The sequence below is a fragment of the Pseudorca crassidens genome, chromosome 9 (genome assembly GCF_039906515.1).
Source record: "Pseudorca crassidens isolate mPseCra1 chromosome 9, mPseCra1.hap1, whole genome shotgun sequence".
NCBI lineage: Eukaryota > Metazoa > Chordata > Mammalia > Artiodactyla > Delphinidae > Pseudorca > Pseudorca crassidens.
Window position 1 is genome coordinate 60,380,105 of NC_090304.1, and position 144,179 is coordinate 60,524,283.

Below are 144,179 nucleotides of genomic sequence, written 5' to 3' on the forward strand. Positions count from 1 at the left end.
AGGGGTCCCAGGAGAAGAAGAGAAAAAGAAACGGACTGAGAAAATATTTGAAGAGATTATAGTTGAAATCTTTCCTAATATGGGAAAGGAAATAATCAAGTCCAGAAAGCACAGAGAGTCCCATACAGAATAAACCCAAGGAGAAACATGCCAAGACACATATTAATCAAACTATCAAAAATTAAAACCAAAGAAAAAATATTAAAAGCAGCAAGGGAAAAACAACAAAAAACATACAAGGGAAACCCCATAGGGTTAACAGCTGATCTTTCAGGAGAAACTCTGCAAGCCAGAAGGGAGTCACAGGACATATTTAAAGTGATGTAAGGGAAGAACCTACAACCAGGATTACTCTACCTAGCAAGAATCTCATTCAGATTCAATAGAGAAATTAAAACCTTTACAAACAGGCAAAAGCTAAGAGAAATCAGCATCACCAAATCAGCTTTACGACAAATGCTAAAGGAACTTTTCTAGGCAAGAAACACAAGAGAAGAAAAAGACCTATGATAACAAGCCCAAAACAATTAAGAGAATGGTAACAGAATCATACATATTAATAATTACCTTAAATGTAAACAGTTTAAATGCTCCAACCAAAAGACATACACTGGCTGAATGGATACAAAAACAAGATCCGTATATGTGCTGTCTACAAGAGACCCACTTCAAACCTAGGGACACATACAGACTGAAAGTGAGGGGATGGAAAAAGATATACCATGCAAATGGAAATCAAAAGAAAGCTGGAGTAGCAATTCTCATATCAGACAAAATAGACTTTAAAACAAAGACTATTACAAGAGACAAAGAAGGACACTACATAATAATAAAGGGATCAATCCAAGAAGAAGATATAACAATTGTAAATATTTATGCACCCAACACAGGAGCACCTCAATACATAAGGCAAATGCTAACAGCCAAAAAAGGGGAAATCAACAGTAACAAAATCATAGTAGGGGACTTTAACACCCAACTTTCACCAATGGACAGATCAACCAAAATGAAAATAAGGAAATACAAGCTTTAAATGACATATTAAACAAGATGGACTTATTTGATATTTATAAGACATTCCATCCAAAAACAACAGAATACACTTTCTTCTCAAGTGCTCATGGAACATTTTTCAAGATAAATCATATCTTGGTTCACAAATCAAGCCTTGTTAAATTTCAGAAAACTGAAATCGGATCCAGTATCATTTCCGACCACAATGCTATGAGACTAGATACCAATTACAGGAAAAAGTCTGTAAAAAATAAAAACACATGGAGGCTAAACAATATACTACTTAGTAACAAAGAGATCGCTGAAAAATCAAAGAGGTAATTGAAAAATACCTGGAAACAAATGACAATGAAAACACGACGACCCAAAACCTATGGGATGCAGCAAAAGCAGTTCTAAGAGGAAAGTTTATAGCAATACAATGCTACCTCAAGAAACAAGAAACATCTCACATAAACAACCTAACCTTACACCTACAGCAATTAGAGAAAGAAGAACAAAAAAAAAAAAACCCCAAATTAGAAGAAGGAAAGAAATCATAAAGATCAGATCAGAAATAAATGAAAGAAATGAAGGAACAAATAGCAAAGATCAATAAAACTGAAAGCTGGTTCTTTGAGAAAAACAAAATTGATAAACCATTAGCCAGACTCATCAAGAAAAAAAGGGAGAAGACTCAAATCAATAGAATTAGAAATGAAAAAGGAGTAGCAACAACTGACACTACAGAGATACAGAGGATCATGAGAGATTACTACAAGCAACTATATGCCAATAAAATGGACAACCTGGAAGAAATGGACAAATTCTTAGAAAAGCACAATCTTCCGAGACTGAACCAGGAAGAAATAGAAATATAAACAGACCAATCACAAGTTCTTAAATTGAGATTGTGATTAAAAATCTTCCAACAAACAAAAGCCCAGGACCAGATGGCTTCACAGGCAAATTCTATCAAACATTTAGAGAAGAGCTAACACCTATCCTTCTCAAACTCTTCCAAAATATAGTAGAGGGAGAAACACTCCCAAACTCATTCTACGAGTCCACCATCACCCTGATACCAAAACCAGACAGAGATGTCACAAAGAAAGGCCAATATCACTGATGAACCTAGATGCAAAAATCCTCAACAAAATACTAACCAACAGAATCCAATAGCACATTAAAGGGAACATATACCATGATCAAGCGGGGTTTACTGCAGGAATGCAAGGATTCTACAATATATGCAAATCAATCAATGTGATAAACCATATTAACAAATTAAAGGAGAAAAATCATATTATCATCTCAACAGATGCAGAAAACCTTTTGACAATTTTCAACACCCATTTATGATAAAAAAGAACCTCCAAAAAGTAGGCATAGAAGGAACTTATCTGGACATATTAAAGGCCATATATGACAAACCCACAGCCAACATCGTACTCAATGGTGAAAAACTGAAACCACTTCCACTAAGATCAGGAACAAGACAAGGTTGCCCACTCTCACCACTATTATTCTACACAGTTTTGGAAAGTCTTAGCCACAGCAATCAGAGAAGAAAAAGAAATAAAAGAAATCCAAATCGGAAAAGAAGAAGTAACACTGTCACTGTGTGCAGATGACATGACACTATATATAAAGAATCCTAAAGATGCTACCAGAAAACTATTAGAGTTAATCAATGAATTTGGTAGAGTAGCAGGATACAGAATTAAAGCACAGAAATCTGTTGCATTCCTATACACTAATGATGAAAATATGAAAGGGAAATTAAGGAAACACTCCTACTTCCCATGCAACAAAAAGAATAAAATACCTAGGAATAAACCTACCTAAGGAGACAAAAGACCTGTATGCAGAAAACTGATGAAAGAAATTAAACATGATACAAACAGATGGTGAAATATATCATGTGCTTGGATTGGAAGAATCAACATTGTGAAAATGACTATGCTACCCAAAGCAATGTACAGATTCAGTGCAATCCCTATCAAACTACAAAAGGCATTTTTCATAGAACTAGAACAAAAAATTTCACAATTTGTATGGAAACACAAAAGACCCCGAAAAGCCAAAGCAATCTTGAGAAAGAAAAACGAAGCTGGAGGAATCAGGCTCCCTGACTTCAGACTATACTATAAAGCTACGGTAATCAAGACAGTATACTACTGGCACAAAAACAGAAATGTAGATCAGTGCAATAGGATAGAAAGCCCAGAGATAACCAATGCACATACAGTCACCTTATCTTTAATAAAGGAGACAAGAGTATACAATGGAGAAAAGACAGCCTCTTCAATAAGTGGTGCTGGGAAAACTGGACAGCTACATGTAAAAGAATGAAATTAGAACAATCCCTAACACCATACACAAAAATAAACTCAAAATGGATTAAAGACCTAAATGTAAGGCCAGACACTAAAACTCTTAGAGGAAAACATTAGCAGAACACTCTATGACATAAATCACAGCAAGATCCTTTTTGACCCACCTCCTAGAGAAATGGAAATAAAAACAGAAATAAACAAATAGGACCTAATGAAACTTCAAAGCTTTTGCACAGCAGAGGAAACCATAAACAAGACAAAGAGACAACCCTCAGAATGGGAGAAAATATTTGCAAATGAAGCAACTGACAAAGGATTAACCTCCAAATATACAAGCAGCTCACACAGCTCAATGTCACAAAAACCAACAACCCAGACCAAAAATGGGCAGAAGACCTAGACATTTCTCCAAAGAAGATACACAGATTGCCAACAAACACATGAAAGAATGCTCAATATCACTAAACACTGAAGAAATGCAAATCAAAACTTCCATGAGGTATCAGCTCACACCAGTCATAAAGGCCATCATCAAAAATTTACAAACAATAAATGCTGGAGAGGGTGTGGAGGAAAGGGAATCCTCTTGCTGTGTTGGTGTGAATGTAAATTGATACAGCCACTATGGAGAACAGTATGGAGGTTCCTTAAAAAACTAAAAATAGAACTATCATACAACCCAGCAATCCCACTACTGGGCATATACTCTGAAAAAACCATAATTCAAAAAGAGTCATGTACCACAATGTTCACTGCAGCTCTATGTACAATAGCCAGGACATGGAAGCAACCGAAGTGTCCATCAACAGATGAATGGATAAAGAAGATGTGGCACATATATACAATGGAATATTACTCAGCCATAAAAAGAAATGAAATTGAGTTATTTGTAGTGAGGTGGATGGACCTAGAGTTTGTCATAAAGAGTGAAATAAGTCAGAAAGAGAAAAACAAATACCATATGCTAACACATATATAGAATCTAAAAAAAAAAGGTTCTGAAGAACCTAGGGGCAGGACAGGAATAAAGACGCAGATGTAGAGAATGGACTTGAGGACACGGGAATGGGGAAGATTAAGCTGGGACGAAGTGAAGGAGTTGCATGGACTTACATATACTACTAAATGTAAAATAGATAACTAGTGGGAAGCAGCTGCATAGCACAGGGAGATCAGCTCAGCTTGGTGCTTTGTGACCAAATAGAGGGGTGGGATAGGGAGGGTGGGAGGGAGACGCAACAGGGAGGAGATATGGGGATACATGTATATGTATAGCTGATTCACTTTGTTATAAAGCAGAAACTAACACAACATTGTAAAGCAATTATATTACAATAAAGTTGTTTTAAATCAAAAAAACAAAAAGCCCTGTTGTTTTACTTATTAGCACTTATTACAGTTTGAAACTTTATACCTATTAGGTGATTTTGCCATCACTATTAATTTCACCCGATATATTCTAAGTCCTATCTCAGCATAAACCATTGTTATGTTGTTTACTATTGCATCCTTAGGGCTTAGGAGGGGCTTTGGACAGAACAGGAACTTTACAAATACTTTGTTCAAGGAAAAAATTACATAATGCATGAATGAATGAATGTCTTAGTATAAAGAAACAGATCTAAAAACTAGAAAGCAGAGAGAGCTACATGATATTTCAACAAAAGATAAACTTTAGTGTAATGAGAGTTATTCAGCAGTGAATCTACTTACTATGTGAGATTAGTTCCCTGCCAGGGAAAGTATCCAAGAGCAGAGACCAAAACTTGTTTTTAAAGCTTATGTATATATAAATTAAACTTGGACCCCAATAACTGATACCTAATGTAATATTCTAGAGTTTTAAGATTCTATTAATGTTATCCTCCTTCCTTTTGCTTCACTATAAGATCATCCATTTGTATTAGATTTTGATTGACAAGTTCTAACAAATCCCACAGCTCTCATAGTTGTGGCAATACAAACTTGCCAGGTCCCATTAGGAATCAGCAGAGAAGGTGGTTTGCTCGTTGGAAGTCTAATCTCTGGGGATTCATTTATGAAAGAGTAATTCCCTATGTCCTATCCATCAATCCTGTCTCTCCTGGGTATAGCAAATGGCTTTGTATACTGAATATTTAAAACGTAGGTTTTGGTGATTTTTTTCCACTCCCCTGAGAATGGTTCACATAGTTATTAAAGTGAAAAATACAAATAGCAAACTCAACAGGCAATCAAGAGTGATTTCTGGGGGGAACTCTATTTCCAAGCTAGGTTTCATAATGCACATATAATGAACAAAAAGAAGTAAAAAACTAGATGGAAATGAGTTTTTAAAATAAACTAATAAAAACAATATAAATAAAAATAAGAAAAACTTTACAATCAGGGAGGCAGATTTTGACTCAATATGAAAAAATACTTTCCAAATTGCAAGCAATGAGTTTCGTGATGATGGGAGTGTTTCCATGAAGGCTGACAGACATTTGGTAGAGATGCTGAAGCTAGGAGTCATATATTGAAGTGCTTTTGAATTGCAATATTGTTTAAAGGTCTTTCCAATTCTGAGATCTAGGATTGTTACTTTAGTTTGAAAAAGAGATACGTAAACAATTGGGAAATAAGACTGGACCTATATGGTAAACAACCCATAAACTCAATTATTTTATCCAGTGAAGGATATGGTCATTCAGGGAAAATGATCTGCCAGCTGGTCTAGTCTAGAAATATTATTTTTCCACTTAACAGCTGAGGAAGTTGCTACTCAGATAAGACAAAAAATTCTTCCAAGGATATATAAAATAAAATTCTAGAATTTTAACTCAGGTATTTCTGACTACAAAGAATAATGCTCTTTATATTACATCTAATTAACTGATTATACAAAGAAAATCAGAACTGATGACAGAGCAAATGGGTAACAGTGTCTTGTTTATAGGGTATCAGACATTCATAACACAGACTGGGGATTGAAGGGAAATGATTTGAGAGCAGAGTCCAAGGTCCTGAAGGAGGGAGATCTCATGAGGAAGACAGGCATCCTTGACTCTGGGGCTTGGTAGAGAGGGACCCTGTATGGCTGCTCTTCATTTTTGTGAATCAGAGAGTGAGGCTCCATAGACCTGGCCGGGTGGTAATTAGGTCAGGGCACTGCCCTCAGCAGCAAAGCAGAGTCAAGAGACGATCATTACTTCTAAGGGTAACAAATTGCGTCATCATCCCAAATAGGGCAAGCAAACACTGTCAGGACCTAAAGCCACATGAGAGGAGCTTCAAAGTAGATGGTGGGGAGAAAACCAGGGTTGATTCTGAAGCACAGGCAGTTCCAGCTCTGGGGCTCAGCTCTAATTGCCATAACCATAGCCATGCCTCTGTGGGGAAGGCAGGGGACACTCCCAAGGAGTGCTAGGCAGAGCAGCCAAGGCAGAAGGTAACGTGCAGGGGGTGGCAGGATGAGGACTCAACCAACTTTCTTGTCACTCTGATCTTGTCCCTTGAAACTTGTTACCAAAACTCTGGGTAATACCATAACTGCATATTCTATCATAAGAAAGGCCTGAGGCTGCTGAGCAACTAAAAAGCTACCTCCACACTGATCAGGACCAGTTCAAGAACAAGATAAGCTGGCTTTGCAGGGGGGATTATCAATGATTCCAGATGGGGACCACTGGGAAATTCAGCAGCCATTTCCTAACATGGCACAAAGGTAGATTTTTATATATTTAAATTATAATTGCTATTATCAGTCTCAACAATTAAGACATATTTATTACACTATTATAATACTAGGAAATATTGTAAAGTTGTGGGTTTTCATTTTCGGTTTTTTGGTGCTATTGTTTTTTTAACAGAGCAATACAAGGGAGGACAATGCCAGTTCACTCCAGCCCAGGAGAGAAACATTTTCTTCAAATCCTGGTACATGTATAGCAGTGTTTTTATTTGTTTGTCTATCTGTTTGGATTTATTTTGTGAATCTGAATGTAAATTTTCTACTTGATTAACTGTGCTTTGATTCTCCTGCAGCTGGAATGGGGGTTGTAATGCCATGTAACATGCCAAATTCAGAGAAGAAGCAAACAATGAACAAGCAAACAAACTCTGCTCAGAATTTGAAAGGAGGCATTATTAGTCACTAAAGATTGCCTGCTACATTTGTGCTCATTTGTATGAGCAAAGACTGTGTGTCCAGATAGAGATCCCGAACTACTGACTCCAAATCAGTACTGGTTTGGCTTCACTACCAGAATGCAAATTATGTTATTTGCTGCCATTGTATGTCAGTTAAAGATAAAATGTCAATTTCTATTGCAATATGCTCCTACTGGGATAACATCTGGGTTTACCTAAAATTCATGGACCAGTTTCCAAAGATGTTGCATGCTTGGATGCAGGAGGTAGGAAGTGTTGGCCTCTCAGCAAAGCTGTGGAACATCTCTGGCAGCAGTAGAATCATGGCTCCTGATGTGTGTCTCAAACATGCTTTCTAAAAGAGAACTTATCTTAACTTTCTCCCTGTTCTTTCTGTTGAATCTATGCTAATACCACTACTATCTTTCTAATCACCAAGATTCATAGGTTAACACAGAGTATGCTATTTATCCCACTCCCTCTCATGTCAATCTACAGTCTGATATCAAATCACAAAGATTCCATTTTGCTATATCTGTTACCTAAGCTTACTTCATCATTCCCACAGATCCTGCCTGGATTCATATCCCCCATTCCCATTGCCCTAAAGTATCTCAATAAGCTCCAACTGGTTCCCCTTGCTCTGGCTTCTCCGGTGATCGTTTTTCCATAATATATCTGTATTGCCTCTGTAAACAACCTTCCCCCATGAAGGGGAATGAGGGGGCCTTCATGGCACTCTCCTTCCCCCAAACTTCCTATGGCTTCCCAAATTAAAGATGCGATGCCATGAGCAGCCTGTCTAGGATTCAATGTCTCTCCTTGCTGTCTACTCTCTTTGGGATGTTTTGTTCCTCTCCAACCTTATTCTTTCTAGTAGTTGCTACTCATTTTTCAAGACACAGCTCAAGTATTTCATCCTCTCTGAAGCACCCCTTAAACATTCAAACAACCGTGTCTTCTATTTATTTATTTATTCATTTATTTCATTTATACTACCTACTTCCGTTATTTCATTTATCTCCTACTTTTCCACTATTTCTTTACATATTTGGTTACTAATCATTACCACAGTATGTTTTTGAAAATAATTAGTGTTATTCAATTTTAATCTCTATCCTCATGATTTAGTACATAAACAGGTGTCCAGTAAATGTTTTTGTAATGAATGAATGAATGGTGAATCAGTCATTAGGTGTATATTTAAGGAAATATTTGGGGGCTAAAGAAAAACAGTATTGTCTCTAAAATATTTAGTTGACTATAATAATTCTTACAACTCCTATTTGATATTTGATATAAGAAATTCTACTGAGCTGCCTTATCTTATTCATATAGCTGTATCTCTCTGATAAAGAAAATAATGTGAATCTGGAATAATTCTTAAGCTTTCATAGGCTTATGCAAGCAAATAAGCGGTATTATTGTCAATATGTCCCTTAATAGAAAAAGTAAAGTATAAGAGACTTATAAAGTCCCATTCTGCTTTAATGAGGTAGTTTTGTAGTGTTTTGACTCACTCTCTGACCAAGTGATTTTACTTGGATAAACAGAGTAACTGCTATACAAATAAGCTCTTGACCATTTAAAATACTATAGTGGAAGCCTGACCTAATAGCATTCATTCATCAGCATTTATTAGACACCTACTATGGAAACACTGCCTAATCTCTGAAGAAGCAAAAAAGCAAAGTTTTAGTTTTAATGCTTGAGATTACAGTCTACTGAGGTAGACTGACCTCTAATTCAATTCCTACAATACCAGAGAATGAAAGCTCTAACAGAGAGATGAACAGCTTATTCAAGGAACACAAGGATGGTGAGATCAAGTCAAACTGATGGTTCTGGAGTGAAGGCTTAGGACATAGGTTTTAGGGAATAAATAGAAGTTTGACAAACAGAACAGGGGGAATTCACATTTCAGGAACAAATTACCATCTTTGAAGTAAAAGGCATATGCATAAGCCCAACTTGAGCTCCCAGGTAAGAGTCAACATTAATCACCAGACGAGGGTTTAAGCCATCTTGGACATGGAGTCCAGTGCAGCTCACAGTTACACAACTGGCAAATAGCAAAACTAGAATTTGAATACAGGTCTTATGACTCTATAGCCAGAGCTCTATCTTCTACTCCACTGCTGCCTACCAAATGGAACTAGATAATATCTAGCATAGAATTTAAGACCAGTATAACAGAGTGGTTAAGAGCTCATGTTACCAAGTCACCTAAACTTGGATTAAAGTCTCAGCTCTGCCACCCACTAGTTGTGTGAACTTAGATAAGCTATTACTACTCTAGACCTCAGTTTCTTCATTTAAAAACAGAGTTAACAATAGTCTCTACTTACCTCATAGTATTATTATGAAGGATAAATGAGTTAATGAATATAATACTCCTGGCACATAATAAATACTCAATAAATTATAGCTATTATAAAAAGACTACTGTCTTATGATTTTTCAGCCTTTGTGACTCGGTAAACCCGTCTCTAGCTCATTTTTCACCACCATGGTCTCAAAGAACAAAAAGGCCTTCACATATAAACAGACCTAAATGTTTCCTTTGTTCCTTGAACAGACCATCAGCAAGTATCTCACAGCCAAATGCATGAACTTGACTACAGTGAAATCTCCCAATGTTACACAAATTTCAAGAGACTGAAAATTCATCTAGATAACACAAAACCAATGTTCATTATAGCTTTAATTAAATTCCATTGTGGTGTTTTATCTACCCACTTATCTGTCTTTGAAGTCTCCTATAAGGTCAGAAACTTTATCTGGCCATAAAAACTAAATAGATTTGGATGATTCTATCAGAAAACACTAAGGCCATTTCCTTATCTCTGTGAAATAGTTTTTTCTCTATACATACCTCTGATCTACAGGAAGCAACTTTGGTTGTATTGTCCTCAATTTGCTCTAATTTCTTTTTTTTTTCCCCTGCAGTTTTTCTGCTAGAAACTTAATTTTGTCCTTTTTGTAGGTATATGATTTTTTAAAGCATCAGTGCAAATCTTTGTATTTCTTCATCCTTTTGGATATTACATGAAATGTTATTTGTTGTACTGAAAATGCCTCCTCTACTTGTAATATTTATTATTACCATCTGAAAACTTCTTCTGAGAACTAGGTAAAGGTTAACACTATATGTTCAACCATACAACATATTTCATATGCCTGAGGAAAACACCACAAAACAATTATCTTTCCATCCATGACTTGTTTAAATCAAGACTAGCTGCAAAGCATCACATTTTCCATAACTGGAACCTTGATAACGTAAGATCCACTTCATATTTGACTAAACTGACACTCCCACCCAGAGGCTGTACCTCCCCTTTTCATATATCCAAATCCTGTCCTTTCTCCAAGGCCCAGCTAGAGACTTACCATTGCCGAAATCCTTCCCTTCCTCTTTGAGCTACAATGGCACTGCTTAAAGGCAGCACTCCCTGCCATTTGCTGCATTGGACAGTACTTAGCCAGATTTTTGCCAAAAATCAAACTCCTTTAAGAAGATTCCACAATGCTATATGTGTACAAGGAGATTGCTCCTTAGAATTGTTAGAATGGATTTATTTGAAGAGCAGGAGGTACCATGTCATGGTGAAAAGAATATGAACTCTGGCATTGCCTACAACTTCAACTCAAACCTAGCATTAAAAATGTGTGAATCTAAGAAACAATTAACAGATAAGAAAGTGAGTGTGATTTGCTTATGTTCATCCTAGTAATGAGTGATAGGTCTGGGGTCTAGGATCAAGTCTATCTAATTGCAAAGGCTTCTCACCTTCTACATATTACTATGGAATCAGAAGACAATAATATAATAATAACTGAGATTTTCATATCCATATTCCTAGATTTAATACCTTTCCTAAAATCCAGCTACCTCCTCCATACTTTACCTGCATGTCTTGTTGGTCAATCTAAGCATCTCCAATATTAATTTTCATTGATCCTTCAAACTCTTCTTTCTCTTGGGTGTATCATACATCCCAAGACTAATATCTGCCCAGCCACTCCAATTCTAAACATATTTGATATCTCCATTTCCCTTACCACCTTCCACCCAAACCAATCAGTCATCAATTTAACTCTCACACTTACTGCTAAAACGATGCAAAACTATCACAATCTTGTGACTGTTCAGTTCAGCCCTCATCACATGGGAGTCCTGACTATGGTGACAGCCTTCTAACCACCTTTTGGCCTCCATCCAATTCATCCTCCACATGGTGGTCAGCGTTACATTTCTAAAATAATAATTTGGTCACATCTCTTTTCATGTTGCAATTACTCTCTCTATACTGCCTTCAATATAAAATCCAATTTATGCAGAATTCAAGCTTATTCACAAACCTCTTCTCTAATGTCTTTTTCCCTCACACATATATTCACACACTCACATTGAACAACCAGCCGTTTCCTGAAGGTGCCTTATAGTTTCACATATTTGTGCCTTTGCATATGCTATTCCTTCTACCTAGAAGCCCCTGATACTGCATGAAAACCACATAATTATCCTTCAGAATTCATCTCCTATGCCACTTCTACTCAGAAGCTTTGCAGAACTCTTCTCTTCTGGACAGAAAAAAAAATCACTTATTCTATTTACCCAATGCATATTTTTCAAACCATATACAAAAATAAACTCAAGATGGATTCAAGACCTAAATTTAAGACTGGAAACTATAAAGTTCCTAGAAGAAAACATAGGCAGAATACTTTTTGACATAAGTCATAGCAATAATTTTTTGGATCTGTCTCCTGACGCAAAGGAGACAAAAGCAAAAATTGTAAAAAATGGGACCTAATTGAATTTAAAAGTTTGCAAAGCAAAGGAAACCACTGACAAAATGCAAAGACAGCCTACCGAATGGGAGAAAATATCTGCAAATGATGTTACCAATAAGAGTTTAATATCCAAAATACATAAATACTTCATACAACTCAATATCAAAAGAAACAAGCTAATTAAAAAATGAGAAGAGTTTATTTCTGTATATCATGTGAAAAAATGTTCTAATTTCATTTTTACATGTAGCTGTCCAGTTTTCCCAGCACCACTTATTGAAGAGACTCTCTTTTTTCCAGTGTATATTCTTGCCTCCTTTGTCATAGATTAATTGAACATAGGTGCATGGGTTTATGTCTGGGCTCTTTATCCTGTTCAATTGATCTATATTTCCATTTTTGTGCCAGTAGCATACTCTTTTGATGACTGTAGCTTTGTAGTATAGTCTGAAGTCAGGGAGTGTGATTCCTCCAGCTCTGTTCTTCTTTCTCAATATTACTTTGGCTATTTGGGGTCTTTTGTGTTTCCATACAACTTTTAGAATTATTTATTCTGCATTAAGTCCCCTACATACGAACCTTCAAGTTGCGAACTTTCAAAGATGTGAACATGCATCACTGGATCATTTTTTCAAAGGGTAGATAGAATTGAATCCAGTAAGGCACCAGAACATGTGCCATCAATGTCAGGCATGAGTGAAATTGCAGCTTGTCCTCTATCTCCTATTGCTGATTATCCTTCAGCTCTACCATCTCCCACCTCAACTCCCTCCTCCAGTCAGTAACTCTTCTTGCCTGTTCATTTGATGGCAGTCCCTGTATGCCAGCAGTTGTACTGTACTACTGTACTTTTCAATGTACCATACTGTAAGATTAAAAATGTTTTCTTTATTTTTTGTGTTTGTTTTTTTATGTATTATTTGTGTGAAAAGTATTATAAACCTATTACAGTACAGAACTATATAGTCAATTGTGTTAGTTGGGTACCTAGGCTAACTTTGTTGGACTTACAAACAAATTGGACTTATGAATGTGCTCTCAGAACAGAACTCGTCTGTATGTAAGGGACTTACTGTACTTCTGTAAAAAAAAGGTCATTGGTATTTTCCTAGGGATTGCATTGAATCTGTAGATTGCCTTGGGTAGTAAGTCATTTTAACAATATTAATTCTTCCAATACAAGAACATGGTATATCTTTCCATCTGTTTGTATCATCTTCAGTTTCTTTCATCAGTGTCATAGTTTTCCAAGTGAAAGACAAGTCTTTCACTTCCCTAGGTAAGTTTATTCCTAGATATTTTATTCTTTTCAGTGCAATGGTAAATGGGATTGTTTCCTTAATTTCTCTTTCTGGAACATTCTCTAACACCATATACAAAAACAAACTCAAAATGGATTAAAGACCTAAATGTAGGACCAAAAGCCATAAAACTCCTAGAGGAAAACATAGGCAGAGCACTCTGACATAAATCATAGCAATATTTTTTTAGATCTGTCTTCTAAAACAGGAAATAAGAGCAAAAATAAACAAATGAGACCTAATTAAACTTAAAAGCTTTTGCATAGCAAAGGAAACCATGAACAAAATGAAAAGACAATATACTGAATGGGAGAAAATATTTGCAAATGATATGACTGATAAGGGGTTAATATCCAAAATATATAAGCAGTTCATACAACTCAACATCAAAAAAACAACCCAATTAAAAAATGTACAGAATAACTGAATAGACATTTTCCCAAAGAGGAAATGCAGATGGCCGAAAGGCTCATGAAAAGATGATCAACATTGCTAATCATCAGGGAAATGCAAATCGAAACCACGATGAGATATCACCTCACACCTGTCAGAATGGCTACCATGAAAAAAACACAAATAACGAATTTTAGTGAGAATGTGGAGAAAAGGGAACCTTCCTATACTGTTGGTGGAAATGTAAATTGCTGCAGCCACTGTGGAAAACAGTGGAGGTTTCTCAGAAAGCTGAAGATAGAACTATCATATGAGGCAGGACTTCTACTCCTGAGCATATAACCGAAAAAATACAAAAACACTAATTAAAAAAGATACGTGTAACCCAATGTTCATAGCCACATCATTTAGAAATTGCCAAGATATGGAAGCACCCTAAGTGTCCATCAACAGATGAATGGATAAAGATGTGGTATACACACACACACCCATACATAATAGAGTATTACTCAGCCATAAAAAAGAATAAAATTTTGCCATTTTCAACAACATAGATGGACCTGGAGCATACTGTGCTTAGTGAAATAAGTCAGACAAAGACAAATACTGTATGTTATCACTTACATGTGGAATCTAAAAAATAAAACAAATAAATAAAACAAAATGGAAACAGACTCACAGATATAGAGCACAAACTTGTGGTTACCAGAAGGGAAAAGGAAACGGGAAGGGGTGAGATAAAGGTAGGGGATTAAGAGATACCAACTACTATGTAAAAAATAAGTAAGCTACAAGGATATATTTACAGCAAAGGGAATAGAGCCAATATTTTATAACTTTAAATGGAGTATAATTTATAAAAATTTTGAATCACTATGTTTTACACCTGAAACTAATATGATGTTGTAAATCAACTTAGCTCAACTAAATAAAAAATAAATAAAATCTATGTTGAATTTAATTAAAATGAGAGGAGGATGTTTGTGTATCCATGCACACAATCAGGATATTTTTGAGCATCTACTAAGTGCTATGCACTCTATCAGGTGCTGGAGATCCATCACTAAGCAAAAGAAACCAAGGGTAGATAGAGACAGGGATAGATAAAGTGCTCTGGGAGTTAATGGAAATAAAAAATATATCAATTTTATTTACTTAATAGTTTTACTTGGAGTTACTTTCCTATTGCTGTCATAACAAATTAACATAAACTTAGTTACATAAAACAACACACATTCATTATCTTATGGCTCTGGAAGCATGAAGTCCAAAATGGATCCCACTGGGCTAAAATCAATATGTTGACAAGGTTGAATTCCTTCTTGAGGCCCAAGGGGAGAATCCATTTCATTGTCTTTTTCAGCTTTTAAGGGTGGCCCCTTTGCACATCCAGCAGTATAGCATCTTCCACTTTAAAGGATGCCTGTGATGACACTGGGCACAACTAACTTATCCAGGTTAATCACTTTAGTTTAAGGTCAGCTGATTAGCAACCCTAATCCCCACTTGCCATGTAATGTAATATATTCTAAGTTTCAAGGATTACGGTATAGGTATCTTTAGGGAAGGGGCATTATTTTGCCTACTACTGACACCCAACGAATAGGAATTACACTTTGTCCCTTCTTTTCAGGTGTTGGGAAATGTAGAAATGCAGACAGTTAGCCATTGATCAGCTCTCCTTTGATGGTGCATATTAAGATTATCTAGGATATTGCCAGAACAAGCAAGAAAAAATTCCCCCCAAAATGTCTATTATCTTGTTTTCAAATATACAGAGCCAGATACTAGGTGAATGAGGAACACAGATTTCTGCAATATGGAGAGATAGATAAAAATGCAAAATAAACTGTAACCTCTATACAGCCTACACTCTTCACCCCACTCCAGCTTTCCTTCTTGTGATCTGCTGCACCCAATCATGAAAATAATTTAAATTTACATTAACTGTGCAACTGACAAATCTCTTTCAACAGGTATATATTTGATGCTCAAAAAAGCCTGAAAAGAAATTTTATATGAATCTTACATTAACCATAGAACCTTAAGTTGTATAATCAAAAAGCCAGGGCCTGTGTTTTCTGCATGATGGTGTGCTCCCTAGGTAAGCACTGTCATCTTCCTTCCATCTTCTCCTGTGTTCTTTAAAGTGTGAAATTGAATTTCTACTTGTACGAGGATGAAATAGGCTTTTGTATAAATCTCCAGCTTTATCTAAAAATTAACTCAAAATGTAGCATAATCATAAATGGAAAACATAAAAATAAAACTTATAGAAAAAAATACAGGGCTTCCCTGGTGGCGCAGTGGTTGAGAGTCCGCCTGCCGATGCAGGGGACACGGGTTCGTGCCCCTGTCCGGGAAGATCCCACATGCCGCGGAGCGGCTGGGCCCGTGAGCCATGGCCGCTGAGCCTGCGCGCCCGGAGCCTGTGCTCCGCAACGGGAGAGGCCACAACAGTGAGAGGCCCGCGTACAGAGAAAACAAAAACAACAAGAAAATCTTCAAGATTTAGTGCTAGGTACGAAGTGCTAGGCAAAGAATTCTTATACTTGACACCAAAAGTACGATCTATAAAAGGAAATGAAAAACTGAACATCATTAAAATTAAACTCTTTTGCTCTGTGAGAGAGTCTGTTAAGAGGCTTAAAATACAAGTTACTGACTTGGAGAAAATATTTGCAAAGCACCTATTTAAAAAGGATAAAATCTAGAATATATAAAGAACACTCAAAACTTAACAGTAAAAAAAAAGATTAGAAAATGAGCAAATGACATGTACAGACATTTCAAAAAAGAGAACATGTGGATAGCAAATAAGCACATGAAAGATGTTCAATGTGATTAGCCATTAAAAAAATGCAAAGTAAAACCAAAATGAAATGGCACTATGTAAATATCAGAAGAGCTAAAACAAAAAATAGTGACAACAAACACTCGTGGGGATGCAGAGAAACTGGATTATTGAGACACTGCTGATGAGAATATGAAATAGTTTAGCCATCCTAGAATACAGTTTGACAGTTTCTTAAAAACCTAAATATGCAAGTACCATATAAACCAGAAATTACACCCCTGGGAATCTATCCCATAGGAATTAAGAATTATCTTCACACAAAAACCTGTCCATAAATGTTTAAAGTAGCTTTATTTATAATAGCCCCCAAATGGAAATAACTCAGGTGTCCTTCAATAGGTGACTGATTAAACAGTGGTATATCCATACCGTGGAACACTGCTCAGCAGTGAAAAGAAATTAACTATTGATATATACAACCTGGAAGAATTTCCAGTGAATTATGCTGAGCGAAAAAGCCAATCCCAAAAGGTTACATACTGTATTAATCCATTTATATAATTCTTGAAATGACAAAGTTATAGAAATGATGAAAGTGGTTATCAGTGTTTAAAGGGATGGAGGGCTCAAGAGAAGTAAATCTGGCTATAAAACAGCAACATGAGGAATGCTTGTAGTGATGAAAGTATTCTATCTCTTGACCATACCAATGTCAATATACTGGTTGTGATATGATAGTACAGTTTTGCAAGTTGTTACCATTGGGGGAAACTGAGTAAAGGGTACATAGGAACTCTATATTATTGCATACAACTGTGAATTTATAATTATCTTAAAATAAAATGTTAAATTTTTTAAAAGCCTGAAAAATATTGTAGTTCTATTTTTAATGTTTTGAGGAACCTCCTTACTGTTTTCCACCACAACTGGACCATTTCGCTTTTCTACCAGCAATGTACAAGGGTTCCGATTTCTCCAAAACCTCACCAATACTTGTATTTTTTTTGGTTGATAGTAGCCATCCTAACAGGTATGAGGTTATATCTCATTGTGGTCTTGATTTGCATTTCCCTGGTGATTAGTGATGTTGAGCATCTTTCCATAAACCTGCTGACAATACATCTTCTTTGGGTAAATGTATATTCAAGCATTTGGCCCATTTTTAAATCAGGTTATTTTTTTTTTGGATTGAGTTGTAATAGTTCCCTATATTTTTTGGAAATTAATCTCTTATCTTATATATGGTTTGCTAATATTTTCTCCCATTCCATAGGCTGCCCTTTCACTCTATTAATTGTTTTCTTTGCTGTGAAGAAGCTTTTCAGTTTGAAGTAGTCCCACTTGTCTATTTTGGATTTTGTTGCCTATGCTTTTGGTGTTATATCAAATGAAATCATTGCTAAGGCCAGTTGTCATGGGGGGAAGGGAGAAATGAGGAGTTGCTAATCAAAAGCATTAAGTCTCAATTATGGAAGATGAGTAAGTTCTAGAAATCTGCTGTACTACATTGTACCTATAATTAACAGTATTGTATTATACACTTAAAGATTTGTTAAGATGATAGATCTCATGTTAAGCGTTCTGACCAATAATTTTTTTAAGGCTGAAAGCACATGTCACTTTGCTTTCTCTCAACATCCCAAACTTATACAACATAACACATGTCCTATTACAATTGAAATCTTTCCCTGATGAAACTGAAAACCTATTATTTTGTGGTGAGAAGCTTTCTGGAAAATGAAAAAGTCATAATGAAAATTGTTACAAATGACTGTTCCATGGATACATCATCTTAAAAAGTGGGAAGATTTTACTGTCTGAAACTTAATAAGACTGTATTTTCCCATTACAAAGTAATATATTTGAATCAAATTATATTTCATAATAATTATATAATTAGCAACTTGGACATCTGGCTTCATGTAATTTTGATTACCTATGGAGAGTCTATTTCCCAGAATATCTTTCTACTTAACATTTCTTGGTAATAATAGAAATGTCACATCTCCTGTTAAATTATATCAACCCCTGTTAAGGCAAGAACATTAGGAGAGAACAGAAGTTCAAAGATTGAAACCCATAATCAGTTAAAGCCACACACACACACACACACACACACACACACACACACACACACACGCACACGCACACACACTGGTTCCCAGGCCCATGACTTTTGTTCCTTTAACCCCAGAAAGACATATCCAAGAGAATTTGATGGAAATAACCCTCATTACTATTATCTTGCCATTCATTAATTAAGTAGTCACTGATTTCTATGTGCCTAAGAAAGCACTAGAAGTTGAAGAAATTATAAATTTCAAAAGAGAGTCCCTGTGCTGCTTGAGTGTGTACCAGACTGTAGTTTGTCACTGAAATGGCTGTTCTCTGGATATATGTATCTATTTGTACTCAGCACCATTTCTGCCCTTCTAAGCTCTCTCGTCCACAGATTCTGGGAGCCTAGAAAGCTTCTCTTCCCAGATTCTAGAGCCAGCAGGATTGCATGGTTAAATTTTAACCAGGCAGAAGATTCAACTTTATTTTATCTATTGTGGGTTTTTAATCTCAACTATTTTTATTTTACTTCTTTTTTTGATTTATGTTTTATATTGGACTATAGTTGATTTACAATGTTGTGTTAGTTTCAGGTGTACAGCAACGTGATTCAGTTATACATATACATTATGTGCTTTATATTTCATTATTTCTGTTCTTACCTTTATTATTTCCTTCTCCCTACCTATTTGGAGTTTACTTTGCCCTTTTTTTCCTAGCTTAAGGTGGAACTTTAGGTCTTTTATTATAGATCATTTTAAGGCACATAAGCATTTAAAACTATAGATTTCTCTCCAAACTGCTAACATAAGCATTAAAAATTTAAATTCCCTCTAAAGCCTGATTAGTTACATACCACAGAACTTGATATATTGTATTTTTACTATCATTCAGTTCAAACTATTTTCTAATTTCCCTTGTGATTTCTTCTTTAATCCATGAGTTATTTATAAGTACACTGGTTAATATGCCAATACTTAGGGATTTTTGGAATATCTTTTTGTTACTGATGTAATTTATTTTGTGGTATTTATATATTTTTAAACGTATTGAGACTTTTTATGGACTGTCATAAGGTCCATTTTGGTGTATGGACCACTGACTATTTTGGTATAATTATTCCATCAACTGCTGAGGACAGTGTGTTACAATATCTAATAATGATTGTGAAAATTGTCTGTTTTTCTTTTTAATTCTGAAAATGTTTGCTTCATGCATTTCAAAGTTCTGTTGTAAGGCGCATATACTTTTACAACTGTTACATCTTCCTGACAAGAATTCTCTTTTATTATTATGATATACCTCCCTTGATCTCTGGTAATATACTTTATTTCGAGCCTACTGGATGTGATAGTAATATAGCCACTTTAGCCTTCTTAAGCTTACTGTTTTCAAGATATATATCATTTTCCTTCCATTTACTTTAACCTATTGTATGTATCTCTGTGTTTAAAGTGTATTTCTTGTGGATAGCATATAGTTAGGTCTTGCTTTTTTATCTACTCTGATAATCTCTGCCATTTTATTGGCATGTTTAGCCCATTGTTGCACTCAATGTATTTTGGTATGGTTTGATTTAATCATGATTTTCTATTTATTTTCTCTGTTTTCTTTGTTGCTGTTATTTTCCCACTTTTATTGCTTTGCTGCCTTAAATTTTTTTTTAGGATTTTAACTTATCTGTTGACTTTAGTTATACTTATTTGCATTATTCTGTAATGGTTGCTGTAGAGATTATTCATCCTTAACTTTTCACATTGTATTTAGAGTTAATTTTGTGTCATTTTACACCAAATTTAGAAAACTTCTAACATATAGTTTTATTTACAACCTCCTCATCCTTTATGTTATAGCTCTTGTATATATTACATTTATATATTTTATAGGCCGACAGTTCAGCAGAATTCTCCTTTCATAATTCTGAAGACGTTCCTTTAACATTTCTTTTAGTGCTGGACTAATGACAACAAATTCTCTTAGTCTTTTTTTTATCTGAAAATGTATTTATTTGCTTTTATTCATGAAGAATATTATCAGTGATATAGTCTAGGTTGACCTTTATTATTTTGCTTTCTCCCAGTCAGTTAAAGGTAGTCTCCTACTGTCTTATGGCACCCACTCTTTCTGATGGAGAAGTCAGTCATCATTTGATTCATTGTTCCCCTGCATGTAATGTGTAATTTTTCTTCTCCAGTTGTTTTCGAAATGTTTTATTTACATTTTATTTTCATCAGTGTTTTATTTATCATGACAGATTCATTGAGCCTCTCCTATGCCTTTCATCAAATATAAGAAATTATCAACTGTTGTTTCTTCAGATATTGTTTCTGTCCCATCCTCTCTCTCCTCTCTTTCTGGAACTCCTATTTTGAAATCTTTGCTAATCACAACACCTGTGTCATCTCAGAGTACTGACTAGTTTCTTTTCTCTTCAGAATAGATGTCTTACTACCTTTTAAAATGTCAGGTGATTTCAGATTGTATTCTGGAATTATGAATAATATGTTGTAAGACTTTTCTGTTATAGTCTCTGAAGAGTGTTGTTGCGTGTGTGTGTGTGTGCATGCACGTGTGTGTGTTTGTGTCTTAGCAGCCAACTAACTTGGCTGGACTCAAACTGCAAAACTTTGTCTTCTTTTTTTTTGCAGGCCATTGTGCTTTTAGAGTTAATTAGGTTTTTTGGAGTCTGCTTTACACGTATCTGCTTCAGGGGTCAGAGAGAGATTTGTACAGTGTCTATACACCAAACTGTGGTCTCCGCTCTCTGGTTCTCTCCTTTCCAGGATTCTCCCTCACTTCCTAGTAACTGTGATGACCCTGAACTCTGCCTTCTGGTTCCTGAAGCAAGTAAGACTAGGTTTTTGTTGTTCCCACATGACACACAATGAGGCATGTTCTCAGGAAAATAGCCATAAAAAATGTGAAACTCATCCAAGGCTGTCCCTTTCTTCCAAGGGCAGACACTGCTCTGGTATGTGTCTGCTTTGGGTTGTTCTCAAGTTCCTTCATATGTGTCTGCTTTGGGTTGTTCTCAAGTTCCTTCATATCTTTTTCTTTTTCGTGTTTAAAATTTTTTCCAGAGTTAGTACTTGTTATTTGCAGAAGGGTTGATCTAACAGTACTGGCTTTAGCAGAACTTATGTAATATGTGAATAGCAGAATCAGAGCAAGAGTTAATAATTGTACTAAAAATGTATTTCAATTTATTACTGCTTTGTAACAATATCCTCAAAAATTCAATGAATACTATCAGAAGGTACCTGTACCCACTTCTTTGGCTAAATATCCAAATAGCTGGCAAAACTCAGAAAAGAAATCGTCAGGCACTGTAGTATATTTTAGGCCAATACTGCCTGGACACACTCAAGAGTAAAATCCATCAACTTCATTAAAGTTTTTCTACTGTGATCTCATGGGTGACTTGTTTTTAGAAGATAAAAAAGAGTGGCTGTTTATTTGCCTTTCTTACAGTAGACCCTGGACACTGTCTTGGGAGTCATCATACTTATACCGTGGAACCTTTGTGAACTCCTAAACTTATAAATGGATTATTTTTCAGGTTCTCTTCTTTACCTCAAATTATATTTCTGTTGAGAGTAACGAGTTCCCTGGCATAGCTTCAAATTTTAACTACAGTTTTCTACATTTACTAAAGTTCTATCTCTCCCTTTGTCAGCAATATTTCATAAGTAAAACATTTTTACAACCTTAGGAGAATTTATAAGTAGGTAAGGAGAAGGAGAGAACAACCCAGCTGCATTGGGATGTGATAGACTAACATCATTCACTATCTCAGTAATTCACAGCTCAGCATTCAGGTTTGTGCCTCAGCAAGGGAACAAATTGTCATGGTAGCACTTATCAAGCACTGTAATTACATGATTTCTTTTCTGTATCTTCTACTAGATCATAAACTAAATTGTCATTGCATCTCTAGTACCTACCATAGTAGGTTCTCATTAACATTTGTTGAATAATTATTGAAAAGATAAAACTAAGAATACTAAAGCTCCACTGAATTTACATGTTAAAATAAAACCTCTGTTTTTCAACAGTAGTGACTGTTATGAGAATGTGTGTGTGTGTGTTTGTGTGTGTGTGTGTATAAATGGAGGTGTGTGGGTGTGAGTGTGTGGGTATGGATATGATAATTATAAATATACAGGCATATCTTGGAGATATTGGGTGTTCAGTTCCAGACCACTGCAATAAAGTGAGTATCGCAATAAGTAGAGTCACATGAATTCTGTGATTTCCCAGGGCATATAAAATCATGTTTACACTATACTGAAATCTATTAAGTGTGCAATTGCATTATGTCTAAAAAAAGAATGTCTATGCCTTAATCAAAAAATAAGAATTGCTAAAAAATGCTAACCCTCTTCTGAGCCTTCACTGTATTATAATTTTTTGCAATAGTAACATCAAAGATCGCTGATCACACATCACCATAAAAAACTATAGTAATAATTTAAAAGTTAGAAATATGTGAGAATTACCAAAATGCGGTACAAAGACACACAGCGAGCCAATGCTCTTGGAAAAATGGCTCCAATAAGCTTCTTCGACACAAGATTGTAGCAAAATTTCAATATGTAATAAACGCACTATCTGTGAAATGCAATAAAGCAAAGCACAATAAAATGAAGTATGCCTGAATAACATTTTACATGAATAATTTTACAAACATCAATGTCTTGGATGACTACATTTTCTGAGACATGAGTTGTTTGTACCTTAAAAAACACTCCTGCCTATGTGATAATCTACAACATTTTCTTTCTATGCCCACCCTCTAGCTTTTCTTTTGATAAAACCTAGGCAAAGGGAGATACTCCAAGGCTAGGTTTTACAGAGAATTTACTGAACTCTAAAATACTCTGAGGTTTAACCTCAGACATCTGATGAAAGCTATTCCACTGACCAAAGATACATCATCCATCAATCAGGGATACTTTTCTTCAAGTGTAGCTCCCATCATACCACTTTCTTGCTTAGAACATTCATTTCTGCCCCACTGTCTAATGTACACAATCCAAACTTCTTAGATATCCATTCTCCTTTGTCTTGGTCTTCTGCTTTAAACTATTCACTAGCTAAGTGATCTTGGAAAAGGTACTTCTCCAAACTTCAGTCTCCACTTTTATAAGAGTAATACCTATGAGTATCAAATATAAGCAATATGAAAGACAGTAGGTATTTAATCAATGATAGCTATTAATTTAATTATTATAATTTGTCTTATTTTCTTTCTCACTAAGCTAACTGAATTATGAGCCATTCCTCCAAAATGCACCCTCTTCCCCTAGCACAATTATTAAAATTTAATGCTGACAGAATTTTCTGTGATGTTAGAAATGCTCTATATGTACATTGTTCAATATGATAGTCATGTAGATATGGAGTATTTAGAAAGTGGCTTGTGTAACCGAGAAAGTAATTTTTAAATTTAATTTAATATTAATTCATTTAAATTTAAATAACCACATGTGCTTATTGGCCACCATATTGGATAGCAGAGATCTATACTTTCCTTGAAAACCTCTGTGATGCCCTCTAGAGAAACGTGATGCCTTCCTGAGATGTCCTATTTCTTTAACCCTAGTGAACTACTATTTGATCACTTCCACTAAGAAGCCTTGGTTTTGTTTGTTTGTATGTGGGTTTTTTGGTGAGGGATGTTGTTGATCTCTCTTCTTCTCAGATGGATTGAATTATTTTCTCATCCTCAGATATTCTGTACATATCTTTGTCAAAATTTTTGAGCTACGTTGAAATTGTTCATTTACTTAAGCGAAAGGCCTACATATAATAGAAACTCAACAAAGATAGGTGAAAAGGAGGAAAAAAGTGCAGGAGGGAGGAAGGAAGGAAGAGAAGGGGAGAGCTTAACGTAGGCAGGCATAGAAGATGTGTAATGGAAAGTACATTCACTCACAACTACACTGAGTCAACAATGCTACTTAGTTCCCAATTTTGAACAAACACTACCTAATATATTCCCTGAAGGTCTCATTTAAACAATGATAATCAATCAGCAACTGAACATAATGGCACCTTGGTGTGAGTTGTTTGGTGGAATGCTTGATTATAAGGAAACAGAAAATAAGAAACACTTATAATTGCTCTTTCAAAGCTTCTGCTCATAACACAGATAACATTTCATAATTCTCAGGAGGCCCTTAGTCACCTCTGGCTGTCACCAGAAGAATTGCTGAAACAGTAGACCCAGCCTGCGTGGCCCTTTACAATTTCACTTTTTTACATGTGCTTTCTGGAACTAAATTTTTGAGCCATCTCATTCCACCACAGAAGGACCAATCTACAAAGCAGCTCTTCCACCAAAGGAAATGCTAGGGTTAATGGACTTTCTCTTGAAATCTGATCAATAATAGTCATATAACATGTAACTGTCATGTTACTCACTGTTGTTACTCACTGAACCCTAATCCCAAATAATAGCTATAAAGCTTTTCCAGAAATCTCCACATCAATGAGCTCACTTAATGAAGTTTAGGTATAGGTATGAGAAGAGCACCAGTATGCAAAATGAATGAAGGATTTACTGCTTGGCCAATAACTGATTAGATACTTGCACGGAAGACTGGCAGAGTGGTACACTTATCTTTAAAATATCTGTGCTCATCACCTACTATGTTCACGCTTAGAATGGACATGGGACACAAAAAGGAGAACAAGACACAGTTCTTGACCTTAAAGAGCTCACAGGTTAGTATGGAAAATAAAGTGAACCATTGAAAAACAATACGATAAATACAACCATGTGGAGTGAGAGATGGGGGCAGCCATAGGACATTTTTGAAAGTAGGTAAAAGCTGAAATTTAAAGAATATTTAGGGGTTACCCAGAGAAGTATGTGTGTTTGTATTGCTACTGGAATAGGGTAGGAGGTGGCAATGGTAGAGGGTTTTGAATAGAGTGTTCTATTCAGAGGGAAAAATGTGTGCAAAGTTTTAGAAAATGATACTCAACCAGGCATAAGGAAAAAAAATGAGTAAGAAACAAAGATATTGTCCTGAGGAAGCTCCCAGTCTGTGTCTTCCCTATAAGTGGATACCTTAAACTGTGACAAGTTGAGTTCTATAAGAGGGAATGAATCAAGTTCTAGGGGTCTAACATTCCTTGGAAAGTCAAGAAAATTTCTTAAAAGAAGATAATATTTGATCTTCAACCTTCAGATATCCTGTTCCCAAGTTAATTATTTTAGAAGCTTGACAACCCCTTAATGTTTCCAGCACAAGTATCCTAAAAAGGTTTCAGAGTAATATGAAAATGAGCATGTGTTTTAAATGTATGCTGAAAACAGGAAAAAAAAAGTTTACTGTTGAACCAACAGAGTGAGGGTGAAGTATTTCTGTTGATGTCTGGATCAAAAAGGAGAATTTGTGGAATCATGGAAATATTAAATATCATAGGATCAGAAGTCAAATAAGGACTCTGTCCATTTGCTGAGTCATCCAACTGATATTTAATGATATTTAATTCCTCCATCATAGGAATTTTGGACATAGGGATATAGACATAGGTTAAAAAGGCAACACCTTCTCTCAAGGCTAGCAGAGGAAGAGTCATGGAAACATATGAAGTACAATGGATGCATAAGTGCCTTGATAAGGTATGCCAAGAGACGTAAAGGCACTAACCAAGTTTTCTGGAGGGGAGAGGAGCAGAGATGGGTAATTAGGTCAGAGAAGGATACCTGTAGGGGATATTACTATAAAGGAACCTGCAGTCCTGAAGATAATAGGTTGCCAAATCTGAAGCTGTAAAATAAAGAAATTCATTCCTCACCACAGGCAACATTCTGAGCTGGTGTGAATATGGAATTAGGAAGTCAGTGATTAAGGCCCAGGTATGTATTAATATAATCAAGGTGCTGCCTGAAACACATGTTTTTTGATGTTCCCTCTCTTGAAGACGATGATGGACAAGTTTATTCTGATAGTCAGTGATAGACAGTGAAAGCAAAGCCTGAGGCAATGGAAATCAGGTCATATTTATATGCCTGAACAACCCCCTCCATATACTGTTTCTAGGGAATCTTGGAGAAATGACAATTCAAAGACATTTCAATTTCCAGTGTTCAGTGTTTTCAGTAGACAAACTGTGAAAGAAGAGACTGCTTAACTGGAGGTGCCTAAGGTATTCATGTAAGTGTAATTGGAAATACAAAATTTTATCTGTGGTATTCCCCTAGAGACCATGCACAAAATGAGAAGATGACTGTAAGTTGGTATTTGCCCAAGATGAGTGTTTCACTACAGGACTGCCCTGGGCTAATAGAAGAATATGAAAAGACTTTGATTTCGTCTAGAACCACAGGCTGAACCTTACTTTTTAACCTACAGAAAATTAATCTGTTCAAAAGACATCTCATCTGAACTGAACGTAATTAAATAAATTTACACTACAACAAAGTAATATTTTCAATTGTAAACTTATGTTCACATATATCTTCAAAAGCATTCTATGACATAGATATTAGATGCCTTTTATAGATGTACAAATGAGAAAAATAAGCCTCTGATAGATTAAATGCAATGTCCAAGAACATGCAAATGTGAAATGACAGAACTGAGATTTAAACTGAGACTTTTCTCTATCCAAAATCCAAATTTCTTCCCTAGTTCAAAAGTCATCCTCCTAGAAAACAAAATCACCACCAATAATGGTTTTTGGAGTAGGGATGGGGAATAGAATCACAATATAAACAGCACCAGCTTATCTTCTTAAGAAGTGATTGGTAGTGATATTAAGGAAAATTAAAGTAGCAAAAATACATTACAATTAAGAATATAAGGTAATGTTATCAGAGCAAATCCACACCAAAAATATTGTTGTCTGGGTCTTGGAAAAATAGGTTGTTTCAATAAAAATAAAAAGAAAATCAAAGCAAAGTCATGGGTCTCATAAAAAAGATAACCCAAAATAATACCCTCAAAATGGATATGACAATATTCAATATAAAGGACCTTTAAAAAATGAAATTACCCAATCCTTTTACAGCATTTGATTCTGTTGAATACTTTCTCTTACTTGAGACTCTCTCGTCCCTATTTGTCTGTGATAACACATTCTTATTCTCCTCTTATGTCCTGAACCATTCTTTTCTAATCTCCTTACTTTGATGCCCTCTCCCTCTTTCTGATCCTAAAGTGCCGGTATTCCCCTTAATTCTTCCTTGGCCTATTGCTCATTTTACTACCTAAGATTTTGTTAGCTAACCTTTTCTACTGTCAACGTTTTAACATAAAATGACATGCTACTGTAATCCAAATTCCTATCTCCAACTCAAGGCTAGAATTTCAGTTCCTCTAACTCATCAGTCTGTACTCTTTCCAGTACAACATTATGGTCTTAGGTAAAATACAGCAGGTTGAGAATTCCAAGTGGGGTTCCTAAAACCACAGTGGATTATTGATAGGTGACTGAAAAGTCAAGAAACCAGATAAGACCAAGTATAAGTGCCTGAGATGAGGGCCACCATTATTAATTCAATGAGTCTAGACAGACTTGGTAGAGTTTGAATGTGTTTCTTTCAACTGCCCTCTTAGGCATTTATCCGTCCTCAGGTGTGGCTTGTCTACTTTAAAAGAAGAGCAATGGTTTCTATTCTAAGTGATCCCATATCTCCCCTTAGATCTGTAAAGACCAAAGCAAAATACAGCTGTTGAACAAATTTCCCTTTCCTTGGCCTATGTCTCTAATTCCCCATTCTCATTTTTCAGCAAACCAATTTTCTCTTTACCGTCTGTCTCCTACAAATACATTCGAGAAATCTTTTCTTGCTGATTGAATTAGGCCCTGCAAATTAATACTGTTTTTTACTTTCTTTCATTTCCACTTGTCTCTTAAAAATTTGTTCAGCTCACTTGCCTTTGAATCTTCCCAATTCTTCCCATTACTGAAGAGCTGCGTTTTTCTTTTAAGGCATCCTATTTTCTAAGGTTTCTTTGTGAGGAGTGGTGGAGAGAAAATCGCCTCTTTAACTGTTTTATCAGAAAATATTAATATATTTTTAACTAAAGCTGATTAATTTTGCACTTTAGTTTCAGTGTCTTCAGCCTTACCATAGTTTAATGCATATCTTACTAATACTTGGTCATTTACTCATTTAAAAACCATTTATTGAACCTATAATGTTCTAGAGACTATATTAGATCTTAGAGATGTTAAAAAGAACTACACATGAAAGCTTCCTCAAGAGGCTTAGAATCTTGAGAAAAAATATGTACATAGGTACCGTATAATAAATATATTTACAATAATAAAATTTTGTAGGTGATCACATGAGTATAACTATGAGAAATAGTCGGACAGAGATGATATCCTAGAAGTAATGACTGATGGGAGCCTTCTGTGCAAATCAAAGGTAAAAGTGAATTTAAGGTAGAGGAAGCAGCATTCTAAGGCCACATACATTTACAGTGGACCCTTTATTGGTGCCTGGAAAGCTCAAAACAATACACCCTTACTTAGGAAAGGCCTCCCTAATCTATGACACTGACACAGGTGTGGACCTCCAGAGACAAGTTTGAACTTCATGACCCACACCACACTCCCGGCCATAGCTTCTTGGGCCAAAAGTGCACATTTAAACTAAGTTAGGCAATACAATTTCTTTTCCAAATAATTTGATGTGGGGCCTTAAGAAAGGCATATCACTCTCCTTATGTAACTGTAACTTAAACACATGAAGGCAGTAGCTCTGTAGTAGCAGCTACTGAGCAGTCTGAGGTTGCAAAGGGAGGAAAAAATGAATTAGACACGGTGAATAAAGTAGAAGAGAGAAGTAGGGGTCCTGACTGCCTTCTAAATATCCATTTCTGTCTTTCAGAGACCTAAGTGTATTCTAGCTCAAAGGTTCTGGGGATGCTCCTATGTCTAACAAATTTCTTTTTTGGCTTAGGCAGGCCTGAGCTGGTTTCATTACTGGTAAAACACCAGTCTTTACTAATCCAGCTATTCGAAAGTCTGAACCAACGATTTCAAGCTCCCAGTGGCCAAAGCTGGAACACACTGAGCAACAAAATAAATAATGTAGTATTGGATTATAATCCAAAGTAGAAGCTGAATATTCATAAGATCATGCTGATATACTTTATTGACTAAGCCAGTAAATAAATAAATAAACAAGCCAATAAATAAATAAATAAGGGAAAGGAGATAAATTGCCTTTACAGAGGAATTCCAAATAATAAATGGTATACTTTTCCCTCCAGGGGGTGGAGCTTAATCTTTCCCTCACCCTTGAGTGTAGGCTGACTTAGTGACTCACTTGCAAAGAACAGAGTATGGAAAGAGGACATTAGTAAATTTACAGTGAAGAAACCTGACAAACACTACGTTAAGCAAGAGGTCCAGGTTAACATCACAGTGATAAGTTATGTTGATAGTATGTTCCCCTTGATATGATGGGATGCGCAGAGCTTGTCACCTCTGTGGTATTCTTTACAAAACCCTATAACTCCAGTCTAACCATGAGGAAAAACATCAAACAAACCCAAATTGACAGACATTCTACAGAATATCAGTACTCCTCAAAATTCTCAAGGTCATAAAAAATGAGAAAAATCTGAGAAATGGTTACATACCAGAGGAGACTAAGGAGATGTTATGATTAAATGCAATGCGGTATCCTTGATGGGACCCTAGAAGAGAAAAAGGACATTAATGGAGAAGCTGCTGCCAATCTATACATGAAGCATAAAGTTTATCAGTAATGTAACAATATTTGTTTCTTGGTTTTGACAGATATACCACAGTAGTGTAAGATGCTAAGTATAGGAAAAGCTGGTGGGGGTATATTTAAATTGTACTCCATCTTCACAAAGTTTCTGTAAATGTAATTTTATTCCAAAGTAAAAACAAAAATATATTCTAAAATAAAAAAGATTTATTCATGGCTAGAATGCAGGATTCATGTAAGGGAACAGCAACAAACATTGAGATCAAAGAAGTGAGTGAAGACCAAATTGTAAAGAATTGTCTTCGGTATACAAGATGATGAAAGTTCAGCAAAGGAGTGAAACTACCAAACCTGTTTTAGAAACAGCATTCTGCATCTGTGAAGAAGCTATACTTTTAGGGAGGCAAGGCTTGGAGAAGAAGCATAGTTGCAGGGCCATTACAAAGTCTAGCAAAAAATTTCAAAGACATACATTAGGATATCTTTGTTGATATGGTACTACCTACTGAGACCAAGACCGTAATAGAAGCCCATTCACTCAACCAGATGTGTAAAGTCATAAAAAGCAACTTTTCAGAGTACTGAACAGAGTTCCCTGTGCTATACAGTAGGTTCTTTTTTTTTTTTTAACATGTTCATTCGAGTATGATTGCCTTAAAATATTGTGTTAGTTTCTGCTGTATAACAAAATGAATCACCTATATGTATAAATATATCCCCATATCCCCTCCCTCTTGCATTTCCCTCCCACCTCCCTATTGCACACCTCTAGTTGGTCACAAAGCACCGAGCTGATCTCCCTGTGCTATGTAGCTGCATCTACTAGCTTTCTGTTTTACATTTGGTAGTGTGTATATATATCAATGCTACTCTCTCACTTCGTTCCAGCTTACACTTTCCCCACCCAGCGTCCTCAAGTCCATTCTACACATCTGCATCTTTATTCCTGTCCTGCCACTAGGTTCATCAGAACCTCTTTTTTAGATTCAATATATATGTGTTAGCATACAGTATTTGTTTTTCTCTTTCTGAATTACTTCACTCTATATGACAGACAATAGGTCTATCCACCTCACTACAAATAACTCAATTTCGTTTCTTTTTATGGCTGAGTAATATTCCATTGTATACATGTGCCACATCTTCTTTATCCATTCATCTTTCAGTGGACACCTAGGTTGCTCCCATGTCCTGGCTATTGTAAATAGAGCTGCAATGAACATACTGGTACAAGACTGTTTTGAACTATGGTTTTCTCAGGGTATATGCCCAATGGTAGGATTGCTGGGTTGTATGGTAGTTCTATTTTTAGTTTTTTAAGGAACCTCCATACTGTTCTCCATAGTGGCTGTATCAATTTACATTCCCACCAACAGTGCAAGAGGGTTCCCTTATAGCCACACCTGCTCCAGCATTAATTGTTTGTAGATTTTTTGATAATGGCCATTCTGACTGGTGTGAGGTGATACCTCATTGTAGTTTTGATTTGCAATTCTCTAATGATCAGCGGTGTTGAGGATCCTTTCATGTGTTTGCTGGCAATCTGTATATCTTCTTTGGAGAAATGTCTAATTAGATCTTCTGCCCATTTTTGGATTGGGTTGTTTGTTTTTTTGATATTGAGCTGCATGAACTGCTTGTATACTTTGCAGATTAATCTTTTGTCAGGTGTTTCATTTTGCAAATATTTTCTCCCATTCTGAGCGTTGTTTTTTAGTCTTATTTATGGTTTCCATGACTGTGCAAAAGCTTTTAAGTTTCATTAGGTCCCATTTGTTTATTTTTGTTTTTATTTCCATTTCTCTAGCAGGTGGGTCAAAAAGGATCTTGCTGTGATTTACGTCATAGACTGTTCTGCCTGTTTTCCTCTAAGAGTTTTATAGCTTAAGGCCTTACATTTCGGTCTTTAATCCATTTTCAGTTTATTTTTGTGTATGGTGTTAGGAAGTATTCTAATTTCATTATTCTACAGGTAGCTGTCCAGTTTTCCCATCAGCACTTATTGAGGAGGCTGTCTTTCCTCCACTGTATATTCTTGCCTCCTTTACCAAAGATAAGGTGACCATATGTGTGTGGTTTTATCTCTGGGCTTTCTATCCTGTACCATTGATCTATATTTTGGTTTTTTTGCCAGTACCATACTGTCTTGATTACTGTAGCTTTGTAGTATAGTCTGAAGTCAGGGATCCTGAGTCCTCCAGCCCCGTTTTTCTTTCTCAAGATTGCTTTGGCTATTCGAGGTCTTTTGTGTTTCCATACGTATTGTGAAATTTTTTGTTCTAGTTCTGTGAAAAATACCAGTGGTAGTTTGATAGGGATTTCATTGAATCTGTATATTGCTTTGGGTAGTATAGTCATTTTTACAATGTTGATTCTTCCAATCCAAGTACATGGTATATCTCTCCATCTGTTTGTATCATCTTTAATTTTTTCATCAGTGTCTTATAATTTTCTGCATACAGGTCTTTTGTCTCCATAGGTAGGTTTATTCCTAGGTATTTTATTCTTTTTGTTGCAATGGTAAATGGGCGTATTTCCTTAATTTCTCTTTCAGATTTTTCATCATTAGTGTATAGGAATGCAAGAGATTTCTAAGCATTAATTTTGTATCCTGGTACTTTACCAAATTGATTGATTAGCTCTAGTAGTTTTCTGGTGCATCTTTAGGATTCTCTATGTATAGTATTACATCATCTGCAAACAGTGACAGTTTTACTTATTCTTTTCCAATTTGGATTCCTTTTACTGCTTTTTCTTCTGATTGCTGAGGGTAAAACTTCCAAAACTATGTTCAATAATAGTGGTGAGAGTGGGCATCCTTGTCTTGTTCCTGATTTTAGAGGAAATGTGTTCAGTTTTTCACCATTGAGAATGATGTTGGCTGTGGGTTTGTCATATATGGCCTTTATTATGTTGAGGTAAGTCCCCTCTGTGCCTACTTTCTGGAGAAATTTTATCATAAATGGGTGTTGAATTTTTTGAAGGCTTTTTCTGCATCTATAGAGATTATCATATGGTTTTAATCCTTCTGCTTGTTAATATGGTGTATCACATTGATTGATTTCCGTATATTGAAGAATCCTTGCATTCCTGGGATAAACCACATATGATCATGGTGTATGATCCTTTTAATGTGCTGTTGGATTCTGTTTGCTAGTATTTGCTGAGGATATTTGCATCAATGTTCATCACTGATATTGGCCTTTCTCTGTGACATCTCTGTCTGGTTTTGGTATCACGGTGATGGTGGGCTTGTAGAATGAGTTTGGGAGTGTTCCTCCCTCTGCTATATTTTGGAAGAGTTTGAGAAGGATAGGTGTTAGCTCTTCTCTAAATGTTTGATAGAATTTGCCTGTGAAGCCGTCTGGTCCTGGGATTTTATTTGCTGAAAGATTTTTAATCACAGTTTCAATTTCAGTGCTTGTGACTGGTCTGTTTATATTTTCTACTTCTTTCTGGTTCAGTCTCAGAAGCTGGTGCTTTTTTAAGAATTTGTCCATTTCTTCCAGGTTGTCCACTTAATTGGCATATAGTTGTAGTAAACCCTCATGGTTCTTTGTATTTCTGCAAGGTCACTTGTTCTTCTTTTTCATTTCTAATTCTATTGATTTGAGTCTTCTCCCTTTTTCCTTGATGAGTCTGGCTAGTGGTTTATCAATTTTGCTTATCTTCTCAAAGAACCAGCTTTTAGTTTTATTGAGCTTTGCTACTGTTTCCTTCATTTCCTTTTCATTTATTTCTGATCTGATCTTTATGATTTCTTTCCTTCTGCTAACTTTGGGGTTTTTTTGATCTTCTTTCTCTAATTGCTTTAGGTGTAAGGTTAGGTTGTTTGAGATGTTTCTTGTTTCTTGAGGTAGGATAGTATTGCTCTAAACTTCCCTCTTAGAAGTGCTTTTGCTGCATCCCATAGGTTTTAGGTCATCGCGTTTTCATTTTCATATGTTTCCAGGTATTTTTTGATTTCCACTTTGATTTCTTCAGCGATCTCTTGGTTATTTAGTAGTGTATTGTTTAGCCTCCACGTATTTGTATTTTTACAGTTTGTTTTCCTGTAATTGATATCTAGTCTCATAGCATTGTGAGGGGAAAAGATACTTGACATGACTTCAATTTTCTTAAGTTTACCAAGGCTTGATTTGTGACCCAAGATATGATCTATCCTGGAGAATGTTCCATGAGCACTTGAGAAGAAAGTGTATTCTGTTGTTTTTGGATGGAATGTCCTATAAAAATCAATTAAGACCATCTTGTTTAATGTGTCATTTAAAGCTTGTGTTTCCTTATTTATTTTCATTTTGGATGACCTGTCCATTGGTGAAAGTGGGGTGTTAAAATCCCCTACTATGATTGTTTTACTGTTGATTTCCCATTTTATGGCTGTTAGCATTTGCCTTACATATTAAGGTGCTGCTATGCTGGGTGCATAAATATTTACAGTTGTTATATCTTCTTCTTGGATTGATCCCTTGATCATTATATAGTGTCCTTCTTTGTCTCTTGTAATAGTCTTTCTTTTAAAGTCTATTTTGTCTGATATGAGAAATGCTACTCCAGCCTTCCTTTTATTTCTATTTGCATGGAATACCTTTTCCCATCCCCTCATTTTCAGTCTGTATGTGTCCCTAGGTCTGAAGTGGGTCTCTTGTAGACAGCATATATATGGGTATCGTTTTTGTATCCATTCAGCCAGTTTGTGACTTTTGGTTGGATTATTTAATACGTTTACATTTAAGGTAATTATCGATATGTATGTTCCTATTACGATTTTCTTCATTGTTTTGGGTTTGGTTTTGTAGGGCTTTTCCCTCTCTTGTGTTGCTTGCCTAGAGTAGTTCCTTTAGCATTTGTTGCAAAGCTGGTTTGGTGCTGCTGAATTCTCAGCTTTTGCTTGTCTGTAAATGTTTTCATTTCTCCATCAAATCTGAATGAGATCCTTGCTGGTAGAGTAATCTTGGTGTAGGTCTTTCCCTTTCATTATTTTAAATATGTCCTGCCACTCTCTTCTGGCTTGCAGAGTTTCTGCTGAAAGATCTGCTATTAACCTTATGGGGATTCCTTGTTCTTTATTTTTTGCTTTTCTCTTGCTACTTTTAATATTTTTTCTTTAAGTTTTGATAGTTTGATTAATATGTGTCTTGGCATTTTCTCCTTGGATTTATCCTGTATGGGTTTCCTGCATTTCCTGGACTTGACTATTTCCTTTCCCACATTTGGGAAGTTTTCAACTATAATCCCTTCAAGTATTTTCTCAGTCCCTTCGTTTTTCTCTTCTTCTTCTGGGACCCCTATAATTTTAATGTTGTCCCAGAGGGCTCTGAGACTGTCCTCAATTCTTTTCATTCTTTTTTCTTTATTCTGTTCTGCAGTAGTTATTTCCACTATTTTATCGTTCAGGTCACTTATCCGTTCTGCCTCAGTTATTCTGCTATTGATTCCTTCTAAAGAATGTTTAATTTCATTCACTGTGTTGTTCATCATTGTTTCTTTGCTCTTTAGTTCTTGTAGGTCGTTGTTAAACATATCCTGTATTTTCTCCAGTCTATTTGGAAGATTTGGGATCATGTTTACTATCATTACTCTGAATTCTTTTTCAGGTAGACTGCCTATTTCCTCTTCATTTGTTTGGTCTGGTGGGTTTTTACCTTGCTCCTTCATCTGCTGCATATTTTCTGTCTCCCCACTTTGCTTAACTTACTGTGTTTGGGGTCTCCTTTTCGCAGGCTGAACGTTCGTAGTTCCCATTGTTTTGATGTCTGCCCCCAGGTGGGTAATGTTGGTTCAGTGGGTTGTGTAGGTTTCCTGGTGGAGGGGACTGGTGCCTGTGTTCTGGTGGGTGGGGCTGGACCTTGTCTTTCTAGTGGGCAGGGCTGTGTCCAGTTGTGTTTTTTGGTGTGTCAGTGAACTTATTATGACTTTAGGCAGCCTCTCTGTTAATGGGTGGGGTTGTGTTCCTGTCTTGCTAGTTGTTTGTCATCGGGCATCCAGCACTGGAGCTTGCTGGCCATTGGGTGGTGCTGGGTTTTAGTGTTGAGACAGAGATCTCTGGGAGAGCTCTCGCTGATTGATATTACTTGGGGCCGGGAGGCCTCTGGTGGTCCAATGTCCTGAACTCGGCTCTCCCACCTCAGAGTCTCAGGCCTGACACCAGGCCAGAGCACCAAGACCCAGTCAGTACACAGGTTGAAGAAAAGGGACAGAAAATGTAAGAAAAATATTAAAATTAAAATTAAAAAGTAAGAAATAATAAAAACAACAAGGAGAGAAACCAAATCAATAAACAAATCCACCAATGATAACAAGCACTAAAAACTATACTAAGATAAACATAAAAATCAGAAACATATCAGCTGCAGACAGCAAACCCCAAGTCTACAGTTGCTCCCAAAGTCTACCACCTCAAACTTTGGTTGATTCATTGTCTATTCACATATTCCACAGATGCAGGGCACCTCAAGTTGACTGTGGGGATTTAATCCGCTTCTTCTGAGGCTGCTGGGAGAAATTTCCCTTTCTCTTCTTTGTTGGCACAACTCCTGGGGTTCAGCCATGGTTTTGGCCCCACCTCTGCATGTAGGTTGCCCTCAGGCTTCTGTTCCCACCCAAACAGGATGGAGTTAAAGCAGCAGCTGATTAGGGGGTTCTGGCTCACTCATACTGGGGGGAGGGAGGGGCACCGTAGTTATAACTGCAATGTGGGGTGAACCTGCAGAGGCCGGCATAATGTTGCAACAGCCTGATGTGTGCCGTGTTTTTTCCCAAGGAAGCTGTCCCTGGAACACGGGACCCTGGCAGTGGCGGGCTACAGGCTCCCAGGAAGGGAGGTGTGGATAGTGACCTGTGCTTGCACACAGGCTTTTTGGTGGCTGCAGGAGCAGCCTTAGCATCTCATGCCCATCTCTGGTCTCCGCACTGATAGCCACGGCTCACACCCATCTCTGGAGCTCGTTTAGGTGGTGCTCTGAATCCCCTCTCCTTGCACACCCTGAAACAATGGTTTCTTGCCTCTTAGACAGGTCCAGACATTTTTCCAGACTCCTTACCGGCTAGCTGTGGCACACTAGCCCCCTTCAGGCTGTTCACGCAGCCAACCCCAGTCCTCTCCCTGGGATCTCACCTCCGAAGCCAGAGCCTCAGCTCCCAGCCACCACCTAACCGGGCAGGTGAGCAGACAAGCTTCTCAGGCTGGTGAGTGCTGGTCGGCACCAATCCTCTGTGTGGGAATCTCTCCGCTTTGCCCTCTGCACCCCTGTTGCTGCGCTCTCCTTCATGGCTCTGAAGATTCCCCCCACACACACACCCCTTCTGCACCAGTGAAGGGTCTTCCTAGTGTGTGGAAACTTTAAAGTATCTTAAAAAAGAATGGATATATGTATAACTGATTCACTTTGCTATACAGCAGAAACTAAGACAACACTATAAAGCAACGATACTCCAATAAAATTTTTTTAAAAAGAAAACAAACAAACAAAAAAAAGCAATTTCTCAAAGGCCAGAGAGACACCTGATATATTTGGCCAGGTCCTGGCTCTGAGACTGTTTTACAGGTCTAAGATCATTAAAGAGTTTTAATTTTCTTTATTGATTTTAAAGAAGCACTTCAATTCACCTTTAAATATTCTTCCCCTCTTCCCCTTTACATTATAAAATTTCCATCAAAAATCCTTAGAGCTTTGCACACATTCCTACAAAAGCAACTTCCTTTAATGCTTCTTTCACTTAACATTTAAAATCTAATAGTACTGCGGTCACTGCCATTCCCCAACGTCTAACCCATTATCATAGTTGGCTTTTTTCCTAGGATGTACTTAGAATAGCAACTGACCAGAGCCCAGGAAGAGCAGCCAGGTCCCCTAGCTTGCATCCAAGAAATCCAGCCCTGTTCTCAAACTCTCCCTTCTGTAGTTGGTTTCTAGGTATTCTGATCAATATCTAAGTAATTAAAATTTCTCATGATCAAAGTTCTGACCTTCACACTGGCTCTGCTTATCAGTAAAAACATGTCTTGATCTCCTTGTTGGTACCGGCCTGGAGGTTCGTACAGAATATCTCTAAGCCCCTGCCTCTCTCCCCTGTCCTTGACTTTGGTTCATGCTGTGTCTGCTGTGTCAGCCAAAATCATGCCCTTCACTCCCTCAGCTAATCCTCAACCAGCACCACTTCCCTTCCCTCTTCTTTAATGCTCCTCACATACTCTCTCAACTGCCATTTTAAATCGTCTGATATTTTGCTGATTCAGCTCTATATCTGGTTAGTTTTCCTTTTATGAAATCTTAAAAACAGGAAATCCAAATCCAATAATCCAATTTTGTATGCTCTGGGTATTTGTAAAGAAAATGTATTCTCTGCTTTGCCAACTGAGACAGTGACAGTCCTCTCTTTTTCAGGAAGCACCATCACTATTCTAAGCCTCTACATTCCCACACATAAATAAATAAAGGCTCCCTTCAAAGCTGAAATCTCTTTGACCCCTGAGTAGGGTTATTAAATATTCTTATTTTACATTTACCCACCAATTGACTACTGAGTGACTGCTATCATCAGGTATTGTGGAAGGTGCCAGGAATAAAGCAAAAAATCAGAGAGATATGGTCTCTGTCATCATGGGTCTTAAATAAGTAAATGGGCAATTGTAAAAAAAGTTGCAGTTAAACAGAGGCTTGTCCACAGCTATGTACTGATATGTAAGAACTATCTACCCAAGACAGAAATTTAGAGCCTAGAGAAAGGCATAGGTTGATCCGAATTCCCATCTATAATGAAGATCAGGAAAGCCACTGCTGTCTTGGGGCCAAACAAACATAGACAGTCACTCAGCAAGTGTCTGAGTGTCCCCCTATCCAGATCTCAGGGACACTGAGATCATCTCTACCTTCTAGTTTACTTTCTACATTGGATTTTTGTGCTCAAAATCCAAAACCACTTCTCTGGCCACTTTCTCAATCCAAGGCATAAAAGAAATATGAAACCCTTTAGCAGATTAAAACTTTCTTAGAGAGCTAAAATCACCATGTGGACTGGATTCCATCAATATTATGCACTGCCAAGTGTCAAGTGCTATGGTAGTGTAACTATAAGATTTCAACCCAAGTTATCGTGATAGATTGGCAAGAGTTGCTCCAGGCAACACTGGTCTGCCCCAATCATCAACTCACTTGGTCTTCCAAAATACTCTTACTGACCATCTATCAAATAGTAAGAGCAATGAGAATAGTTAAATTTCAGAATCTGTCCATATAAAATGGTCAACTTGCAGATTCAGTGCAATCCAAAAATTTTAGTCAAAAAAGAGAACTAATGGATATAGTTTTAAGTAACTGTGGTCCACATCAGAATGTTATAGAAAGAGCAGACCTTAGAGTTTACCAATCTTCCATCTAACCTAGAGAAGAGAAAGCTGAGACCAAAGAATTTAACCAACATGCTCAATGCTGCATAATTGATAAGAAAGCCCAGACTGGAATCATTATATCCTTGAATCTGAGTTTTTAAAGGACAATAAATAATCTTACAAGACTAGCCCATAGTAAACATTTACAGAACGTTTTCTAGGTTCAAGATACTCTCCGAAGGCTGCCCCTCCTTATTTCATTGCACTGTGATAGATATTAAATGTAATAATGGATGTGAAGAGTAGTATAAACTGTTCAGCACTTAACAATTATAATAGTGATTGTAATATTTGCATCATTACACCCTCTCCCATTTCCATCAAGGTGAGATAACACAAAGTTCCCTGAAGATATTTACTAACTGAAGGAACTAGTAAAACAATAAAAATAACACAAAACTTTACCATAGAAATAATTTTCTGAGCTGTTTATTTATATCTCCTAATTTTGTTTGCCTTTTTACTTCAGTGTAATTGCATAGGCATTTTATTCACCTCTACTTTTCATGCAGCACGAAGCAGCATACTGGAGCATAATAAATAATATATAGCAATATAATCATATCAAAGTAGAGTATACATCAAAGCCTAAAGAAAGAACTGTTCAGAACTTGCATAATCGGATGCATCAGAGGAAAAGAATATGGGATAACTATGTTGGGAAAGAAACTATGTTTGTTCATATAATGTTATATTCTATTTGCTAATTATGTATTTCATATGGAATAAAGTCACAGCATATGAGATTTAGAAATATGATGAGAAATCATATAAACTCATCCCATCACTTTTTAAGATGAGTTTTTGGAGAAGTTAAGTTTATTTCTTATCTTCAAACAGATACCAAGTCAGTTATCCAAGAGTAAACTCAAGTCAGACAGACTGGCTCCAAAAACAGCTCAAGGTTACTACCAGTATGGTTGTGTTCATATCTTCACAGTTTTGTACAAGTCAAGAGTGTCCTTGCTATGACATCCAGAAGTGTAAAGGTTAGATTGGGAAATCCATCATAAAAAGGCAAAAATAAATATGCACTTAAAACTGTAACACCTAATAACAATAGCAAACATTTATTGTGCTTCCTCTGTGCAAACACTGCTCCAAGTCTTTTACACTGTAATAACTCAGCTAATATTCACATTAACTCAATAAAATGGGTTAATTAATGTTGGCATGTTGTATTTGATGAAGCTAAATGACACAGTGGTTAAATAACTTGCCTAAAACGAAACCTGCCAGAAACTGGCTAGAGAGCCCACGTTTACTGTATGAATTGCAGTAACTTTAATGCCAGCTTCCTGGCTCCAGAGCCATTCTTAGACTAATAAGGCCTACTGTCTATTGGTAATTAGTCCATGGCATAATTGTCTTATTTCCTCCTTCTACAATTGAACAGCAGAGCCTCTTCATGAAGAAGACGAGCATCTCCTCCTATGCCAAATTCCAAACTCCTCTGCAAATATGTTAGTCTACTCATTCTCTTCTCCCTTTCCTGCCTTGATATTCTCTTTCATAATGGTCTCTTAAATCAACATTTACACATACGCAGTACATTCCCCAAACCCTCCTTCAACTCACATCCTTTTCCAAACATTCTCCCAAATACAGAATCTCCCTGACTCCTTCAGAAGCTAATTATTTAAAGCAGTTCTGTTTATGCAGGCTGTTTTCTCCTTATCAATTACCCATTGATGCTGCAACCCACAAAAATCCACCTTAGTTATATTTATACATTGATTAATCCCCACACTGTAAATCTATACCTAGAATCTCTTTCCTAAGCTCTAAACTTATAGATCTAATCAATTCAACTAGCTACTCCACTAGGGTGACCTCAGGATTCTCCGACTCAGCACATGTAAAACTAAACTTCTCTTTTCCCTCTTAAGTGACCAATCACAGTGAATGATACCACCATCAAGGCAATCTAGGCCTTTCTTATATGCACCTCAAAACCCTTCCAGCCTTTACCCATTACCCAGTTCCAAAGCCACTGTCACATTTTTTGGTATTTGTTACAGTAGCACCCCACTATGAGAAAAATCTTTGAGTACTCTTACCCTTTCTGCCCTCTCTCTACCTCTCACACATTTTCTACCTATCACCAAGTCTTGTCAATTCCACCTCCTAAATATTTTTCCAATCAGCTATTTGAGTGCTAGTAGCCTTGTTTAGGTTGCCATCAATTTATGCCTATGAATTAGTTTCCTATGGCTGCCATGACAAATTACCACACACTTAGTAGCTTAAAATAACACCAATTTTTTTTCTTACGATTCTATAGGTCAGAAGTCTGACATGGGTCCCACTGGGCTCAAATCAAGGGATCAGCAGAACTGTGTTCCTTTCAGTAGGCTCTAGAAAAGAATCCATTTATTTTCCTCTTTCACTTTCTAGCGACCATTCATATTCTTAGGCTTGTTGTCCCCTTCTTCTATCTTCAAAGCCAGTAATCTAGCATCTCTCTGACCCAGCTGCTCTCCTCCAATATCTTTCTCTAACAATAAGCTGGGAAAAGCTCTCTATGTTTAAGGACCCATGTGATTAGATTGGGCCATTTGGATAATCCAGGTTAATCTCCACATTCCAAGGTCCTTAATCACTTCTGCAAAGTCTCTTTTTCCATATAAGGTAACATTCACAGGTTTTGGGTGTTAGGACTTGGATATCTTTGGGGCCATTATTCTGACTACCACTGTCCAGATTACTCAAATAGCCTCCTAACTGATGTTTCCACATTTACCCTTTCTCCCTCCAAAGCATCGCCTATGTGCCACCAAAATAGCCTCCTACGGTACAAATGCCTTTCTTAAAATCTTTCAATAGCTTCCCACTAATCTCCAGATAGAGCACCCAGTTATGTTAGGTGAGCCAGACACAACAAGAGGGAGCCCAGGCAAGAGAGCTATTTGGTCCAGCCACTGTGCACTTTCATATAAGTTCTTAGATTGTTTTTAATCACCAAATGAGATCATTCCCAGTTGTATTTTTATAAGATTATTACTTTATCAGTACAAATATTTTAAATAGAATATAAATTTAAATATAAATGGTCTGAAATCAACACAGCTCCACATCTTGAAGTGAGCACCATGGTGCTAAAAGAGCTCCAGAAAAACCACTCTATCTCTAGGAGGAAGAACTGGAGGGGTGATCTTTAACACAGAGAAAGAGTGCAGAAATCCCACATTTTTTTCTTTTCCCTCCATTTCCTTGTACCCCAACCCACAAGAAATCTTGTGAGGGTGGCGACAGAGATAGAGAACAAGCAGTCTACAATGGAAACTCATAGGAGCCAAAATTTTAAAGGAAGATAATTTTCCTTTCCCTTCAGTAGTGCTGTAGTTCCAACAGGATGGGATCCACCTGTAAAGGAGGGCTCCGGGGAACCACAAAGTACTGGGGATGTTACAGAAACAGAGGAGCTTGAAGAATTGATCCCATGAAGTTATTTATGAACTCTGGGCTCAAATCCATGCCACAGATGCATGAATCTGATACATATTAACAGCATACCTAAGACTTTGAGAACTGAACTAACGACAGACCACTGTTAAGGTCCCACACTGTCCACTGGGTGGTGCACATTGGAAACAGATGCAAAGCTCTCTACAATGGTTTTGAAATCTACACTGACTTTGAAATCTCAGCCCACAGAAGTAGATTTGGAAGTTGCAGCATGACCCTAATCAGGTAAACTGCCTACTAAAACAAAAACATCAAGATTTTCCATTGGGCTTAAATAAGACTCAGAGTCTCAGAACATATATTTAAATGTCCAAAATTCAAGTGAAAATTATTCAGCATTGGAAGACCCTTGAACAGTTGAACTCTCGTGAGAAAAGACAATCTACTCATACCCATGTTAAGATGACACAAACAGGGCTTCCCTGGTGGTGCAGTGGTTGAGAGTCCGCCTGCCGATGCAGAGGACACGGGTTCGTGCCCCGGTCCGGGAAGATCCCACATGCTGCGGAGCGGCTGGGCCCGTGAGCCATGGCCACTGAGCCTGCGTGTCCGGAGCCTGTGCTCCGCAATGGGAGAGGCCACAACAGTGAGAGGCCCGCGTACAGCAAAAAAAAAAAAAAAAAAGAAGATGACACAAACATTGCAATTATCATTCAAAGATTTTAAATCATCTACTAGAAAAATAATCAAATGATTAACTGCACATATATATATATTTTTTAATACAATTTTTTTTTTTTTTTTTTTTTGGCTGTGTTGGCCCTTGGTTACTGTGCAGGGGCTTTCTCTAGTTGCGGCCAGTGGGGGCTACTCTTTGTTGCAGCATGTGGGCTTCTCACTGCGGTGGCTTCTCTTGTTGCGGAGCATGGGCTCAGTAGTTGTGGCTCAGGGGCTTAGTTGCTCCGTGGCATGTGGGATCTTCCCAGACCAGGGCTTGAACCAGTGTCCCCTGCATTGGCAGGCAGATTCCTAACTGCAGTGCCACCAGGGAAGCCCTGCAAACATTCTTGAAACAAATTTTAAAGTAGAAAAATTTACCAAAGAAAAATATACAAAGAAAACCAAAATGGAAATTTGAGAACTGAAAAATGCAATAAGTGAAATTAAAGGAAAAAAACCCACTGAATACACTCAACAGCAAAATGACAATAATAGTAAAAATATTAGGTGAACTTAAATTAATAGATATGATCTAATCTAAAGATTAAAAAAAGATTTTTAAAAACATAAACAGAGTATCAGGAACTTGAGAGACAATAACAAAGATCTAATATCTGTGTCCCTGAAGTTATGGAAAAAGAGAAAGAGTATGGTATAGAAAAAGTATATGAAAAAATAATGACTAAAAACCTCTGGAAAAGTTGAATAAGGTAGAAATCCATGTATCTATACTGATGAAAGAAAAAGGGAAACAGAGAGAGAATCAGACAGACACAAGAAGAGAGAATATGAGAAAGTCATTCTTTACTGTAGAAGGCAAAATATTATACATAGAAGGAATGATGGTTTTCAAAAATCAAGTGCTAAAACCAGCAGGAAAAAGCTTAACAAGGAATCATTACTTACAAAACCTCCTTACAAAATACCTTTTAATTACAAAGAAAATAATGCCAACCTTATAGTGGAGAAATTTGATGGAAGACATTTTAAAAAAGTGATTAATGTAACATCACCATAACTGGCATAATTATGAAAAAGAGAGAGAAAAATGAAGAGAGAAAAACATCATTATCTATGGCAAGTGTGTATCAGATAATTGCAAGACAATAACCCAAACAGGACAACTAGATTTTCTTCTCTTTCACTCTTCTTCACTTGGCAAAAACAAAAACAAAAACAAAACACTCTTATAGAGATAGAAAATGTGTTCCTTTAGGGAACAGCAGAAGTGCCTCTTGACAACAGCTCTTAGATCAAATGCAAAATGAAGCTGAATGGAAAGAATTAGAATCAGGGAGACCAGGTTTATGTTTTAACTCAGCTATGTGGTAGCTTTGTAGTTTGGGGAAAGAAAGTTAACTTCTCAGAACTTCACCGTTTACGTTATGAAATGACTTACAGGGTTATTTTTGAGAAACAAATGAAGTAAAATATGTATAAATGCCAAGCACATTACCTGCCATGAAGTTGATAAGTAATACATTTAATTTAATTAGTTGGAGAGGGATACTGTGAACTATTTCCTCTGTAGGGATGAGCAGAAACTGTCATTTTATAGGACTTGGGAAAGTTTCCATCAGTCACGAAGGAGGTTTTCTCTTGCCTTGGGCAGGATAATTTATTAACTAATTAAAGAGCAAAAGTATGGGGAAAAAATTAAGATTTCTAGGACTTCAAATGAAGTCATTTCTAAAGACTGCAGGTTTAAAGCCTGCATTTAACTCTGTTCCCTCCTAAAACTCTACCAAAATAAGGGTAAAGAATGTTTTTGAAGCCATCCAACCATGAGAAAAAAGAAGATGTGAGGGGACACAAGAGCAATAAAACTATGGAATCTGAAAAGCAAATGAACCAAGTAATATTGACAGCAAACTTGAGAAAGCTAGATCCTGAGTTGAAAGTAGGCCAAACTTAGAAGGAACCTAATTTTCCTTTCAAGACTCCCAGAAGGCTCAAAAATTGGTGGCCCTATTGTCTCTAAAATGGAGACAAAAAAGGGCTGAAATCAGCCAAACTGTCTGAAAATATATTTAATAAGTTCAACCCCAAACCCCATCTTTTTTTCTCCACAGCTAGAAAATGATTTATTCCCATCCCCCCCAAAACTCCTGGGGTTTTTCTGAAAATGTAATACAAAAGGTTTACAAACTGGGGAAAACCAAGCACAATTTAGGCTCGATTTCAGTAAACTGGGGTACCAAGTGAAAATTCCCACACTAGATTTTGATACCCATGCCTTCACCCCTCATTGAGCTTCCAGAATTCTAGCAGCCAAGATTATGTTCTATAGGTAAGAACGAGCCTAACTAGTCCATGGAACATCACCAGGAGATATATTAACATCAGGGTTCTCCCAACTAATCAAGCCTCATTCATTCAAATAGAGCTTTTTAATCACTTCTTTTGGTGTTCCAATTATTCCAAGGAACAACATGCAGCAGACAAAGAATTAAGTTTAACTATGATTAGTAATTTACCAGGTGGCCTGAAAAGACAAGTTAAGGGAGTCAAGAATATTTGTAAGAGAGCACTTATTGTGTTGGACTGTGAAAACGAAATTGCTCAAAATGGAAGTTAGAAAATGAGAGGGTGGTACATGAGGAGATGGGATAGACTCAATAAGGTCTCTAAGCAGCAAAAGCTTATTAGACTGAGTGTATCGGGAGAATGGAGCTTCAAAGACAGGATACAGTAAAGAATAAGATCCTTAAAATTTCGGTTTGAGAAGTATTATTGAAGGTGCTGGCACATATGTTCGTGGCTGTGGCGAAGTAGGATTAGATGGGAAGGAGGAAACTATGGTTGCAGTTGATGAGGTCATGTTGCAAGTGATAGGCATATAACTATCTTAAGCACACCCAAACCATTTTAAACAAAATATAGGCGATATTGCCTCATAACTGAAAAGCCCATGAATGCAACTAATATCTGGGAATTGTACAATAAATATCTTTAAACTCAGACACTCTCTCTTGGCTCCTCTTTCCTCTGAATTCTTTCTCAGGCAGCTGACTCCAGGTTAATATTCATTGATTCAATGGATAAACTATAAATTATATCAAACCTCTTCTGTTTACTACAAAATGTCTTTTCCTTACTGTCCATTGCTTTCTCTATTTATCAAAGAAAAGGTGGCATCCCTTTTTCTTTCTAAGTTTAAGTTCTACATGTTTTGTTTTCTTTAGAGCTTAAGTTCTACATATATATTCTCATTTCTTCCCAGAATCTCTAAAACTACTTTGTATAAATTACCCTCCTACAGTTTAAGCATCATGCTCTCTACTTGATCCTTCCTTGATTGAACTGCAAAGGTTTATATTTTCCTATCCTGAAAACAAAAACAATTTTAAAAGGCTTCTCTCAAGACGGCTACCCCTTCACACTCCCGTTCTCTTTTTCTTCTTCCTTGCCAAATTTCTGTTAAAATGCAGTCTGTATTTTCTGCTTTTCCCTACTTTATAATCAAACTTTCCCCCAAACCTCTTACAGTCCAATTCTTCCTCCAACATAGTCATAAATTTGCTGTTTGAAAAGTCAATTATGATTTTCCATACATATTCCATGGTCCAGGTCTGATTTCAGTTTCCATCTCATGACCCCAACCAGCCTTATTAAGCTCATTTCAAATTTTTATTCTTAACATCCTATCAAATCTACTTCCATTTTAACTCACCTATTTCTGTAAATGGTCTCCCAATTTCCCAAGAAAACAGATGGAAAACACAGAGTCAAATGGCAAGAATCCTTTGTCTTCCTCCCTCTTCACTAGTAACCAATCACTAAGTAGTCTCACTTTTGCCTATGGCAACTGTCCCTTCTTTTCCTTCCTCACTCCCAAATTCTACTTAAAACTCCCTGTGTAGCAAACAGACTATTACACCTACTACAATTTCACAAATCTAGTTGCCTTTTCAATTCATCCTTCACAATGCCACTGGTGTATATTCTTAAGGACAATCAATACCATACCTCTCTTCCCTTTAAAAATGTTCCTTAGCTCCTCACTTCCTACAAACAAACATTTCCAAACTCTGGAGAACAGTATTTGTTTTGTCATGATTTTCCTCAGCCGCTAGAGTGAAATGAAACGATTATAGAAAGTGGAGTCCAGAGACCCAGTCTCAAATCCAGCTCTACCACCTTCTTTTAAATAATACTTTTAACATTGTATACATAGAATATAATATCTATAAAATATGCAGAAGGTTTCAAGAAAAACAAGAGATAAAGTTTAACTTGTCCAAGACTGATCACTTAAAGGTCCACTTGCCAGCAAACGAGTTTGTCTCCTTCAAAGTCCCAGAGAAACTGACATGACCAAGTGCTTAAAATAACTCTTCTTGGTCAATAACAAGCCTTGTCTGCACCTGCACAACTTGTCATGTGAGGCCAGGTGCTAACGCTTTCCCAAACATGAATACTTAGATGACAGGTAAAGGCTGGAGACAAGGTTCCACAGCATCACATTACTATTATATCTCAGCTTCTGTTCACACCAGGGAAAGGATCAAGACTTTCCTAACAATGCAGGTTCAAAGCACCATAGCCAAGGGTCAGGGTCCCTCTCCTGCAATCTGACGTCAGGTCCTGCCAGATGGCTCTGCACTCCCTAAAATGTAATGGAAAACATGGGACTTGCACATTTTCTACTATTCTGTCAGCATCACTGTTCCCCAAAAAACTACATCAGTAAGACTGGTATACACTGCTTATGCATCTTCCCCTGTTGCTTGATAGCCATGCCATAAACACTTATATACTCCCAATTCTGTTCTAATGCTTTACAGCTGGGATACTTCTGAAAGTCACATAACATTTTTGAACTTCAACTTCCTTACCACAGTAGAATACAAATACATTTCTTTCGAGATAGCCTCATCCAAGAGAGGGAAGACAGCAGAAGCAAGAAGAATTATAAACCTGCAGCCTGTGGAACAAAAATCACATTCACATAAAGACAAGATGAAAAGGCAGAGGGCTATGTACTAGATGAAGGAACAAGATAAAACCCCAGAAAAACAACTAAATGAAGTGGAGATAGGCAACCTTCCAGAAAAAGAATTCAGAATAATGATAGTGAAGATGATCCAAGACCTCAGAAAAAGAATGGAAGCAAAGACCAAGAAGATGCAAGAAATGTTTAACAAAGACCTAGAAGAAATAAGAACAAAAAAACAGAGATGAGCAATACAATAACTGAAATGAAAACTACACTAGAAGGAATCAATAGCAGAATAACTGAGGCAGAAGAACGGACAAGTGACCTGGAAGACAGAATGGTGGAATTCACTGCCACAGAACAGAATACAGAAAAAAGAATGAAAAGAAATGAAGACTGCCTACAACATTAAGTGCAAAAATATTTGCACTACAGGGCTCCCAGAAGGAGAAGAGAGAGAGAACGGACCCAAGAAAACATCTGAAGAGATTACAGTCGAAAACCTCCCTAACATGGGAAAGGAAATAGCCACCCAAATCCAGGAAGTGCAGACAGTCCCATACAGGATAAATCCAAGGAGAAACACATCGAGATACCCAGAAAACAAATTGGCAAAAATTAAAGACAAAGAAAAATTATTGAAAGCAGCAAGGGAAAAACAACAAATAACATACAAGGGAACTCCTATAAGGTTAACAGCTGATTTCTCAGCAGTAGCTCTACAAGCCAGAAGGGACTGGCATGATATACTTAAAGTGATGAAAGGGAAAAACCTACAACCAAGATTACTCTACCCAGCAAGGATCTCATTCAGATTTGATGGAGAAATCAAAAGCTTTACAGACAAGCAAAAGCTAAGAGAATTCAGCACCACCAAACCAGCTTTACAACAAATACTAAAGGAACTTCTCTAAGTGAGAAACACAAGAGAAGAAAAGAACCTACAAAACCAAACCCAAAACAATTAAGAAAATGGACATAGGAACATACATATCGATAATTACCTTAAACGTGAATGGATTAAATTTTCCAACTGAAAGACACAGGCTCGCTGAATGGATACAAAAACAAGACCCATCTATATGCTGTTTACAAGAGACCCACTTCAAACCAAGGGACACATACAGACTGAAAGTGAGGGGATAGAAAAAGATATTCTATGCAAATGGAAACCAAAAGAAGCTGGAGTAGCAATACTCATATCAGATAAAATAGACTTTAAAATAAAGAAACTGCTAACAGCTATAAAAGAGGAAATTGACAGTAATGGAATAACAGTGGGGGACTTTAACACCTCACTTACACCAATGGACAGATCATCCAAAATGAAAATAAATAAGCAAACAGAAGCTTTAAATGACACAATAGACCAGATAGATTTAATTGATATTTATATGACATCCCATCCAAAAAAACAGCAGATTACACTCTCTTCTCAAGTGCACACAGAACATTCTCCTGGATAGATCACATGTTGGGTCACAAATCAAGCCTCAGTAAATTTAATAAAATTGAAACCATATCAAGCACCTTTCCTGACAGCAATGCTATGAGATTAGAAATCAATTACAGGAAAAAAAAGTAAAACACACACAAACATGGAGGCTACACAGTACGTCACTAAATAACAAAGAGATCACTGAAGAAATCAAAGAGGAAATCAAAAAATACCTACAGACAAATGACAATGAAAACACGATGATCCAAAATCTATGGGATGCAGCAAAAGCAGTTCTAAGAGGGAAGCTTATAGCTATACAAGCCTACCTCAAGAAACAAGAAAAATCTCAAATAAACAGTCTAACCTTACACCTGAAGGAACTAGAGAAAGAAAAACAAACAAAACCCAAAGTTACCAGAAGGAAAGAAATCATAAAGATCAGAGCAGAAATAAATGAAATAGAAACAAAGAAAACAATAGCAAAGATCAATAAAACTAAAAGCTGGTTCTTTGAGAAGATAAAATTGATAAACCATTAGCCAGACTCATCAAGAAAGAGGGGGAGAGGACTCAAATCAATAAAATTAGAAATGAAAAAGGAGAAGTTACAACAGACACCACAGAAATACAAAGCATCCTAAGAGACTACTACAAGCAACTCTATGCCAATAAAATGGACAACCTGGAAGAAACTGATAAATTCTTAGAAAGGTGTAAGCTTCCAAGACTGAACCAGGAAGAAACAGAAAATATGAACAGACCAATCACAAGTAATGAAATTGAAACTATGATTTAAAATCTTCCAACAAACAAAAGTCCAGGACCAGATGGCTTCACAGGTGAATTCTATCAATCATTTAGAGAAGAGCTAACACCCATCCTTTTCAAGCTCTTCCAAAAAATTTCAGAGGAAGGAACACTCCCAAGCTCATTCTATGAGGACACCATCACCCTGATACCAAAACCAGACAAAGATATTACAAAAAAAGAAAATTACAGACCAGTATCACTGATGAATATAGATGCAAAAATCCTCAACAAAATACTAGCAAACAGAATCCTACAACACATTAAAAGGATCATACACCATGATCAACTGGGATATTTACCCCAGGGATGCAAGGATTCTTCAATATATGCAAATCAATCAATGTGATACACCATATTAACAAATTGAAGAGGAAAAACCATATGATCATCTCAATAGATGCAGAAGAAGCTTTTGACAAACTTCAACACCCATTTATGATAAAAGCTCTCCAGAAAGTGGGAATAGAGAGAACCTACCTCAACATAATAAAGGCAATATACGACAAACCCACAGCAAACATCATTCTCAATGGTGAAAAACTGAAAGCATTTCCTCTAAGATCAGGAACAAGACAAGGATGTCCACTCTCACCACTATTATTCAACATAGTTTTGAAGTCCAAGCCACACCAATCAGAGAAGAAAAAGAAATAAAAGGAATACAAATTTGAAAAGAGAAGTAAAACTGTCACTGTTTGCAGAGGACATGATACTATACATAGAGAATCCTAAAGATGCCACCAGAAAACTACTAGAGCCAATCAATGAATTTGGTAAAGTTTCAGGATACAAAATTAATGCACAGAAATCTCTTGCATTCCTATACACTAATGATGAAAAATCTGAAAGAGAAATTATGGAAACACTCCCATTTACCACTGCAACAAAAATAATAAAATACCTAGGGAGACAAAAGACCCATATGCAGAAATGTATAAGACACTGATGAAAGAAGTTAATGATGACACCAGCAGATGGAGAGATATACTCTGTTCTTGGATTGGAAGAATCAATATTGTGAAAATGACTATACTACCCAAAGCAATCTACAGATTCAATGCAATCCCTATCGAATTACCAATGGCAGTTTTTACAGAACTAGAACAAAAAATCTTAAAATTTGTATGGAGACACAAAAGACCCTGAATAGCCAAAGCAGTCTTGAGAGAAAAAAACGGAGCTGGAAGAATCAGACTCCCTGACTTCAGACTATACTACAAAGCTACAGTAATCAAGACAATATGGTACTGGCACAAAAACAGAAACATACATCAATGGAACAAGATAGAAAGCCAAGAGATAAACCCACGCACCTTTGGTCAACTAATCCATGACAAAGGAGGCAAAGATATACAATGGAGAAAAGACAGTCTCTTCAATAAGTGGTGCTGGGTAAACTGGACAGCTACATGTAAAAGAATGAAATTAGAACACTCCCTAACACCATACACAAAAATTAACTCAAAATGGATTAGAGACCTAAAAGTAAGACTGGACACTATAAAATCTTGGAGGAAAACATAGGAAGAACCCTCTTTGACATAAATCACAGCAAGATATTTTTTGATCCACCTCCTACAGTAATGGAAATAAAAACAAAAATAAACAAATGGGACCTAATGAAACTTCAAAGCTTTTGCACAGCAAAGGAAACCATAAACAAGATGAAAAGACAACCCTCATAATGGGAGAAAATATTTGCAAATGAATCAATGGACAAAGGTTTAATCCCCAAAATATATAAACAGCTCATGCAGCTCAATATTAAAAAAACAAACGACCCAGTCCAAAAACGGACAGAAGACCTAAGTAGACATTTCTCCAAAGAAGACATACAGATGGCCAAGAAGCACATGAAAATCTGCTCAACATCACTAATTATTAGAAAAGTGCAAATCAAAACTACAATGAGGTATCACCTCACACCAGTTAGAATGGGCAACATCAGAAGATCTACAAACAACAAATGGTGGAGAGGGTGTGGAGAAAAGGGAACCCTCTTGCACTGTTGGTGGGAATGTAAATTGATACAGCCACTATGGAGAACAGTATGGAGGTTCCTAAAAAAACTAAAAATAGAATTAGTATATGATCCAGCAATCCCGCTACTGGGCATATACCTGGAGAAAACGATAATTCAAAAAGACACACGCACCCCAATGTTCATTGCAGCACTATTTACAATAGCCAGGTCATAGAAACAACCTAAATGCCCACTGACAGACGAATGGATAAAGAAGATGTGGTACATATATACAATGGAATATTACTCAGCCATAAAATGGAACGAAATTGGGTCATTTGTAGAGACGTGGATGGATCTAGAGACTGTCATACAGAGTGAAGTAAGTCAGAAAGAGAAAAACAAATATCGTATATTAACGCATATATGTGGAACCTAGAAAAATGGTACAGATGAACCAGTTTGCAGGGCAGAAATTGAGACACAGATGTAGAGAAGAAATCTATGGACACCAAGGGGGGGAAAGCAGCGGGGGCATGGGGGTGGTGTTGTGATGAATTGGGCAATTGGGACTGACATGTATACACAGATGTGTATAAAATTGATGATTAATAAGAACCTGCTGTATAAAAAAATAAAATAAAAGTTAAAAAAATACATTTTTTTCTTTTTTTATTATAGTTGATTTACAATGTTTGTGTTAGTTTCAGGTGTACATTATAGTGATTCAGTTATTTTTTTCTCATTATATCCCATTATAGGTTATTACAAGATACTGAATATAATTCTCCATGTGATACAGTAAATCCATGTTGCTTATCTACTTTACATACAGTAGTTTGTATCTGTTAATCCCATACTCCTAATTTATCCCTCCCTCTCTCCCTCTCCTCTTTTGTAACTGTGAGTTTGTTTCCTATGTCTGTGATGTCTGTGAGTATATTTCTGTTTTGGGAATAAGTTCATTTGCATCCGTTTTTCAGATTCCACATAGAAGTGATATTGTATGATATTTGCCTTCTCTCTCCGACTTTCTTCACTTAATATAGTAATCTCTAGGTCCATCCATGTTGCTACAAATAACAATATTTATTCTTTTCTATGGCTGAATAATATTCCATTGTGTGTGTGTGTATAAATATACACCACACCACATACACCACATCTTCTTAGGCCAATCATCTGTTGATGGGCATTTGGGTTATTTCCATGTCTTGGCTAATGTAAATACCGCTGCTATGAACATTGGGATGCATGTATCTTTTCTAATTCGAGTTTTCATTTTTTCTGGATATATATCCAGGAGTGGGATTGATGGATCATATGGTATCTCTATTTTTAGTTTTTAAAAGAAGCCCCATACTTTTCCAAAGTGTGTGCACCAATTTACATTCCCACCAACAGTATATGAGAGTTCCCTATTCTCCACACCTTCTCCAGCATCTATTTTTTGTAGACTTTTTTTTGTGTGTGTGTGGTACGCGGGCCTCTCACTGTTGTGGCCTCTCCGGTTGCGGAGGGCAGGCTCCAGACGCGCAGGCTCAGCGGCCATGGCTCATAGGCCCAGCCGCTCCGTGGCATGTGGGATCTTCCCGGACCGGGGCACGAACCCGCGTCCCCTGCATCGGCAGGCGGACTCAACCACTGTGCCACCAGGGAAGCCCTATTTTTTGTAGACTTTTTGATGATAGCCTTTCTGTCACAATGAGGTATTGCCTTATACTGGTGTGAGGTGATACCTCATTGTGGTTTTGACTTGCATTTCTCTAATAATTAGTGGTTTTGAGCATCTTTTCATGTGCCTGTTGGCCATCTGGATGTCTTGCTTGGAAAAATGTCTCTTTAGATCTTCTGCCCATTTTTTAATTGGGTTGTTGGTTTTCTCAACATTGAGTTGTAAAAATAATGTATTGCTGTGACTAAAAATTATATTATGAAAATGCCAATTCAGTACTTATTACAAAATTAAATTCAAAATGGTGAATTGAATAAAATCCAATTCTATAAAATATTTCAGGTTATCGATCAGGAAAATAGAGTTTAATCAAGAAAATTAATGGATTTCTTAAATATAGGAGGTCAGAACACACCAAATTAATCAAAGGCAAAGAACAGTATTTATCAAGTTACTTACTTTCACTGTCATTAATAGAATACAAAAAAAAATTACGTGCATTTATGAACAAGAGACATTATGAAAAGCATACTTTAAAACATACTAGAGGGTCATAACTAGGCATCTATGTTATATTTTATTGCTACATGTTCAGAGTTCTTATCTCTTATAAGCAGTGTTCCACCAAAGTGTCAAAATCACATACTACTTGAATTAAAGAGCTATTTTTTAAGACATGAACAATTTTTTCATTAAGAACCTACTGTCTGCATTGCCTGGGCAAAGGGTTATGAGGAATACAGATATATAAGAAATGTAAGATGAATCATGCTTATGAAAAAATAGCATGGCTTTCCGACTTGATCAATAGATTCAACATAATCCTAATCAAAATCTCAGCAAGTTATTTTGTGAATATTGACGAGCTGCTTCTAAAGCTTATATGGAGAAGCAAAAGACCCAGAATAGCCAACACAATAATGAAGGTGAAGAACAAAGTTGGAGGACAAACGTTACCCTATTTCAAGACCTACTATAAAGCCGTAGTAATCAAGACAGTGTGATACTGACCAAAGAATAAACAAATAGATCAATGGAAGAGAATAGGGAGCCCACAAATAGACCCCATAAATATAGCCAACTGATATTTTACAAGGAAGCAAAGGCAATACAATGGAGCAAAGGTAGTATTTTCAACAAATGGGGCTAGAACAACTGGACATCCACATGCCAAAAAAAAAAAAAAAATGAATACAGGCAGAGAATTTATACCCTCACAAAAATTAAGTGAAAATGGATCACAGACCTAAATGTAAAATGCAAAACTATAAAACTAAAGGATAAGCACAAGAGAAAACCTAGATGACTATGGACATGGCAAGGTCTTTTTAGATACAACACAAAAGGCACGAGCTATGAAAAAGAATTTTTTAAAGCAGAACTTAATTAAAATTTTAAAATTCTGGGAAAGACAAGGTCAAGAGAACAAGAAAAGCCACATACTGGAAGAAAATATTTACAAAAGACATGTCTGATAAATGACTGTTATCCAAAATATATAAAGAACACTTGAAACTCAACACTAAGAAAAAAATTCAACTAAAAAATGAGCCAAAGACCTTAACATACATCTCACCAAAGAAGTTATATAGATGGCAAATAAGCACATGAGAAGATGTTCCACACCCTATGTCATTTGGGAAATACAAATTAAAACAATGATGAGACATCACTATGCACCTATTGGAATAGCCAAGTCCAGAACGCTAACACCACCAAAGCTGACCCAAGATTCAGGGAAAAGGGTGTGGTCTATTCTTTGATTCCTCTTTCATTCTTTCTTACTGCCCATAATGTCACGGGTGAAAGAGAGGGAAAGAGTTTCTGTTTTTGTTGATTGTTTCTTGTTTCTTCTTCCCTGCTTAACTCACCTCACTAGTTCACACTAACTGGCCATCAGTACCTGGTGTGTGATAGGTATTCAAGTTCACATTCTCTCATAGTCATTATGTGGATTCTTTGCGGGGTCTTTGAGGACCTCTGGCATAGGTATCTATTTTTCAACAGACTATTCTGTCTCATCTGGATTATTTGGAAGGGCACATTCAGGATGTCTCTAGCCTAACTAGCTTTCATGGTATCCACTTGTCCTATGGAAAATGTCCCTCTGTTTACCATTCTGAACTGAACTGTAGTGGTACAGACAGACTCACTATTGCTTACAATTAAGGGCTACTTCCAGTAGTCTCTACCCACAGAATTCTCTAAACTGAATTCTCTAGGTATTTATTTGTGTCTCTTAATCCAAAGAGCACATATCAATCTGTTCCTAGACAATTTTCCAAAGATGTCACACAGAGAAGACCTACAGGGCTCTACTCATTATAATCAAGCTGTGTAGTGAGAGACCAATCATCCACTTTGAAGCCATTCCCAATTTTTCTGAGTAGTAATCTTGAAAGACTCCTTACTTAGCTTTGGAAGAATGTAAATAAATATTAATATATCCATTAATTTCTTCAAATTCCTAATCTCCTCATATATAGCCTAATTGGGATACTGAATATAAAAGTTATAAAACTCTTATGCTATATACTAGTAAATTATGGAAAATATTTCTGAAAAAAATTGTATTATATTTATAATGTGGAGGTACACTAATATTATCTTGTGTTTTGAATTTGAAGTTTCACCTAAAAATCTGAAATCTCAAGAAAATTTCCATGCTATAGTTTGTATTTTGGTTGAGGGATAAGAATATCAAGGAATAGAGACTTCCCTGGTGGCGCAGTGGTTGAGAGTCCACCTGCCGATGCTGGGGACACGGGTTCGTGCCCCAATTCGGGAGGATCCGACATGCCGCGGAGCAGCTGGGCCCGTGAACCATGGCCACTGAGCCTGCGCGTCCGGAGCCTGTGCTTCGCAACGGGAAAAGCCACAACAGTGAGAGGCCCGCGTACCGCAAAAAAAAAAAAAAAAAAAATCAAGGATTAGGTTTAAGGATTGAAACTGTAATGTAGAATGAAAAATGTATACTTTATGATAAGGTTAACTTAAGTAAAATTGCAAAATATACATAATGTACTCCTGGTACTAACTTCCAACTCTTTCACACTGAGAACTAGTACAAGCATTTCCAAGTATAGCTAAAGGAAATGTCTCAATCCAGGTCTTTATCTTCTTTGGTAGCTGCTATTCTATATTCTAATTTGTCACACAATGCATTCTATTCCATCAAAAGAATTGTTTTTACTTAGTAACCAATGATAATGGTAATAAAAAATTATCAGATATATTTATTCTGGAATCAAGCTGTCTCTATATCAAACATAGCTGAGGGCTTCCCTGGTGGCGCAGTGGTTGAGTGTCCGCCTGCCGATGCAGGGGACATGGGTTCGTGCCCCGATCTGGGAAGATCCCACATACCGTGGAGCAGCTGGACCCATGAGCCATGGGCGCTGAGCCTGCGTGCCCGGAGCCTGTGCTCCGCAATGGGAGAGGCCACAACAGTGATAGGGCCGTGTACCACAAAAAAAAAAAAAAAAAAAAAAACTTAGCGGAAATTATGTTGTTTTTCTCTAGTGCACCTAATATATTCCAGATTCAAGTTTTCAAAAAAAAAGGACAAACCACTGCCAATTTGTCTGGCTTTCTTCTTTACCCTGGTCTGAGAGTGCTATATTCTTTCTTGTGTGATTCTTTCTTTTTTTCCCAAAATAATTACTACAGATCTTCTCAGCAGTACATCTTTCTGCACTGTCTGGGATTGAGGCATTGTCTTAGTCCATTTATGCTGCTATAAGAAAAATACCATAGACTGGGTGGTTTATAAACAACAGAAATTTAATTCTCAAAATTCTGAAAGCTGAGAAGTCCAAGATCAAGGCACCAGCAGATTCAGTGTCTGGTGAGAGCATGCTTCCTGATTTACAGATAGTTATCGTCTCGTTTTTTTCCTCACATGACAGAAGGGGTAAGGGAGCTGTCCAGTATCTCTTTTATAAGGGCACTAATCCCATTCATGAGGGCTCTACCCTCATGACCTAATCACCTACCAAAGGGCCCCCACATCCAAATACCATCACATTGAAGGGTTAGGATTTCAACATATGAATTTTAAGGAGACACAAACATCCAGTCTATGGAAGGTATCTTTCACTCTGGTTTTTTATAGAGAAACAACTTCCATTTAGACCTTACATGAAAAAGCTTCCCCCTCTCTGGCAGAAATTACTTCCTTTCTGACACTCTCTAAGGATTTCTTTTCAATACATCCTCCTCATTTCATTCATTTGAGCTTCCTTAATTAGTAAATCCATGCTTGTTGTTTTTTTTAATTACTCAAGAATTTTATAATTCAGTTTATAAGATATGAAAACATGTGGAATCGGTAACAGATTCCATAAACTGTAATAATTTGCCACTCCTTCCTACCTACACAATCTTTCTCAATATGACTTTGAAGTTTGTTTCATCAAAAGATGGTATCCATTTCTTCAATCCTGGAATCTGGTTAGGTTTGTCACTTGTTCTGGCCATTAGAATTCTGCAGAAATGCTGTGCCAGTTCTGAGTCTAGGAACCATGAGGCTGTGCATACATCCACACTCTCTCTTAAAAACCTGCTGTCCCAGTTAGCCTGCTTTGTGATAAGATACGGTAGTCCAGTCAACCCCATATCCCCAGACGACAGCAAGCAATCATGAGAGTGGAAATGAGGTCATCTTAGACCAACAAGTCCAGCAATAGCCTGGCAGTTGACTATTAATGAATGATTGAGACTTGCTGAGACCAGAAGTGCATAAAGCTCAAACTGCCAAATCATAAATCCAGGTCTCAAAATCCTCTTTGCACTCCAACCCAATGCAAATAATTATAATATTTTTGGACAGGATAAATGTAGACCTGATTTTCTACCTAGAAATCCAAGTTAATAAGCTCAAACTAAAATATTTTTAAAAATCTGACTTATTTATGAATTATCCATGCCCAAGCACCCCATCACACTGTCTTTACTCCACATTTCCCCTAGAATAGTTCAAGGAAATATCAACAATTATTGATCAAATATCCAGGAAGTAATTATTAAGCTCCTCCAGGAAGTAGAACTACAAACAAAAAGAAAACGATCAAATTATTTTAGTTCAATTTGATTACTTACTTTACTAAATGAGTAGGAAATAGAAAAATTTAAATATAGATATTTGTGATAACTGTGCAAAGGGAGAAATAAATGGGCATGTCAGAAATGTAAACGCATAGTCATAATTGAATGGCCTTTGATGGTAAACTACATTCAATTGTGAAACAAGAGAAAAGAATTTAAAGCATATACCCAATGTTGTAAATTAATTTCTGAAGAATTTTTCTAAAAGGAGCAATGTGGGCAAGAGGAAATATACAGTGTGATTTGCTCCACGTACTCATGATAGAAACACGGCAAACCTGGTCCAGGAGGGGGGGGGTCTTTGGTTGTTTTGTTCACTGTGTATCCCCAGGGTCCATAATAGTTTCTTCAATGTAGTGGGAATTCAAGAAATAATTGTTGAATAAATGAATCAATTAATATGCTCCTATCTCTTTTATTTTCCAAATTAATTACTAATTTATCCCTGGCCTAGTGTCAGAAAGTCCGGTAATTCACTCCCGAAGTCATGTTCCTCTAAACTGCCCAGGAACTCAAGAAGGCAGGCCTGATTCCAAAGGTCAAGTGGAGAAAGAACAGGATGGTTGGTCCTCCTAGTCACTGCCTCTTGTGGCATGCAGTGCAGCAGTAAAGGACTCAAGTCAATCCTCTATAACTGGCAAACCTTTGCTAAGCCAACTGCCTGTCCATAAATGGGCTCACAGATCACACTCTCCCTTCATATTATGACTTTTTTAGCTCTTGCTCTGTAAGCACAGCCACTTGCCACTTTCTAATTGCAACAGTGGCCTGTATGGGAGCCACTAAAAATAGCAGCAGCAGGACGTGCAGAAACCAGACCTACCCAATAGACCCTTAGACTCTTGGAGTAAGCCCAGTTCAGCCCTGCTCAGGCTCCCTCTGAATTCATTACAATTTATTACACCAGGTTTATTCACCTTCCTTGCCACTGGGTCTTAAACGTAACTCTCTTGATTCACTTATTAAGTGACTTTTGTCTCAGAAAATTGGGGTATTAGTAGCTGGGTCTTACTCTCTTCTTGCTCAAGACAGCATTTTATACAGAAAATCTACTTTTTTACCTAGTGACTGTCTCTGTGCACCAAGGGATGCTTAAGTTTCTGTTCAGCAAATAAAGACTTTGTTCCCCTTATTTCTCCAGGTTAATGGGTGCCTCTTAAACCTACCTAATTAAAAGTGATCATTCAAGAGATTCTCTGCAGGATGAATAATTCAGGTATAATCTGATGAATCTGAGTGTTCACCCTAATGTCTAAGCATAAATGACAGGGGTTGGGGTGATAGGGTGCTGCTAAAACTTTAACAAGCACCTCTCAAAAAAAATATATATATATATGTTCCTGATTTGTGGCATTTACTGATTTCCACAATGTAAATACTTCCATCATGGCCTGCCAACATGACATCACAGAAAGAGAGTTGGTAAGAGATGTGGACAATCAGTTTCTCTCTCCAGTACAAGCCAACTTCAGCACACCTGTTTGGAGGAATGAGCAATGTAGAGAGAAGGAATGCCAGCAGCTTCTCTAAGAAAAATTACCAATGGTACTTGAAATTATAATTTGAGGGGAGGCATGTTAAAAGCATCCCAATTATTTATATGCACATGAAGTTCATATCTTCCTAGAGTAGAACATCTTTCTTTATAAAAAGAAGAAGGCTGGTGGTTCATGTTACCTTTACAAAATTTTTCCAAAGTTGCAAAATACCTTGGAAAATGATGAATAGCACGGCCTTGCTTCCAACATTAAAATCAGAATTTTTCATTGCCTTTTCAAATAAGCTGAGCAAGACAATTTGAAGAAAGAAAAAAATTTTAATTATTTTTCTTGCTTATGTTTAAACATGTGGTTTTTTTGTTTTTTGGGTTTTTTTTGCGGTACGCGGGCCTCTCACTGTTGTGGCCTCTCCCGTTGCGGAGCACAGGCTCCGGACGCGCAGGCTCAGCGGCCATAGCTCACGGGCCCAGCCGCTCCGCAGCATGCGGGATCCTCCCGGACCGGGGCTCGAACCCGTGTCCCCTGCATCGGCAGGCGGACCCTCAACCACCGCACCACCAGGGAAGCCCTAACATGTGTTTTAAATACTTACATATGGGCTTCCCTGGTGGTGCGGTGGTTGAGGGTCCGCCTGCCGATGCAGGGGACACGGGTTCGAGCCCCGGTCCGGGAGGATCCCGCATGCTGCGGAGCGGCTGGGCCCGTGAGCTATGGCCGCTGAGCCTGCGCGTCCGGAGCCTGTGCTCCGCAACGGGAGAGGCCACAACAGTGAGAGGCCCGCGTACCGCAAAAATAAAAAACAACAACAACAACAACAAAAAATACTTACATATGCATTGTATTATACTTCAGCAGTAAAATATAATATTTAAATCATAATTAGGGGAATACCTACCTATATAATGTCTTAGAATGGAAGTCCTACTTAAATCTGTTGCTCTACTTCCTTTTGCATCTGTACCTTTCACACAAATTTCCAGAAGTACATTATTTATGATAGCAAGAGACTTCCTAAATTGGAGTACAAAGGCAGGCTAGTTAGTGGAGGCAGCCTTGATAATGTGAAGATCTGTAAGAACACAGCAAAGTTGAGATGTAAACTGAAGTTTAGGAGAAGGCTCTAGTTTCTAAGTTGGATGGACAAGAGAAAAGGGAAAGAAAGTGGAAAGAAATCAATATTTTTTAACTAAAAATGCTGGGCACTAGTTAAGGTTTTTTAATCTCATTTAATCTTCATTACAGCTCTTTGAGTTAGGTGCAATTGATCTTATTTTACAGGTTAGATAACTCAATTTTATAAAAGATTATCTACGATCACATAGCAGGCAATGATGGAGTAAGGGTGTGAGTGTTTGCAAAGCCAATGTTGTTTCCAATCCACAGTGCTGCTTCAAGAGAGAAGATGAAACCTTATACACAGAGAATGGAGTAACAGAAAGTTATCAAGGTGGTAAACGAGGAAAGACCCTACAATGTGGGAACTTGGTTTGGTTATAAGACAGAAACCCAGAGTTTTAACTGGATCAAAAATGTAGCACTAGTACAGAAACAAGAGGTCTTAATGCTAAGTCACCTGACTTTTAAATGTGATAGAATTCCCTGAAACGCCTCCTTACCTAAAACCAAAACTGTCCCCAGAACCTTGGCAGAACTTTGAAAAGAGATGTAGACAGTGGTCAAGATGTTGTGGGGGTGTAGAGAAGCAAAGTGCTGTATCAGAGCATAGGCAGGTTGTTTGTTGCCCCACATCTTCTTCCAATTCGGTTATTCCATTTTTTTTTTATTATTCCTGATTCCATAGGCATCGGGGAAGTGGCCAGTCCAACATAGAATAAAAATGTAAGACATTCATAGAATAAAATATAGCCTCTGTTCCAAGGAATGCTTAAACCCAATACGAGAAAAAGACTCATGCATACAAAATGATCAGACTTGAAAAATATACTTCCATAATCATACTTTATAATTAGAAAAAAATTTTAAGGTAAACAATAAAATACCATGTATAGCTAACTGAAGTGTAAATAATAAGGTACCAAAGCTTACAAAACAGACTCTAAGTCTCTGGGGAGCCAGATCAACAACCAACCAGATCGTTCTAGGGCTGGATACATTGAAAGGTTTTAAATGAATGACAGAAAATCATATTAATATTCCAAATAATTTAAACCAAATCTAGGGGCTTCCCTGGTGGCACAGTGGTTAAGAATCCACATGCCAATGCAGGGGACATGGGCTCGAGCCCTGGTCCAGGAAGATCCCACACGCCACAGAGCAACTAAGCCCATGGGCCACAACTGCTGAAGCCCACATGCCACAGCTACTGAAGCCCGCACATCTAGATCCCATGCTCTGCAACAAGAGAAGCCACCGCAGTGAGAAGCCCAGGCACCACAACGAAGAGTAGCCCTCGCTCGCTGCAGCTAGAGAAAGCCTGCGCACGGCAATGAAGACCCAACACAGCCAAAAGTAAATTAATTAACTTAAAAAAAACCAAATCTAATAAAAAGTTATGTAGCTTGTTTAAAGCTGAGCTAAAATATTATGATCACATTTTTGGCTTTGGTGTATAATCCCATTTTAAACTAGAAAAAGGGTATAAACCTTTGAAATAAAATTCAAAATTTCTCATTTTTACTACTAAATTTTAGGTGCACCACTGTTCACTTATTTTCTTTGCAATCATTAGCATCTAACATTGCTCAAATAATTTGCTCTTTATTTTTTTATAAAAATGATGTTAATGCTTAATTAGTTTTCAAAATCCTTTTACACATTAACTTGGTGCTTTTTACTAAAAGCCAGAACTTGGGAAAGGTACCCAACCCCTCAGGCTTATGTCCCCTACCCTACTCTGAACAAAAGGGGTAACAACAAAAGGCAGAGATTACTGTGGAGATTAACTACATCATATAGATTAAAGTTCTCACCTTTCACACAGTAGGTAATTAATAAACAGTAGTTGACTCTAAATCTGAATTATCAGGACTCCACTGTTGGAGCTGAGGCCTTAATTGGCTCAGTTTCCCAGCTTCTTTTCCAAAGCCCCTTTCTCTACAGCACACTTGTCTGACACTCATGTACCAAGAAAGCACTGCTCCTCACATAGCTGCTCAGTATAAGGTAGGATCCCCAAATGCAAATGTGAAGAGGGGACAGGCAAATAATCCTTAAAAATCTTCTTAATTTTCCAACTGAAGTGGAATATTAAATTGTTTTAATTTGCATTTATTTGATTTCTAAGATAGTTGGTCATTTTTCAAGAATTCGCTAATCATTTGTACTTCCTACTTGGGGAATTATCAAGGTTAGCTTTTTAATTGTGAAGGAAGTACAATAATTTAATAACAGTACTGAACAGAAGTACTTCAAGGAAAGTCATAAGAATAGATTCTTGAAGGAAGCTTGAGATTTGAATGTGCAGAGAAGATAGTGGAAAATATAGTTTTATTTTTTTTCCTTTCCTGTTCTTTGTTTTCATGGTATCTGCCTTGGTAAGTTTCCTTATTTCCACTTCTCTTTTCTTCCATAGGTAACTAGACTGTCTTCTATTTGTAGGCTAATATTTTTTGGACTTTATTAAGATGCATTGTAATTGCAATCTCTTTAATTGCTTCCTAATTTGTTCCTTCCTCCCTTTGGTGTATTTTTCATGCATTATTAAATTCCAGCTGGCTTTCCGGAACTCATTTCGCATTCCTTCCAGACAGCTCTTCCCAAGTTAAGCTGTGTGTCTCCTGGTCCCTTGGTCACCCAGGAAAGAGAGAGCAGTGGGGGAACTGAGAGGATCACTGGAACCTACGCGCTTCCTGCTATAACAAACAATGACAGCAACAATATCAAGCATTCCAATCCTTCACTGTCATTCACAAGTACCTTAAACCAGGAGCAACTCATTCAGTAAGTTTCTTAAAGCAGGCGTTATTATTCCCATTCATCAGGAGAGGCATCTAAGGATGGAGGAGGTTAAATTTCTTTCCCAGAGTTGAAAAGCTGCTTTGGGACTCACACTTAAGTCTCCTGACTCTAAGTCCTGTGCTTATCCCATCATCACTCGCTGCTTGTGTATAAAACCAAATGGCAGTCTTATACCCAATTAACCTCATTAGCTCTTCTACAAATTGCTCAAGAAATTAATTTTCTTTTCCATCCATGAAGTCCTTTAATAGGGAAAATGGATCATGGAAGGATTAAGTCTTCTGAAGTCAGAAGGTCTGATTTTGGGTCCAACCCCAGCTGTGGAAATTTCCTAATCCATCTGATCTTCAGTTTCCCCATCTGTAAAGCTAATTCTCAGATTTATTAAGTCTCCAATGCATGTGAGTTATTTTTATAAGGATGGTACCGCTAAGAGGTACGAGGTCATCGGGCTATATGACTTTTAAGGTTCAATACCCATCAAAGATTTTATTAATCTCCACATATCTTAAAATGGCATGACAGCAGATGCTTTAATGACTTAACGCCTGAGATATTTTCTGAAAAATAACGTAGAGTTAAAAAACTAATGAGAATCTCAAGCCAGCCAACAAAGCAATCAAGATCCATTCTGGAGCTCTGGGGAATTTCAAATTCTTAGTTCACTTATTTATTGCATTCAAACATATATGAGTACATATTACTATTAATCAGCCAAAAATGCCATTAAACCCTTGTAGCCCAGAATTAACAATAGAATTCTAAGACTAATCCAAAACAACTGTGAATCTATTAGTAATTCTTAATTTTGCCAAGTCATGAATTTGAATTACACATATGCTCACCCTACTGTCAGAGCAAGTTACTTAGGTAGTGTGTTTAATCCCATCCTCATCTAAAATCGACTTTGTTGGGTTTTTTTCATATGTAGATAAGTAGCTTCTTTATAAGGCAAACAATATTCTAAACTGGTATTGAAAAATTTATAATACTCTAAGAAGATAGCTGGTGCAAATGTGAATAGTTCTTTCTGTTTATTGAGTAAATCTTACCACTGCCTTTTGCATTATAAGGAATAGAAAAGAAATGGGAAGCCATGCCTAGACTAACAAATATGGAGGATCCATCTAGAAATGCTACAATGTTTCTTATCAGGAAGGAGGTTAGTGATAGTTATCTATCCCCCTAGAGGAAAGATAAATGTACTGGAAGCTCAACTGTAAATCTGCCTCTTAATCTTAAAATTCACTCAATAATCCCAACTTCCATGCTTCTCCGCGTCTCTCGTTGAAAGATTCTCTCTCTGTACAATTTTCACTTGTTTCTCTTAAAACCATTTCTCCACTGTTTAAAAGAAATGCTCTGAGTTCATCTCTCTTTACAGGCATTATACCCTTAATTAGAAGGCTATGCCTCACCTGAGGACTCAAACTTTGTGTTCCCTAGAGGAAACGACTGAATCACTTCTTATCGAACACACAGGTTTAGGAGGGGTTTGGTACTCTCCTGATTTCCCATTGGCATTTCCAGATCATTGTTATTCCACCTTTCAGTCAAAACTCATCATCCTTTGAAACTAAAGACATCTCACCTCTTCCTTTACTCACTACTATCAACTTCCACCATCTTAAGAATTCTCCTTTACTCAATGAAGTCTCTAGATTCTGTGCTACAGTTTTCCTTTCTATACCAGCTCTTGCTTTCATCCCTGGAGACAAAATGCATGTAACTGGATCATAAAAACTGCAGCCTTAACCTTAAGCCTCCTTCACTCCTATGTCTTCACCTCTTTTGAACTTCAGCCCCTAATGCAGAGGGACATGCAAAAAATAACATCATCTGCAGATCTGTTCCATCTTAGAAGCCAACCTGCTTTGATACTCTACAGTGAGCATGACCCCTCCAATGTCCTTACTTCTCCTTTCCCTATACTTTCAACTCAGAGAGACGTCCAGTCTATTGACTCTGCCCTTTTCTACCCATTGGTCTCCTCGCAGACATCCTTCCTTTCCTGTTGATCCTGGACCCCATAAGATTTTATTTCAACTATCTTCACATGCACCTACATTTTCTTAAACCTCTAACTTTCTGTTATTCAAAAACCTTCACTCTGGATCCCTATTACAACTTATATTTGTGCTGCCATTTGTTTTTTAAAAGTAAATGGATCATTTGTCCTGTATAATATCCCATATTCTTGATTTAGCTAATTGCTTTCCCATGGTTTTTAACTTTTTCCTTTATCTCTCACATTCCACTAATAGTTAGATCTACAAAGTTGGTTGGATTCAGTTTGTTTGCAAGAATACCTCATACCTTATAAATATATTGTACACTTTCTATTGTAAAATGTTAGGAAGAACATCATGTTCTTTTATTTTAGATGTGTTAAAATTGATTATTAGGCTCAGGCATTGTCAGTATGATCTATCCATTATGAAGTTTCCTTCACATACTAGTTTTAATACTCATTGATAATCTTTGCATAGAATTGTTTTTTCCCATTGGGGATTTCAAATGGTAATTTTCTAAATTCAACATTCTTATACATTTATTAGCAACAGTTATTCTAAAAATAAGAATATTCCATCCTCACCTTTTCACTGCCCTAAAATAACACTCACGCAGGTGAACAAGACAAATATTTCCTTTTTTTTATTTTTATTTTTTTACTGATTTTCAGACTAATTTAAGTTGGTGTCAAAATAACCTCTAAATATAAACAATTTTTTTCCTTTGTGAATTTTATTACAGACTCAGAGATTTTTCTAGGATTGATATGTTTTAATACTTTACCATCATTATTCTTTCTGATGTTTAAATTCCCATCTTTAGCCAGTGGGAGCCCCTTTAAATAAATTCTGGATGCCTTTCAAACATCCCTAGGATATTCTGAGAGCTTCTTTATATTCTGGAACAATAAGAGGTTACAGGCTCATTGTGTAGATTTCCTGCCATAGACCCAAATCCTCATTCCTGGTTTCTTGCATGGAATATAGAGTTTAGAGAGTACAAACAGGCACTATAGGTGATCTTTGCTAGCTGAGATTTCTATTAATTGTAAGGCTTTTTTTTTGCAGACAAAGCTAAGAAATAAGCATTTAATAGAAAAACAATGAATTTATGCTGATATTTCCAATTCAGGTGTAAAATTATAGAAACTTTTCCGGAATTATTTTTTATGTTTGTATTTTTTAAAAAATCTTACATTGGAGGTGGAGTCAAGATGGCAGTGTGGGAAAATGCTGAGTGAGCATCTCCCCACAATTAGGGTGCCTGCCAGCGGCTGGCAGAGGACACAGATGCCAATGAGATGGGAGGAACCCCCAAGTGAACCACCACCCCACGTAGCTTGTAGGACCTTGGTTCACAAGCTGGAGATCAGGCCAAAGCTTCTGTCGTGACAGCTCCAAGTCCAAACCACTGGACTAACAGACAACCTCAGACCCCAGGGAGTATTCATCGGAGTGAGGTCACACAGAGGTCCTCATCTCAGCACCAAGACCCAGCTCTACCCAACAGCCTATAAACTCCCGTGTTGGAAGCCTCAAGCCAAACAACCAGTAAGACAGGAACACAATCCCACTCATAAAAAAATTTTTTTTCATTAAAAAATGAGACAGCAAAAAAAATGTCATAGATGAAGGAGCAAGGCAAAAACCTACAAGACCAAATGAATGAAGAGGAAGTAGGAAATCTTGCTGAAAAAGAATTCAGACTAATGATAGTAAAGATGATCCAGAATCTCAGAAATAGAATGAGGCACGGATTGAGAAAATACAGGAAATGTTTAACAAAGATCTAGAAGAACTAAAGAACAAACAAACAGAGATGAACAACACAATAACTGAAATTTAAAATATACTAGAAGGAATCAATAACAGAATAACTGAGACAGAAGAACGAATAAGTGAGCTGGAAGACAAGATGGTGGAAATAACTGCCGAGGAGCAGAATAAAGAAAAAAGAATGAAAAGAATTGAAGATAATCTCAGAGACCTCTGGGACAACACTAAGTGCACCAACATTTGAATTATATGGTCCCAGAAGAAGAAGAGAAAAAGAAAGGGTCTGAGAAAATATCTGAAGAGATTATAGATGAAAACTTCCCTAACATGGGGAAGGAAATAGTCAGCCAAGTCCAGGAAGCACAGAGAGTCCCATACAGGATAAAACCTAGGAAAAACATACCAAGACACATATTAATCAAACTAACAAAAATTAAATTCAAAGAAAAAAATATTAAAAGCAGCAAGGGAAAAACAAAAAATAACATACAAAGGAATTGCCATAAGGTTATCAGCTGATTTTTCAGCAGAAATTCTGGAGGACAGAAGGGAGTGACAGGACATACTTAAAGTGATGAAAAAGAAAAACCTACAACCAAGATTATTCTACCCAGCAAGGATCTCATTCAGATTCAATGGGGAAATCAAAAGATTTTCAGACAAGCAAAAGGGAAGAGAATTCAGCACCACCAAACCAGCGTTACAACAAATGCTAGAGAAACTTCTCTAGGCAAGAAACACAAGACAGGAAAAAGACCCACAAAAACAAACCCAAAACAATTAAGAAAATGGTAATAGGAACAAACATATTGATAATAAGCTTGAATGTAAATGGATTAAATGCACCAACCAAAAGACACAGACTGGCTGAATGGATACAAAAACAAGACACATATATATGTTGTCTACAAGAGACCCAATTCAGACCTAGGAACACATACAGCCTGAAAGTGAAGGGATGGAAAAAGATATTCCACGCAAATGGAAATCAAAAGGAAGCTGGAGTAGCAATACTCGTATCAGATAAAATAGACTTTAAAATAAAGACTGTTAAGGAGAGACATTACATAATGATCAAAGGATCAATCCAAGAAGAAGATATAACAATTATAAATGTTTATGCACCCAACATAGGAGCATCTCAATACATAAGGCAAATTCTAACAACCATGAAAGAAGAAATCAACAGTAACACAATAATAGTAGGGGACTTTAACACCCCACTTACACCAAACAGAAAATAAATCCAAACAGATCATCCAAACAGAAAATAAATAAGGAAACACAAGCTTTAAATGACACAATAGACCATAGAGATTTAATTGACATTTATAGAACATTCCACCCAAAAGTGGCAGAATACACGTTCTTCTCAAGTGCACATGGAATATTCTCCAGGATAGATCACATCTTGGGCCACAGATCAAGCCTCAGAAAATTTAAGAAAATTGAAATTGTATCAAGCATCTTTTCTGACCACAATGCTATGAGACTGGAAATCAATTACAGGGAAAAAACTGTAGAAAAAACAAATACATGGAGGCTAAACAGTGCACTACTAAATAACCAACAGATCACTGAAGAAATCAAAGAAGAAATTTAAAAATACATAGAAACAAATGATAACGAAAACACAATGACCCAAAACCTATAGGACACAGCAAAAGCAGTTCTAAGAGGGAAGTTTATGCCAATTCAATCTCACCTCAAGAAACAAGAAAAATCTCAAATAAACAGTCTAACCCTACACTTAAAACTACTAAGAAAGAAAAACAAAGAAAATGCAAAGTCAGTACAAGGAAAGAAATCATAAAGGTCAGAGCAGAAATAAATGAAATAATAGGAAGGGTGGGAGGGAGACACAACAGGGAGGGGATATGGGGATATATGTATACACATAGCTGATTCACTTTGTTATACAGCAGAAACTAACACACCATTATAAAGCAATTATACTCCAATAAAGATGTTAAAATAAATAAATAAATAAATAAATAAAATGTAACATAAAAGAAAATGTAATAATCATTCTCAGTTCACAGGCAGTACAAAAAGAGGCCAAATGTTGGATCTGGTCCAAGAGTTGTAGCTTACTAACCCCTATGTTACTGTATACCTGTTACAATTCTAAGGATCTATAAATATTAAATCATTCTATCAATCCTAAATAAATAAAATGAAATGGAAACAAAGAAAAATACAGCAAATATCAATAAAACTAAAAGCTGGTTCTTTGAGAAGATAAACAAAATTGATAAACCCTTAGCCAGATTCATCTAGAAAAAAAGGGAGAGGATGCAAACAATAAAATTAGAAATGAAAAAGGAGAAATCACAACTGACACCACAGAATTACAAAGAATTATAAGAGACTACTACAAAAAACTATATGCCAATAAAATGGACAACCTGGAAGAAATGGACAAATTCTTGGAAAGGTACAACTTTCCAGGACTGAACCAGAAAGAATTAGAAAATATAAACAGACCTATCTCAAGTAATGAAATTGAAACTGTAATTAAAAATCTTCCAACAAACATAAGTCCAGGACCAGATGGCTTCACAGGCAAATTCTATCAAATATTTATAGAAGAGCTAACACCCACCTTCTCAAACTCTTCCAAAAAATTGCAGAGGGAGAAACACTGTCAAATTCATTCTACAAAGCCACCATCACCCTGACACACACACATACAAAAAAAGATACCACAAAAAAAGAATATTATAGAACAATACCACCGATTAACATAGATGCAAAAATCCTCAACAAAATACTAGCAAACAGAATCCAACAACACATTAAAAGGATCATACACCATGATCAAGTGGGATTTATCCCAGGGATGCAAGGATTCTTCAATATATGCAAATCAATCAATGTGACACACCACATTAACAAATTAAGGAATAAAAACCATATGATCATCTCAATAGATGCAGAAAAAGCTTTTGACAAACTTCAACACCCATTTACGATAAAAAACTACCAGAAAACGGGCATAGAGGGAACCTACCTCAACATAATAAAGGCCATATATGACAAACCCACAGCAAGCATCATACTCAATGGTGAAAAACTGAAAACACTTCCACTAAGAACAGGAATAAGACAAGGATGTCCACTCTGGCCACTCTTATTCAGTATAGTTTTGGAAGTCCTAGCCATGGCAATCAGAGAAGAAAAAGAAATAAAAGGAATACAAATTGAAAAAATAATAAGTAAAACTGTCACTGTTTGCAGATGACATGATACTATACATAGAAATTCCTAAAGATGTCACCAGAAAACTACTAGAACTAATCAATGAATTTGGTAAGGTTGCAGGATACAAAATTAATGCACAGTAATCTCTGGCATTCCTATACACCAACAATGTAAAATTGGAAACAGAAATTAAGGAAACAATCCCATTTACCATTGCAACAAAAAGAATAAAATATCTAGAAGTAAACCTGCCTAAGGAGGCGAAAGACTTGTACTCAGAAAATTATAAAACACTGAAGAGAGAAATCAGAGATGACATAAAGAGATGGAGAAATATACCATGTTCTTGGATTGGAAGAATCAATATTGTGAAAATAACTATACTACCCAAAGCAATCTACAGATTCACTCCAATCCCTGTCAAACTACCAATGGCATTGTTCACAGAAATAGAACAAAAAATGTTACAATTCATATGAAAACATAAAAGACCCAAATAGCCAAAGCAATCTTGAGAAAGAAAAACGGAGTTAGAGGAATCAGGCTCCCTGACTTCAAACTATACCACAAAGCTACAGTAATCAAGACAGTAAGGTACTGGCACAAAAACAGAAATATAGATCAATGGTACAGGATAGAATGTCCAGAGATAAACCCACGCACATCTGGCCCCCAAATTTATGACAAAGGAGGCAAAAACATACAATGAAGAAAAGACAGGTTCTTCTATAAGTGGTGCTCAGAAAACTTGACAGCTACATGTAGAAGAATGAAATTAGAACAGTACCTAACACCATACACAAAAACAAACTCCAAATGGATTAAAGACGTAAATGTAAGGCCAGACACTATAAAACTCTTAGAGAAAAACATTGGAAAAACACTATTTGACATAAATTACAGCAAGATCTTCTTTGACCCACCTCCTAGAGTAATAGAAATAAAAACAAAAATGAACAAATGGGACTTAATTAAACTTAAAAGCTTTTGCACAGAAAAGGAAATCATAAACAAGACAAAAAGACAACCTCAGAATGGGAGAAAATATTTGCAAATCAAACCACAGACATAGGATTAATCTCCAAAATATACAAACAGCTCATGGAGCTCAATATCAAAAAAAACAAACAATCCAATTAAAAAATGGGCTGAAGACCTAAATAGACATTTCACCAAGGAAGACATACAGATGGCCAAGAGGCACATGAAAAGATTCTCAACATTACTTATTATTAGAGAGATACAAATCAAAAGTACAATGAGGTATCACCTCATGCCAGTCAGAATGGCCATTATCAAAAAATCTAGAACCAATAAATGCTGGAGAGGGTGTGGTGAAAAGGGAACCCTCTTGCACTGTTGGTGGGAATGCAAATTGATACAACCACTATGGAGAACAGTATGGAGGTTCCTTAAAAAACTAAAAATAGAACTACCATATGACCCAGCAATCCCACTACTAGGCATATACCCTGAGAAAACCATAATTCAAAAAGAGTCATGTACCACAATGTTCATTGCAGCACTATTTACAATAGCCAGGACGTGGAACCAACCTAAATGTCCATTGACAGATGAATGGTTAAAGAAGATGTGGTGCATATATACAATGGAATATTACTCAGCCATAAAAAGAAGTGAAATTGAGTTATTTGTAGTGAGGTGGATGGACCTGGAGTCTGTCATACAGAGTGAAGTAAGTCAGAAAGAGAAAAACAAATACCATATGCTAACACACATATATGGAATCTAAAAAAAAAAAAAAAAAATTGTACTGATGAACCTAGTTGCAGGACAGGAATAAAGATGTAGACGTAGAGAATGGACCTGAGGACACTGGTTGGGAGGGGGAGGCTGGGGCGAAGTGAGAGTAGCATCGACATATATACACTACCGAATGTAAAATAATTAGCTAGTGGGAAGCAGCAGCATAGCACAGGGAGATTGGCTCGGTGCTTTGTGATGACCTAGAGGGGTGGGATAAGGAAGGTGGGAGGGAGGCTCAACAGGGAGAGGATATGGGGACATATGTATGCATATGGTTGATTCACTTTGGTGTACAACAGAAACCAACACAGTATTGTGAAGCAATTATACTCCAATAAAGATAAGAAAAAAGATCTTACACTGAAAAACTTTGTTGCTAAGATATTAACAAAATTATTTACCACTTACTGCTTTATTACCAATAATAAAACTGCAGAAAGAGTTTAAAATTTCTTAGCAATTGCTTTCATACTTAGCATATTTCAAAATACATATTTTAGAATTATTTGAAATTACCTTTGTGTAAATAATTATGCAGCCCACTTGATAGATAATTTGGTTTAATTTTTCACCTTTGGAAATTGCTTACATTTTCATCTAATTTACTTTGTTTTAATTATGTAAAATATTTACATGTTTCAATGTGTATATCCACCACCATCCTCATTTCCTTTTTTTATTTTTATTTATTTATTTATTTATTTAAAATAGATCTTTATTGGAGTATAACTGCTTCACAATACTGTGTTAGTTTCTGTTGCACAACAAAGTGAATCAGCCATATGCATACACATGTCCCCATATCCCCTCCCTCTTGAGCCTCCCTTCCATCCTCCCTATCACACCCCTCGAGGTCATCGCAAAGCACCCAGCCAATCTCCCTGTGCTATTCTGCTGCTTCCCACCAGCCAACTATTTTACATTCGCTTGTGTCTGCATGTCGATGCTACTCTCACTTCGCCCCAGCCTCCCCTTCCCACCCCAAGTCCATTCTCTACATCTACATCTTTATTCCTGCCCTGCAACTAGGTTCATCAGTACAATTTTTTGTTTTAGATTCCATATATATGTGTTAGTATATGGTATCTGTTTATCTCTTTCTGACTTATTTCACCCTGTATGACAGACTCTAGGTCCATCCACCTCACTACGAATAACTCAATTTCGTTTCTTTTTATGGCTGAGTAATATTCCATTGTATATATGCACCACATCTTCTTTAACCATTCATCTGTCAATGGACATTTAAGTTAGTTCCACGTCCTGGCTATTGTAAATAGTGCTGCAATGAACATTGTGGTACATGTCCATTTTTGAGTTATATATACCCTGGTTTTCTCAGGGTATATGCCTGGTACTGGGATTGCTGGATCATATGGTAGCTCTATTTTTAGTTTTTAAAGGAACCTCCATACTGTTCTCCATAGTGGCTATAACAATTTACATTCCCACCAACAGTGCAAGAGGGTTCCCTTTTCACCACACCCTCTCCAGCATTTATTGGTTCTAGATTTTTTTGATAATGGCCATTCTGACCAGTGTGAGGTGACACCTCATTGCAGTTTTGGTTTGCATTTCTCTAATAATTAGTGATGTTGAGCATATTTTCATGTGCTTCTTGGTCATCTATATGTCTTCCTTGGTGAAATGTCTATTTAGGTCTTCAGCCCATTTTTTAATTGGATTGTTTGGTTTTTTTGATATTAAGCTCCATGAGCTGTTTGTATATTTTGGAGATTAATCCTTTGTTGTTTTATTTGCAAATATTTTCTCCTCAGAATATATTCTGAGGTTGTCTTTTTGTCTTGTTTATGGTTTCCTTTGCTGTTCAAAAGCTTTTAAGTTCAATTAAATCCCCTTTGTTTATTTTTGTTTTTATTTCTGGTACTCTAGGAGGTAGGTCAAAAAAGATCTTGCTGTTGTTTATGTCAAAGAGTGTTTTTCCTATGCTTTCCTCTAAGAGTTTTATAGTGTCTGGTCTTACATTTAAGTCTTTAATCCATCTGGAGTTTATTTTTGTGTATGGCGTTAAGTAGTACACACTGCTATATTTAAAATGGATAACCAGCAAAGACCTACTGTATAGCACAGGAAACTCTGCTCAATATTATGTAACAACCTAAACAAGAATTTGAAAAAGAATAGATACATGTATATGTATAACTGAATCACTTTGCTGTACCCCTGAAACTTACACAACATTGTTAGTCACCTCTACTCCAATATAAAATAAAAAGTTAAAAAATGAGATATTTCTTCTTTTTAAACAAAACTGCTCCCTTCCTCTAGAACACTACTTTATTGGCTTCTAACGCTGCTTCTTCAGTCTCCAAAGGAATTCTCCCCTTTGAAACTGGATTCTTTCTCTCTGCTTACAAAGGTTTTCAAATCAATTCCAACAGCAACAAAAAAATGATACTCCTTTGACCCTGAAACACTCTGGGCATTTAACAAACTATGCATTACACAATTCATCTGAACTCTGGTCTACAGCACTCTCTGCCTGCATCTCCTCACCTTCTGTGTCTTCACCCAAGTGAAATATGACTTGTCATGGGGCATTTCTTTTAAACAGAGCCTGTAGGGCCTACTCTAGTGAGATAAACTCTACAAAGTTGCCAAAATGTGTTGGATGCACCAAACAAACCTCCACACCCTCCCCTAGATCTCTGAGCACAGATCTGTTCTCGACAAGATATTAACACCTGCTTCATGTCCCTAATGTAACTAAATGCACAGATTCTGACCCCACACTCAACCTGGTCCATGGATGATATTTTAAGAGGCTCTGAAATGCAGAGGCTGCCACTGCAGACAGCCTTTTTCTTTTCTTTAATAGTCTGATTTTTTAAATGAATATATCATAGTATATATTCACAAAATTTACATAGCTACGCCCTATCATAACAAACTGGTACATCACACACATCTGACTGCCTTTTTCTAGGAGAAAAGGTATAGTCATCTCTCTCTTGGTTACATCAACCAGTATTCTCTAAGTCTTCTCTGGTGGCTGCTTCCTCCCTATCTCAGGTATCCAAGCCTCCTCCCAGTCTTACTCCAGAGATTCAGAGAGAATTATGCCTGGGATTATAGACCAAGGAATGACCTACCACACTGTGCACTCCAGAGAGTTTAAAAATAAATAAACAAACCAACCACGAGTTTATCTGTTCAAACGAATCAAGGACTGGGTACAGAAGACAACTGAAGTTGCTCTGTATTCCATCAGAAATAGTTCCTACTACTATTGGATAAGGACCTGCTAAATATAGTTAGGACTGATACCTGGGAAGTACTTGGACTACTTACATGATGGTCCTTCTTAATCTCTCAATTCAAAGAGTAGTACTTATGCTGAAAGGTGAAAATTACAATCAAAGGAACTTCACTGCATTATAAAACCATAACTCCCAGTCCCCTCTTTGTGTCTTTACTCATTCTGGGACCCCTTCCACTGATTTCTGTGTCCAGTTGTCAAGCCTATCAAAATGTGAATATGTTCCCTCAGAGGGGGAGTAAGGTACTCTGTTATTATTATCAGTGATTAATATTTTCCCATTCATTGGCAAGTAAATAGCAAGGCCTAGTTAGTTGACTGAAGCATACAAGATGGTCAAGTTTTGACCAGGAGGAGAGAGACTGTTCTGAATAATTACGGTTATAGTCAGAGTAATCAACGTAATAATTACCTTAAGATAAGATTTACTGAACTATGCCTTTGTTCTAGATTTTGGTGTAAGCACTTTATACATCCATTTATTTAATCACAAAGATCCTATGAAGTAAGTTTGATTATAATCCACAATGAAGGACGAAGAAACAAGCTCCCAGAGCAAGTGGTGGAGCTGAAAAGGTGCAGACAATGGGGAGCTCTGAGCATCCAGGCACAGCATAGGGACCTGGAAGCAGGAAAGATGAAAGTAACTTTTCTCTCAGCAAAATTTAACTTTCTACCAACTTAACAAACCTGCCACCAAAGACTAGACTCTCAGCTAAAAGACGTCTTGGCAGTTTTTCTCCTCAAAAGCCCTCATTTAAACTGAGGCTCAGAGAGGGGAGATCATTTGTCACTGACAACTGGGTCAATGACAGAACCAGGACCAGAACACAGCTGTAGTGACTCCCCAGGCTTTGTACTTTCTACATTCCTGTACCCACTCTCCCAAATTTCAGTGTGCATTTTCCTGTCATCCTTCTGCATTTCTCTTAATTAAGATTTATAATTCCAATGACTGGTGTCGATGGTAGGAAGAATATGCCATTCAGGGCTAAGCAAACTCACAGTTGTATGCCAGATACTCAACCCTTCTGGATGTCCCTTTTCTCATCCAGACATAACTAGTTCCACAGGATGGTTATGAGATATTATCCAATGTATGCAAGTATCTATATGACTAGCATCTAGTTGGAACTGATTTATGCTTTATTCCTTATCCCTTCAAAACTCAAGTTGTTCAACAAAATGAAATTTTTAACAACGTATCCTCCTGATAATTCCTAGAGAGAAAGCGAGAGACCTGGAACATGATACTTATCCTCTCCCGATCCCTGCTTAATATCTTTTGCATCTGGGAAGACGTATGTTCCTGTCATTACCTGTATCTTATTATCCAAACTCATTCTTTGAAACATCTTGGTGTTTATCTACCAGGAGAATTCCTTAACGTGTGATACATTAATTGATGCCAGGCCTGTCGTCCTAGTTTTCATTTCTCAACCATTCTGTTGTTTTCTTTGGAAGAGTTCAAGAACAGGAAAAAAAATATTCCTCCTCCATCTGATTTTGTCATGAAACAAAGTTCCTTGCAAAATTCTAACTTGCCTAGGAAGATGATTTGACTTAGGAAAAGGAACCAAACTAGCTTTCTTTCTGCCCAGTCCTTAGATCTTAAGCAGCCCCCAAACCCTGTGCCAGGCATTCAAAACAGGCGCTGCGTCACAGGCTCACTTGTGAGCCAGTTCATCAGTTTTTTCTAGTCCCTTCAGCCTGTTCTCTTTCTCCAACTTTGGGTTTCTTTGCCTTCCTTACACTCAGCACTATTTCCCCCACTACATACAGCCTTGCTTTCCTCTTGCCCACATTTCATGTTCTGCCTTGAATGGCAGTAGGGACCAACAATTTTAGTGCGTTTGCATGGGACACTTCCACTGAAGCAGGAAAAATAATGTTGAACTTATGTAAAATGAAACATTATGGAACTGAATCTTTTGGAGATCCTTGCCCATGACACCTAGTTTCAGACCTCAATTATTTCATTTATGCTCCTCTCTCAATTTGGAATGCCCCTGCTTTGTTTTCCTTTACCTAACCAAGCCTATTCATCATTGAAGATTAGAATGAGGTGTAACATCTTCTACAAAACTTTCCCAAAGTTTCCCTACCCCTACGGACTGTATCAGGTATCCTACCTTTATACTTCATTAACATCTGGTGTATATTTGTATTATGGAATGCAACATAATTTATTGTAATTATACTTTCATACTGCTAACATAATCATTATCACATTTCTTACACCAGACTGTGAACTCATTCAGGATAGACACTTGTTCTTTTTCATAGCCATATCATTTCTATCACATTACCCAGCACAAAGCAAATACTCAATTTATCAAACTTGACTCAACTCTAATAAAAGGTCAATATGGAGAACTGGGACAGCAGGAAGGAAAAGGTCCACAAACGTACCAAATGGAAACATAGATTTCCAAATCATGCAAAAACCTCCTTCTTGATTGAAAAGTAGAATTAAGAGAATGCTTAACAAGTCTCATTTTCTTCATCTGTAAAATAGGCATAGTGATAAATATCCTATACCCATGTTAATGAGATTAAATGAAACATAAGAAAGCAGAGTACTTGGCACAAAGTAGGTAATTTATAGTAGAAAATAATTGTGAACTGTTGTTCTAGGTAGAATTTCTCCTGTAATTTTTATTAACACTGAAAAAAAGATATGGGAAAAAAGTTGATATTTTCAAACATGTAAAAGCTTTATTAGGCCATTTTATTTCCTTTTTCTGGCTTTACTGAGATATAATTGAGGTATAACATTATATAAATTTAAGATGCACATGACGATTTGATACATGTCTATATTGCAAAATGATTACCACACTAAAGTTACTTAACACCTCCATTACTTCACATAGTTACCAATTTTTGGTGTGTGTGTGGTGAGAACACTAAAGATCTACTCTCTTCTTATGGCTGAATAATATTCTATTGTGTGTATTTGTGTGTGTGTGTGTGTGTGTGTCACATTTTCTTTATCCATTCATCCCTCAATAGACACAGGCTGTTTCCAACTCTTGACTATTGTGAATAATGCTGCAATGTACATGGGCGTGCAGGTATCTCTTCAAGATCCTGATTTCACGTCCTTTGGATATTTACCCAGAAGTGGAATTGCTAGATCATATGGAAGTTCTATTTTTAGCTTCTGAGAAACCCCCATACTGTTTGAAAGTCGATATTTCTTGACCACTAATTTAATTAACATTTTGATCACCTACTTTGTGTCAACCATTTCTATGCATGAAACTATTACCCAAATCCCATGGTCTAATCTATATCACTTCTGTGAATTCCTATCCTGAGCTCCAGAAACATTCATTTATTTCCTTCTGGATATGTAAAGGTAACTTAAGCCCATGACCAAAATATTTTCCTTCTCTAGTAGGTCATCTCAGTGGTAACATCAATAAATCACCTAAACCCAAACTCTTCCTCCTCACGTATATCCTTTGCGTCCAATTATAACTCAGATCTTACCTTTTTAATATTCATTAACTCCAACAAATAATAAATTCTTGTGCAAAGAACGATTCTAGGCATTAAGTCTACAGCAGTGGTCAAAATAAACAAATCTTACTCTAATGGATTTTACCTTCTGGAATCTAGATACTGTCAGGGGGATGAATGGCAATGAAGAAAAATAAATTAAGGTTAAAGGATGGAGAAAACTAGAGAAAGTTGCTGTTTTAGCAAAGTGGCCAGAAAAGGGCCCTCTGATAAAATAACATTTGAGCAGAGACCTAAATGAATTGAGATTGAAAGTCACCATGGCTAGAGCAAGTGGGTTAAAGGGGAATGATATGCAATGAAATCAGAGAGTTAATGGGGAACTAGAATATGGGAGCCTTATGAAGCAGGGTGAAGACTCAGAAGCTTTTGTGAAGTTGTTGGCAAGGAGTATCCTGAACTGACTTAAATTTTAGAAGAATCACTCCTGTTCTAACCTCTTTGTTGAGGTTAACTTCTATATGAAATATCCAACCTGAGAGTTAACATCTTCACTTGAATATCTAATGGGAATAACACATTTAACCCTTGATTTCCTATACTCTAAACTGTTTCCTCCCTCATTATTTTCTATTTCATTTAAAAGCATTCAGTTGCTCAACACTCAACACAGAAGTCATCCTTAATCCCTATATTTTTCTCCCCGCTGCCCCCAGTATCAGCAAATCCTGTTAATGCCACCTCCAAAATAAATCACAAATCTGAACATCTCTACTGCTTCCCTAGGTTAAAAGCCACCATGACTTCTTGCCAAAACTACTGCCCTTACTAATACAACCTCTTGTCTTATTTCCCTGCTCTCTTGTCCACTTACAATTCATTCTCCACACAAGAAGACTGACCTTTATAAAATGTATATCATATCACGTCATTTCCTTGCTTAGAGCAATCTGGTGAGGTTTTTTTTGTTGAACTTAAAATAAAACCTGAACTCCTTCTCTTAGACTAACCAGGTCCTATATGACCTAATTTCAAAAACACCTCCATCTCTGCTCCAACCTCACTGGCTTTTTTCTATTCCTTGAACATAACAAGCTCCCACCTTGGGGCATTGCACTTGCTGTTCTGTTTATCAGAATACTCCACCCCCAGTTTTTAGCGTGGCTGACTTCCTCATACCTGTCAGGTCAATTTATACACATTCTCCTCAGAGAATTTTTTTCCAATCACTTAATCTAAAGTAACTGCCTATTATTGCACTCAGTTGCACTGTCCTCACATAACATACCTATGATAGACTGAAAAGTGGTACCATAAAGATGTCCACATCCTAATCCCAAACCTGTAAATATGTTTTCTCATAGGGTAAAAGAGACTTTGAAGATATTAAATTAGAGATCTTGAGATGGGAAGATTATCCTGTTTAATCTGGGTGGGCCCAATATAATCATGCAGGTCCTTAGAAGAGAATAGTAGAAGGATAGGAGTTAAAGGGAGAGACTGGAAGAGGCTATGCTGCTAACTTTGAAGATTGAGGATGGGGCCATGAGCCAAAGAATACAGGTGGTCTCTGGAAGCCAGAAAAGAAAAGGAAAATAATATCCCCTAGAGCCTCCAGAAGAAATGTAGCCCAGCTAACACTCTGATTAGAGGATTTCCAACATTCAGAACGGTAAGATAATAAATTCATGTGCTTGTAAGCCACTAAGTTTGTACAGAAGTAGCAATAAGAAACAACTCAGATTTTGGTAGCTGAAAATAGTGTGCTGCTATAACAAATACCTAACAATTCGGTAGCAGATTTAGAATTGAGCAATGGGCAGATGCTGGAAGAATTTTGAGGAGCATGACAGTATAAGCCTAGATTGCCTTGAACAGACTGTTGGTAGAAATACAGATTTTAAAGACTATGCTAGTGAGGACTCAGAAGGAAATGAGGATAGAATATAAAACCTGTACAGTCTTACAGAATAACTAAGTAGTCATAAATAAACTGTTGGTAGAAATATGAACATTAAAGAAGATACTGCTAAGGACCCAGAAGGAAATCAGGAACATGTTATTGGAAACTGGAGGAATGGGATCCTTGTTATAAATTGGCCAAAAAAAAAAAAATTAGCAGAATGATGTCTACAGTTATGTGGAAAGCAGAACTTACAAGCAAACAAACTGATATTTAGCTGAGGAGATTTCTAAGCAAAGTGATGAAGGTGCAGCAGGAAGTTGCAGCCTGGTTTCTTGCTGCCCAAAGTAAAATGTGAAGTAAAAGATATAAACTGAGAGAAAGAGTGCTGAACAAAAGGAACCAGCTCCTGATGATTTGAAAAATTCTCAGCCTATCCAGATTGCAAGAGATGCCAAAACCAGTAGATTCATTGTCAGGGAAACATGCTCTGGGAGAAAAACAAGAATGTGTCTGGACATTTTGGTAGTACCTTGGAAGGCTCAAAGGTCAGAGTATTCAATCACACAGAGGGCTCCTTAAAGAGATCAGGCATGTGACTCCTGGATCTCCTCAGTAATCTATTAAGAAGCTATGAAAAAATATAGGACCATTCAGGAAATACTTATGGAGGAGACTCTTGTCTAATGAAGTGAATCCCTGAGGCATACATGAGAGACCTGCAAGGCTTTTGAGAGTATTATACCAGCAGAAATACTACCACCTTAGACTAAACAGAAAGAGAAGGATGAAATAAAAGAAGGTTGTTAGACTCCCAAAATTCTACAGGCATGAAGCAAGCTGATGAAACTATTCAAGTGTAAACATTTGCTACCCTTTGTGAAAAAAGGATTACTTAGAAGGCAGAGCCACCAGCCCAGATGGCAAAACTGCCAAGTCCAGAGAGTAGAGCTATGGGCCAAGAGTTTGTGGTAATTTATTACAGCAGCAACAGTAATCTAATACCAAATCAAGAACTGAAATTATTTTATTCATTCATTTGTTTAGTGTCAGATTCCTTCTTCTAGAAAGTACGTTCCATGAGAATCAAAGACCTTGCTTGTCTTGTTCATCGTTATATCTCCAGCACCTAGAACAATAACATACTGTATACACTCAATAATATTTGTCAAATAAATGAATTATATATTGATGAGCAAGATGTATATTAATAGTATAACTATATAAAAGGATAACAGCCTAAAGTTCCATGCAATTCCCAGATCTAATGCTACACATAACTCTTCATCTCTATAAAGTATAGAAAAACGTACCACCAATATAGAAATACATATGAAACTATTCTAAATAATTTATTTTAGGAGAAGTAAGTCATGCTCAGGTGTTAATATTTAACCATGATAGAGGACAAGTTTATTTGTGCTTTACCTCACAATGACCTGACACAGCAGTGTGTCACAAAACCAAATTTTAATGACCTTACATCTAGGATGCTGTCAAAAGTCATGGGCTTTCTGTAATCATTAACCATCTTTGAACCACTTCTCCCAACAGAAATAAAACGGTATTTGGCAGAACTCTTTGGGTTTGCTCAAAAATCCTGAGGCCATTTACTACTGAGCGGCTGCCTTCCTTGCAGATTTTATGTGTCCCATTGTAAGGAACTCGGAGATAATGTGGAAGTTGGATCATTTTAAAACTGTGCATAACTTCCACACAATGCAATTAAAATGGGGTCTCCTAAACCCAATTTGATTTTCCAAACCCAGTAGCTTCATCTGTGGACCATTGTTGAAATCTGCTGATACCGTTTGTGCATTTAAATCATACGAGCTGATGCCAAAATCAGGCCCAAGAGCCATGTATATTTTCCATATATTTTGTTCGTATAAATGGGCTCAAAGTACACCTGAGACAAGGCTAGAGTCTCGAATGGCACTTTCACCCCTTCATTTGGTTGTGAAAAGTAATCTAACTGAATAACCTCAAATTAATTTATGGCATGCATGGGAGAATTTACTAAGTATGTTGAGAAAAGCTGAATTTTAATAAGGAACTGATTTTGATTGTATTTTAGATCACTGAGATTGCTTTAACAGAAACAGAAAAAATGAATAGAAATAAGCATGAGTAGGTATTTAGAAAGGTTATTTACTAGCATTCTTAAGTACTTTCATACTAATTCTTGTGGTTCTTGCTTCTACTCTTTAAAAAGTGCTGCGTACCTATCAGGTGTCTTGGATTTAGCAACTCCTGAATTAAACTCAACAAGGCAAGACATTCTTTATCCTCTGTCTCTCAATGGCATCTCTATATCCAGCAATAAATCCTCACTAAAAACCCAATGGAAAGAAAGAGGAATCCATCTCAGCCATATGTCTAAATTACAGGCAAGGCTATCATGGCTCCTGTATTAGCTGTCTATGTCTATGTGACAAATTACCCCAACATTTAAAACAATAAACATTTATTATCTCATTTCTGCTGTGGTTCAGGGATCCAGATGTGGCTTAAATGAGTGACTCAGTGTTTCTCATAAGATTGCAATCAACTTGTTCGCCACAAGGCCTGTCTGGAGTGAGCACAAGCTCACTCATATTGGTAGGTATAAGGTCCTCGATGGCTGTTGACTGGAGACATCAATTCTGCCCCCAAAACCTCTCCATTAGACAGCTCACAACACAGAAGCTGGCTTCCCTCAGAGTGAACATGCAAGAGAAAAAGAGAAGACACCCAAGATGGAAACCACAATTTTTTGTAACTTAATATCTGAGGTGGCATCCTATCACTTTCACATTATTCTACTTGTTAGAAGTGAATCACTAGATCCAGCCCACACTCAAAGGGAGAGTATTACACAGGTCATGAATAATAAGAAGCAGAAATCATTGGAGAGCACTGTAGAGACAGCCTACCACACATTCCTACTCAGAGATTTGAGACTCTCATATTGTGATGGTTAATTTTATGTGTCAACTTGATTAGGGTACAGTGACCAGTTGTCAAACACTAGTCTAGATGCTGCTGTAAAGGTACTTTTAAAATGTGATTAACATTTACAATCTGTTGACTTTAAGTAAAGCAGATTACCCTCCATAAGGTAGGTGGGCCTCATCCAATCTGTTGAAGGCCTTGACAGCAAAGATTGAGGAAAAAAAGGAATTCTTCTAACAGAGTGCAAAGGAATTCAGGAATTCTGCCTGAATTTCCATCTTTCAGACTCGAGACTGTAGTATCAACTCTCTCCTGAATCATCAACTTGTTGCTTGCCCTACGGATTTCAGACTTACCAGCATCCACGATCGTGTCACCCAATTTATTAAAAATATATTCCTCTTTCTCTCCCTCTCCCTTTCCCCCCTAAGTAGGTACAAAGGTGATACATACATACATACATACATACATGCATACATGCATATATATACACACATACATATATATCCTATTGGTTCTGTTTCTCTAGAGGGCAATGACTCATACATATATGTAGTATAAAAATAATAATACCTGATTCAATTATCACTCAGGATTATTGTGAGGCTAAAATATAGTAGCATATTAAAAGAACATTGATTTTGGAGTCAGCCACACAGACCTGTGTTCAAAACCCAGCTCTCTCCCAAAAACATAAAAGTTTTTTGGCCTTGAGCAAACTATTTAATCTTCCTGAATTTGTATACATGTCCTAAAATAAAGATAATGAGGTAATGGTTTTACACTGTAGAATCAAAATGAAATCATGCAAGAAAAAGGTGGCTTGAATATAATAGTCACTTGATCAAAAGTAGTTATGAATATTTTTGTGTTACCAAATATAAACTACATAATTATTTTTAATATGGCTATTGTTACTACTATCATCACCGTTTGCCATATTCAAATAGTTAAGACTCCATGTGGATAAAGGAAGTTAACACCAGTTCTCTTTTCACTGTTTATGAGTTTCCTACCAACTGGAAACGCAAAACTTAACAGCAAACAGGGCATTTACAGGTGGAAGGAATAAATCACAGTTAAAAACAGTCAATTAATCAGCTCATTTTCCTTGAAATCAATATGTTCTCACATTTGCTAGTATGTTAATTATTGTGGCAGGGTTTTTCAAAGTTGCTTAGTAAATTTAGCCACATTTCAGTGCAGACGTGTGTTTGCCAAAAAGTTTTATATGTAAATATTGACAATATTTCTTTGGGGGCCTTTTGGCTGTGTTATGTTTCTGTTCAGTTTAATGGAGTATTTGTTCACTTTTTCCCAGTTTACACAGTGGATGTAAGCATTAACTTGTAAATCATGACATGGTGTGATAAAAACCATAGACTGGGCAGAGAAGTGAGACTGTGAAAAGTTCTTCACTTAGTCTATTTAATAGGGGTGAACATCCTACTTGGAGAAGATATTTATGATCCTGCCTTAATGAGCATAGGCTCCAAGTCTTCTTTTTGGTGTTTGTTGTTCATTAATATACATGACCCATTAAAAACTGTCCTCAGCATTTCTAGTAGTGTACATGCACGGAAGATCAATGCAGTATTGCATGGTGCAAATTGCAGTGTGCTGAGACTCAAACAAGGATTGTAATGGTTTTCTGCTTGTAATCATTTGATTTTGAAGAAGTCATTTAACCTCTCTGAGTCTTAGTCTTCTTATCTATAGAGTGAATCAGTCAGAATACCATCCTTCTATGAGCCTATCTAAGGGTAATATAAAATGTCAAACTCTTCCCTTGGGGAAAAAATAGGTCATATTATGTTCCAAAACAAATTATACTACTCCTTCATTTATCTGTAAGTCACTGATGACTATAAGTTGAACAATGAATGGCTAATTTTTTTTAACAACTCTCAAGTTGTACTCTTGCAAACCTCCAAGGAAATAAAAAACTAGCCAGTTAAATATAAATCTAAAGGATGAATCAGGAAAAGGCCAGGGCCAAATAAATTGCCAAATAATACAATTTAATCATAAAGTATATATTTCTCAAAAATTATTTTATTATGATCGCTAATAGTTGGTTCATCTCAAGACTAAAGTAATTTCCATCAGGTCTCTTCATTTGCCCTCCCATCTCCCCTTATAGTAGTGAGGTTTTTGTTTGTTTTTTTCCATTGAGGTATAGTTGATGTACAGTATTATATATGTTTCAGGTGTACGACACAGTGATTCACAATTTTTAAAGGCTATACTCCATTTACTGTTATTATAAATATTGGCTATATTCCCTGTGCTGTAGAATATATTCCTTGTAGTTTATTTATTTTATACATAGTAGTCTGTATCTCTTAATCCCAGACCCCTATATTGCACCTACGCCCTTTCCTCTCCCCACTGGATATACGAAATGACTGGATGAAAACAAATAAGTGAGTATTCAGTCCCAAACTCAAGAGCTGGAACTAATTGGAACCCTGTTTTGGGATTGCCTTTCTTCTCCATCAGCTGTCATAGAGATGAGGGCACAGCTAGAGTACAGCTATTGCAGCAACATCAGATGTGCAGGAGACTAAGGGACCTAGCACAAGCATACAGTCTTGAAATGCAAATCTGACAATGTGAAGCACTGGATAAAAATCTATATGAATCTATTAACAAAAATGCTATTTTGGAATGATTTCCAAAACATGTTTCTCAACAAATAACTCTAGTTTTAAGAACTAAAAAAGGATAAAATGTATTAGAATGTCTCAGTCCTACTGAGCCTCTCAGGGAATCTTCTCATTTTAGCACTTGGACATAGTCCACAGCAGCTTAAGATAAAAGACCCTGCATCATTGGGATTTTTCCCACTTTCTTACACACTACGCCCTGATATACCATATTTGTCTTCTTTCCCTAGAGAAAGAAACCATCCTCAATATTCTGATGCACAGTAGTCATCATGAAAAAAGAATAAAGCATCACTTGCTGGGCCACTGCAGGGTTAATGTGCACCTTGAAGATTGCCAAAGGGAAGGAGGGAAGGAAAGGGAAGGGAAGGGGAAAGGAAGGGAAGGGAGGGAGGAAAGAAGGAAAAAGAGAGAGGAAGGAAGGAAGGGAGTGGGGAGGAAGGGAGGGAGGAAGAAAGGGAAAGACAGAACGGGGAAAAAGGAAGAAAATGCAAGTTGTATTTTCTGTGTTTCTTGACTCCCATACAGTAAGCACATCTGGGCAATAAGCCCATAGGACCTTGAATATTCATTCTCTCTGTTTTATTCATTCTCTCTGTTTTAGACACCAGACTGTGTCACTAAGTCAGGTCAGTTCTACTGTTGGCATTCAAACTCATAAATAATGGATGACAAAACAAGAGGAGAGAGCCTTAGACGTCTCCCGGCTTAGAGGTATTCTCTAATAGAATTCACCAGAATCCTGATTTGGGATTGCACTTGTACAGTCATTGATAAAGTGAAACTGTTCTCTATTTGGCTCTAGGTTTTCTGGTATATACTCATTTGGCAGGAAACCAAAATGGGAGGATGTAAGAAGCATAGAATTCAGGCACCAAATCTTTATCCTGTGTCTTTAAAATATCCCTTCCTCAAACTTCCATAGTACTGTCAAGGGACATTTCTATATCTTTTTTATCTTGCATTACAAATATTTATAAAAGATACTTTATGTAAATAGTAACATTGTTTCTTGTTACTACTGGGTTTCAATGAGCCCTACAACTGGATATTGGTATTTAAAAATGAGTTGATTACAATTAAATATATTTATTTTTCCTGAATATGACCAATTCTCTGTGCAACTCATTTACATTATTTATAGTCAACAGTGTCTCTAGGATAAGTTATTCAACCTTGTAGGCAGAATGGTTGATGCTTCTGACTCAATCCTTTTGCTTACATTCTTCAAGATAACAGGTAAATTATTTGTCTCTTAATTTTAAATGTAAAATATAAACAATAATAATTGTACCATAAATTTGTTTAGTGTTTTAGAGAAGTCATTGTCAATCATCAGGCAAAAGACTAATGACTGTCTTTATCAAATTTTCAAATACTGAAAATTGAATTTTCAAATATTCAATTTATTAAATTAAAGGAGAAAAAATAAAAACAGAACAAGGAGTTTTCCATTTTGGGTTAGGATACAGAAGATTAAGAGACCTTTTCTCACATCATAATAAAATATAAGAAAACACTGAACAAGTTAGAAAAAAAACAGTGTTTGTTTCTAATACCATCCGAGAGATGATGATGTTAAAAAGTATAAATGAACTAAATTTCAGAAAAGTACAATCCTTGCTGATATAAGGAGAAACAAACAAAACTTTTAATGGCAATGCATGGGTCAGCATGTTATATATGAATTCTAAGGATTTCCAGATTCAGAAAATCTATACATGCCTACCAATTATTTCCCAAGGGGCCATGACAAAATGTATGGTGGCATATCAAAGACTAAGAAAGATAAGAAGGGAGGGAGAGAGACATCTCCCAAGGCTTAGAAAGCCATGAGCAAAATTAAAGAGCAGAGAGACCTCTTCAGCAGCCCACAGAGCTGGCAGGTGAAAACAGGCATAACCATAATGTTACTGAGGTTTATATCACAAGCCTTGCTAAAATGGGAATCCTGAAAATGCCTCCAAAACATTTATAATCAGTAATGAACTGAAGCTTATTAAAACTGGAACCCAGCCCAGGCTCAGCTCAATATTAGATTAGATCAGAGAAATTAACCCCTTAACCTAGCAACCTCAGAGAGAAAGGAGAATTCCCTTTTGTGGAGGTAAATATTAGTTACTTCCATCTCTATCATTTATTTTTTTTAAATGTCTGGCATACAATTAAAAATAATGAGACATGAAAAGAAGTAGGAAAATGTGACCCAAAATCAACATGAAATACTATCAGTAGAAGCAGAACCACAGATGAACCATACATTGAAATTAGCAGGAAAGGACTTTAAAATCAGTATTAAATATATTAACCGACTTACTGGAAGAGGTGGACCAAAATACATGGACACATTAGGAATTTCATCAGAGAAATACCAGCTTTAAAATAAAACAAATAAAAATTTTGATAAATGCAAGAAAACTAGAATCTGAAGCACCTGGGACCTACAGCTACAGGAAACATTAAAAATAGCCCAAGTCCTAACCAGATTAACATGAAATCCCACACTAAGGGCCTATTTACCTCAGTTCATATTACACAATACATCATGTCTATCTACCAACAAAATATTACACAGCATGCGTAAAGACAAGAAAAACACAGTCTGAAGACACAAAGGAAACATCAGAGCTAGATTCAAATAGGACACACATGTTGGGATAATCAGTCAAGGAATTTTAAATAACTATGATAAATATATTTGGAGGTCAAATGTAAAAAAGCAGAAAACATACAAGTCTGGATGGGTGATGTAATTAGAGAAATGAGAATCATAATAAAGAATCAAGAGGAAATTCAACAAATCAAAACCACTGTAACAGAAGTGAAGAATACCTTTTGTGGGCTCATCAGTATACTGGATATGGCAGAAGAAAGAGTTAGTGAGCCTGAAGATAGGTCAATGGAAACTTCTCAAATTGACAGGCAAAGAGAATGGATAAAAAAATAAAAGACATTCAAAACCCATGAGACAATTTCAAGTAGTTTAACTTATATATAATTGGAATACCATAAGGGCAAGAAAGAGATAAAGGAGAAGTACTTTTTGTAGTAAAAATGACTGATAATTTGTAATGACAAACATTGAGACCTTCAGTGACAGATTCAGGAAGCTCAGGAAACACTAAGCACAAAAAATACCAACAAAAACTACACCTAGACATATCATATTCCAACTGCAGAAAACCAAAAACAATGAGAAAATGTTGAAAGAAAGTAGAGAGAGGACAAAAAAAAAGTTACTTTAGAGGAATAAGAATTACAGCAGACTTCTCACCAGGAACCATGCAAGCAAGAAGAGAGGAGTGAAACAATGAAAGTGCCATAAGAAAAAGAAATCAACTTAGAATTCAATATCTGACAAAATTAATCTTCAAAAGTGAAAGAGAATTAATAACTTTCTCAAAGAAAAACGGTAAATTCATCACCAGCATGCCTGTCATAGAAGAAATGTTAAACAGAGTACTTCAGAGAAAAGGAAAATAAAATAGATCATAATTTTAGGTCTACATAAAGAAAGGAAAAGAATCAGGGAATAAATAAATGTAAAATAATATATTTTACTTTCCCTTTCTTAACTAGTTTTAAAGATAACAAAGCTAATAATAGTAACAATGAACTGGGTAATTACAACACATAAATAAGTGAATTGAATGACAGCAATGTCATAAAGAATGGGAAGGGGGAATTTAGAATTCATTGCTACAAACTACCTTCACTATTATCCACATGATGTGGTATGATGTTATTTAAAGGTAAACTTACATTAGTTAAAAATGTATATTGCAAACTCTATGGAAAACACTAAGAAAATGTTTTTTAAAAGGATAATTTATATACTAAGAGAGGAGACAAAATGAAATTATATAAAATGCCCAATTAAAACCAGAGAAGGAAGGAAAAGAAATGGAAAAGGTTTTTTAAAAAGAATAAGTATAATGAATATAAAACAGCCATACACGTGGTAGATAGTAATTCAACTATATCAGTAATCAAATTAAATTTGAATGGTCTAAATACACCAATTAAAAGACAGAGACTGTCAGAATGGAAAAAAATAGAACAAGATCTACCTGGATTCTGTCTACAAAAACCCTGCTTTAGATAATAAGATTCAGATAGATTCAGGAGATACACTATGCTAAAACTGATTAAAAGAAAGCTGGAATAGCTATATGAATTTTGGATAAAGTAGGATTGAAAGCAAAGAAAATTATTAGGAATAAAGGGACACATTAGGTAATGATAAAAAGATTAATTCACCCAAAAGACATTAGAGTGCTAACCTAACAAGAGAGCATCAAAAATGTGAGGCATACCGTGAGCCATGGCCGCTGAGCCTGTGTGTCCGGAGCCTGTGCTCTGCAACGGGAGAGGCCACAACAGTGAGAGGCCCACGTACTGCAAGAAAAAAAAAAAAAATGTGAGACATAGAACTGAAAGGAAAAATAGACAAATCCACTATTAGAGTTGGATACATCAATATCCTTATCTCTGTAACTGATATATCAAACAGGCAGAAAAGCAGTAAGAATATAGTTGACTTGAACAACAACAGCAATTTGATCTAATTTACATTCATGGAATACTCCATACAACTACAGCAAAATACACATTCTTCTCAAGCTCACATCAAACATTCACACCAAGACAGCCCACATCCTGGACCATGAAATACACCTTAGATTTAAGGAAATACAAATCATGCAAATTATTTTTTTGGATCACAATGGAATTAAAACAGAAATCAACTTAAAAATAGCTGGCAGGGCTTCCCTGGTGGCGCAGTGGTTGAGAATCTCTGCCTGCCAATGCAGGGGACACAGCTTCGAGCCCTAGTCTGGGAAGATCCCACATGCCATGGAGTAACTGGGCCCGTGAGCCACAACTACTGAGCCTGCGCATCTGGAGCCTGTGCTCCACAACAAGAGAGGCTGCGATAGTGAGAGGCCCGCGCACCGCGATGAAGAGTGGCCCCCACTCACCGCAACTAGAGAAAGCCCTCGCGCAGAAACGAAGACCCAACACAGCCAAAAATAAAATTAATTAATTTTTAAAAATAGCTGGCAAATCTGAAATACATAGAAATAAAACACATTTTTGATAACCCAGTCAAAAAGAAGTCTGAAGAGAAATTATTACTATTTTTAAGTAAATTAAAATTAAAAGATAACATCAAAATTTGTGTTTAAAGAGCAATTCATAGCTTTATATAGACATATTAGAAAATAAGAAAAATCTGTAATCAGTTATCTAAGCTTCAACCTGGGAAAAATAGAGAACAAAAAAAAAAATAAGCCTAAAAAGTAAATAAATAAAATTGAAAATAGGAAAACAAACAAAGAGAAACCAAAGCTAGTTCTTTGAAAGATCATGAAAACTGATAAACCTCTAGGTATGCTAACCAGACAGAGAAAGAGAGGGGACACAAATCACCAATATCAGAAATAAAAGAGAGGTATCACTACTAATTCTATAGACATTAAAAGGATTATAAAGTAAGGAATACTAGGTACAAATCTATGACCATAGATTTGATAACTTGGATGAAATGGACAAATTACTTGAAAGACACAAACTACTGAAAATCATTCATGCAGAAATAATCTGAATAGTCTATATTTCTTAAATAAATTGTTGTATATAACCCTCCAGAAAAGAAAATGCCAACCCCCCCACCCCAGAGGGTTCACTGATGAATTCTGCCAGACATTTAAGGAAAAAGATGACATAAATTCTCTACAATATATTCCAGAAAATAGAAGCAGAGAGAATATTTTCTAACATTCTTTGAAGTCAGCATTACTCTAATGCTAAATCAAGGAAAGATAGTGAAAAAAAGAAAACTATAGACTAATATCTCTCACGGATATAGATGTGAAAACCCTCAACAAAATACTAGCAAATCAATTACAACAAAATATAAAAGGAATTATACACTATTAACAAGTGGGATTTTTTTCCAGGTATGCAAGGCTGATTCAAAATTCAAAAATTGATCAATTGTAACCATTCCTTCAACAGACTAAAGACAATATGTATATATATATGTATTCATATCAATTAATGCAAAAATTCAATATGTATTGTTGATAAAATCTCTCAAACTAAAAAAAGAAGGAAACTTCTTTACTCAATAAAGAATATCTACAAAAATCCTACAGCTAACCTTTAGTGGTGAGCAACAGGATCTTTTCCCACTAAAAATGGAAAAAAGACAAGGTTGTACTCTCTCACCATTCTTATTTGACACTGTACTGGAAGTCCTAACTAGTGCAATAAAATAAGAAGACAAAAAGGGAATTAAATATATACAAAATTGAGAAGGAAGAAATGAAACTATCTTTGTTCACAGGTGACACCATTACCTGTATAGAAAATCCCAAAGAACTGACAAAAAAATTCTTGGAACTAAGCAACTATAGCAAGTTTGCAGGATACAAGATAAATATACGTAAGTCATTCGCCTGTCTATACAACAGTAATGAACAAATGGAATTTTAAATTTAAAAAAGGATACTATTTAAAATATCACCAAAAAAGAGAAATACTTAGATATAAATCTAATAAAATGTGTACATATCTATGTGTGAAAAACTAAAAAACACTGATGAAAGAAATCAAAGAAGATCTACATAAATGGAGAAATACTCCATGTTCATGGATTGGAACTCAGTATTGTTAAATGTCAGATCTTCCCAAAATGATCTGTAGAAGCAATGCAATCCCAATTAAACTTCCAGAAAGCTATTTCTGTACATATCTACAAACTAATTCTAAAGTGAATATATAAAAGCAAGAGACCTAGAATAGCCAAAACATTGCTAAAGAACACAAAATTAGGAGGACTCACACTTCCTATTTTTAAGACCATCATAAAGCTACTGTAATCAAGACAGTGTGATATTGGCCAAAGAACAGACACATGGATCAGTGGTACAGAACGGAGAGACTAGAAGTAGATCTACACAACTGTAATTATCTGATCTTTGACAGAGGAGCAAAGGTAATTCAATGTAGGTAATCTTCAACAAATTGTTCTGAAACAATTGGAGGTCCAACAAACAAACAAAATCCTACAAGAACAACAACAAAACTATACACACCTAGACACAAAACTTTCACCTTCCACCTAACTCAAAATGTTCCACCTAACTCAAAGCCTATATGTAAAACTCAAAACTATAAAACTTATAGATGAAAAGACAGGAGAAAATCTAGATACTCTTAGGTTTGGTGATGAGTCTTCAGGTATAACACTAAATGCACAACCCATGAAAAAAAATTACTAAGCTGCAATTTACTAAAATTTAAGAATTCTCTGCAAAATAAACTTAAAATCAAAAGACAAGCCACAGATAAGAAGAAAATATTTGCAAAATGCATATCTCATAAAGAACTGGCATCCAAAATATACAAAGAACTTTTAAAACTCAGCAATAAGTGAGCAAGCAACCCATTTAAAATTGACAAATGACCTGAAAAGTTACCTCAACAAAGAAGATATATAGACGGAAAATAAACACATAAAAAAGTTTTCAGCATCAGCTGTGATTAGGGAATTGCAAATTAAAGCAACAATTAGATATCACTACACACCTATTAAAAGGGGTAAAATTTTTTTTACAAACTGACAGTAACAATGTCTGGTAAGTATGCGGAGGAGTCAGAGCTCTTAGTCATCTTAGTGGGAATTTGAAATTGTTCAGCCACTTTGGAAGACATTTTTCTAGTTTCTTTACAGAGCTAGACATAGTCTTACCTATGATCCAGCCACCATTCTCCTAGATATTTACCTGATTTGAAAACTATGTTCACAAAAAATCCAGCATGCAAATCTTTATAGCTGTTTTATCTATAATAAACAAAAAATGGAAACAATCAAGATGTCTTCAATAGATAAATCGATAAGCAAAGTACAGTATATCTATACAATTGAGTTTTATTCAGCAACAAGAAGAAGTGAACTGCCGAGTCACAAGACATTGAGAAAGCTTAAGTGTATATTGCTAAATAAAAGAAGCCAGTATGAAAAAGCTATATACTAGACTACCCCATTTATATGGTATTACAGAAAAGGCAAAACTCAAAAGATGCTAAAAAGATCGGTGTTTGCCAGGGATTCTGGAAGAGGGTAGGGAGGATTGAATTGGAGAAGCACAATGGAGTTTTTACAGTGGTGAACATATTCTGTGTGATACTGTAATATAGCATACATGACACTATGCATTTATGCATTTACATTTATTGTACAATGCAGAACAAAGAGGGAAACTTAATGTATGCAAATTTTTTAAAAATCATTTAAGAGGTTAGGGGATCCTAACAAAATATGCAAAAATGTGATAAAATAGTCTCACTATATGTATGAAATGTAAGAAATAATATCACTGAAGAGGTTGGAGTAAAAAGGTGCTGACCGGGCTTCCCTGGTGGCGCAGCAGTTGAGAATCTGCCTGCTAATGCAGGGAACACGGGTTCAAGCCCTGGTCTGGGAGGATCCCACATGCCGCAGAGCAACTAGGCCCGTGAGCCACAACTACTGAGCCTGCGCATCTGGAGTCTGTGCTCCGCAACGAGAGGCCGCGATAGTGAGATGCCTGCACACCGCGATGAACAGTGGTCCCTGCTCGCCGCAACTAGAGAAAGGCCTCACACAGAAACGAAGATCCAACACAGCAAAAATAAATAAATTAATTAATAAACTCCTACCCCCAACATCTTCTTAAAAAAAAAAAAAGGTGCTGACCTATGTAACTCTGGAAATGAGTTTATAAGACAACAGTTTAAAAAATGACAAAACCCTGTACATCAGCATTATACTCTGATAAAGTATTTTTCCCACAGGAGTATGGATCAACAATTCTAATACTACTACACGTGAATACTGAATCGCACAATCAAGTGAATGGATGGTAGATGGTAATAGCCAGGTTCCTTACTGTTGCAGTGGGAATTTACAGATAAGCAAAAGAAAAGGCTAGAATGATCCACGTGGTAATAGGTTAGAAATGGAGACATGAGTATGAACTCAGGCTTAGCTTCCTGTAGATACACATGATTCTGTGTATAAAATATTTATAGATACAGTGTTAAAGTGTTATATACATATACATATATGAGTGTGTTACTATACACATTTCCTTTCTATGTCAACTAACTGTATTTATAGATACATGTATAAGGTTATATACATATAGATGTTTGTTATTATACACATATATTTCCTTCCTATGTCAGCTAAGAGAACTAGAAGCAACGACACTCCAGTAGCAGAAGCACATCTAGCAGTCAGCTCTTGGATTGTAATACCATTCTCCAGTAAAAGGTACCAAGGGCCTTAGAGAAACTGTTGATTCTAGAACATGGGCAGAAAACACACAAGATGAACCTGGAGCATCTTGTAGTGCCAGGAAGTTAGTAAGTGCTCAAAAACACACAAAGTCACCTGCATGAGTATGTGGATATGTCAAAGGAACACAGGAATCAATTGAAAGAACTGCTCAGTCTAATCATGAAAAAAAATCAGACCAATTACAATTGATGGATATTCTACAAAATAACAATTATATCTCAAAACTTTCAATGTCATCAAAAGCAAGGGAAGTGTGAGAAACTATCACAGTCAAGAGGAGCATGAGAGACATGATGACAAAATGTAATATGGTATCCTGGATGGAATCCAGGATCATAAAAAGGACATTTAAAAACTAAGGAAATCTGAATAAAGTATAGATTAATTAGTTACAACATATCAATATTGGTTCATTAACTATAACAAATGTGTCATTCTAATGTAAGGTATTAATAATAGAGGAATTTGATTGTGGAGTACCATGGGAATTTTCTGTACAAATTCACAATTATTCTATAAATCTAAAACTGTTATAAAATTAAAAGTATTTTAAGTGGTAAATAAATAAACCATTAACACCATGTAATTTCCTAACTTTTTGCTTCCTTATCTTTTTCTGACCTATGATATAACCAAACCTGGGATTTCTAGTTGAGACCATTTGAAGACTTCATCCAAGCATTAACAACTTTGATGCTTATTATAATTCTCTGGTACAGCTAAAATAACTATTATTGTTATTCTCATTTTACAGGCTAGGAAAATAAAGTCAAGAGATATGTGCATTTCTTATGGACATTAGCAAGGAGGTCATAAGGATAGATTTCTGACTCTATCCATTCTTCCTTCAATTACACCATTCTGTTACACAATTACCCTGACACCAAATTACTGACATTTTCCTATGCATATCATCAGTACCTTACACAGGGTCTGATTAATAACAGACTCAGTAAAGAATGTGTACAATAATCAATGCTTCATGTTTAGGTTTAAAGAAATTTATAACTGGAAGAAGATTCACGGATAATCTTTCCAGCTCAAGCGCTTTCATTTTTAGATGAGGAAAATGAAACCCAGAAAAGTGAACTAATTTGCTCAAGTTCATTGCACAGCTAGTTAGTGTCTGTATCAGAGCTGAAATCCAGTTCTACCTGATTCTAGATCATTGGTTATTACTTCAACAGTATGCTAGTTAACAGACTGTGGTACTGGAAAAGTTTTTTCATCTATGGCAGAACACTTAGGAAGCAAATTGCCATAAGAATTGTAATGTTCTTAAAAGTTCAAGGAAACCTCTAAGCAGATGTTGCCTAAAGAGCAAGAAAATAAAAATTAATATAAACCAAGAGAGAACAGCTGTAGACAAATACTCCAGGGCATTAAGTTGAGCTATATGAAGCTGTTGATTTTAAACCTTTTGATCTGCAAAAATATCAGTTTCACATGGTTTGACTGAAGAGTACCTTGCAACTGGATTAGCATAGAATAATTTCATAAGGTAAATCTGCCTATCATATTGGTCTACATATTAAAATGGTACCAATTAATGAACCTTTATGTATGTATTTAAAATAGCATTTATTCATCCATTCATTTAGTAAATATTTACTGAGCCTATGTGAAGCATTGAGCTTCATGTTTATAGGAATTAAAAGGTATACAAGATAAACTCTAAGCTGAAAAAGAATGTTATTCTAGTCTTAGGACTAAAACATGGACATCACCATCATAAAACAATAGCTCCTCTTCATTAATCAAAATGTAAGAGGAACTATATAATGTCCTTATGCAGATATCTCATTTTAATTTTCTAATAATCTTCAGGTTAGATAAATATTATTTCATTTTCCACATAAGGAAACTGAGGCTTAGAAAGATAAAGACTCAAGTAAATCACAGAGCTCATAAATGCCAGAGCCAGTATCTGGACTTAGGTCTACCTGCCTTCAAAACCAACGTTAATTCTAGTAAATCACATTGAGTTTGTTGATAAGATGTTGTAGAAGGTGAGGCTGTTGACAAATAAAACGCTTCCACACCACAGAGAAGGATGTAAATTAGAAAACTGTTGGTCAATATCTACTCAATCTGAGCATATGCATATCCTATGACCCCAAAGTCCCGTGATACATTTTTCATAACCCAATTTACCATAGGTTTGTCTAAGTTTTTAAAAACCTTTTCAAAGAACCAATTTTTGGCTTTGCTTATCCTCGTTGATTTATCTTTTTTTTTTATTATATTAACTTCTACTTTTGTTTTTATTACTTTTCGGGGGATTAAATTGTTATGCTTTTATAAATGTCTTAATTTGAATGTTTGCTAAAATTTTTCAGTTTTTCTTCCTAGTTAATATAAACATTTATGGATAAAAATTTTCCTCAAAGTAACATTTTTATTGTGCCCACAAGTACTATTTTTGTTAGTATTCAGTTCTAAGTATTTTCTAATTTATTTAGGATTTCTTCCTTGACTTCGGATTAATGTAGAAATGTGTTTTTAAACCTCCAACTGTTTAGGGATGTATTTTTATTTAAATTGTTACTGATTTTTAATTTAATTTCTTTGTGGTCAAAGAATACAGTCTAAGTGGAAAAGTCTGATACAGAAGCAACACATAAGTTCATGTCAGTGACCACCTTTGGCTGGTTGGTATCATGAGGAAAGAATGACCATCTCAAAATAAAACAAAAAAAAGAGGTGTTAAGCTAGGGAGAAACAACCTAAGTGTCCATTGACAGATGAATGGATAAAGAAAATGTAATAGATGATAGACAGATAGATGTAGATATATAAATGAATACTATTCATCCTTTAAAAATAAGGATATCCTGCCATTTGTGACAACATGAATAAACCTGGAGGACATTAGGCTAAGTGAAATAAGCCAAACACAAAAACAAATATGATATGATATAATTTATACGTGGAATCTAAAATGTTGAACTCACTGAACCAGAGAGTAGAATGGTAGTTGCCAAGGGCTGGGGGTGGGGGAAATGGGGAGTTGTAGGTCAAAGAGTATAAACTTTCAGTTACAAGATGAATAAATTCTGGAGATCTAATGTAGAGATCAGTGATTATTTTTAATACTATATTGTATACTTGAAATTTGCTAAGAGAGTAGATCTAAGTGTTCTCACCACACACCCACACATACACAGAAAGTAACTATGTGAGGTGATAGAGGTGTTAATTAACTTGATTGTAGTAACCATTGTGATACATTATATCACAATGTATACACACATTAAATCATATTGTACACCTTTAAAAATTACATTGCACGACCTAAATATACAGAATTTTTATTTGTCAATCATACCTCAGTAAAGCTGAAACAAAACAAATACATAAAAAAACAAACAAAAAAGAATCCTCCCTTGGAAAATTGTTTCAGAGTTGTCTAATTGTCTGTCCCAGCAGACTAATGGGGAAGCATTTATCTATTGCCTATACCCACCTTGGTCAAGGCTAGCCCCAGTGGCATTAGCTTCCCATATTTCCAGTTTGCAGGTACATAGATGCAAAAGAGACCCTAGGCTCTCAGAGAAGGAAGTGAAATACACAGGTTCAGCCCTGAGCCAAGGCACTAACTGGTCCGTTGCACCTGCAAAAGTCTGGTCAAAAAACCTCTAGATACCAGGGTAAGAGGTATGGCTGAGAGGATGCTGAAGTGCCATAAAACAGATGCCTAATATGCTCCTAACGCTAACCAAATTCCACTTTGTTTTCCTCGTCTCTTTTGTGCTTATGATTTCCATGGTATCTCCTGAGGAAAAAAGACTGGTTAGGCCAAGGGATTTAGGAATTCCTAGGTCCTCCTGCTAGCTATCTCTTAGAAATTCAGATGTAATCATGTCATCTCCCCACTTTAAACTACTTAATGGTTTTCCATTTCTCTTGGAATAAAGACCAGAATCATTTAGAGCCTTCCTATCTCAGCCAAGCCTCATTTTGTGTCAGTCTTCCTGTCTCTCTGTGTTCCAGTGACACTGGTCTTCCTTCTCACCCTCAAGAGCCATACTTCTTCCTCCTCAGGGCCTTGATACATGATGTTTTGTCTGCCCCTTCTCCTGGTTAACTTTATTCATCTTTCGAGTCTTATCTCAAATGTCCAAGAATCATCCTCCAAGAATTCACTTGTTTGCACAGACTTTCCTAGGTCCTCCTGTTGTTACATGCCTTCATGATAGTCAACACCATTTAAAACAATGTGTTTATTTGCATGCTTATGTGACCCATGGCTGTCTCATCCATTAAACTGTAAACACCATGAGGGAAGGAAGTGGGTTTATAATTCATCATAATATACCAAGTGCCTGGAACTTACTTGTATATACATCAAAGAAACAGAAATATTCATAGAATCAAAGATTTTTTAGAAAATAAAGTCTTTCACATCCCTACTGGATATTAACTAAAGTTCTTGGCCCTTATCATTCAGTAATCCTTTCTAGGAAATTTAGATTGCTTTCATTTTGGATCCCTGGAACACACTTTGTTAATTGTTTCTACCTTTAAACCTTTCTGTGTTTTCTCCAGAGTTGGAATGTCCCTCTTTTGTCTTCCACATTTTGTGACCCAGCCCATGTTGCTCCTCTCAGACTCATAGTAGTAAATCTTCCCACAGAACTCCTAAAGTTACTTTTCTCTCTTCTGTTTTTCGTTGCACCTCTGGATCATCAGTTCTCAGGTCTATTGGGCACATTTTAGTTTAGGACCTAGGCCAGAGGTCTATAGCCCTCAGCCTGCAGATTGGAGCAAGTCCATATTGTCTTTTCTTGGACCCAGCACAACCACTCTATTGACAAATGCCAATAATGAATAAGAATTGGCAGAAATACCTAATATAGAAAAATGAAGGTAAATCATACATGATTTATCTATCTGAATTATATAAAATAAAATCAGCATAGTTAGGAGACCCAGCAGAAATATAGGGCAGAGTCTCTGACACACAGAGACATATGTAGATTCCCAAAGCCTCGCAGTTGCAGATGATAACATCTGTATGAGCAAGAATCACATCCGAACTCTTGGAAGCATAGCAGTCACCTTTGGCACGTAAACCAATCTGCATGTGTACCCAGGACACCCTCCTCTTGGCCTGGAGCACCCATCAATCTCAAAGCTTTACCATTCATAATATAAACATGAGCTATACAATATAGAGCCAATCTCTCAAACACCAAGCTCATACTCTCCAGGTTAAATCAAGACTGATCTGATAACATTCCAAAACTCAGTGCTGCAGAACAAGAAAAGGAATCAGTTTGCCAGACATCTCTGGGGAACGAAAACAAGCTCTACTCATTCTATGTATGTCCATACATTACTCTTTGTTATTATTATTGTCTTTTTAGTTTCCAATATCTAGAGGTAAGAGATAACATATAAAAATTTAGATTTTCTGTTTCTCTTAGTTTTGAAGGCAAGAGCGGAAACAGATCCCCCCATGGCTACAAAGTAGCAACAGTACTTTTAAAAAGAAAAATGCATACTCCAGTTGATCTTATTTCCCACCATCCACTATTACTTTTCCATGAACAGCTGCATTCATTTCCATTATCTATAAGCCTTTGCATTTTTTAAAATCCTGATCTAAATTGTAAGCTCTCTGTAGGCAGGGGCCTTACTTAGTTCAGCTTTTTCCACATCACTTAACGCATGGCGTTACCTGTAAGCCCTGGAAAAAGTAGACTTGAGGTAAGAGCAGTGGACATGGAGTTCAAATCCTAATTCTTCACCTTGGTAGTTTTAAGGTCAGGGTATCTGTAACACCCATTTGATAGGGTTGCTGTGAATTAGATAACATTAGGCAAAGAATCAGAAATATAATAAGTGCTCAGTAGATGCTCATTTATCATTTTTATTTTTACTTAATTGATCGTGGAAAACATGCAAAGAAAAATGAAAAGTAGATCATCAGGCCAGCAAGAGACACATTAAACAGATGGCATGGCAACAAGGAGACGAGGCACGAGAGAGCAATTTGAAGAAGTCAGGAATGGTGAGGTTTAATCAATATGGAAATGCAAGCACAAAAGGGCCCGGATGATGCTGAATACATTTTCTTCTCCAATAATGAGGACACAAGCCACCCCAGCAGGCTGTGCAGATTTCCCAGTTTATTATACCAGGGCTCGTCTTACCCTGTACTATCCTGTAATTTACGTGGCAAATGAAAGTAGGGTCTGAGATAGGGACACAGAGACTGCTAAGGCTGGCGCAAGCTCGCGGGTCAGGAAGGCCAACCCACCTGCAACATAAAGTAATAATAGACTCACACCCTTTGTATCTGGTGCTTATGAGGACAATAGTGAAAACACAATAATTATTATTATCTTTCTTTAGTTATTATCACTCATTATGTATTACTTATGCTAAATTATACTGAGCGCTTGCTATGAGTTAGGCTTTAATGCTAAATGCTTTACATATTTTGCAACAAATAATTCTCAATACGACTCTATAGAATAAGTTGGAATATGTACTATTATTATCCCCCATTTATAAATAAGGAATCTCAGGTTCATAGGAATTAAATAACGAAAATTCTCCTATGGCTGTTAAGTGTTGGAGCCATGATTTGAACCACCATCTGTGTGATTTTAGATCCCTTGCCCTTAACTTACCAAAAAAAAAAAAAAAAAAGAAAGAAAGATAAAAGAAAATAAATTCTTTACTGCATGGGAGAAAGATCCAGGGCACCAAAGGCTAATTCTTGCTATCTATGGGTCATTTAATTTAATTTACATTTTCCAATTTTCAAGACTAGACATTGTGTATTCATAATTTTTGAAAACCAACAAAATTATTTTTTAAAAAAGCTGTCATCATTGATACCATAGCCTTGGTGTCACAATCATCATTATTGCTCACTTATCAAATTTAGTCACTAAACTGGTTTGTGATCTACTAATAGAGAAAAAGCATGAATATAAATAAATGGCTATATGACTATACTGTCTTCCATCAGTGTTAATAGGTGTATTGTTTTTGGTATCTTTTCGATACCCCTTCCCCTAAAAAGGCTGGTAAAAGGATCAGTTAAAATAAGGCTATCTAAAATAAAAATTCAGTGCTTTTGTCCCACTCTGCAACTCTCCCACCGATGTTCCTCCAACAGTAACATTAACACTGACAGAGAATACACCACCTGCTAAGGCTAGCTCTCCCTGGGAAGCTCCGACTTCTAGAAAGGGTTTTATAAAGTTGAGACAGAATCTTTTCTCCATGCACTGATCCCTGTTCTGTTTTCTAGGGTCCCACAGATCAAATTTCACTGTACTGAAATGGAAAGAAGAGAAAATAAATAAGCAGAATAAACAAAAGGGAAAAAGAAACATGTGGGTGCAGAAACTAGAACAATCCCTACAAAAATAATACCTTTGGCAAATCAACCAAGAGTACTGCTTTATCAGTAACCTTCTGTAGATATTCTGTAGGAGCAAGCAAATAGTTATTTGGATAACCATTTCGAGTTGTTCAATTATGAAGACTTATTTAACCTATCAAAACTGTGTTTACAATTCAATGTCATTCCCTGAGTTTTGCATTTTGTCCCAAGCACAAGCACGAATGCCCTCAGTATACCATTATGTCCCTTTCCTGAGTCAATCTTGTAGTAAGCACAGCAGTAGACATTAATTCAGTTATCAGCAAGTATTTATTGAGCACTGACCGTGTGCCAGGTACTATGATAAGGGCCGACAATGAAGCAGTTAAATAAAATAAAATTCCTGTCAATGTTGGAGTTTACATTCTAGAGGGGCAGACTACAATTAATAAGTATTTAATTTGAGAAGTGCTACAAAGAAAAATAAACCGTGAAAGGAGATTGAGAGTGACTGGACGGGCATGCCTTTTTACATGGTGTAATCATGAACTTCCCTTTAGTGAGACAATATTGGAGCAAAGACTTATAGAAAGTAAGAGAGGAAGGTTCTGTAAGGCAGACAGATGAGTGGTGAAGTACTCAAGAGACAGGAAGGAGAAAGGAGGAAGCCATGAAGAAAGTGGTGAAAGATGAAAGATACTGAAAGATGAAAGATACTGAGGGGGGTGGAAGGGAATGAAAATAAATCATGTAAGGTCTTATAATCCACAGTAAGAATGTTTTATTTTATTCTGGGAAGCCATGAGAAGGTTTTGGTGAACCACTCTGGCTGCTGAATAGAAATAATTTAAAAGGGAAAGAAAGAAAATAGGGTTTTCAGTTGAGAAGGTATTAGAGTAGCCAAATAAAAGTTGTGGTGACTTGGACCATGAGAGGAACACAGGAGGTGGTGGAAAATGATCAGATTTGGGAGATATGTTTTCAATTAGAAACAAGAGAATTTGCTGATGGATTCGATGTTGTATTAGCTTTCTAGGGCTACCACAGACTGGGTGGCTTAAACAACAGAAATTTATTGTCTCACGGTTCTGGAGGCTGGAAGTCCAAGAACAAGGTGTCAGCAGGATTCATTTCTTCTGAGGTCTCTCTTCTTGGCTTGCGGATGGCCATCTTCTCCCTGTGTCTTCACACGGTCTTTCCTATGTGAGTGTCTGTGTCCTAATCTCTCCTTATAAGTATTCCAATCATATTGAATGAGGGTCCACCCACATGACCTCATTTTACCTTAATTACCTCTTTAAAGAAGGTCCTATCTCCAAATAGAGTCACATTTCAAGGTACTGAGGGGTTCAGGCTTCAACAAATGAATTTTGCAGGGACACAGTTCAGCCCATAACAGATGTACAATGTCAGCAAAGAAGAGGATGCCAGAATGACCTTACATTTTTTTCTACTCTGAGCACTAAAGTTACCATTTACTGAAAAAAAGGAGACCAGGGGAATAGCAGGTTTGAAGGTAAACGTCATCCAGGTGGCATGTTGAGCAGGCAGTTGGATATGATACTAGAATTCGAGGAAAGGTCAAGGATAAAGATATATTGGGATGTTTGTCAGCTAATATACGGTATTTAAAAACATAGGATGGTTAGAAAACACGTTTGGTTAGAGAATAAAATAAGTATGCAGATGGAGACCTATGCCATTCCCATTTTTTTTCCAGAAAAAAAAATCCAATATAAGCCACCCCAAAACAGTAAAGGAGACAGAGAAGGAATGGCCATTGAGATAGAAGGAGGACCCTGAAAATATGTACCAGAAAAGCACAGTGAACAAAATGTTTCAAGGAAGGAAGGATCAAATGTATCAAAATATGAAAATAAGACAGTAACACGAGGACTGAGAGATCACTGGCTTCTTCCACCCTAAGGTTATGAATGACCTTGAAAAAGCACTATTGGTGACATGATAGAGATGAAATCTTAATTCCCCACATATAATAAGTGGTTTCTGCAATTACTTCTGCTACTTCACTCCTGGTATCTAGAGCATGTGGAGTGGACAACAATTACCTGCCTGTCTACCTGGACCTAGTTGTCTTCTGACTCCTCTGTGATTGGGCACTCCAGTCCCTTCACTCGACCAAGGACCTTGTAGCTCACCTACCTCTTGCCACCTTATTCTTGCCATGAAATGAAGCTAATTGCTGCTTGGGGTTCTGCTCCAAATCAAATGAACCACCCCAAACCACAATTCGTCCACCCACGCGGAGCAAGAATCCCAGCTGCTTACCTAGAAACACCTATTGCCATTGTAAACACTCTCTGTCAGCCAGTATGTATCATTATCAGAGCTGATACTTCTGGAGAATTACCTAGAAAATGACTCTAGATACAAAAGAAGATTACATATCTAGGGGGCTACCCACTGGAATATTTCAAACTGTAAATTCTTCTAAAAGATATTATTTTCACAATCATCCATTTTATTAACTAAGTCATTTTAAAAAACTAAATCATTATTTGCTGTACTGTATGGTATATGAAAATAGGTAGATCTACCAGGCTGTGAATAACCCATTGGTGATGACGTGGTGGTTACCTATTACATGGATATGATAGTGTGTTTCATAAGAGATCATAGCAATGCTTTCATACTGATAACACACTACTGGTAGCTACGGTTAGTCATTTTGTGTTTTGGCCAGTAAACTCTATTTTAGAAAATAAATTGCCCTCTTTTACTATACACAATATAACTAGACTCAAATGACATGAATTTTGAACAAGATGGGCTTAACGGAATGCAATCAGGAGGAAAACAATAAGTGTTATCCTTTTCTTCCCCACTGCCCATTCAGATATCCTCTGCCAGCCTATTTCATAACTGCTCCTTGTACGCTGTTTCTAAATCATAAAGCAGTCATCACTCAGTAGTTCTATATCCAAAGGTGTAAGAATAAAATAAATAAAATCTAGGCTTCATTTAGAGTTAAAATTTCTGCCCTCTCTCAGCTTAGACCTGCTGCTTTAAAGGTATGTGTCTGGTTTATTTTCTACTTTGTGCTTTTATTCTTCTTTCCCTATTTACCAGGTTGCTTCTGCCATCTCCAGGGCTGAAGACGGGGGAGGTATAAAAGGTTAGTTGACTGGCATGCCATATGCTCACATCTGGGCTCTCTGAACTTAGATTTTTAAGTGGATCTTTTTCTCATGGAATGCTTTCATGGGTTCTGTGGAGAAGCCCCTTCATTCAAGTGTTGCAGTCTTTTCCTACATTCCCTAACATGGATAATACACCCTCATTCAACCTCTGGCTGTACATGAAAATTTGCACGTATAAGCTCTTTTATTGATTGTTGGTGTTCCAGCATCCCTCCAGGCAACCCCCTGGGCAATGTCCCTTTAACATGACCTCAGGTGTTCTCTTTTTCTTTCTTTCTCTCTCCCTCCCTTCTCCCTCCTCACACTACCCCCACCCCACAGCCGATATCACAGATACACACACTTTTGACCCTCAGAAAACATACCTTGCCTCACCATTGGTAAGAGCACAGCACAGGTACTTCTAAAATTTCTAAAATGAAGCTACCACCCAGGCCAGTCCAGCCACACCCTTCACTTTTAGACCTCCTGGGCATAGGTCCAGTACCAGATTTTGCATCTTGACAGACTCCAGGGTCAAAGGATCAAGTTTTCCAAGTGGCCTCCTTGAAGTTTCATTTGGCATGAAGAGAAAGGAGAATTACTGACTCCATTGCTCCACAAGTCCAAAGGACTACCTAACCCCACTCTTGAAAAAGCTGCAGCTCGAATTCCCAACTACCATCTTAGTCTCTCTAATGCCTTTTGGATAACTGAGGTGGCAAGTGAACTAAAAGTGGAAAAATCAGTTCTTGACTGCCTGCTTTGTAAGTTCCATTCAGGTTTGCACCTCACTTTGGAATGTGAGAGTATTTGCCACCTATTTTCTTGAGATTTTAGCCAACAATGACCAAACAATGTATTTTAATATCTTGCTACATTAGCATATAAATATACTGCATAATAAAAACATTTCATTTGGGGAATTAATATATTAAAACTGTATTCAAAAAATGTTCAGCCCCAATGGATCAGGTCATTGACATTCTAGGTAAAGAAACTTCTATTGGGCTTTAAAATGTGGCCTAGTTATACAATGGAATACTAGTCAGCAAAAAAATGAAGAAACTGGAGATAAACACAGCAACATGGATGAGTCTCAGAAGCTCTCTGCTGACCAAAGGTAGCCAGACACAAAACAGTGCATATTTATGATTCCATTTACATGAAACTCTAACAGAAACAAATCTAAATCTTTAGAGATGGAAAAGCATATCAGTGGTGGCTTAGACAGGGTGAGGGAGTCTCACTAGGACAGGACACGGGAATTTTGGAGGTGACAGAAATGCTTGCGGTGACTATATGGATATAGGAGTATATAAAGATGTCAAAACTCATCAAAATGTACCTTTAAATAGCTAGTTTAAAATTTTTTGTAAATTTAAATTTATTGGGTTGGCCAAAAAGTTTGCTCAGGCTTTTCCGTAAGATGCTATGAAAAACCTGAACACACTCTTTGGCTAACCCAATATATATACAAATATGCATATATAGATGTTTATACACACACACACACACACACACACACACATACACATACATATACACACACACACTCCTATATTAGACGTGGGAGCTACACATCTGGACTGCATCGTATTTGCCCTTATAGAATTGTTTTCATTGAAATGTGCTATATTTTTATGTTTTATCATAAAGCCCCCGAAGGGTACTGTAGAAAAGTAGCCTCATTAACACAAGCTGTATTTTCTTGAGGGATGCTTTTGAGTGTGTTGTTCACCATGTTATATAATATTCTTTCTATGAGGAAAAACAAGAGAAATTTCAGTAATATGTGAGTTACTTGCAAACCATGTTTTTTACCGTGTGGACACTAAATCGCATAAAGGATCATTTCTTTCCTCTCTCAGGTTACTTCTACCAAACTCAGAGCTGTGAAACCTCTGGTTTTCATGGCATGCATTCTGTATAGTAACACAACTTTTTAGTTCTCTATGTTTTCTCATTAATATTCAAGTCTCCTGAATTGGCATTGATTTATTATTGCAGAAAGGCATAAAGAAATTAAGTAAAAAGCAAATTCTTGAAAACATCTGTCAACCAAAGAGAAGGACTATAACAGACCATAAAAGCAACCAGACCAATAATTAAACTCCAAACGCTAACGATCTGCCCAATCCCTCTTGATACATGTAAGACATAAAAATTCATCATAGAATCCAGGCTTATGAAAGGTGGAATCTGTTTTATGCCATTATTGCTGAGAAATCTGAGCTGTGGGTCAAAAGGAGACAATCTAAGGAAATAATGCTACTGGGAAGACTCTGAACCTTGTCTTAAAATCAAAGGAAATAATTTTAAGAAAGTAAGTTCAATTCTATTAACTGGAAAAAAAAAGGAGGATTAAAAAGTACTCATTTCACTGTGTTGTTTTAAGTATTAATTAAAACGATGGGTGTAAGAGAGCCTGCTAGTGTTGTTATTTTAAAAAGTTAATAAAAGTTAAATTATACAAACAGCATCTAGGAAAACAATGGTTGTGGCTTATCAATGAAGAAAGAGTGAGGCAAGTAGAGTGTGTGTACCACGTACAGCTGCTTCTCACACAACAGGGGCTTGAGATGAAAAACAATGTACAACTATTTCAGTATTTTCTCCTCTGGCAATTGGTGATCGTTATTGTTCTGTGTTCATTCCTTTCACAGCTGTTCTCAAGTTCACTTGTCATCTTGTGTTTTATCCTGTCAGCACGTTTCTTACATCCTCATCCATTTACCCTTCTCAAGCATTCTCAGTAGAATCCCATAGACACAAGCAACATTCTCTTCACATTTTCCTTTTGTTTCTAGTTTGCTTCCAGCATGTCTTCACAGGGTAGGGGACAGCATTGCTAAGACTCTCTCCAGTGAGGGAGGAAAACTGCAAAACATTCTGTAATTTTTGTCTCTAGGTCCACAGGAGGTAAAGCCTTTCTGTTCATCTACTAGCTCATTTGACAAGGAATAACTGAAAACCTTCTACATGCTAACTGCTATGTAACCAATGGTTGCAAAGTGAGTTCACAAACACTGCCTCGACAACCCTCAGCATCATCTTGGTGCCTTATTCGTGTCTCCATTTCACAAAGGGAAAACTGAGACTAAATGCAGAGGGGTGACATCCCCAGCCTAGAGATTAGGCTCATATCAGCGACTCTCTGCAGTAGGATAATTTCAAAGGGACCTCCCATGACAATATAGCTAATTCCTAGATGCACTGAAAGAAACTTTATAATAAACTGAAAACACATAAGGAAGTAAGGGGAAAAAAGAAAGGAAAGAATAAAAGAAGGAAGAAAGGGAGAACAACAACAGCAACAGAGAGCTAAAACAAGATTTGAGAGTGATGGACTGTAAGAGAACATGGAAATCAGGTTATCTCAGGATAAATGCCTAAATCAAGGCTGTGTTAACTTGAGTCCACATGAAGTTGGACAGGATGAATCTGGGAGTCCCCTACTTTAAGTCCAGACCCTCAAAGAGGACTAATGCGATACTAAATCAGCAATGCCCAGCAGTTCCCAACAGAAACAAATGAAACCCTCTGAAGGAAAGCATCATTAATTCATGCCCCCACGGTGCATTCAGATTCCACTGAACCAATAAAATATTAAGAAACACAAAAGGAAACAAACCACCACAAGATTTGGCACAAACGACAAAGAATAAATTTCTTTAAATGACCCAAGATCTCAGTTACGATATTTAACAGTATTCAATGTTTAAAGAAAAAAAGTTAAGGTGGAATTAAGAACCTAGGAAGTAAAACTAAGCTATTCCAAAGAAAGAAGTAGCAGAACAGGTGGTACTGGAAGGTTATGAAGGTGATGGGTTAGGACATACCCACAGAGGCAGTGGCATGTCCATGGCTCAGGCAGCTGAGCAGGTGGCAGTGAGGTAGCCAGGCAGTGGTTACCACAGATACCTCAGCAAGCCCATTAGCCTTTAGCATGTATTGTACAGATATCCCACTAACAAATTCTTCCAACTTTTGTATATTTGAAAAATCTATAACTCACTTTAATTTTATAAAAAAGTTTTTTCTTAGATATAGAATTTATGTGACCAGTTTTTTCAGCATTGTAATGATGTCATTCCTCTGTCTTTTTTCATTCAGTTTTTCTTATGACAATGCAATTTTGCTTTTCCTTGCGGGTAAAGTTTTTTTCCCCCTCTGGCTATCTTTGAGATATGTTCTTTATCTTTTATTTTAAACTAGTTAGTTATTATATGGTTTTATTTGCACTTACCCTGCTTATTTTTTACTGATTTTGTTAGAGCTCTGTTTGCTTTTGTTTTTGATCAAATTTGGAAAATGTTTGGTGAATGATTTTTCAAGTAAATTGCCCTAGTAACTCTGCTTTTAGGTAATAATACAAGTGAAATAATAACATAGCTCCACCAAAAGAAATTAAACAAGAAGGATTATAATAGCAAAGATGTGGAAATAACCCAGATGTCCATTACCAGGTAAAGGGATAAAGATATTGTTGTTGCACATTCAAACAATGAAATGCTACTCAAAACAAAAAGGAATGAAGTACCAACAAACACAATAATATGCATGAAGCTTAGTATAAGTAGCCAGATATAAAATAATATATACCATTTATATAAAACTTATATAAATTTTATAATACCATTTATATAAAATACATTACAATACCATTTATATAAAATTTGAGAGCAGAAAAGACAAAATTAAACTTTGGTTGTCAATATTAGAACAGTGTGGCCTGGTGACGGGATCACTGAATGGAAAGAGGCACAACAGAATTTAGGATTTACTGGGGTATGGAAAACGCTTTAGATCCTAATTGCAGTGGTGATTACACAAGAGTGTACATCTGTCAAAACTCATTCAACCATACTTAACATCTTTGGTTTATACTCTAAGGTACTTATATGCATCCCCCCCAAATCAATGGGAAAGTTGAACAACTATTTAAACATATCTAAAGACAGACGTTGAGAAATGGAAACTAGATCAGAAATTACACTAAGTGTAATTTTTATAGTTATAAAAGAAAGTTAAGAGACATAGAAAACATTTTCTCTTTCTGTTAATTTGATATGTCACATAATTGATATGTCACATATTTGATATGTCACATATTTGTATCAACCTTCTGCTAACAAATATTTAAAGATTCAGGTTAAAATATTCTATGAATCTTCCTAAAATAATATAGAGCTGACAAGAGACTTAGGAATCACTGTGCCAAAATCTAAGCAAAGGCAGGACTCCAGCCACTTTAGTTCTAAGAGCTTTTGCCGAACCTGTGAAACACTTAGATTTTGAGAGTCTCCCAGAGCTTAGAGTCATAAAAGCTCAGGGGCAATAAAATCTGTGCCTCAAAGGGCAATTCATTCAGGCAGAAATAACCTAAATAAACCCATAAATCCTGTCCCAACCCCTGGCAAATGCAAGGAAACTTGCCTTGACTCTGATGTTGAGGAAGGTGGATGTTGTGTGGAAATGATTCTACAAGAACTTTAGGCCTATGGGTAAATATCAAGCTTATTTATGGCTAAAATTCATATCATCTTTGCAGTTCGAAATCTCAAGTACAGTCAAGGTAAAAATGGTCCTTGATAAGAAGTGCCCCTTGGTACCTGGAATTAGCAAATTCAAAGGCTCAGGAGATAAAAGCAACTCATCCTAAGCCTCAAAGAATGCTCACAAATACTTTTCTATGAATACTAAGCATTTCACAGCCAAAAATGAGCCCAGAAGAAAACAAGGCACTATGAGGAGAATCATCCAAAAAAATAGATAAAAATAAACCAGCAGAAACAAATTCACACAAACTTCAAAAATTTTTGATACTTTCACAATTATCAAATGCAAATTATTTTAAACATGTTTTATAGTGTTTAAGAAAATAAAAGGAAAGCTTTATAATAACTAATAGGGGAAAAAATAAACTGACTAGAAATTCCAAAAAATGAAATTTACATATCCTAAAGAAAAAATTCAATGTACAGGGTTTATAACATATTAGTCACAATTGAAAACAGAAATAGTTCAAAAGAAATTATTCAGAATGCACCACAAAGATTAAAGAAGTGATAGAAAATACAAGAGAGTGAATAAGAGACATGGAGGATAGGAAGGGAAAGTCTAATGGGTATCTATTCCAAGTTACATAATGAAAACATAGAATGGAACACAGGAAATATATGAAGAGACAGTATCTGAGAATTTTCCAAAACAGATAAAAATGTAATTTCTCAGATTCAAGAAGCCCATGGAGTATGAAAGAAGAACTACACAAATCCATTCTTATATGACATAATGACACTGAAACACTAAAGATGAAGAAAAGATATTGACAGCATCTTGGGGAAGGGGGGAAATAGACTGCCTTCAAAGAAGCATCTATTAGTCTGATAGCTGACTTATCAAGAGCCACTTCAGAAGCCAGAAGACAAACTGCTTATATCTTCAACATGCTGGAAGGCTACATTTGCAACCTAGAATTCTATACTCAACAAAAATATCTACCAAAAGGTTAGAAGATTAAAGATATTTCAAACGAACAGGTATATTTTTAAAGTTTGCCACTATATGACCCTCAAAAAGGAAGTTCTTTGGCATGTGGTCCAGATGAAAGGTCTGAGTTACAAGACAGAATGAAAAGCAAAATCAGTTGTAAATATATATAGATAAATCTAAAAGAAGATTGACTATATAAAATAATTTTATAATGTTTTATAGAATAAAATAATTGAATTAAATACACAAATATACAAGCTGGAAGAAGAGAAATGAAGCTAAAGTGTTCTAAGGGCCTATGTTGCACAAAAGGACGGTAGGGTTTTTGATTAAGTTTAGATTTTTTAAGTGAAGGACATATGTTGTAACTTTCATGGAAACCAGTGGAAAACAAGAACAGATTGCATAAATTGTGCACTAGTACAGTTCTAAATAAATGGCCCCCAAAGATACATCTTAATCCCTGGAATATGTGAATGTTACCTCATTTGGCAAAAGGGATTTTGCAGATATGGTTAAATTTAGGATCATGAGGTGGAGAGATTATTCTGGATTATGCAGTTGGGCTCTAAATATAATAATAAATTTCTTTATAAAAGGTAGGATTCAGAGACTTGACTATAGAAAAGGAGAATATTATGTGATAACACAAGAAGAAATTGGAATGATGTGCTTTGAAGATGGAGTAGGGGTCAAATGCAAGGAATACAAGTGAACACTAAAAAGTGAAAAAAGGCAAGAAAACAGATTATCCCCTCATTACCTCCAAAAGTAATCAGTCCTACTGACGTCTTTACTTTAGCCCAATGAAAGTGATTTCAGATATCTGGCTTCCAGAAATGTGAGAGAATAAATTTATTCTTTACTTAAGTCACTAAATTTGCAGTAATTCCTTTCAGCATCAAAGGGAAATAATACATATACAAAACATGAAATGATACAAGTTATTCATCCCAAAAAGAAGCAAAATAACAGGAAAAAGAGAACCATACAAATGGTAGAACAAAGAGAAAGAACAAAAAAATGTAGATATAATCCCACAGATACCTGTTATTATATTAAATATTAATGAGCTATGCTCCTATAGATAAAAGACAAAGAATGTCAGATAATTTTAAAAAATATCCACAACTAAATACAAGAATAGAAAAAGATTGAAAATTAAAGCATCAAGGAAGATATAGCATGCAAATATGAACCAAAGCAAATATTTAGCTGTAGACCAAACAGCAGAAAACCTTACCAGAGATGAAGATGACCACTCCACAATGATAAAATACTCAGTTCATCAGAAAGTTGCACATGAAAAGATACCCAACACTGTTATTCAGGAATATACAGGTCAAAACCCACTATAAGATACTACTTCACACCCAACAGAATGACTATAACAATAATAAAAAAATTAATAAAACTGTTGGTAAAGATGTAGAGAAATTAGAACCCTCATACATTGCTAGCAGGAATGAAAATGGTTAAGCTGCAGTAGAAAAGTTTGGTGGCTCCTCAATAAATTAAACATAGAATTACCAGATGACCCAATAATTCTATAGGTATACCCAAAAGAATTGAAAACAAGGACTCAGATACTTGAATGCCAATGTTCACTGTAACATACTGATAAAATCCAAGGGAGGCGGAGCCTAGTTCAACATGGCAGAGCAGAAGGACATGCGCTCACTCCCTCTTGAGAGAACACCAGAATCACCACTAACTGCTGAACAGTCATCAACAGGAAGACACTGGAACTCACCAAAAAAGATACCCCACATCCAAAGATAAGGGAGAAGCTGCAGTGAGATGGTAGGAGGGGCGCAATCACAATAAAATCAAATCCCATAACCGCTGGGTGGGCGACTCACAAACTGGAGAACAATTATACCACTGAAGTCCACCAACTGCAGTGAAGGTTTTGAGCCCCACATCAGGCTTCCCAACCTGGGGGTCCACCAACAGGAGGAGGAATTCCCAGAGAATCAGACTTTGAAGAGAGAATCAGACTTTGAAGGGTAGTGAGATTTGATTGCAGGACTTTGACAGCACTGGGGGAAACAGAGACTCCACTCTTGGAGGGCACACACAAAGTAGTGTATGCACCAGGGCCCAGGGGTAAGGAACAGTGACCCCACAGGAGACTGAACCAGATCTACCTGCTACTGTTGGAGGGTCTCCTGAAGAGGCGGGGGGTGGGTGGCTACGGCTCACCGTGGGGACAAGGACACTGGCAGCAGAAGTTCTGGGAACTACTCCTTGGCATGAGCCTTCCCAGATCCACCATTAGCACCACCAAAGAGCTTGTAGGCTACAGTGCTGGGTCACCTCAGGTCAAACAACCAACAGGAAGGGAACTCAGACCCACCTATCACAAGACAAGTGGATTAAAGTTTTACTGAGCCCTGCCCACCAGAGCAACACCCAGCTGGACCCACCACCAGTCCCTCCCATCATGAAACTTGCAGAAGCCTATTAGATAGCCTCATCCACCAGAGCGCAGACAGTAGAAGCAAAAAGGACAACAATCCTGCAGCCTGTGAAATGCAAACCATATTCACAGAAAGATAGACAAAATGAAAAGGCAGAGGGCTATGTACTAGATGAAGTAACAAGATAAAACCCCAGAAAAACAACTAAATGAAGTGGAGATAGGCAACCTTCCAGAAAAAGAATTCAGAATAATGATAGTGAAGATGATCCAGGACCTTGGAAAAAGAATGGGAGCAAAGATCGAGAAGATTCAAGAAATGTTTAACAAAGACCTAGAAGAATTAAAGAACAAACAGAGATGAACAATAAAATAACTGAATTGAAAAATACACTAGAAGAAATCAATAGCAGAATAACTGAGGCAGAAGAACGGATAAGTGACCTGGAACACAGAATGGTGGAATTCACTGCCACGGAACAGAATAAAGAAAAAAGAATGAAAAGAAATGAAGACAGCCTAAGAGACCTCTGGGAAAACATTAAATGACCCAACATTCACATTATAGGGGTCCCAGAAGGAGAAGAGAGAGAAAAGGACCTCGAGAAAATATCTGAAGAGATTATAGTTGAAAACTTACCTAACATGGGAAAGGAAATAGCCAATCAAGTCCAGGAAGTGCAGAGAGTACCAGGCAGGATAAATCCAAGGAAAAACATGCCAAGACACATAATAATCAAATTGACAATAATTAAAAACAAAGAAAAATTATTAAAAGCAAAAAGGGAAAAAAGACAAATAATATACAAGGGAACTCCCATAAGGGTAACAGCTGATTTCTCAGCAGAAAGTCTACAAGCAAGAAGGGTGTGGCACAATATATTTAAAGTGATGAAAGGGAAGAAACTACAACCAAGATTACTCTACCCAGCAAAGAACTAATTCACATTTGATGGAGAAATCAAAAGCTTTACAGACAAACAAAAGCTAAGAGAACTCAGCACCACCAAACCAGCTCTACAACAAATGCTAAAGGAACTTTTCTAAGTGGGAAACACAACAGAAGAAAAGGAACTAAAAAAAAACAAACCGAAAACAATTAAGAAAATGGTAATGGGAACATGATATCGATAATTACCTTAAATGTGAATGGATTAAATGCTCCAACCAAAAGACACAGGCTCACAGAATGGATATCAAAACAAGACCTGTATATATGCTGTCTACAAGAGACCTACAGACTGAAAATGAGGGGATGGGAAAAGATATTCCATGTAAATGGAAGTCAAAAGAAAGCTGGAGTAGCAATACTCATATCACATAAAATAGACTTTAAAACAAAGAATATTGCAAGAGACAAGGAAGGACATTACATAATGATCAAGGGATCAATCCAAGAAGAAGATATAACAATTCTAAATATATATGCACCTAACATAGGAGCACCTTAATACATAAGGGAAATGCTAACAGCTATAAAAGAGGAAATCGACAGTAACACAATAATAGTGGCAGACTTTAACACCTCACTTACACCAATAGACAGATCATCCAGACAGAAAATCAATAAGGAAACACAAGCTTTAAATGACAAAACAGACCAGATAGATTTAATGGATATTATAGGGCATTCCATCCAAAAACAACAGAATACCCTTTTTCTCAAGGGCACAAAGAACATTCTCCAGGATAGATCACATCTTGGGTCACAAATCAAGCCTCGGTAAATTTAAGAAAATTCAAATCACTTCAATCATCTTTTCCAACCCCAACGCTATGAGATTAGTAATTAATTACAGGGGGAGGACCTTCAAGATGGTGGAGGAGTAAAGACATGAAGATCACCTTCCTCCCCACAAATACATCAAAAATATATCTACATGTGGAACAACTTCTACAGAACACTTACTGAACACTGGTAGAAGACCTCACACTTCCCAAAAGGCAAGAAAGTCCCCCACGTACCTGGGTAGGGCAAAAGGAAAAACAGAGACAAAAGAATAGGGACGGGATCTGCACCTCAGGGTGGGAGCTGTGAAGGAGGAAAAGTTTCTGTGCACTAGGAAGCCCCTTCACTGGTGGAGATGAGGGGTGGGGGAGCGGGGAAGCTTCAGAGCCACTGAGGAGAGCACAGCAACAGGGGTGCACAGGGCAAAGCGGAGAGATTCCCACACAGAGTATTGGTGCCGACCAGCACTCACCAGCCTGAGAAGCTTGTCTGCTCACCCACCGGGGCAGGTGGAGGCTGGGAGCTGAGGCTCGGGTTTCAGAGGTCAGATGCCAGGGAGAGGACTAGGGTTGGCTTCATGATCCCAGACTGAAGGGGGCTACTGCGCCACAGCTAGCCAGGAAGGAGTCCAGGAAAAAGTTTGGAACTCCCTAAGAGTCAAGAGACCATTGTTTCGGAGTGCTCAAGGACAGGGGATTCAGAACACCGCCTAAATGAGCTCCAGAGATGGACGCAAGCCATGGCCATCAGCGCAGACACAAGAGATGGGCATGAAATTCTAAGGCTGCTGCTGCAGTCACCAAGAAGCCTGTGTGCAAGCACAGGTCACTATCCACACCTCCCCTCCAGGGAGCCTGTGCAGCCTGCCACTGTCAGGGTCCCGTGATCCAGGGACAACTTCCCCGGGAGAACACACGGCATGCCTCAGGCTGTTGCTACATCACTCCAGCCTCTGCCACTGCAGGCTCACCCGGCATTCCGTACCCCTCCCTCCCCCTGGCCTCAGTGAGCCAGAGCCCCCAAATCAGCTGTTCCTTTAACCCGGTCCTGTCTGTGTGAAGAACAGATGCCCTCAGGAGACCTACACGCAGAGGCAGGGTCAAATCCAAAGCTGAACCCCAGGAGCTGTGCGAACAAAGAAGAGAAAGGGAAATCTCTCCCAGCAGCCTCAGGAGCAGTGGATTAAATCTTCACAATCAATTTGATGTACCCTGCATCTGTGGAATACCTGAATCAACAACGAATCATCCCAAAATTCAGGGGGTGGACTTAGGGAGCAACTGTAGACTTGGGGTTTGCTTTCTGGGTCAAATTTCTTTCTAGTTTTATGTTTATCTTAGTTTAGTATTTAGAGCTTATTATCATTGGTAGATTTGTTTATTGATTTGGTTGCTCTCTTCTTTTATATATATATATATATATATACATACACGTTTTTATTTCCTTTTTCTCTTTTTGTGAGTGTGTATGTGTATGTTTCTTTATGTGATTTTGTCTCTATAGGTTTGCTTTTACCATTTGTCCTAAGGTTCTGTCTGTCCGTTTTATTAGTATAGTTTTTAGCCTTCTTATCATTTGTGGATTTGTTTACTGGTTTCCTTACTCTCTTCTTTTTTTTTCAAATTACTTTTTTATTTTAATAACTTTATTTTTTTTCTATCTTTCTATTTTTTTTTCTTTTCTCCCTTTTCTTCTGACACGGGGGCTGATAGGGTCTTGGTACCCACCCAGGTATCAGACCTGAGCCTCTGATGTGGGAGAGCCAAGTTGAGGACATTGTTCCACCAGACACCTCCCGGCCCCTAGTAATATCAGTTGGCGAGAGCTCTCCCAGGGATCTCTGTCTCCATGCTAAGACCCAGCTCCACTCAAAGACCAGCAAGCTACAGTGCTGAACACCCTATTCGAAACAACTAGCAGTACAGGAACACAACCCCACCCATTAGCAGAGAGGATGCCTAAAATTATAATAAGTTCACAGACACTCCAAAACACATAGCCACACACAGGCCTGCCCACAAGAAAGACAAGATCCAGCCTCATCCATCAAAACACAGGCACCAGTACCCTCCACAGGAAGCCTACAAAACCCACTGAACCAAACTTAGCCATGGGGGGCAGACACCAAAAACAACGGGAACTATGAACCTGCAGACTGTGAAAAGGAGACTGCAAACACAGTAAGTTAAGCAAAATGAGAAGACAGAGAAAAACACAGCAGATGAAGGAGCAAGGTAAAAACGCAGCAGACCAAACAAAAGAAGAGGAAATAGGCAGTCTATCTGAAAAATAATTCAGAGTAATAGTGAAGATGATCCAAAATCTTGGAAATAGAATGGAGAAAATATAAGAAACGTTTAATAAGGACCTAGAAGAACTAAAGAGCAAACAAATGATGAACAACACAATAAATGAAATAAAAAATTCTCTAGAAGGAATCAATAGCAGAATAACTGAGGCAGAAGAACGAATACATGACCTGGAAGATAAAATAGTGCAAATAACTACCACAGAGCAGAATAAAGAAAAAAGAATGAAAAGAATTGAGGACCGTCTCAGAGACCTCTGGGACAACATTAAACGCACCAACATTTGAATTATAGGGGTCCCAGAAAAAAGAGAAAAAGAAAGGGACTGAGAAAATATTTGAAGAGATTATAGTTGAAAAGTTCCCTAATATGAAAAAGGAAATAGTCAATCAAGTCCAAGAAGCACAGAGAGTACCAGGCAGGATAAATACAAGGAGAAACATGCCAACACACATATTAATCAAACTATCAAAAAATAAATAAAAAGAAAAAATATTAAAAGCAGCAAGGGAAAAGCAATAAATAACACATGAGTGTATCCCCATAAGGTTAACAGCTGAACTTTCAGCAGAAATTCTGCAAGCCAGAAGAATGTGGCAGGACATATTTAAAGTGATGAAAGGGAAAAACCTATAACCAAGATTACTCTACCAAGCAAAGATCTCATTCAGATTCAATGGAGAAATTAAAAGCTTTACAGATAAATAAAAGCTAGAATTCAGCACCATCAAACCAGCTTTACAACAAATGCTAATGGAACTACTCTGGGCATGAAACACAAGAGAAGGAAAAGACCCACAAGAACAAACCCAAAAAAACTAAGAAAATGGTAATAAGAATATACATATCGATAATTACCTTAAATGTAAAAGGATTAAATGCTCCAGCCAAACAACATAGACTGGCTGAATGGATACAAAATCAAGACCCACATATATGATGTCTACAAGAGATTCACTTCTAACCTAGGGACATATATAGACCAAAAGTGAGGTGATGGAAAAAGATATTCCAGGCAAATGGGAATCAAAAGAAAGCTGGAGTAGAAATTCCCATATTAGACAAAATAGACTTTAAAATAAAGACTATTACAAGAGACAAAGAAGGACACTACAAAATGATCAAGGGTTCAATCCAAGAAGAAGAAATAACAGTTGTAAATATTTATGCACTCAACATAGGAGCACCTTAATATATAAGGCAAGTGCTAACAACCATAAAGGGGGAAACTGACAGTAACACAATAACAGTAGGGGATTTTAACACCCCATTTTCATCAATGGACAGACCATCAAAACTGAAAATAAATAAGCAAACACAGGCTTTAAATGACACATTGAACAAGATGGACTTAATTCATACTGATAGGACATTCCATCCAAAAACAACAGAATACACTATCTTCTGAAGTGCACATGGAACATTCCCCAGGATAGATCATATCTTCGGTCACAAATCAAGCCTTGGTAAATTTAAGAAAACTGAAATAATATCAAGTACCTTTTTCCACCACAACGCTATAAGACTAGATATCAAATATAGGAAAAAACTATTAAAAATACAAACACATGTAAGCTAAATAATACACGACTAAATAACCAAGAGATCACTGAAGAAATCAAACAGGAAATCAAAAAATATCTAGAAACAAATGACAATGAAAACATGACGACCCAAAACCTATGGGATGCAGCAAAAGCAGTTCTAACAGGGAAGTTTATAACAATACAATCCTACCTTAGAAACAAGAAACATCTCAAATAAACAACCTAAACTTACACCTAAAGCACTTCGAGAAAGAAACAAAAAAACCCCAAAGTTAGCAGAAGGAAAGAAATCATAAATATCATATCAGAAATAAAAGAAAAAGAAATGAAGGAAACAACAGCTAAGATCAATAAAACTAAAAGCTGCTTCTTTGAGAAGATAAACAAAATTGATAAAACATTATCCAGACTCATCAAGGAAAAACGGGAAAAGACTCAAATCAATAGAATAAGAAACGAAAAAGGAGAAGTAACAACTGACACTGCAGAAATACAAAGGTTTATGAGAGATTACTACAAGCAACACTATGCCAATAAAATGGACAACGTGGAAGAAATGGATAAATTCTTAGAAAAGCACAACCTTCCAAGATTGAACCAGCAAGAAATAGAAAATATAAACAGATCAACTACAAGCACTGAAATTGAGACTGTGATTAAAAATCTTCCAACAAACAAAAGCCCAGGACAAGATGGCTTCACCGGCGAATTCTATCAAATATTTAGAGAAGAGCTAACACCTATCCTTCTCAAACTCTTCAAAAATATAGCAGAGGAAGGAACACTCCCAAACTCATTCTATGAGGCAACCATCACCCTGATACCAAAACCAGACAAAGACACTACAAAAAAAGAAAATTAAAGACCAATATCACTGATGAAAATAGATGCAAAAATCCTCAACAGAATACTAGCAAACAGAATCCAACAACACATTAAAAGGATCATACACCATGATCAAGTGGGATTTATCTGAGGGATGCAAGAATTCTTCAATATACGCAAATCAAACAACGTGATACACCATATTAACAAACTGAAGAATAAAAAACATATGATCATCTCAATCGATGCAGAAAAAGCTTTTGACAAAATTCAACACCCATTTATGATAAAAACTCTCCAGAAAGTGGGAATAGAGGGAACCTACCTCAACATGATAAAAGCCATATACAACAAACCCACAGCAAACATCACTCTCAATGGTGAAAAACTGAAAGCATTTCCTATAAGATCAGGGAGAAGACAAGGATGGCACTCTTGCCACTATTATTCAACATAGTTTTGGAAGTACTAGCCATGGCAATCAGAGAGGAAAAAGAAATGAAAGGAATACAAATTGTAAAAGAAGAAGTAAAACTGTCACTGTTTGCAGATGACATGATACTCTACATAGAGAATCCTAAAGATTCTACCAGAAAACTACTAGAGCTAATCAATGAATTTGGTAAAGTAGCAGGATACAAAATTAATGTACAGAAATCTCTTGCATTCCGATACACGAATAATTAAAGATCAGAAAGAGAAATTAAGGAAACAATCCCATTCACCATTGAAAAAAAAAAGAATAAAATACCTAGGAATAAACCTACCTAAGGAGGAAAAAGATCTGTACTCAGAAAACTATAAGACACTGACAAAAGAAATCAAAGATGACACAAACAGATGGAGAGATATACCATGTTCTTGGATTGGAAGAATCGATAATGTGAAAATGACTATACTACACAAAGCTATCTAGAGATTAAATGCAATCCCTATCAAATCACCAGTGGCATTTTTTACAGAACTAGAACAAAAAATCTTAAAATTTGTATGGAGACACAAAAGATGCCGAATAGCAAAAGCAATCTTAAGGGATAAAAATGGAGCTGGAGGAATCAGGCTACCTGAATTCAGACTATACTACAAAGCTACAATAATCAAGACAATATGGTACAGGCACAAAAACAGAAATATAGAACAATGAAACATGATAGAAAGGCCAGAGATAAACCCATGCACCTATGGCCAACTAATCTATAACAAAGGAGGCAAGGATATACAATGGGGAAAAGACAGCCTCTTTAATACGTGGTGCTGCAAAAACTGGGCAGCTACATGTTAAAAAATGAAATTAGAACACTCCCTAACACCATACACAGCAATAAACTCAAAGTGGATTAAAGACCTAAATGTAAGACCAGACACTGTAAAACTCTTAGAGGAAAACATAGGAAGACACCCTTTGACATAAATCACAGGAAGATCTTTTTTGACCCACCTGCTAGAGTAATGGAAATACAAACAAAAATAAACAAATGGGACCTAATGAAACTTAAAAGCTTTTTCACAGCAAAGGAAACCATAAACAGTACAAAAAGACAACCCTTAGAATGGGAGAAAATATTTGCAAATGATCAACGGACAAAGGATTAATCTCCAAAATATACAAACAGCTCATGCAGCTCAATATTAAAAGAACAAACAACCCAATCCAAAAATGGGCAGAAGACCTAAATAGGCATTTCTCCAAAAAAGACAGACAGATTGCCAAGAGGCACATGAAAATCAGCTCAACATCACTAATTATTAGAGAAATGCAAATCAAAACTATAGTGAGGTATCTCTTCACACCAGTTAGTATGGGCTTCATCAGAAAATCTACAAACAACAAATGCTGGAGAGGGTGTGAAGAAAAGGGAACCCTCTTGCACTGTTGGTGAGAATGTAAATTGATATAGCCACTATGGAGAACAGTATGGAGGTTCCTTAAAAAACTAAAAGTAGAATTACCATATGACCCAGCAATCCCGCTACTTGGCATATACCCAGATAAAAACCATAATTCAAAAACACACATGCACCCCAATGTTCACTGCAGCACTGTTTACAACAGCCAGGTCATGGAAGCAACCTAAATGCCCATCGACAGACGAATGGATAATTAAGATGTGGTACATATATACAATGGAATTTGACTCAGCCATAAAAATGAATGAAATTGGGTTATTTGCAGAGATGTGGATGGACCTAGAGACTGTCATACAGAGTGAAGTAAGTCAGAAAGAGAAAAAAAATATCATATATTAACGCATATGTGGAATCTAGAAAAATGGTACAGAGGAATCAGTTTACCAGGCAGAAATAGAGACACAGATGCAGAGAACAAATGTATGGACACCAAGGGTGGAAAGTGGTGGTGGTGCAGGAGGTGAATTGGGAGATTGGGATTGACATATATACACTAATATATATCAAATAACTAATAAAAAATTATTTTTGAAAAGAAAAATGAATCCAAGGGAGGCAAGAATATACAATGGAGAAAAGACATAAGTGGTTCTGGGAAAACTGGACAGCTACATGTAAATGAATGAAATTAGAGCACTCCCTCACACCATACATAAAAATAAACTCAAAATGGATTAAAGACCTAAATGTAAGGCCAAATACTATAAAACTCTTAGAGGAAAACATAGGCAGAACACTCTTTGACATAAATCGCAGCAAGATCTTTTTTGATCCACCTCCTAGAGTAATGAAAATAAAAACAAAAATATACAAATAGGACCTAATTAAACTTAAAAGCTTTTGCACAGCAAGGGAAACCATAAACAACAGAAAAAGACAACCCTCAGAATGGGAGAAGATATTTGCAAATGAAACAACCGACAAGGGATTAATCTCCAAAATATACAAACAGCTCATGGAGCTCAATATCAAAATAAGAAACAACCCAGTTAAAAAATGGGTAGAAGATCTAAATAGACATTTCTTCAAGGAAGACATACAGATGGCCAATAAGCATATGAAAAGATGCTCAACATAGCTAATTATGAGAAAAAAGCAAATCAAAACTACGATGAGGCACCACCTCACACTGGTCAGAATGGCCATCTTTAAAAAGTCTACAAATAATAAATGCTGGAGAGGGTATGGAGAAAAGGGGACCCTCCTGCACTGTTGGTGGGAATGTAAGTTGTTACAGACACTATGGAGAACAGTATAGAGGTTCCTTAAAAAACTAAAACTACAGCTACCATATGATCCTGAAATCCAACTCCTGGGCATATATCTGGTGAAAACCATAATTTGAAAAAATACATGCACTATTTACTGCAGCACCGTTTACAATAGCCAGGACATGGAAGCAACCTAAATGTTCATCAACAGAGGAATGTATAAAGAAGATGTGGTACATATATATAATGGAATATTACTCAGCCATAAAAAAGAAATAAATAATGTCATTTGCAGCAACATGGATGAACCTAGAGACTGTCATACTAAATGAAGTGAGACAGAGAAAGACAAATATCATATGATATTGCTTATACGTGGAATCTAAAAAAAGGGTACAAATGAACTATCTACAAAACAGAAACAGAGTTACAGATGTAGGAAACAAACTTATGGTTACCAGGGGGTAAGTGGGGGATGGTTAAATTGGGAGATTGGGATTAACATATACACACTACTATATATAAAATAGATAACTAATAAGGACCTACTGTATAGCACAGGGAACTCTACTCAATACTCTGTAATGGCCTATAAGGAAAAGAATAAAAAATAGTGGATATATGTATATGTATAACTGATTCACTTTGCTATACACCTGAAACTAACACAACATTTTAATCAACTACACTCCTATAAAAATCAAAAAAAAAAAAAACGCTGGAAACCCAAGTGTCCATAACAGATGAATGAATAAACAAAATGTGGTATATACATGGAATGGAGTATTATACAGTCATAGAAAGGGATGGAGTTTTGACACCTGCCATAACATGTAATAACCTTGAAAATATTATGCTACATGAAATAAGCCAGACACAGAGGACAAATATTATATGATTTTACTATTATACGAAATACCTAGCATAGGCAAATTCATAGTGACAGAATGTAGATTAGGGCTTAGCAGAGGCTGGGGTTGAACAGGGAATGGGAAAGTATTGCTTAATGGATACTGAGTTTCTATTTGTAGTGATGAAAAAGTTTTAAAGATAGTGGTGATGGTTGCACAGAATTGTGAATGTAACTAATGGCCATTGAAATATATATTTTAAATGGTTAAAGTAGCAAATATTATGCTATATATATATTTTTAACCACTATAATATAAAAGCAATTCTGAGGAAAAGCCCAGGCAAGACAATCAAGAAAGTATAGAGTCATAGAAACCACAGGCATTATGAAGGGTTTCCAGAAGAAAGATGTGGTAAATACTGTTAAGATTGACAGGGATTTAAACTAATACACTCTCAAGTAACATGTTGGGATATGAAGAGAAGGTCATGGTGCTTGCCACCGTTGGCTCATGAAGAGAAGAAGTATAGCTCCCCCAAAATACTACAGTCACAGTTACAGCTGTGCTAGTCTAGAGCTGTGGAAAATCCTGTCTTGCCTGCTTGACCAACTCTTCTTTCTTCAAAGTCCACTCCAGCCTACCAAGCTACCATATGTACAGGATATCTTTATCCTCCATGATATCCCAGTGATTGATATGTGACAGTCAAAATAAACACTTTTAATTAAGAAAGATCTAGGATTCAATCCTAGATCCACCACATTTTAGGTTTTGGTTACTGACCCAATCAACTAATTTCTCTTAGGTTCAGTTTTCCAGTCTGTTAAAACTGGATAGTGATAATATCTACCTTGAAGGAATTAGTGATAATTAGGGATAATATACATGCCAGACATCTTCAAAAGCTCTAAGGACCAAGCCTAATATGGTATAGGCACTGAATAAATTATAACATCGAATATATTTTACTTGCTTATGTGTCTGTTTTTCTTGGAGATCATAGAGTGTCTCTATAATTCTATTTCCAGTTTCTAACACAGTATCTGGAATATATTAGGTTTAACTGTAAGTCTGCAACTATCGATAGGGATCTTAATAGTAAAACAAAACTTCTGACTCACAAGTCTACCACAGGCTGTCTTTTGGCATCATCAGGATAGAGAACAGAAACCACCACTTGCCCACTTGCCAGAAAAGCAACATCAAGCATTGCTCTTCAACAGGAATCCTTATAGTGGTCCAGCACATCAGTGTACAGAGTTCTCTGGGAGATACCTACTTCTCAGGTGACTGCTCAGATGCAAGAAGATGAAACTCACATAAGACAGGTTTACTAGTTATCTATTGATATATAACAAATTGCCTCCAAAATTTGCTGGCTTAAAACAACAGACTTATTTTTTAACCTCACAGTTTCTGTAGGTCAGGAATCTGGGTGCAGCTCAGCTGGGTCTTCTGGCTTCAAGGCTGTAATGCACTGATCTCAAAACTTGACTTGAGGAGGATTAATTTATAAGCTCATTGACTCCTAGAACTCAGTAACAGCAACAAAAATAACCTGTTTTTTTAAATGGGCAAAAGACCTGAATAAACATTTTTCCGAAGAAGATATATAAATGTTAAACAGGTGTGTGAAGAGATGCTCAAAATGACTAATTTTAGGGAAATGCAAATCAAAACCGCGATGAGATATCACCTCACACCTATTAGGACGGCTATTATCCAAAAACCAAAGAGCAACAAGTGTTGCCAAAGATATGGAAAAAAGAGAACACTTTTACACTATCGGTGGGAATATAAATTGGTACAGGCATCATGGAAATCAATATGAAGTTTCCTCAGAAAATTGAAACAGAATTACCATTTGATCCAGAAATCCCACTTCTGGGTATATATCCAAAGGAACTAAAACCTGGGTTTAAAAGAGATATCTGATTTCAAGTGTATCCCATACCTTCACACCTATTCCATATCTTGTTTATTTATTTGGATAATAGAAAAGAGTCTAATTTATTATATTGGGATTCATATACCTCCCTCCCTAATCCTCATCTGGAAGTAATAATAAATAAAATACATATAAGAAGTCATTTAATTTGAAGGAATAACAGAAGCATGGGTTTACATAACATTCCCAGAATAATGCAAACCACAATGAATGCTGACTTTTTTTAATATGCCAGCTCTTATATTTAATTTGAAGCTTTTTAATGTCAGCAAAAGGCATATGGAATTTTCAACTCAAATATATCTTGCTGAATTTCTTTAGTCAATAGAATTTAGCAAAATATAGGTCATTTCAGTTGGCGGGGGAAACCTAGGCATTGATCATTACTCACTCTGCACTTATTTGATAAGCTATTCAGTTCTAATTGTGACAACAACTGACCATTTGCAATGTAAGTGCATAGAGATCTAACTGGAATTTAACTGTAACCAAAAAATAAGAGCTAAATAATTTTACTATAAAAATAGAGAGAGATTTGTATCCCCGTGTTTATTGCAGTATTATTCACAATAACCAAGTTATGGAAACAATCTAAATGTCTATCAGTGGCCAAATGGATAAAGAAAATGTGATATATACATGCAGTAGAATATAATTCCTCCTTAAAAAAGAAGGAAAGCCTGCCGTTTGCAACAACGTGGTATGCCATGGACCTAGAAGACATTATGCTAAATGAAATAAGCCAGACACAGAAAGACAAATACTGCATGATCTCACTTATATGTAGAATCTAAAATAGTTCCTTTAGGCACCTCCCTGGTGGTAGAGAGGTTAAGACTCCATGCTTCCACTGCAGGGGGTGCTGTTTCGATCCCTGGTCGGGGATCTAAGATCCCGCATGTTGTGCGGTGTGGCCAAAAAATAACCAGTTCCCTCAATCTTAATTGCAGTGCCTAAACATTTTTATCACAAGCAATGTTACTTAGTAATATCACTGACATTCTACCCTTATCAAATTACCAGGAACAGAAATAGAAATTTGAAGACCAAATTCTCCTTACTCACAATGTGAAGTTACCATTTTTGTAAGTTGAGTGGTCAAATATTAGAAAATTTATATGATTCAATCTAATATTGTGTGCTTAATGAATCAATGGCTATCAAATCTGATTCAACTGAATTGAACTCACAGGTCCAAGGCTGGGATAGTTAGATATCAAACAAACAGTGTGAATCTAGGAAACAGAATAGGATACAAATGTTGACTTTACTGGAGAGGGGGCAAGGAAGATCAAGCCTAAGGATGGTATCTCAACAAGCAGAGTGAACTTGTCATACACCAAAGATGTGTGGAGGAAATACATCAAAATGGAGGACAGGTATCACATTCAGAAAATAAATAAATAAATATCAAATACTTATTGCTGTGGAAGGTCCCATTTCAGTTCAGGTAACTTACACGAAATTGCTTAAACACTCTCAAGATACTAAGTATGGTAAGAGCTAGAAATAGACATGTGTAAGGCATGTTCCCTAACCTCTATCAACCAAGGTGCTCTCACTTATTGAGCTTCTATTATCTGCCAGACATTATGTCTGTAATTAAGGAGAAAAGGATAAATGAGAAATGGTCTCTGTACACAAGGTATTTATGAACATGTGGAAACAGACTTAAAAATTATAATTTAATATACAAGGCTGAGAGTGGCAGAGATGACATTGAAGAGGTAAAAAGGGACAAAATAACAGAGAGCTTTGTAAATCATGCTAAGGAGCTGATGGAAAGCCCTTGAAGGTTTTCATCAGGGCAGTGATATTAGAAATATAATACTTGTTGCTGTGTGCAAGATGGTACAAGAGAAGTGAGGATGGAGACAGAAACATAAGTCTTTGCTGAGAGGAAGAGGATCTGAATTAAAGCAAGGGCAGAAGAATGAATACTTTTTTTACTTCAGCCTCTGCTCACAGAGATATCCAAATCAATCCACCCCCACCTCCAATCACTCACTATAAACAAGCATCACTGCCTTAGCCCTCCCCATGCCACCCCCATCTCTACTTCCCTGTCAATGGCGAAGTCTCATCACATGATTCATTTAGGTAGACTTTTTGCCCAGTGCCGGGTAAACCGTAGATACCCAAGAAATTTGTTTTTGCTTGACTGCATGAATCAAGGAAGCTGCTACAGAGTGGACACATGCTTTGCCTCCTGTTTTGTTGGCTTCCTCCTAACTTGGATCAAGTCTATGGCCTTATAAAGAAGGGACTTGGGCTCAGAAACACTGAGGAGCATCTGTGCTCTGTGTACACAGCACTGTTTTGAAATCTCCTGTCCCTGCTTCAAGAGCTTGACAGCAGGCAGAACCAACTCTTTGGTTAATGAAACCACAAAGGCTAAAGAAAAAAGAAACCAAACAACCTATAACTAACTTCCTTTCAGAATAGTCACAGTGTTCAGAGCAAAATTCATTGCTCAGAAATCCTTTCATTATTCTGTTATTTAAGTACCTACTATGTACCAGATACTGTAAGGCCAAAAAACAAAAAAAAAGAAAATAATCAAGGTCCTACCTTACGTGAGCTCATATTTTAATAAGTAAGAAGGATATGATAAATAGATGATGATGATGATAGGTAGATATCGATAGATAGATAGGCTAGATAGATGAGAAAGAGAGAGAGAGGGAATGAGAGAGAAATTGGTCAACAAAGCAGGTTCTAAAACAAGAATAAAAAGAATTTTGTCAGAGTAGAGGGAGGGGTTAGACCATCACCCTCTTCCTGGGGCACAAGGATGGCCTTCGTGGAAGAGGGGCTGTCAGAGCCGGGTATTCAAAGATGAAGAGGACTGTAACAGAGAAGAGAATGGGAGGAAATCCCAAATTTGTCCACTAAAAGGCCATGTAGCATAAAAATATACAAGAATACACAATTGGAATTAAGGAAACTGCAGGCCAGATTGTGTAAAATGATGTATTAACCAAGGCGATGCCCTCCTGCCCCCAAATCCAGAGGCCTACCCATGTGCTTTTATGATGAAGAGATTAGTTTGGATGTGCACCTTTCATTTATAATCAGCCAGTATCTAAATTGTGAAGTACAATGGCCTTTGTCTTGAGTGTTCCTGTATTTTCATCCCATTTCTGGATGTTCATACTATTTATTGGCTACTCATAGTTCCCAAGAGAGAAGAAGAAAAAAAGTTTTACCCTCTCTATGAAAGGTGACTGAGAAACACGACATCTTTTTCAGAGAAAATAAAGTCTGTTGTTCTAGGTGAAGAGTGCATTCAATGCGGGGGTAACACGGAAGTTTTCATCATAAACTCAAAAAAAACCTTTTGTTTTTCCTGCATGCCATGGTCAACATTTCTTGATCCCTGAGGTAGAAGTTGTAATAAAATCCATGGCACAAACTTGGCAAACACAGCAAGGCCCCTACTGTGTGGGCAGTTCGGGATCTGCAACATAAGCCTCCAAATAGGTCTTTGAGTCAAGCCACAGATGGTGTGACAGCTCCAGCGCCGTCAACTGACCGGCTTTGTGCCCAATGTAAAATGTAAATAACCATCTCTGTGATGACCAGAGAGTCCTTCTTTGGAATTCAAATAGACTGTGGCCCACTAAGCAACATGATCACCAGTGCTTTGTGAATATAACGGAAAAATTTTGTAATTGAAAAGTTCCAAATCAGTAGTCATTATTTTACTACTGTGAAAACAACTGAAAATTGTTCCAGACACTTGGAAAGTAGAAAAAAATTCAAGTGTGCCAAGCACCCCACACTCTAAAGTCAGGTGATAGAACACACTGAGATGATATAAAATCAGTCTGACAGCATTTGCCCCGTGTATCTGCCCCATACAAGATACACGACGGAAGGTGAAGGGAATTATCCTGGAGACTCTGAAGTTCATCTGTCCTTTGGGCATTTTCCCCAGTGGTGACTGTGGGAAATGTTCCTGGGCTGGCTGGCAGAAGGTACCCTGCACTGCCATTGATCATGTTCTCTGATGTATCTGGGGTTATCGCCCACTGGGAGGATCAAATGGGTGATGATTGATTCCTTCAAAGGAAAGTGTAAGGAAAAAGAAAAACCTGAGCTTGTGGTATCATAAGTTAAAAAACGGACAAAACAGAATCACTCCTAAAAACATGAGGGATACGTGTGGGTATCAGAATTTGTGAAGCAATGGGCCCCATCTGGAGATTTGCAAGAAGAAAATAAAAATTGGGGTTTTCAACTACAGCGACGTGAAGGTGGGAACTGTGACAATGGGAGCATGTGGAAATGATATCCTTTCATCAAGTTATTCAAATGTGACTTTTCCTTCATCCCATTATTGCTTAAGACCTCAAAGGTAGAGAAAATTTCAAGGCCAAGTGCCTGCACACACCTTTAGGGAGATGGTAGATCCCACATGCAGGCCGTGCTGTGAGGTCAGGAAATCAGTTTTCTTCTGTCATGCACATCCAAGTTGCATCATGGGAAGATTGATGAGAATGACAGCCAGTAAATAACTGTTTAGAGAACACTGTCAGGGTGCTGCGTGAAGTGGGGGTGGCAGTGGAGGGTGGTTGGGGCACCCTACAAGGATGGAAAGGAGGATGCTTCTCTAAAATGGAGGGAGGGCTTCAGTACAGAGGGCTTGACAGTTCTGAAGTTTGAAGGACCTGACTCCAGCCTGGAAAGTCTGATCGTTGAGAGGTGGTAGCTAAAAGACGATTTTCCCTGAAATGTAGAGTCAGGGATTCCCCTGAAAGTAGGGCCGAGGATCTATATTTCCTCTGAAAGTGGGGCAAAGGTATCAGATGAGAGTCAGGCTTGAGCATCCCCACTGAAGCTGGAGGAGAGAAGGCACACAGCAGAGTGGTAAAATGCTGAAAGGCAGAGGGCCCATGGGCAAGTCATGAACAACTAGCATGAAGAGACAAGAGACAGCAGGCAGGACTCTCCAAAGAATACACAAAACATATCATGACAAAAAAGAAAATCAGCACTTGGCATCTTCTACATCTCATGATCACTGCATCAGTTATCAATTCATTGCCTCTCAGCCCCGAATGCACCCTTCTATATATGCTCTGTGATGAACAATGAAATCCTTTAGGCATTTCTCCTTCAAAATGAGAATGATGTTAACCTTTCTCGGTACAGGGTGCTGGAGGGACATTGCAGGAGGAAGAGGCTGTCCTGCAGTTTCCACCAAGGGTTGAGGTGGGAGGTGTGGGTGTGAGGTCATCTAGTAGCACATTGGCCCCAGCTGTGGGCCCTGAATGCAGTACCTCTTCAGCCTTGCAGCCTTACCAGGAGATAATCTTTCTGCAGCTCTCCAGACCTGCAAACCAGAGCTCCACTCAGCTCACACACTCTAAAGGCCTCCTGCCTATATCTGCACCGGGACTCCCACTACAAGCCCACACCCCCGCCACGGATCTCCTGCCATCCTGCCTGCACTGCACAACGTTGCCTATTTCTTGCCAGCAACTCCCACTCCAGGTCTAAACTGGACAAACAGGAAGATTTTTTGCCATCTGATGGGCTGAACCATTCCTTCTCGTGCAGGAAGGTCTGAAGCATTCCAAGTTTTTCCATTCTTGGGTACTCTCCCTCAGCCTTAGGGTAGCATATAATTTCCTTTTATCTTATAGTTACTCTTTCATCATATTCAAAAATTCTTTCTGTTGAATTTCCTCTGTTTAACCTACTGTATAGTTCCTATCTCCCAGACCCAGATTGCTACTGTCAACAATACAAAGCTATAATTATACAAATCAGGTAAAACCTTCTGCCTCTTACCTCTGTCTTCATCCTAATCCCTTCCCAACTCTGGAGGGTCAAATGAGCCCAATGAGGGGAAGTGGGGACGATGGTGGAAAACAGAAGGAAAGCCGATGAAATAAAAAAACACATGCACTCTGCCCCCACTTCAGGCTTCTGGAATCACTGCAGGCCCGATTCAATTCAATATACCATCAAATTATCTTATTCTGAGATGGGGATTTCACAGAACTGTTAGAATTGTACTCTGCTAACCTATAGGCTACCTTAAATGTGTCATTTTCACCACTACATCTTTTCAACTGTTAGCAAAGGAGATTGTCAATTCTCAGTAACACATATTTTAGTATTTTTGAGAGAACTGTTATGGTCAAGGGCCAAAGAAAGTAGAAAGAAAAGATAACCAATATTTAGTCAGAAAAAAGCAAATATATCCAGAAGTAGGAGTCTTAAAATGAACCAAATTCAAGTGAATTTTTAAAATTCAATCCCAAAGTGAAATTATTATAAATATATATTTTTCAGAGTACAAAGTTTATTAAGCAGAGGGTATCCCCCGACAAAGAATCACAAAATGTTATTAGACTTAGGCTATCCTGTGGTGCCGAACCATTTTCCTGAAATTTCAATTTCCTTTGCAGCATCCCTGCAGCTTCTCTTAAACAATCAGGAACAAAGAGCCCATTCCCTCCCAAAGGGAGCTCAGCCCGGTTTCAGAGAGCATAAATGTTCAGAAAAAGCTTCCTTTAATTGAATCAGGAGAAGCACAAAAAGGTAAAGTCCCTTTTCCTTGGCTTAATTTAGTGTTTTCCCACTGTCCTAGTCACTCTCCTCTAAATTCCCAGCAGTTATAATGACTTTTTCTTATTTTCTTTATATATCTTCCTCTATATGTAATGAGAAACTTATACTATGGTTGGCACACTATATGGGTTACATGGCAGAACAGAGCCAGACTGTCATGTACCAGGCTCAATAAATCTACTTCAATGAGAAAAACTGAATTACTGCTCACACTCTACTCATGTTCCCTGGGCAAACCCATTAGCTGTGGATGGTTTCAACCACCACAGATGTGATCCCCCAGTGCTTGGTCCCTATCACCAGCTCAGGCCTCTTCCCAAGCTCCTGATGCAATTGCCCTATTACCTGCTCATCGTCACTCCTGGATATCCCAGAAATGCCTCAAACTTGATAGGCTAAACAGGAAAATCTCCATTTTTTCCTAGAAATGTGCTCCCACTATATTCTCCATCTCCATTAAGAGATCTACCATTGACCCAGACAAACTAGCTTGAATGCACCATACAAAGGCAAACATTAATCATATGTTTTCTCTTTGTCACTCTCTAAATATCTCTAATAAGTATTCTTTTCCCCCTCCCACACTGTTTCATGATACTCTTCATATTGTTTCCTTTGTCTCTCCTATTCACCCCCCATCTCATTATTTCCTGCTCCTCATTCAGTAATTAACCCAGGTATCATCTCTTCCAGGAAACTGAGAGGAGCACAATGTCAAGACACTGTCAAAGCACAAAATACAAATATGGATAACTTGATGGTTTGTCTACCATATCCCCTTCCAAACCGTCCTCCCCTGAAATAAATGCACAGCACCCACTTCTCTCATCTCACCCTAAAATGCATTTGATTTGATCTTGGACTTATTCTTTTTGTCTTTTCTTTTCCAAGCATTTCCTAAGTCTAGCATTATTGGCTGAGTAATATTCCACTGTGTATGTGTATGTATGCATATGTGTGTGTGTATATATATATATATACACACACACACACACACACATACATACATATACACAAATACATACATACACACACACCAAATCTTCTTTATCCTTTCATCTGTTGATGGACATTTAGGTTTCTTCCATGTCTTGGCTATTGTAAATAGTGCTTCTATGAACATTGGGGTGCATGTATCTTTTCTTTTTTAAAATTAATTTTTATTGGAGTAAGTATAGTTGATTTACAATGTTGTGTCCATTTCTGCTGTACAGCAAAGTGAATCAGTTATACGTATACATATATCCACTCTTGAAGAGATCAACAAGGGATTAATCTCCAAAATATACAAACAGCTCATGCAGCTCAATATCAAAAAACACAAACAGCCCAATCAAAAAATGGGAGAAAGATCTAAATAGACATTTCTCCAAAGAAGACATACAGATGGCCAAGCAGCACATGAAAAGATGCTCCACATCACTAATTATTAGAGAAATGCATTTTTTTTCAAATTAGAGTTTTCTCTGGATATATGCCCAGGAGTGGAATTGCTGGATCATATGGTAACTCTATTTTTAATTTTTTTAAGGAACCTCCATACTGTTTACCATACTGGCTGCACCAATTTACATTCCCACCAACAATATAGGAGGGCTCCCTTTTCTCCATACCCTCTCCCGCATTTATTATTTGTAGACTTTTTGATGATGGCCATTCTGACCAGTGTGAGGTGGTACCTCATCGTAGATTTGATTTGCATTTCTCTAATAATTAGTGAAGTTGAGCATCTGTTCATGTGCCTATTGGGCATCTGTATGTCTTCTTTGGAGAAAACTGTATTTAGGTCTTCTGCCAATTTTTTGATTGGGTTGTGTTTTTTGTTATTGACTTGTATGAGCTATTTGTATATTTTGGAGATTAATCCCTTTCAGTCTCATCATTTGCAATTATTTTCTCCCAGTCCGTAGGTGCTCTTTTTTTTTTTTTTTTTTCAGTACGCGGGCCTCTCACTGTTGTGGCCTCTCCCGTTGCGGGGCACAGGCTCCGGACATGCAGGCTCAGCGGCCATGGCTCACGGGCCCAGCCGCTCCACAGCATGTGGGATCTTCCCGGACCGGGGCACGAACCCGTGTCCCCTGCATCAGCAGGTGGACTCCCAAAAACTGCACCACCAGGGAAGCCCCGTAGGTGGTCTTTTTGTTTTGTTTATGGTTTCCTTTGCTGTGCAAAAGCTTGATTAGGTTCCATTTGTTTATTTTTGCTTTTATTTCTATTGCCTTGGGAGGCTAACCTCAGAAAACATTGGTACAATATATGTCAGAGAATGTATTGTCTGTGTTCTTTTCTAGGAGTTTTATAGTGTTATATCTTATATTGAAGTTTTTATGCCATTTTGAGTTTTTTTGTGTGTGTATAGTGTGAGGGAGTGTTGTAACTTCATTGATTTACATGCAGCTGTCCAACTTTCCCACACCACTTACTGGAGACTGTCTTTTCTCCATTGTATATTCTTGCCTCCTTTGTTGAAGATTAATTGATGGTAGATGTGTGGGTTTATTTCTGGGCTCTCTATTCTGTTCAATTGATCCATATGTCTGTTTTTGTGCTAATACCACGCTGTTTTGATTATGGTAGATTTGCAATTTTGTCTGAATTCTGGGAGGGTTTATGCCTCCAGATTTGTTCTTTTACCTCAGGATTACTTTGGCAATTCTGGGTCTTTTATGGTTCCATATAACTTTTAGGATAATTTGCCCTAGTTCTATGAAAAATGTCATGGGTAATTTGATAGGGATCACATTAAATCTGTAGATTGCTTTGGGTAGTATTAGCCCTGCATTTCTTAAACTTCTCTGACATTTTCAACATTTTTATTTTTTTACAGTTTGAGTTTATGAAACATTTATTTAACACCTAGAATATGCTAGGCACCATCCTAGGTAATGGTTCATGTATATCCTGACCAAACCCTAAAATAAAATATTACACTCTGAAACAGCTACTGTACCATAGTTTTAGTTTAAAAACTGTATACAACTTTTTAAATTAATTTTTATTGGAGTATAGTTGCTTTACAATATTGTGTTAGTTTTTGCTGTACAGCAAAGTGAATCACTTATATGTATACATATATTCCTCTTTTTTGGATTTCCTTCCCATTTAGGTTAAAAGTTGGTATACAACTTTTTAAATGTGCCATCTGATTTATTTCAATTCCACAAACATCTGAATCCCCCATTACGTGCAAGGTACAATGCTAGGTCCTGCACTTCTTCCTTGCGCCTGCATATTTTTTGGTACAAAGACAGGCTGAAAGTATTTCTGTTGATATGATTAACACATAGTAAACCCAAACATAGGTTTAAATAATATGAGAAAGATTCACAGTTTTCACTCAAAAATTTTTCAATCTAATGATGGAGATGAAGACACAAATAACAGCTAAATAAGACAAACTTATACAGGTGCTATATTATGACATATAGAAGTAGCTATGGATAGATCAATGGAACAGGATAGAAAGCCCAGAGATAAAACCACACACATATGGTCACCTTATCTTTGATAAAGGAGGCAGGAATGTACAGTGGAGAAAGGACAGCCTCTTCAATAACTGGTGCTGGGAAAACTGGACAGGTACGTGTAAAAGTATGAAATTAGATCACTCCCTAACACCATACACAAAAATAAGCTCAAAATGGATTAAAGACCTAAATGTAAGGCCAGAAACTAACAAACTCTTAGAGGAAAACATAGGCAGAACACTCTATGACATAAATCACGGCAAGATCCTCTTTGACCTACCTCCTAGAGAAATGGAAATAAAAACAAAAATAAACAAATGGGACCTAATGAAACTTAAAACCTTTTGCACAGCAAAGGAAACCATAAACAAGACAAAAAGACAACCTTCAGAATGGGAGAAAATATTTGCAAATGAAGCAACTGACAAAGGATTAATCTCCAAAATTTATAAGCAGCTCATGCAGCTTAATAACAAAAAACCAAACAACCCAATCCAAAAATGGGCAGAAGATCTAAACAGACATTTCTCCAAAGAAGATATACAGATTGCCAACAAACACATGAAAGAATGCTCAACACCACTAATCATTAGAGAAATGCAAATCAAAACTACAATGAGATATCATCTTACCAGTCAGAGTGGCCATCATCAAAAAATCTAGAAACAATAAATGCTGGAGAGGGTGTGGAGAAAAGAGAACCCTCTTGCACTGTTGGTGGGAATGTAATCGATACAGCCACGTGGAGAACAGTATGGAGGTTCCTTAAAAAACTACAAATAAAACTACCATATGACCCAGCAATCCCACTACTGGGCATATACCCTGAGAAAACCATAATTCAAAAAGAGTCATGTACCAAAATGTTCATTGCAGCTCTATTTACAATAGCCTGGAGATGGAAACAACCTAAGTGTCCATCATCGGATGAATGGATAAAGAAGATGTGGCACATATATACAATGGAATATTACTCAGCCATAAAAAGAAACGAAATTGAGCTATTTATAATGAGGTGGATAGACCTAGAGTCTGTCATACAGAGTGATGTAAGTCAGAAAGAGAAAGACAAATACCGTATGCTAACACATATATATGGAATTTAAGGGAAAAAAATGTCATGAAGAACCTAGGGGTAAGACAGGAATAAAGACACAGACCTACTAGAGAATGGACTTGAGGATGTGGGAGGGGGAAGGGTAAGCTGTGACAAAGCGAGAGAGAGGCATGGACATATATACACTACCAAACGTAAGGTAGATAGCTAGTGGGAAGCAGTCGCATAGCACAGGGAGATCAGCTTGGTGCTTTGTGATCGCCTGGAGGGGTGGGATAGGGAGGGTGGGAGGGAGGGAGACACAAGAGGGAAGAGATATGGGAACATATGTATATATATAACTGATTCATTTTATTGTAAAGCAGAAACTAACACAGCATTGTAAAGCAATTATACTCCAATAAAGATGTGAAAAAAATAAAAATAAAAAAAAGAAGTAGCTATGGAAAGGAAACAGATGAATTTTATTTAAATAATCAAGAAAGTCTTCCTAAAGCAAGTCATATTTGAAATGGGCCTCCAAGGTTGAAAAGGATAAGTTGGTGGAAGTAAAAGCTTCCAGGCAAAATGAATGAAATAAATACAAACTCATGATCTTGTATTTGGGACAAGTGGATAGACTAGTAGGAAGAGACACCCTTATAGTCACCCAAACACCAGCACTTCATATCATAGATCTATATTCTATTCATCTTTGGGTACCTGAAACCTCTCACATATCTAGCACCCTCCCCACAGTAAATGGTGAAGGGAAGTAAGCAGGGGGGGAGGGGGAGGGAAGGAAGTAGAGAGAGAGGGTAAGCATCGATCAGAACAGATATCTTAGAAATGAGGATCTTGTTTGAATGCTGGTTCAAACAAATCAACTTGCAAAAGAAAAAAAGAAAAGAAAAGGGGTACCTAAGAAATATGAACACTGACTATATACAATGATTTAACTGTTAATTTTTATGTTTGATAATACTATTGTGGTTATGTTTTAAAAGTCCTTATTTTAAAGAGGTTCATGTTGAAGTTTCTGTAGATGAAATAATACAATGTTGGGTAGTACTTCAAAATAATCCAGTGGTGGAGGGCAAAAGGGGACTGAGAGAATAAATGGAACTCTCTTGGTCATGTATCAGTGACTGTTGAAAATAGTTGATGAATACATGGAGGTTCACAATCTATTTTCTTTACTTATGTATAAGTTTGAAATTTTATACACAAATGTCAACAAAAATAATGTCTTTAGAAGACCTTTGATTTTAAAAGTTCTACAGTAAGTTCTATAGTAAAATAAGAATTTCACTATGAAAAACTATTTCTTATATAAATGATACCAGCAGACTTTACCTTTACCTGCACTATTTTATAAGAATATTTTAATGTATTTTTTACACAATAAACATTTAATTTTAGAAAATAAAATACCCAATCTGAAGCTGATTATCATATCACCTTTTCTCCAAAATATTCCTCTACCTTCTTTACATATATTTTAAATTCATAACTAAATTATATTTTGGCCATAGTCAATAACATTTACTTAATAAATATTTATTCAACACCTTCTACTTGCCAAGTACCTGCACCATGTATGAATAAGACATAGCTCCTATCATTAAAGAATCCATCATGCAATGGAAGAGCTTAGTGTCTATTGGTCAATTATAGATATACTTATTTTAAGGGCTGGATTGAGCATGCCCTTAGACTCTTACCACTATAACCTGAAAAGATGGTTAATAGAGGTTAGTTATCAGAATCAAATCAATGTCATCTTTTAGTAAAACTCATTGGTAGCGGTCAATCAGTTATCTAGAGAAACTTCTGAAAGCATATAGATGGTAATTTCAACCTATAAAGTATAGTTTAATGACCATTAAAGATATATTTTAGAAACATTTAGGATATTTCTTAGTTTGCTTTTGTGTAAAAAGTGATATTTTAGGTCCAACTAACTCAAATAGACATCTATACAAGGACCAAAAATCAAATAGTGAAGAATGTTACTTTCCTAATTTAATTTTAATGGCTTTGGAAAAGTTCATAGTTTTAGTTCAAGTACAATTGAGGGGAAATTTTTTCACAGTCTTTCTAAAGGAAAGAATAAAAATAAAGCCTATTAAAATTCTATTGTGCTAGTTATTCCAAATTCTATATACAGAACTTAACAGTATGTCCCTGGCTCCCTGTCTGCCTTTCCCCCACTTAGGAAAAAATAGCCAGGGGTATTTTAGGTTAAAAAACATGTCCTTCAGCTTGTTAATCTGCAGGCACCACAATTCAGAGTGATTCATTGCAGCCGTGAATAAGGAATGTCACTGAAATAGTGATATGGCCTGAACCACTTTAGAAATTAATGGACTGACTGTAATATACTGATGCCTCTTTCATGCATCTATAATTGGAGTGCCAATTTATTTCCAATCATTTCAAGCACTGTAATTAGAGAGCATCATCGTTGCCTGTTTAACATTCATACGGGAAGCTGTCACATGAATGCTGGCCAGGGACCAATATTTTGCAACTGAGATACATGAACAAAATATAAGGAAATATAAAAAGGTCTGGTTTGTTCTTTAGGCCTGAGCTTTGGCCAAGGTGGGCAGAATTACATGAGGCAGAAAAGCTGCTGATGGATTTTTAAATCACAAAAGTTTCTTTTAAAAGTATCATCAACATGTGGTGAGAAGAAAAACAAAGAATGACAACAGGCGATTGTTGGTGCACAGATTCAACGATGACATTTCAATAGGCATCCCTTGAGCATGTGCTATGCGCCAGGCAATCTGCTAGACACGGGAGATATTGAGATTAAAATGAAACAACGCCCATACACACACATTCAGAAAGAAGTTAAAAGAGTGAGAGGTGGTTATACACTGCACATCAGGAGGGTACTTTGAAAATGGTATCTGCTGGATACTATTGTTTTCATTTCAAGTCTGCTGATGCAAAGTTGTATTCTGCATAAAATTTTACTAAAGGTCTTCCCTGGTGGCACAGTGGTTGAGAGTCCGCCTGCCGATGCAGGGGACACGGGTTCGTGCCCCGGTCCGGGAGGATCCCACATGCCACGGAGGGGCTGGGCCCGTGAACCATGGCCGCTGGGCCTGCGCGTCCGGAGCTTGCGCTCCGCGACGGGAGAGGCCACAACAGTGAGAGGCCCGCGTACCGAAAAAAAGAATTTTACTAAAATTTTCTCATAATTCTGGAAACCAAAAATAGTTTGAATTTCCGGTTCAAACAAAGTTTTAACAAAAGAAATACTTAGACCTACATATGAGTACTGCTGCCAGCTTAAGTGTCCCCTCATCTGCTCCCATAATCACACCCTGTCTTAACCTCTGTTAAAATACTTATATCATCATATTATCTCCACTTCACATAAAGCAAGGCAAGGAACATGGCTTAATGTCAGTGCCAATCAGAGCACTAGGCTCATACAAGGGACTCAATAATTGTTTTTCCAAAAATGGAATTAATAAGTGCATGGATAAAATTACCTTTCATAACACCAGTCACATTTATCAGCTCCTTTCCATCCCATTTCTACCACTTAGGCAAGATCTTCAGCCTAAATGCCCTCCATTCTCTACCTAGACCATAGTGA